General features: G+C 38.1%; 1 protein-coding gene across 1 annotated transcript; it reads right to left on the reverse strand.

Moving 5' to 3' along the window:
* Positions 1-38,981: 38,981 nt before the first annotated feature.
* HSD11B2 (hydroxysteroid 11-beta dehydrogenase 2) lies at positions 38,982-108,521 on the reverse strand. The gene is made up of 5 exons (XM_053700560.1): positions 107,802-108,521; positions 65,016-65,228; positions 61,103-61,288; positions 59,974-60,111; positions 38,982-45,614 (listed from the first exon to the last, which is right to left on the reverse strand). The coding sequence occupies exons 1-5, from the start codon at positions 108,076-108,078 to the stop codon at positions 45,262-45,264; spliced, it is 1,167 nt and encodes a 388-aa protein (XP_053556535.1). The 5' UTR covers positions 108,079-108,521; the 3' UTR covers positions 38,982-45,261.
* Between the last annotated feature and the right edge of the window lie 35,658 nt (positions 108,522-144,179).

The following is a 144,179-nucleotide window of genomic DNA, read 5'->3' on the forward strand; positions in this document are numbered from 1 at the left end:
AGGCAATGAAATTCGTCAACGTTGATTGCCCAGGAGCTGTTAATATGAGTCGGAATGGTTTTGCAGAAGAACTCCCCCTTCATCTCCAGACTCTAACTTTCATCCATGCTCTCACTGAGAGGCTGACAGGATTACTTAAAACTCCAGTCCCATTTCAAAGAGTACTACCCTCCCTAAGAGACTATCTTCTGACACTTCTCTGCCAACCTCCTGAGATGAAAGGCAAATAATGACTGGGGGATGAGGGAAGTGGGTGGGGTGTCTTTGCCTTCTCCTGGTGGCCAGGATCTGAATTCCCAAAAGTAATGAATGCAACTGTGGACTCTTCCCGTTTAAGGAGAAAATATATGTATATAAGCATATACATATATATTTATTGAGAGAATACAATCCCCATAGGACGCAATGTAAAGGCCCTTTACACACCCCACGTCCGCCAACTTTAACCCCATAAAACTTATTTGTGCAGTATTTTTAAATAAATTTAAAGATGCTACATTTTTTTATTTCATATAAATACACACTAAAACATTTATAAAATTAACCAGAGATCTGATCTCTGGTTAAGTTTTTAAATGCTAATTGCTACCGCGAGCTTGTGGTAGCAATAACCAGCCACTTGTAATGGCTAGTTATTTATCGCGTGCCCGTAAACGGGAAAATTTGCCTGTTTACGAGTGTGCAATAAATTAGCACTCCACTTGTAATCTAGCCCTAAATTTATATAAAAATTCAAGAATTACAGATGTTTAGAATAAAAAATAAAAAGCTTAGCAAAAGTAAAACAAACTCAACATATTGCAATGCATGTATGATAAGCATTATTTCCTTGATTTTGCAAAGGCCTTTGACACAGTAGACCACGACATACTACTGCACAAACTAAAAAACTCAGGTATTGGTGATCGTCCGCTAACTTGGTTTCGATCATATGTATCGGATCGATCACAGTATGTCTCCATTTCTGACAGCGACTCCCTCCCTCTCCCAGTCACGTGTGGTGTTCCCAAAGGTTCCATTCTCGGCCCCCTACTATTCACATTATTCATAAATGATCTGCCAAATGTCTGCAAATCCTCAACTGTACACATGTACGCAGACGACATGGTAATCTATGCAAACAAATCCGATCTGCCGCAGCTTGAGGCAGTGCTCCAAGACCAGTTCACAGAGGTAGAAAAGTGGATCTCAAAAAACAAACTCTTCCTAAACACTGACAAAACTGTCACAATGATCTTTGGAACGGGACCTAAATTACACAAACTACAAAATATTTTATAAATAATAAATAAATAATAATTTATTTTGAACCAGATTACAAGTGGAGCGCTATTCAGCACTTTCACTCATGCACAAACACCACCAAAAGTAAACTTTTAACGCGTGTGGGATAATGTATGTATAAAAAGTTGAAAGTAAATTGTTTGCGTATTAGTGAAACCTGATGCCCTAACTTCTTCTCCCCATAGATTTCAATGGAGAGCACAACTTAAAAAACCCCAATAAATTTACACTTATTGCCTTATAGACCTACAGTGCTAACCCAAAGTGAGTAACAAGTATTTTAAATTCCTATGCTCTTCACATAGAATAAAATGTTCTTTTTATTTATAAATATTTCTTTTTTTTAATACAATAATCCTGTTAAAAGGATCGCTGTGTTAAAACAGTATTTTGAAGCAAAAAAACTGAGAATTTGCATATCTAATTTGCATATCTTACCCAGAATTCTCTTGCGCATTGGTAACATTGTATATGAGGTATTTCTGGGAAAAAGCAAGTGGGGAATCTTGCCTAGATGTGCTAATTTCCTATGCAAATATTTACAATGATTTCATTTTGAGACATGGAGGATTTTAATTTCAGTTTTTTATCTCCCCCATAATTTTAATGAATTTTGGTTTAACCTTGAAAGTAGCTTTACCAATGCAGCAACCAGAAATCTATCTCCTACTGATGAGTTCCAAAAAGAATGAAACAGGCTGTCTAGTGAGTGATTTCTGTTTTGCTGCAATAATCCTGTTAAAAGGATTGCGGTGTTAAAACAGTATTTTGAAGCAAAAAATTGAAAATTTGCATATCTAATTTGCATATCTTACCCAGAATTCTCTTGTGCATTGGTTACATTGTATATGAGGTATTTCTGGGAAAAAGCAAGCGGGGAATCTTGCCTAGATGTGCTAATTTCCTATGCAAATATTTACATTGATTTAATTTTGAGACATGGCGGATTTTAATTTCAGTTTTTTATCTCCCCCCATAATTTTTATGAATTTTGGTTTAACCTTGAAAGTAGCTTTACCAATGCAGCAACCAGAAATATATCTCCTACTGATGAGTTCCAAAAAGAACGAAACAGGCTGTCTAGTGAGTGATTTCTGGTTTGCTGCAATAATCCTGTTAAAAGGATTGCTGTGTTAAAACAGTATTTTGAAGCAAAAAACTGAGAATTTGCATATCTAATTTGCATATCTTACCCAGAATTCTCTTGTGCATTGGTAACATTGTATATGAGGTATTTCTGGGAAAAAGCAAGCGGGGAATTTTGCCTAGATGTGCTAATTTCCTATGCAAATATTTACATTGATTTATATATATATATATATATATATATATATATATATATATATATATATATATATATATAATTCTTTTATATATATAATATAGCTAAATATCTATATAAATATATACAGGTATATATATATATATATATATATATGTATGTACTTTTAGTAACTTGAATTAATAAATGAATTGTTTTAAAAAAGACCATTGACTGCCTGTGCCTCTGGATTGACTTTTCAGCAGTGCACCATGGCATTTTTGTTATATGTGAGATTGTGCTGTCATTTTTGGGATCTGGTATATATATATATATATATATATTTACATACTGGAATGTAAAATATTTACTGTACAATTGTTTTGTTTTGTTTTCAGGTATTTGATTGGAAAGGGCCCCAAAGTATGTATATATATATATATATATATATATATATACACACAAACAATAAGGTATCAGCGCACATCCATTATCAAAAGCACAACATATTTTTTGAACTGCTGCAAAAAATTGCCTGCAAATACATCAAGAGACAACTATTCTTTTTAAATAATATTGGGAACTTAGTCACACAATATGGCCATATTTTGCTTAGCCAGTCACCACTTACAAGGTGCCCCAATTCAACTGGTCCTAACACTGCCTTTTGCCACAGAGGGCTAAATCATTCCTGCTTTTACTCTTCATAATAGAATGAGACTCCCTGGCTTATTATTCACAACTCTATTACACTATCATGAGCACACCTGAACTTGGGGGGGGGGGGTGCTTAAACCAATGGGAGATGGTCAGTCTCTCTGGTTATGTTAAATACAAATACAAAATTTGTTTTTTTTAGCACACCTTACAAAAAGTTTAAATCCACATCTGGGAGTGCTGCCAATATGACCCAGTAATTACACAAACAATAAGGTATCAGCGCACATCCATTATCAAAAGCACAACATATTTTTTGAACTGCTGCAAAAAATTGCCTGCAAATACATCAAGAGACAACTATTCTTTTTAAATAATATTGGGAACTTAGTCACACAATATGGCCATATTTTGCTTAGCAAGTCACCACTTGCAAGGTGCCCCAATTCGACTGGTCCTAACACTGCCTTTTGCCACAGAGGGCTGAATCATTCCTGCTTTTACTCTTCATAATAGAATGAGACTCCCTGGCTTTTTATTCACAACTCTATTACACTATCATGAGCACACCTGAACTTGGGTGGGGTGCTTAAACCAATGGGAGATGGTCAGTCTCCCTGGTTATGTTAAATACAAATACAAAATTTGTTTTTTTAGCACACTTTACAAAAAGTTTAAATCCACATCTGGGAGTGCTGCCAATATGACCCAATAATAGTTGTTTGTGTAATTACTGGGTCATATTGGCAGCACTCCCAGATGTGGATTTAAACTTTTTGTAAGGTGTGCTAAAAAAACAAATTTTGTATTTAACATAACCAGGGAGACTGACCATCTCCCATTGGTTTAAGCACCCCACCCAAGTTCAGGTGTGCTCATGATAGTGTAATAGAGTTGAGAATAAAAAGCCAGGGAGTCTCATTCTATTATGAAGAGTAAAAGCAGGAATGATTCAGCCCTCTGTGGCAAAAGGCAGTGTTAGGACCAGTCGAATTGGGGCACCTTGTAAGTGGTGACTGGCTAAGCAAAATATGGCCATATTGTGTGACTAAGTTCCCAATATTATTTAAAAAGAATAGTTGTCTCTTGATGTATTTGCAGGCAATTTTTTGCAGCAGTTCAAAAAATATGTTGTGCTTTTGATAATGGATGTGCGCTGATACCTTATTGTTTGTGTAATTACTGGGTCATATTGGCAGCACTCCCAGATGTGGATTTAAACTTTTTGTAAGGTGTGCTAAAAAAACAAATTTTGTATTTTTATTTAACATAACCAGGGAGACTGACCATCTCCCATTGGTTTAAGCACCCCACCCAAGTTCAAGTGTGCTCATGATAGTGTAATAGAGTTGTGAATAAAAAGCCAGGGAGTCTCATTCTATTATGAAGAGTAAAAGCAGGAATGATTCAGCCCTCTGTGGCAAAAGGCAGTGTTAGGACCAGTCGAATTGGGGCACCTTGTAAGTGGTGACTGGCTAAGCAAAATATGGCCATATTGTGTGACTAAGTTCCCAATATTATTTAAAAAGAATAGTTGTCTCTTGATGTATTTGCAGGCAAATTTTTGCAGCAGTTCAAAAAATATGTTGTGCTTTTGATAATGGATGTGCGCTGATACCTTATTGTTTGTGTAATTACTGGGTCATATTGGCAGCACTCCCAGATGTGGATTTAAACTTTTTGTAAGGTGTGCTAAAAAAACAAATTTTGTATTTGTTTATATATATATATATATAGATACATAGCTGTATGTATATACATATATACACATATAAACACATAAATACACATGTATACATATATGCATACACATATTTTGACATGTATATGTATGTATATTTACACTGTAGCCCTTTCAATTTAAACACCTTGTCATATACCATATACCTTTTAACCTTTATATTTTAATTTATAGTTCTATTGTTGTGTAAGGTGCAACTTTTTTATTTAACCCTTTATGCGAGAACTTCAGTTGCGCTAACCCGACGAGTGTAAATTTAGTTTGTGCTTTTCAACTTGTATTATGCGTGCAAGTTAACACGGGTGCAATATTGCTCCCGTATTAACAATACCACTTGTAATGGACCCATATGTATGTTATTGCTTTTATTTAACTTTAACAGTTTGTTAGATAAGAACACACGCTCATTTATCTTTATCATTTCTCTAATTGGTCATAACGCAGAGACCGGAAATATGGATTCCACTAGGCTTTTTAAGAGGTATGTTATCCCTTAAGCTACTTTTGATTTTAGACACAAATGTAGATTGTGCTAACAAAATTACATTGTTAAACGGTTTTAAAACATTTTTTTTTACAAGGCAATTGTTATTTGTTGAAATCATCTATGGGTTTAAAGGGATAGGAAACTCAAAATTAAACTTGCACAATTCAGACGAGCATTTTATTTTAAGTCGCTTTTAAATTCACTTCTATTTTCAAATGTGCTTTCTTCTTTTGGTATCCTTTGTTGAAAAATAATATGTACATATGCTACACTAATGGGAGCTAGCTGCTGATTAGTGGCTTTACACATTTCTCTCTTGCCATTGGTTCACTTGATGTGTTCAGCTAGCTCCCAGTAGATCATTGCTTCTCCTTTAGCAAAATATACCAAATGAATTAACCCTTTGAGTGCTAAGCACTTTCCTACCTGGGTGCTAAGATTTTTTAATGCTTTTTGTTTTTGAACAATTTTTTTTTAACTTTTTTTTTTTTCTCAGACCACCAAGACACTGTTGGAAAGGTTAGAGGGTCTTGGGGGTCTGTAGCTGCTTAGATGCCTGAGATACAGGCTTCTAAGCAGCATGCCCCTGCTCCTATACTTAACATTGTTAAGTATAAATAAAGTTGCACGGTGACGTCATCACGATATTGCTCGTGATGTCACCACGCAAAACGGGAAGCCTTGCCGATGCCTGTCACTCTACAGGCACGATCGCCGGGGTAGGATCGGGTGGGAGCCCCCTGATCTCCCTCAAGGTGGGAGAGTGTTAGTGACGGCTCTGAGCCGTCATTAGCACCAGAGTGGGAAACTCAAGGGGTTAAGCAAATTTTATAATAGAAGTGGTTGTTGGGTGGTTGTTTAAAATTGTATGTTTTTTCTAGCTCACAAAAGAAAAATGTGGGGTTTCATGTCCCTTTGTAATTAAATGGAACATTCAAGGATTATACTATTTTGTAGCAGTCCAGTGATACAAAATGTCTTGAAAGGTGAAATTTGAGCATCGCTGTAGCATTTTCCTCTGCATAGATAACTGCAGTATGCGCTACAGATCTTCAGTTTCTCCGGGAGTAAGGGGTCACAATGACTATCTAGAATCTTGAAATCTCAGATCATTTTCACAATACTTAATTATGATGGATGCATTCTAACCTCACTAGGAGGAAGCAAAACAAGTACAATTTTCATAAATATTTATAGCAAAAGTAGGCAAAACAATGAATGTGAGTGTAATATTTTATTTCCCTTAAGTTAATATTTTAAGTGTCACTATACTATATATTATATTAAATGTATTGGACATTACTCATTTAGGTTTATTTTTATAATTGAAATAGTTGTATTTGCTCATTGAAAGCAGTACCCATAGTGGAAATGTTCATGCCTAAGTACTGGCCTTGTGTAAAGTGAAAAAGATAATATAAAGAGGTCTGATCTGTCTGAAGACTCAGCTCATCTGAAAGGGAGAGTTCATGAGAACAATTAGTGGTAGTATCAACAGGCAAAAAGAAAATTTATGCTTATCTAATAAATGTATTTTTTTCTGGATATGGTGAGTCCACAACGTCATCAATTACTAGTAGGAATATCACTCCTGGCCAGCAGGAGGAGGCAAAGAGCACCACCACAAAGCTGTTAAGTATCACTCCCCTTCCCAAAATCCCCAGTCATTCGACTGAAGGGAAATGGAGAAAGGAATAACACAAAGGTGTAGAGGTGGCTGAGGTTTAATTAAAAACAACTGTCTTAAATTTAAGGGTGGGGTCGTGGACTCATATCTGGAAATAAATATATTTGTCAGGTATGCATACATTTTCTTTTCTTTCCTAAGATATGGTGAGTCCACAATGTCATCAATTACTAGTGGGAACCAATACCCAAGCTAGAGGACACAGATGACTAGGGAGGGAAAACAAGACAGACAGACCTAAAAAGAAGGCACCACCGTTTTAAGAACCTTTCTCCCAAAAGAAGCCTCAGCCGAGGCAAAAGTATCAAATTTGGAAAACTTTGGAAAAAGTATGCAGAGAGGACCAAGTTGCAGCCTTGCAAATCTGCTCGACAGAAGCATCATTTTTGAAAGCCCAAGAAGAAGAAACAGCCCTAGTGGAATGAGACAAAATTCTCTCAGGAGGCTACTGACCAGCAGTCTTATAAGCAAAACGAATAATACTTCTCAACTAGAGAGATAGAGAAGTAGCAGTCGCTTTCTGACCTTTACCCTTTCCGGAGAAACAAACAGACAAGGCAGAGGACTGGTGAAAATCCTTAGTCGCCTGAAGGTAAAATTTCAGAGCACACACACCGTCCAAGTTGTGCTACAAACGTTCCTTATAAGAAGAAGGATTAGGGCATAGAGAAGGGACAATAATTTTCTGATTAATATTTCTATCAGAAAATACTTTAGGAAGAAATCCCAACTTCGTACGAAGAACCGCCTTATCAGCATGCAAGATAAGATAAGGCGAATAACCCTGCAAAGCCGAGAGTTCTGAAACTCTCCGAGCAGAAGAGATAGCAAAAAGAAACAAAACCTTCAAAGATAATAATTTAATATCTATGAAATGCAAAGGCTCAAACGGAGCCTGCTGCAAAACTTTAAGAACAAGGTGAAGGCTCCAAGGAGGAGCAACAGACTTGAACAAAGGCCTGATCCTAACCAGGGCCTGACAAAAAGATTGAACATCTGGCATATCTGCCAGACGCTTATGTAACAAAATAGATGATGCAGAAATCTGACCCTTTCTTCAAACCTTTCTGAAGAAAAGACAAAATCCTAGGAATCCTGACCCTACTCCAAGAGTAGCCCTTGGATTCACACCAATAAAGGTATTTACGCCATACCCTATGGTAAATCTTTCTAATAACAAGTTTACGAGCCTGAATCATGGTCTCAATGACCGACTCACAAAATGGATGGAGGAATGGACCCTAAGTTAGAAGGTCCTTCCTCAGAGGCAACCTCCAAGGTGGAAGAGATAACATCTTCACTAGGTCTGCATACCAGATCCTGCAAGACCATGCAGGAGCTATTAAAATGACCAATGCTCTCTCCTGTTTGATACAAGCAATAACTCATTGAAGGAGCGCAGACGGAGGAAACAGGTAAGCTAGACTGAAATCCCAAGGCACCGCTAGAGCATCTATCAGGAAGGCCTGCGGATCTCTTGACCTTGAACCGTACCTTGGAAGTTTGCTGTTCTCCCGAGATGCCATCAGATCCAACTCCGGCACCCCTCATTTGAGGGTTAACCTGGAGAACACCTCTGGATGGAGAGCTCAATCCCCAGGATGAAATGTCCGTCTGCTCAGGAAGTCCGCTTCCCAGTTGACCACTCCTGGAATGTGAATGGCAGATAGACAACAATTGTGAGCTTCCACTCTTTGAACAATCCGAGCCACCTCTTCCATGGCTAAGGAACTCTGAGTTCCTCACTGGTGGTTAATGTAAGCCACTGAGGTGATATTGTCTGACTGGAATCTGATAAACCAGGCTAAGGACAACTGAGGCCAAGCCATCAGAGCATTGTAAATTGCTCTCAACTTCAAGATGTTTATGGGGAGAACAGACTCCTCCTGAGTCCATAGTCCTTTAACAAGTCCCAGACTGCTCCCCAGCACAACAAGCTGGTGTCCATGGTCACAATCACCCAGGATGGCCTCCGGAAGCATGTGCCCTGAGACAGATGCTCCTGAGAAAACCACCACGGAAGAGAGTCTCTTGTCGACTGATCTAGATCTATCCTCTGAGAGAGATCCAAATGGTCTCCGTTCCATTGACTGAGCATGCATAACTGCAGAGCTCTCAAATGGAATCGAGCAAAGGGAATGATGTCCATGGAAGCGACCATCAGACCAATTACCTCTATACATTGAGCCACTGATGGCCGAACAGTAGACTGCAGAGAGAGGCAAGAGGAAAGAATCTTTGATTTTCTGACCTCTGTCACAAAAATTTTCATAGATAGGGAATCTATTATGGTCCCTAAGAAAACCACCCTTGTAGCTGGAACAAGGGAACTCTTTTCCAGATTCACTTTCCATCCGTTGGAACGTAGAAAAGACAACAAGATCTCTGTATGAGAGTTTGCTTGTTGAAAAAATGGCGCCTGATCCAATATGTCATCCAGGTAGGGTGCCACTGCAATTCCCCGAGACCTGATCACAGCCAAGAGAGCCCCCAGAACTTTTGAGAAAATTCTGGGAGCTGTGGCAAGACCAAATGGAAGAGCCACAAACTGAAAGTGTTTGTCTAGAAAGGCAAATCTCAGGAACTTGTTATGATCCCTGTGAAACATGATGAAACGCATCTGTAAGGATTCCATTCCACTTCTTACCTCCTTCCTCCAGTCACCTGACTCTAGCTTTACCTGTATTTAAAGCATCATGTGACCACAAACAGGTGCTTGATTATTAAACTAACCTAGCTAAAGTCTGTAGCTGCTATTTGAATCACCTCTTGAAATTACCTCTGAGAAGCTTTCTAAGTTTTGCCTTTTCCGGAATTGCTGAACTCATAAGGATAATTTCTTTTCAAGCTTAAAACAAATAACGGTCATATCCGTTATTCAATTTAAACAAACCTTCCTCCTGCAGTCTTATTGTCGTGCACGCTTTAAGTGAATCTGACAACCTGCTTCAGATGCTCAGTCATTCTCTCACCGCTCACTCAGAGCTGCTTGGAATTGCTGACAGTTTGTTTCACTGCAGCGTAACCGGACTGCTTCCCCCATCCTCTCGCATACAGTGCTGAGTTCTCCTGCTCACAGTATACAGCTCCACTATCCGGAACCTCTGAAAGGTACTGTGTGCGCAACCTGTTGTATCCTGATTAAGGGGGTAAGAACATCTGATATTACAAGTAGCTGGACTGTTTGCTTTTCACATGTGTTGATAACATTTGCTTGCTTACTACGCTATACCGCTAATGCACTAAGACTTCACTCTGCCTGCATCATAATAACAATACTGGTTAATGACAATTGCTACTGTGCTTATATTTGATTTATACCTAAGAGACTGCCATTTCAGTTCATCCTATTCTTCTTGTTGTGAAGTTTAACAACATTTCTGGCTTTGTTTTCTGTTGCGTGACAAACCTTATCTCTGCAACGAATTGTTTCCTTTATAATAAATTCACTGAACGCAGCTTGGTTTATGCTACATAAATACTCCAAATGCCAAAGTGATACATCCACTTTATACAGACTCTCTGCAGTTGTGATCCTTTGCAACCTAAGCTAAATCATTACAGAATAATCAAGCCTACCTATGGATCCAGCAGAGCTCCCACAGTTCGTCTATAGTCTGTCTAAGAGAGTGGATGAACTTACTCAGGGTCTTAGAGACCTAAAGGTTGAGAATGAGACTTTAAGAAAAATAATTAAAGATACTACCTTACCTAAATCACAACCTACTTCTACTTTTGTGGAACCTCAGATAGCAGCACCTGACTTATTTAATGGTGATAGGAATGTTTATCGCCAATACAAGAATGCTTGCCTTCTCATGTTCAATTTGAAGCCATTAACCTATCCCAATGAGAAGATTAAAATACTCACTATGATTAGCTATCTAAGGGGTGAACCCCGAATTTGGGCTGACACTCTGTTTGAAACTAATGACCCCATATTATCCTCTTTAAGTTCCTTTTTGGCGGTCATGGATGAACTTTATTCTGATTCTAACCTACAACTGACGGCTGAAAGTAAGATGAGAAAACTCAGACAAGGTAACCGTCCTGTTGAAGTCTACATAACGGAATTTAAACAACATGCCATAGATTCCCAATGGAATATGATTGCTTTGAGGAATCAATTCCGCTTAGGACTCTCTGAATCAGTTAAAGACGAATTGGCACGAACCAATCTACCTGATAACCTGGACGGTCTCATGAAATTATCGATGCATATCGATAGAAGGCTTCGGGAAAGGAAGTCTGAACGCCAACCAGGTGATTCCACATACAGAAGAGCCCCACATCCTATGCCTGCTGCTCCATCTTCAAGCACTCCTGAACCTATGGATATTGGGTTTTTTCGGGGTCCTTTGAGTTCAGAAGAAAGATTCAGGAGAAAATCCAAAGGTCTTTGCATGTACTGCGGAAGTCCATCCCATTCCCTTCGTGAATGTCCCTCTCTACGTAAAAACAAGAATAGTAAGTCTTTCACTCATATGACTACTTTAATTGTTCATGATAAACCGATTCACTGTACTTTAAATCTCTCTTTACAGTGGGACCACAATCGCTTGACGAGAGAGGCCATTATTGACACCGGTGCCCAAGGGAATTATATTGACAAATCTATTGTGTTGGAAAATAAAATACCCCTTATCACTAAGTTGTGTCCTGTTTCTATTCGAGTAGTAGATGGCTCTGAAATTTCTTCTGGTCCTGTTACACAGCATACCATTCCCATACTTGTAACTACTGTAGATTCACATCAAGAATACATTTCATTCGATGTAATTACTACACCACTTTTTCCAATTGTGTTAGGTTTACATTGGCTTCGTCTACATGAACCAGTCATTAATTGGAGTTCTCTGAAATTAAGTTTTAATTCACCCTATTGCCATCAAACTTGCCTGAATCATTCCTCATTACTTCATGTGTCAGAGGATCCTCAGATACCTGTGATGTACAGGAAATTTGCAGAGGTTTTTAGTAAAAAGGAAGCAGACACTCTGCCACCCCATCGGTCGTATGACTGTCCTATCGACTTGAAACCAGGTACCACTCCTCCGTTTGGACATCTCTATCCCCTTTGCCAGCCTGAGCTCGACCACCTAAAAGTCTATCTCGATGAAAACCTAAAGAAAGGCTTCATACGCCCCTCCGTGTCTCCAGCAGCCGCTGGATTTTTCTTTGTAAGGAACAAGGATAACTCTCTCCGTCCAATTATTGATTTTAGGGAACTTAATAAAATTACAATAAAAAACAGGTATCCCCTACCACTCATCCCTGAACTTATTGAACGCCTGCAACATGCTAAAATTTTCACCAATTTAGTCCGTATCAGAGAAGGGGATGAGTGGTTAACAGCCTTCAGAACGAGATACGGCCTATTTGAATATCTGGTCATGCCGTTTGGGTTAACTAACGCTCCGGCCACGTTCCAGCGGTTTATAAATGACATTTTTCATGATCTTTTGGATATCTGTGTAGTCGTCTATCTCGACGATATCCTTTTTTACTCCAATTCAGTCGAGGACCATGTTAAACATGTTAGCTGGATTCTATCCAGACTACAAGCACATAGACTTTATGCTAAACTGGAGAAGTGTGTCTTCCACACCAACCAAATAGATTTCCTGGGTTATTCCATTGGCCCTGATGGCATTCAAATGCAGACCAATAAAGTTGAAGCTGTAAAGAACTGGCCACTTCCTAAGAACAGAAAGGAACTACAACGTTTCTTGGGGTTTAGCAACTACTATAGGAAGTTTATCAAAAATTTCTCTCATCTTGCTAAACCACTCACTAAGCTCACCAGCTCATCTACACCTTTTGTGTGGAACTATAAGGCAACTGAAGCATTTAACCTACTAAAAGAGTCTTTTTGCTCAGCTCCCATACTCCAATTCCCAGATCCTTCACTACAGTTTGTGTTGGAAGTGGATTCTTCAGACTATGCTCTCGGAGCAGTTCTTTTGCAAAGACAGAGTCTAACTCATCCCCTCCATCCCATTGCATATTATTCAAAAGTCATGTCTGCACCTGAAATGAACTATTCCATCGGTGAAAAGGAACTTCTAGCCATGAAACGTGCATTTGAACACTGGAGACATCTTTTGGAGGGCACTGTCCTACCTATTATAATATATACTGATCATCGCAATCTAGAATTTCTTCAGAGAAACAAAACACTCTCAAGCCGGCAGGTTCGTTGGAGCCTATACTTCAGTAGGTTCAACTTTCAGATAGTCTACAGGCCTGGATCTAGGAATGGAAAGGCTGATGCCCTTTCAAGAAAGGATCCGAAACCTCCAAACCTACAGACTTGTACTTCCATCATCCCTCCGGAACGATTCCTAGGATTGCTCCCCAGCTTTAAGACACAGATCCAATCAGCTCTACAAGCAGATGAACAGTTACCTAATCTCCAGCTCTCTTGCAACGATAATCTCTACTATCATGACTCTAAGTTATATGTACCTCAATCCCTCAGATCTCATTTGATCAAACAGCATCATGACCGAATTTGAGGGGGGCGGAGCCTATTCTCATTGCGGGAAGATGTGTTTTTATGAAGCTCCTGCAGTTTGATGGACTTTCTATTTGTTTTAAATTGTAAATCTACTGCAATTTGCAGATTTGTGAACGTCTTTCCAACCAGGAACAGATAGATTCCCAGTTCAGGGGATCAGACACTATCTTTGCCTATGTTCCTTGAGACAGCTATGTGATAAGTGCTTCTGCAGGCCTAGGATCCATTTTGTAATCAGCAACATCTACGCTACCTACAGATTTCAAGTGGATACTCCTGTGATAGCAGTGAAGCATAGGTCTGGGGCTGCCGCGGTCTTTGTACCCCCCCCCCCCAAACTCTGGGGTTAAGAGATCCTGTATAGGATACCAGATTGTCATTGCCACAATATTGGACTTTTGCTCTCTTACCGATTCAGATATCACCAACATGATGTGTGACGAATGTATTATTAAGGAACTAACCTATCTTCTAAAAAGATTTCAAGCATCATTTGAAAAGACACTAGAATCCGAATTTCAATTTAGCATAGCTAAATCAGCGGAACAAGATTACCAAAGTGTCCCTTATACAGAGGAGCTCCACAAGGCCTATGATATGGGGCCTGGTAGTTCCCGGCTTACCCTACATGATTCCCTATTGGAGGAAAAAAGTGACCTGAGCTGGAGACCTGCTATTGGAACCCCAGAGAGAGGAGCGGAGGACCTGGCTTCAACTAACACCTCCATTTACCTTCTGTTCTAGTGCCAGAACTGTAAGCAGACGGCCATGGGGATGGAGGAATCACTTCGACAGGGGTGTCGGGGTCCAGCATTGTACCAGCTAGTCCCCACAAAGTCTACCCCTCTCTCTACTCTCCACTCATTGCAGAGTCTACGGATTGAACTGAGCTGCAACACGTCCGGGATAGACTTACTCCGGATACGAGACCAGCTTGCACCCAAACAACAAGAGAGCATGTTCTGGATTGCACACGCTCTTTACGATGGCATTCATGCTCCCTCTCCCCCTACACAGTACTCTAGGGGGGTAAGTTATATGCAGCTTACTGCGGATGGCCCTTGGGCAGTGATGCGAGAGCTAGGGACCGGTACTCTAAAAACAGGTGTAGGTTAGTACCCACCACACCGGTCCGGTGTCAGATCAGCTCTGTCTCCCCTTTAGTCTGCCGACCTCGACTCAGTATTAAACTTTTACTGTTCAGTAACTGTTCCTGGGGTCTAGCGTACGGAACTAAAGTTGAGAATCATGCTGGGACATTATTCATAATGTTTATTATGAGGTTTTGTTTCCTTCCTCTTTTGTTTGTTTTTAGAGAGCACTGTTTGTCTGTAAGGTTGTGTGAACTGTTTGGTGGCATGTAGAGATGCGCATATGATGAGCTGAACTATAGATGGTAAACTGTATATATCGTTTTTGGATCAGATAGTTTACACTTTGAATTTCAAATAGCAACTGATTGTTCCATCTTGTGTTATAATTATAATGATAGACTACTGCATGTTTTGAAGCTGTAGTTCTGATACACTATGCTTTACTTGAAGACTTAGCCTATGCTGTTACTCAGTAGGCCATAGAGTGTCAAATATACATAAGTACCCTAAAATCATATTATTCACCACCACAAGTCACATAGCTCAACCATCCCCTCTGAAATTGCAGGCAAGAGGTCCCGCATGTGCTGTATATGTGTTCTCTTGAGTCATAAGGATATTCCCCTATATTTCAATATACACCAGTTTTGGAATGCTAAAGCCCACACAATTAGGTTGAGACTATTATCCTATTCTTCCCCCTTATAGCACAAGATTGGCATTTAGATGGTAATTTTATTTTAGACTTGCTCTGCTACCCCTAACTAATGACCATGAGTACTGCGTTGTCTTTATTTTAGTTAAGTCCTCACTAGGATCTTTAATGTCTTTGGACACACACCCTATCATATTAACTATAGCTTCTTCAATAATGTGTACCACATCAAATTATTTTAGGCAGATGGGATATTTATATCCAGCCCCATAAAACAGAAGCATAACGCTCACTATCCCCCATGTAGTGGTATCCCTGAAGTTATGTAAACTGGACGTACTAGCTGCGGCTTTAAAGTGACACTCCTTGACATCCAATCCTCAGGCACCACTTTATTTATTTATCCATGCACAAGGTGGTAACGGAAACACTAGTTAACGCTAAGCAAAGTTTATAAATCCAATTTAGTTATTGCAAATACTGCTCTTAAAGTTATATATGTACTTTGTTTTTACAGTTCATGTTTTTAAATCTACAAAATGAGGATGTTATTCGAGTCCCAAAAGTGGTCTCTTTTGTTTAGGTAAGACTTCCTATAGTTTGTTTATATTGTGATGGGGTCCAAACGTGGCCTTATGTGACAATTAGGAGGTCTAATGATCATTAGGCATTTGTTATACCCACTGTATCTGGGAATATCTCTTTTAGGAATTTTCAATGTGTAAATACACCATGTAATGTAATATCTGCCTTTACAATGTATGTATGCCTTATTTTAATCCTCAAATAAAAATATTTAAAAAAAAAAAAAAACAGCATCATGACCCACCTCTTCTAGGTCATCCTGGGATAACGAAAACCAAAGAACTTCTCAGTAGAAATTACTGGTGGCCGAATTTGGATAACACTGTTAAAGAGTACATAGAAAATTGTACCATTTGCATCACTTCCAAAAAGGAAAGAAAGAAACCCTATGGACACCTCCTCCCAATCCAAATACCCAATAGACCCTGGGCACATCTGGGCATGGATTTCATTGTTGAATTACCTGTGAGTTCTGGGTTCAACACCATTTTAGTAGTTACTGACATCTTGACTAAAATGGCCCACTTCATTCCTTTCAATAAACTACCCACCTCCAGTGAGGCAGCACAACTTTTCTTGAATTCTATTGTTCGTTTCCATGGTATCCCTTCCGTGATAACTACAGACAGGGGTACACAGTTTACGTCCAAGTTCTGGAAATGTCTCACACAACAACTACAGATTGATCATCGCTTGAGTACGGCCTTCCACCCTCAAACCAATGGCCAAACAGAGAAGCTAAATCAATGGTTAGAGCAGTATTTACGGTGTTACTGCTCCTATCATCAAACTGAATGGTCCCTATACTTGTATCTGGCAGAATTTGCCTACAACAACTCTGTTCATTCCTCAACCAAGGTCTCGCCTTTTTATGCTAACTACGCTTATCATCCCAACTTTACCTTACAAAATATGGAAATTCCAATATCTCCTTGTGTTGATGATCTACTACAAACCTTAGCCGAAAACTTTCAATTCTTGAAACGGAACATCCAACAAGCCAAGGATTCCCAGAAAAAATATTACGACCTACGTAGAGGACCTTCTCCTGCATACACCGTGGGCAGTAGAGATTGGCTCTCGACAAAGAATATCAAAATACCATTACCTAGTAAAAAATTAGCAGGCTTATACATCGGTCCTTTCACTATCACTCGGGTTGTGAACCCAAATGCAGTCACTCTGGATTTACCCAGTTCCTTACCCATACATCCAACTTTTCATGTCTCGCTTCTGAAACCAGCTTCTAATGATCCTTCACTAAAACCCATTTTACCTCCTGCACCTATACCCCTGGATTCAGATACTTGATATCCTAGATTCCAGACGTCATAATGGAACTTTGCAGTATTTGGTACGATGGAAAGGATACTCACCTGATGATGACACATGGGAACCTTACACGCATATAAATGCACCCAGACTTCTCTCACGTTTCGATCGTAGATTTCCTCTTCGGCCCAAGCATCAAGCCGAGGATCGGCTTGCTTGAGGGGGGGCATATGTAAGGATTCCATTCCACTTCTTACCTCCTTCCTCCAGTCACCTGACTCTAGCTTTACCTGTATTTAAAGCATCATGTGACCACAAACAGGTGCTTGATTATTAAACTAACCTAGCTAAAGTCTGTAGCTGCTATTTGAATCACCTCTTGAAATTACCTCTGAGAAGCTTTCTAAGTTTTGCCTTTTCCGGAATTGCTGAACTCATAAGTATAATTTCTTTTCAAGCTTAAAACAAATAACGGTCATATCCGTTATTCAATTTAAACAAACCTTCCTCCTGCAGTCTTATTGTCGTGCACGCTTTAAGTGAATCTGACAACCTGCTTCAGACGCTCAGTCACTCTCTCACCGCTCACTCAGAGCTGCTTGGAATTGCTGACAGTTTGTTTCACTGCAGCGTAACCGGACTGCTTCCCCCATCCTCTCGCATACAGTGCTGAGTTCTCCTGCTCACAGTATACAGCTCCACTATCCGGAACCTCTGAAAGGTACTGTGTGCGCAACCTGTTGTATCCTGATTAAGGGGGTAAGAACATCTGATATTAAAAGAAGCTGGACTGTTTGCTTTTCACATGTGTTGATAACATTTGCTTGCTTACTACGCTACACCGCTAATGCACTAAGACTTCACTCTGCCTGCATCATAATAACAATACTGGTTAATGACAATTGCTACTGTGCTTATATTTGATTTATACCTAAGAGACTGCCATTTCAGTTCATCCTATTCTTCTTGTTGTGAAGTTTAACAACATTTCTGACTTTGTTTTCTGTTGCGTGACAAACCTTATCTCTGCAACAAATTGTTTCCTTTATAATAAATTCACTGAACGCAGCTTGGTTTATGCTACATAAATACTCCAATTGCCAAAGTGATACATCCACTTTATACAGACTCTCTGCAGTTGTGATCCTTTGCAACCTAAGCTAAATCATTACAGCATCCTTCAGGTCTATGGTCATCATGAACTGACCCTCTTGGACTAAAGGAAGAATCGAACAAATAGTTTCCATCTTGAAGGACGGTACTCTGAGAAACTTGTTTAAACACTTTAGGTCTAGAATAGGCCGAAAAGTTCCCTCTTTCTTGGGAATCACAAAGAGATTTGAATAGAGACCTAGGCCCTGTTCCAGTATAGGAACTGGAACTATCAGTCCCAGGGAGAAAAGATCCTGAACATATTTCAAGAATGACTCTCTTTTTATCTGGTCTGCAGATAATCTTGAGAGGTGGAACCTGCCCCTGGGAGGAAATGTCTTGAATTCTATTTTGTAACCTTGAAATACTATGTCCACAGCCCAGGGATCTGGGACATCTTGTATTGAAGCTTGATAAAACTGAGAAAGTCTGCCCCCCACTTGATCTGATCCCAGATCGGGGGAAAAACCCCAAGATGATTTAGACTCAGCAGCGGGTTTCTTTGACTGTTTCCCCTTGGACTTGGACTGTTCCTGCTTGGAAGAAGAAGACTTTACTTTGAAGTTAAGAAAGGAATGAAAATTACCCTGTCTTTTAGGTCTATTCTTCTTGTCCTGTAGTAAAAAAGACCCTTTTCCACTCGTGATATCAGATATAATTCTGATTCAGAGGAAACATCAGCTGACCAAGACTTCAGCCACAAAGCACTGTGAGCTAGCACAGCGAAACCAGATATCTTAGCTCCCAATTTTATAACCTGCATGGTAGCATCAGAAATAAAGTAATTGGCTAGCTTAAGCACTTTAATCCTGTCTTGTATCACCTCCAAAGGAGTCTCTACTTGAAGAGAATCCGTCAAGGCGTCGTACCAATAGGATGCCGCACTGGTCAGCAACAGGAAACATCTTTTTAAAGATAGAAAACGGAGAAAAGGGTATCCCTGGCTTTTCCCATTCCTGTGCAATAATCTCAGTTGCATAATCTGGAACAGGGAATACATCAACGTATTTATTCAGTTTACTTGATTTCTTACGGTTGACAGCAACAGGCAGGTTGGAGTCGTACAAAATAGTCAAAACCTCCTTTTACAATACACAAAGGTGTTCAAGCTTAAATCTGAAAAATACTACTTCAGCGTCAGAAGAAGGAATTAGTCTGTCTGAATCTGAGATTTCACCCTCAGAAACTGCTGGGGAATCCTCCCCCTGAGTAGCAAAAGGCATAGCAGAAACCTTACTATCTGAATCTTTAAATGTCCTCTTGCATTTTCCCTGTAGGATAGGAAAAGCAGATAAAGCTGCAGATACCGTAGAGGATACCTGAGCCGCAAAGTCTGCAGGCAAATAAACTCCTCCAGGAGATTGAGAGGAAACGCAGGGCACTGCATGTGACGCCATAGAGGCTTGGGATGTTTGAGGAGAAAGCTGTGGCAATGCCTGAACAGCATCATCCTGAGAGACATTTGGCTCAGAAGCAAAAAGTTTATCTTTATGTTTTAAAGTCCTATCTAGACAAGAGGAGCACAATTGCATGGGTAACACAATTTGGTTCTCTAATCATAGAAGACACATGTTCAAAGGAACAGATTGCTCTTCCATAACTAGGAAAAAGATATTGTAAAAAATGGGGGGGGCGGAGCCAACAGTCGATGAGACCAGACGTGTCCCTGAACAGCTCCTGGCTCTTTGAATTAATTTTGGCAATAATTTGACTGTTATATACCTTAAACCCTGATCATAAGATCAAAGATTAAAGCAACTACGAGCCCATCGATTGAATTAGTGAGACTGTTTCAGGATTATACCATTAGACCGTCTTTCTTAGTCGCATCAAGAGAGTGGTAAACTTCCTACACAAATATGGCATCGATCATGCGAGCACTAGAATGCCTGCAGGCAAACATGGAGAAGCAATTTCGAGATGTCAGACAGGAGATGTCGCATATATTGCCTTTGGCTCCTACAGAAAACAAGCAATTCCTCATAATGGATGTACTTAGACAGGAGCAGGTCTCTCTCCAGAGAACCCCAGTCGTAGGCCTTTTGTCACGGGAAACAGCCCAGGCAACTACCCTTGAGATAGTAAGAAGTGAGGGGACATCCGAGCGCCAGATTGCACCCAGACCACAGAACGTCAGCAAAGATTGCTTAGAGACTCAATCTGCCACTGAGAAGGTCCACGTGGTCCCTGTAAAACAACTGTCGGAGTCCCAGGGAATATTGTCTGAACCACCTACCCTCGCAGCTTTGGACCACTCACTCACTACGGAACCCGGCATATCTACATCTACTGCCCAGGCAACCATTAACCTCCTACCTGATGATGTGGCAGTTATTCATGGTAGTATGGAGGATGAGGACTTTGTGGCTGACGGAGCTTTGGTTCAGCCTGATAGCGGATGGCCACAACACAGAAGCCCTAAGGCGGACCCCAGCAGCTTCAGGGAGATAACGACGAGAACAGCAAGCACTTGAGATCTACTGAGTTACTTTTATGTAACGGAGTCAGATACTTCATATTCCCCTACATAGCCCAAATTGTAAACTACCCCTGATAGATCTTTTACGAAGCCAGAGATGATCAGGGGTAGGCTAGGATAGAGAAGCACGCAAGTCTACAACTATCAGAATACATAGTTCTTTAAGACTAATGTTTTACCCATAGTTTTTATTTCTCTGTTTGCACTCTTTGTAGCTGGTTCAGTTATGATGTTCACATATCACTATGCTTGTTTCCTAAGTTGAAGTCTCAGTATATGTTTGGAAAGTAGGAGCCCTAGTCAGGGCCAGATTGACCTCTCAGATGCCTGTAGGCACAAAAACCTGAAGCCCCCCCCCCCCCCAAAAAAAAAAAAAGTGGAAAAAAATTAGGACTTTTTTTATTATTATTTAGGACAACTAAAATATGAGGGGTCAGCTTCCCTCATATTATGTATTTATGGCAGACCTTAGCTTATTCAGTGCAATTTACTCATTATCAAGTTTCACAAACCAATATAATGTTACAACAATACTTAATCATAGAGATTTTATAGACAGAAGGATATTACGCAGTATAGTTCACCCTGTTACCTAACTTTACATGCACCTAAGTTATGAGTATCACTGAGATAGTACACACAACTTCCTAGGAATAGGGCTCTAATTGCTACCTGAAAAGATAAATGGCTTGCCAATAGCCTAATATTAAACTCTGCAAAGAGCCCACTTATCTTCATATTGCTTAATATTGGCAGACCATATCTTTTTTTTAAGCCAGACTAACTCACACTATCAAGTTTCACCCTACATAATGATGCAATAATACCTGACTACAGTGGTTCTCTGATCAGATGATATTGCGTAATATATATTTGTATCTCATTCTTACTCTGTTTGCCTTTTGAGATTTAGGAGTCTTCACGGATGGAAATTTGGTTAGCCCCCACATGCACATCACTATCTTCAGGCCCCATTTACATCAGAGTTAGCCCCATATGCTTATGTATTTATCCTACTTATGTACTTTTTATAAATGGCAATAGAGCACTGTAGGTCCTGTACTCACAAGACTACCTTACCCACCTACCAGAGGTTTTCCCCTTAATATACCTACCATATAGTCTTGATAGCTGATTGCTTAGGACCGAAGCAGTTGGATAGGGATAGCTATTGTCCTCTACACAAAAGCACATAACAGAACTTCCTCTTAATGTTACGTATCTCCTTACTGTTGAGAATAGATACATAGATATGTATGAAGAATCAGAGTATCTTATTTTTCAGAGAGCTGAGCAGACTCAGCTTTAACATTCATCTCACATGCCATCTCTTAGGATGTACATATTTCCCTCGCTACTAGACGTAATATTATTTATTCCTCAAACTAATATTTACTTTACGTACTCATATTATATACTCTTCCCTGGTTCTCCTCATTACTTTACTACTGTATTATAGATGGTTACGCCCTCCCTCCCCTTTCCCCCTCCATTTCGCACGGCTCATGCCCGTTGGATTCCCTCCCCCTTCCATATATCATGTCCCAAATGCGGCCAACACAAAAACTAGCTCCCCACATCTTGATATCATTAGAATAATTTGAAGAATATCCCCCCTACTGATGTGAGTAGGGTTGCCACCTCAGCCATGTTTTCCTGGACACTTATGAGTTACACATGCTGCAGGGTGTGCAGGGAGGAACATGTATTGTGATTCTGGACAGCACTATTCATATTTCTCCCTGCACACCCTGCAGCATGTGTAACTTATAAGTGTTCTGTATTTTAAGGGACAGGTGGCAACCCTAGATGTGAGGAACATGTGCTATATAATAGAAAATGAAGTTCCAACCTATTTAGTACAAGCCCTTCACTTGCATTTCATTGGGGTATAGTGCATGATAGCAATGTGTATTCTGTCCTAATGTCATTACTGTTTTATGGACAAATTTTGTATACTATTTGTTTCTTCTCACACAAAAAAAATAAGGACAAAAAAATAAATAAAATAAATATAAAGTACTGTCCCTTTAAAAAACAGTAGAGCTCTTTCGAGAGATCTGGCTCTGGTTGGCCAATACAACAATAGCAATTTAGATTTATTGATGCACATATAATATAATTTAAAATAAAATATGTCGTCACTTCCCTCCCCATTCTTGTTACCCTCCTCCTGTCTAGATTATTTACCCTTGCCTCCTCTTGTTACTGTATTCTAAGAAAGTTTGTTAAAACGTATTAATATAAATAATTGAAGGGACATTCGCTCAGAAGGTGCACTATTTTTAGATATTACACTCAGCAAAGAATAATACGTAGAGACTAAATATCGCCAGACTTTGGAGATATCAGGACTTTGTTGCTACTCTGATAACGGTGATCTCAAATAGAAGTACATTTATAATCGGAATATGTTGGATTATTATACCTTCTTCTCAGAATCATTCATCCCATCTTTATGTATTATTGTGAACCTGTTCTCCGGAGCACCCTATTACAGAGGTCAATGGAGGGAAGGGTATTAATGTTTTTTTTGTTTCCCCTTTTTTTTCCTGACTTATTTAAAAAAATTAATAAAAATCATTTAAACATAAAAAACAGTAGAGCGGTATGTTCCTAGATTGACTAGACAGCCTGCACCCTCACTGCTTGTAGCAATATGGCCCCCACACTATACAAAGAACCTGCCAAGGATCAGAGTATTTGAAGGGAAAAAAACAGCTAAAATTTAACTGACACCTTCTAAGTACAGCCTGTACACCTCAGCTACACATTGAGGTGCCTGCCTACGCCCTCTGAGGATTACGATATCTCAGCAGCAACAAGAAAAAACTATATCTCAAGCCGGTCTCGCTCGGAATCAGCCACGGCAGCCGCTGAGAGAACACTGAAGACAGTCGGGAAGGTCACATGACCGGAACAACAGAAGCGGTGCATTTAAAAGAAAAAGCTTGCGCTACATAACCAATGTAGGCAGTTTAAATTAAAGAAGCTGTTACTGACAAACTGCAGTGAATTTAAAAGAGCCCAAATTAATGACACCATTAATATGCTTTTTAAACACAAATAGCCAATAAAGCCCAAAGTTAACCATTTGATCCAGAATTTGTTTTAACTTTGTGCTCTTGATAAAGACTTCTTTTAGCCGAAACGAGTTGAGCTGTATTCTAAATAAAACTTAAAGCTGCACCTGAAGACACCTTTGTGATGATTTTAATTAAAGGCTTATTTTAACTGCAATCTTGTGAGTATAACCAGTTTGTGTGCCTACCACATTGTCTGAAATCTGCTACACTATTGTGAGCTCTTTTATTTTGGAAGTGAAAGCAACTTAGAGGACATGGGCAGCTTGGTTCCCTGGAGGTGACACAGCGCCGCCATTTTCAACACTTTCTGTTTCTATACAGTTTGGGAGAACCGGGGCTGGCAGCGAGCACCTGAAGGGAAGTGCTAACATTGCTTCATACTTTATCCTTTCTAAAAAGCTAATAAAGTCTAGCTGATCCACCAATAGAGGGTTAAACCCCTTCCTACCATAAAAGAGGTTAACCCCTAAAGTCTCTTTGTCACATGCCAAAAAGTGCCTGCCCACTGCCAAATTCCTTCACAAAGAATCTTGGTCCCAAAGAAAGTGCAGAGAGTCCTAAACCCCCTTCAGTGCCAGTCTCCCCTCAGAAGACAAAAAGCTCTTACCTGCACATCCAGCTTTCTGGCAGGAGGATAGCTCACACAGTGTGTAAGGACGCCACTCCTTACAGAGACCTGCTACTCTGGCTTTCTGTACCATGGGCAGCAAAATAAAGTCTAGCTGAGCCACCAATAGAGGGTTAAACCCCTTCCTACCAAAAAAGAGGTTAACCCCTAAAGTCTCTTTGTCACATGCCAAAAAGTGCCTGCCCACTGCCAAATAAAAGATCCATCACAAAGAATCTTGGTCCCAAAGAAAGTGCAGAGAGTCCTAAACCCCTTCAGTGCCAGTCTCCCCTCAGAAGACAAAAAGCACTTACCTGCACATCCAGCTTTCTGGCAGGAGGACAGCTCACACAGTGTGAAAGGACGCCACTCCTTACAGAGACCTGCTACTCTGGCTTTCTGTACCATGGGCAGCAAAAAATGTTAGGAAAACACAGCATGGCCCACCTCACAAGTTCCTAACTGCTTTAATGACACCACAGCCCTCCTGAAGAGACTAACATAGAGTACAGCTAGATCCAAATATCTTGCTTGTAGCAAAAGAAATCCAATTTTCTTTAGACACAAAAAACTTAACTTCCTCCATAAACAGAGGCAAAGAGAATGACTGGGGATTGTGCGAAGGGGAGTGATACTTAACAGCTTTGCTGTGGTGCTCTTTGCCTCCTCCTGCTGGCCAGGAGTGATATTCCCACTAGTAATTGATGACGTCATGGACTCACCATATCTTAAGAAAGAAAGCAGGTTTTTCAAATACAAATACCCTGACAATGTAATTTCCATGCATTTAATACCGTGCAGCTGTTATAACAAGTCATTGGGAACACATTTAACAGTACAGTTTCTGTGAAAAAGCCCCTTTCCTAATATTGGGTCAGTGACTTAAATCTGTGTCAGGCTTTTCCTTTATATACCATTTACCTTATTTAAAGAATGATACTAACACCAGTCTTATAAAAGGATGAATTTATTAAGTTACAGATCTATACATGAGTGGTGAGAGAAGCGTCTAACATACAAGGCTTTATTCTTCTAATCTATCTACACTATAATGTGTGCATGCAAAGGAAGATGAAGTCTCTCTGTTACCTGGATGTATTTGTCCTTCCTTTTTCCTCCCTTTCAAGCTGCTTCTCAAAACATATTTATAGCCAAACAGCCACACCATGAAGACTGTCCCAGCCAATCAAATCCATTCATCTTCTGGATTATAACAATTCATCTGTTGAGTTAACTGCCTGTAGATGTCGCTGTGGTCCAAGAAACAAGTTTTTCTAATGCCACCTGACCTTTGTGACCCATCTCAGGAGTGACCTTATCTGAGTCCCTTTGAAGATTTCTGATGCCATTGTCCTGTCCTGTGTCCTTTTTGAAGCTTTATGACATTTGATTTTCTATCCTCAGGAAGGAGCGCAGGTCTCACCTGTCTTATCTACATTGGTAGCCTTTGATCCTTCTGTACAGGCCTTGGGGTCGAGTTACTTGATATTATCTCTTGGAAACTAGTTTATTCGATAGGGTTAAGCTTTCCTTACTATAGCAAAATGTGCTTTTCCAGTTATACAGTTATTACATATAATTTCCAGTTATACAGTTATTACATCCCCTCTTTGTGTCTGAATGACACACATGTATCCTTTGTGTTGCAATAGAAAAACCATTATTGATCTTTGTCCTTGTGTCCTCTTCAGATCTGTTGCTTTATCTGTGTAGTGTATGGCAATATCTGGTTATAGAGCTCAGTTGTGAGGAAAAACGTATTGACATATCTAAAGTGTATATCTAAATTATGTCTAGCCTTGGATATTAAACAATTCAGCACTCTATAGAATACAAATACAAATGATAGAAACAATATGGACCACATAGTTCACAAAAGGGGCAATGAAGGGTCTACAAAAATAGAATGGACCCTATCACACACAGTTTATTTGCAATTCATAATTTACATTAATATACCACACAATAGATTTCCATTTTGTTGTTGGGCTTATTTCTTTGTGTAATCAGTCTTAAAGGTTGACAACAAAACACAACCATGACCTCTGACTGTTTAAATGCACTGTAAAGTTGTTACACAACATACATTACCAAAATTAATTAAAATGTTGTCAGTTTAAATGTACCTGTGATTTAAACATGGAACACAATTATTTGAATTATGCTAAATTTCATTGACCATGCAAGGAGCTTATTTTTGTTACTGAACCAACATCTACTATCAATAATAAAGTGTTATTTGTTTTCTAATTGCAGTATAAAACATACTGAGTTTCATTAAATGGATGCATCACAAAATGTGCAATGCATGTCTCAATATTAACACAACATTTAAATTAAATTTATGTTGGATGGATATAGATACAAATTCAGCAGCAATATAAATCAGATCAAACCTAGAACTCCTTTTCTCATTCCTACATTACACCATTTACATAGCATAATGCTTTATTGCTACACAGGTAACCCAGTTGTCTAGCAGATATTATAAAAAAAAAATGAAACACTACTCAAATTGTTAAAAATTAGTCAGTGGGAACAGCATCATGATCTCCTTAGAACACAACACTTCCTTGAAAATCACGTATTCACATAAATTAAATGAATTCTATCACTTCATGCAGAATTTATTATCATTATTATTATTGTTATTTTTTTATTTAACTACCCTTGTATTATGTAACAGCTATCAGCCAATCACAGAATAGTATACATATACACTGTGAACATGCACATCTGCTCATGGTCCCCCAAAAAATGTGCATATAAAAAGACTATAATATCTGACAATGGAGGTAAATTGAAAAGTCTTCCAAAAATGAACTAATTTTGATTTTAGTGTCTCTTTAAATAATGTTAGCATCTCCTGACATCTGAGCAATTGCAGATTGTTGTGTTTGTTTGTATGTAACACAATATAGTTTGGAAATACAAAATAACAACCCATCACAAACTGTGTATTTTTTTCTTATTTGCAGACAGATAGATACATAATCCCTTTATTACCCATTCCCCAGTTTTGCATAATCAACACTTTTATATTAATATACTTTTTACCTCTGTAATTACCTTGTATCTAAGCATCTTCTGACAGCCCCCTGATCACATGACATTTTATTTATTTAATTATGTTAAACCAAATTAAGTACCCTCTATGACAGCATTGAATAATATGTTTTGGGATAGATGTTTAAAAATCATAATAAAACAAACAAACCATGATGAATATCAGTACCACCCAAGGACTTTTGCTCAAACTAATTTGTGCCCAAGTGAGACTTTAAACCAGCACATACACAAGATGTTTTTAACTTTGAGGAATGTAAGGGAGCATTTCGTCTTGTTTCACTGTAGTCAAACATGCTATTAGATATTTAGTTCAAAAAGATATGCTTGAGCTGTATGGAAAAGTGTCTGCAAATGGAGAGAAGTGTATCTTTCACCACAATATCTCTTAACTATGTTTCTCAATTTGTTTAAACATTCAACCTTATCATTTGTTAAATCCCTTATCCAGTGTTATAAAACTCGCTTGTGTGCACACCCTGGCTGAGAAAGGGATTGTCTGGATGATATCAAAGACAAAGTAAAGTGAAATGTGAAGATCCATCCCCCCCTTTTTATGGAGGTAAAAACATTTTACCCCCATAAAATAAAACGCTACTGATCAACTTTTAAAGACAAACAAAAATAATAATCGATCCATTATAAAATGTATTTACCCCCCTTAGTTTCCTGCTTGTAAACACATTGTATCTGAATCCTTTGTAATGTGTATTAATCTATTTGTTTGTTGTAAAACAAGTTTGCAAACTACCTAGAAAAACAAATGGTGGTCTCTCATTTAAAAACAAAATAAATAAATCTGAAACCCTACCCATGCATACATTCAATTGCATGTAGAAAAGCTAAATCTAAAAAAAAAAAAAAATGAACGTTAATTTTCTTTTTTTAAATAGTTGGAGAACAAAATAAGCAAGGGTATTAAAAATAAAGAGCACCAGTAAACAATACTAATGCTCAATGATTTGTTTTGCTCTTATCTTTATTGGACCTCTTGTCCTTACCCCTCTTTGTATAAAGAACAAACAAAACCAAAAAAAAACAAAAAACAAAATTACAAACAGATGGAGACACTGAACATCATACAAATGACACAAACATAACATAAAAATGACAAATATAACATAAATGTGCAGTTCCAATCTCTTCACCTGTGAATAAAGAAAATTATAATTAAAAGACCTAAACAAAAGAGAAAAATAAATAAAAAATAAAATAAACCTGATGCCCAATATGTCCTGCAAGAAATAAAACATGTCACACTCATGCAGAGAAAAACAAAATAAAAATAAAATATTAGATTAATCAAATTTTTCAATTGGCTGCCATACATATTTAGGCCTAAATATGAATTAAATTGATTGCAAACAATTTATTGTTAAGGTCAACATATGGCATGACTCTAACACAGATAGCATTTCTTATCTATACACAGGTAAACTTTTTTATTTATTTCAGAACTGCCTGCAATAACAGAGTTTGTTCCTTTTAATTTTTCCTGAAAAACAAAAAAAAAAAAAATAGTGTCAGGACATAGAACAAATAACAGTTACACTGATTGTGCCACCTTATTTATAATCATTATTTAATTCAAAGTGCTAAATTACTCTTAAAGGTGGTGAGAACATAGTTTTCCATGCTTGATACCTATTTGATATCTTTCTTGGATGGGAAGCGTCATATTTATTTGGAAATAATTTCTTAATACTATTGATGTAATTGATATCTGCATATTCCAGACCAGTTCTCACATAGCCCTTTTCATTAAACCAACAGTATTTCATTTTATGACCCCCCTTCCCACAAATAAAACAAACCTGGGAAGTATTTGCTCTGGGTGCATAGATATATTGCTTCTTATGAAAAGATGTCATGAGATTTTTATATTTTGATTCCTTTCTCCAATCGTCCAACATACAGAGAAACTGTTTAAAACTCCTTGCATTACCCAGTAAATGCCTATTAACAAAATCCATGCCTTCATATTTTCCTGCTAGAATTCTTAACATTCTGGGATCTCCAATCTCTAAGGCCTAGATTTGGAGTTCGGCGGTAGCCGTCAAAACCAGCGTTAGAGGCTCCTAACGCTGGTTTTGGGCGCCCGCTGGTATTTGGAGTCAGTGATTAAAGGGTCTAACGCTCACTTTTCAGCCGCGACTTTTCCATACCGCAGATCCCCCTACGCCATTTGCGTAGCCTATCTTTTCAATGGGATCTTTCTAACGCTGGTATTTAGAGTCGTTTCTGAAGTGAGCGTTAGAGCTCTAACGACAAGATTCCAGCCGCCTGAAAATAGCAGGAGTTAAGAGCTTTCTGGCTAACGCCGGTTCATAAAGCTCTTAACTACTGTACCCTAAAGTACACTAACACCCATAAACTACCTATGTACCCCTAAACCGAGCTCCCCCCACATCGCCGCCACTCGATTAAAATTTTTAACCCCTAATCTGCCGACCGCCACCTACGTTATACTTATGTACCCCTAATCTGCTGCCCCTAACCCCGCCGACCCCTGTATTACATTTATTAACCCCTAACCTGCCCCCCACAACGTCGCCGCCAGCTACTTAAAATAATTAACCCCTAATCTTCCGACCGCAAAGCGCCGCCACCTACGTTATCCCTATGTACCCCTAATCTGCTACCCCTAACACCGCCGACCCCTATATTATATTTATTAACCCCTAATCTGCCCCCCTCAACGTCGCCGACACCTGCCTACACTTATTAACCCCTAATCTGCCGAGCGGACCTGAGCGCTACTATAATAAAGTTATTAACCCCTAATCCGCATCACTAACCCTATCATAAATAGTATTAACCCCTAATCTGCCCTCCCTAACATCGCCGACAGCTACCTTCAATTATTAACCCCTAATCTGCCGAGCGGACCTCACCGCTATTCTAATAAATGTATTAACCCCTAAAGCTAAGTCTAACCCTAACACTAACACCCCCCTAAGTTAAATATAATTTACATCTAACGAAATAAATTAACTCTTATTAAATAAATTATTCCTATTTAAAGCTAAATACTTACCTGTAAAATAAATCCTAATATAGCTACAATATAAATTATAATTATATTATAGCTATTTTAGGATTAATATTTATTTTACAGGCAACTTTGTAATTATTTTAACCAGGTACAATAACTATTAAATAGTTAAGAACTATTTAATAGTTACCTAGTTAAAATAATAACAAATTTACCTGTAAAATAAATCCTAACCTAAGATATAATTAAACCTAACACTACCCTATCAATAAAATAATTAAATAAACTACCTACAATTACCTACAATTAACCTAACACTACACTATCAATAAATAAATTAAACACAATTGCTACAAATAAATACAATTAAATAAACTATCTAAAGTACAAAAAATAAAAAAGAACTAAGTTACAAAAAATAAAAAAATATTTACAAACATAAGAAAAATATTACAACAATTTTAAACTAATTACACCTACTCTAAGCCCCCTAATAAAATAACAAAGCCCCCCAAAATAAAAAATTCCCTACCCTATTCTAAATTAAAAAAGTTACAAGCTCTTTTACCTTACCAGCCCTGAACAGGGCCCTTTGCGGGGCATGCCCCAAGAATTTCAGCTCTTTTGCCTGTAAAAGAATAAATACAATACCCCCCCCCCAACATTACAACCCACCACCCACATACCCCTAATCTAACCCAAACCCCCCTTAAATAAACCTAACACTAAGCCCCTGAAGATCTTCCTACCTTGTCTTCACCATCCAGGTATCACCGATCCGTCCTGGCTCCAACATCTTCATCCAACCCAAGCGGGGGTTGGCGATCCATAATCCGGTGCTCCAAAGTCTTCCTCCTATCCGGCAAGAAGAGGACATCCGGACCGGCAAACATCTTCTCCAAGCGGCATCTTCGATCTTCTTCCATCCGGAGCGAAGCGGCAGGATCCTGAAGACCTCCAGCGCGGAACATCCATCCGGACCGACGACTGAACGACGAATGACTGTTCCTTTAATCAGCCAATCGGAATTCGAGGGACGCCATCTTGGATGACGTCCCTTAAAGGAACAGTCATTCGTCGTTCAGTCGTCGGTCCGGATGGATGTTCCGCGCTGGATGTCTTCAGGATCCTGCCGCTTCGCTCCGGATGGAAGAAGATCGAAGATGCCGCTTGGAGAAGATGTTTGCCGGTCCGGATGTCCTCTTCTTGCCGGATAGGAGGAAGACTTTGGAGCCTCTTCTGGACCGGATTATGGATCGCCAACCCCCGCTTGGGTTGGATGAAGATCTTGGAGCCAGGACGGATCGGTGATACCTGGATGGTGAAGACAAGGTAGGAAGATCTTCAGGGGCTTAGTGTTAGGTTTATTAGGTTAGGTTTAGGGGGGTATTGTATGTTTTTTTTTACAGGCAAAAGAGCTGAAATTATTGGGGCATGCCCCGCAAAGGGCCCTGTTCAGGGCTGGTAAGGTAAAAGAGCTTGTAACTTTTTTAATTTAGAATAGGGTAGGGAATTTTTTATTTTGGGGGGCTTTGTTATTTTATTAGGGGGCTTAGAGTAGGTGTAATTAGTTTAAAATTGTTGTAATATTTTTCTTATGTTTGTAAATATTTTTTTATTTTCTGTAACTTAGTTCTTTTTTATTTTTTGTACTTTAGCTAGTTTATTTAATTGTATTTATTTGTAGGAATTGTGTTTAATTAATTTATTGATAGTGTAGTGTTAGGTTAATTGTAGGTAATTGTAGGTAGTTTATTTAATTATTTTATTGATAGGGTAGTGTTAGGTTTAATTATAACTTAGGTTAGGATTTATTTTACAGGTAAATTTGTTATTATTTTAACTAGGTAACTATTAAATAGTTCTTAACTATTTAATAGCTATTGTACCTGGTTAAAATAATTACAAAGTTGCCTGTAAAATAAATATTAATCCTAAAATAGCTATAATATAATTATAATTTATATTGTAGCTATATTAGGATTTATTTTACAGGTAAGTATTTAGCTTTAAATAGGAATAAGTTATTTAATAAGAGTTAATTTATTTCGTTAGATAAATATTATATTTAACTTAGGGGGGTGTTAGTGTTAGGGTTAGACTTAGCTTTAGGGGTTAATCCATTTATTAGAATAGCGGTGAGCTCCGATCGGAAGATTAGGGGTTAATAATTGAAGTTAGGTGTCGGCGATGTTAGGGAGGGCAGATTAGGGGTTAATACTATTTATGATAGGGTTAGTGAGGCGGATTAGGGGTTAATAACTTTATTATAGTAGCGCTCAGGTCCGCTCGGCAGATTAGGGGTTAATAAGTGTAGGCAGGTGTCGGCGACGTTGTGGGGGGCAGGTTAGGGGTTAATAAATATAATATAGGGGTCGGCGGTGTTAGGGGTAGCAGATTAGGGGTACATAGGGAGAACGTAGGTTGCGGCGGTTTACGGAGCGGCAGATTAGGGGTTAAAAAAAATATGCAGGGGTCAGCGATAGCGGGGGCGGCAGATTAGGGGTTAATAAGTGTAAGGGTAGGGGTGTTTAGACTCGGGGTACATGTTAGGTGCAGACGTAGGAAGTGTTTCCCCATAGGAAACAATGGGGCTGCGTTAGGAGCTGAACGCTGCTTTTTTGCAGGTGTTAGGTTTTTTTTCAGCTCAAACAGCCCCATTGTTTTCTATGGGAGAATCGTGCACGAGCACGTTTTTGAGGCCGGCCGCGTCCGTAAGCAACTCTGGTATCGAGAGTTGCATTTGCGGTAAAAATTCTCTACGCTCCTTTTTTGGAGCCTAACGCAGCATTTGTTTGAACTCTCGATACCAGAGTTAATTTTATGGTGCGGCCAGAAAAAAGCCCGCGGAGCATTAACAGCCCTTTTACCGCCGAACTCCAAATCTAGGCCTAAGTTTGGTGTGCCTTTTAGTTTACAGTAAAATTGATGAAATTTACTACAGAAAGCAAATGGCTCTTCCATTGGGTGGGGAACTACTGTGTCTAAAAATGATGTATCTGTTAAATCCACAGCAGTTAGTTCTAACAACATGTTAGCACGTGTCTCTTTGTCAGCCTATAACCCATTCTGCTGTAAAAGCTGCAGTGCTTTACTATAGTATGCTGGCAGCCAGAACTTAAATAGATAACAAGCAGTCTGATCATCCAAGCTATACTGTGCTACATGTTGCTCAAAATTAAATATACTATGCAGGATATGCAATTGTGGGTCAAATGGTGGAATTAAATCTTTTATCTTCCTAGCATACTTTTTATATGGATTTTCTGGTGCACTAGTCAGCACAGAGGGAGTCTGTACACTCTCTTCTCCAATAGTCTGACACCCTGTTGTTTGTGGACTTTCTAATCTATCCTGGCACATGGTAGAAATAGTTTTTTTACAATTTGCATTGTCCAGCTCTATTGTAGTATTTACAGGAAACAATGGCAGTAGCTTGGATTTACCTTCTCCTAATGTATCTGTTGTTATTATAGCATTTCTTTCTTTCTGTGAATGTTCAACTACATTCTCTGTCTGGCTAGATTCACTTTTGTGACAAACACCATGCTTTTCTTCCTTAGCATAATTACTGTTTACAAATGTATCTTTTTCTGATAAAACAGGAGACAATTCTAACCTTTCCAATGCACATTTGTACTGTACAATAAGTTTAGCTAAATTACCATTATACTTTAATTTCTTATTCAACACAGACTTCTTAATTTTACAAACAGCATCCTCAAATTGTTGCAACAAATCATTAAATGATTGTAATGCATTTAAATTATCTTTACACACATATTCAATAGTACTATTATTTGCACATCTGTTAATAACTTCCTGCTCACCTGCTCACAGGACCAGTCCAGAATTCTTGTTTTGATATAGCCTTCCAGTGCGCTCACGTCTGAGTCCTGCCACAACTGTTGCTTGTACTGGGTTCCCCAATAGTTTGTCTTCTCAAAAAAAAAACTGGAACGCTAACCTGCCTGGCTTCACCAATGTGAAAAAGCCCCTTTCCTAATATTGGGTCAGTGACTTAAATCTGTGTCAGGCTTTTCCTTTATATACCATTTACCTTATTTAAAGAATGATACTAACACCAGTCTTATAAAAGGATGAATTTATTAAGTTACAGATCTATACATGAGTGGTGAGAGAAGCGTCTAACATACAAGGCTTTATTCTTCTAATCTATCTACACTATAATGTGTGCATGCAAAGGAAGATGAAGTCTCTCTGTTACCTGGATGTATTTGTCCTTCCTTTTTCCTCCCTTTCAAGCTGCTTCTCAAAACATATTTATAGCCAAACAGCCACACCATGAAGACTGTCCCAGCCAATCAAATCCATTCATCTTCTGGATTATAACAATTCATCTGTTGAGTTAACTGCCTGTAGATGTCGCTGTGGTCCAAGAAATGAGTTTTCCTAATGCCACCTGACCTTTGTGACCCATCTCAGGAGTGACCTTATCTGAGTCCCTTTGAAGATTTATGATGCCATTGTCCTGTCCTGTGTCCTTTTGAAGCTTTATGACATTTGATTTTCTATCCTCAGGAAGGAGCGCAGGTCTCACCTGTCTTATCTACATTGGTAGCCTTTGATCCTTCTGTACAGGCCTTGGGGTCGAGTTACTTGATATTATCTCTTGGAAACTAGTTTATTCAATAGGGTTAAGCTTTACTTACTATAGCAAAATGTGCTTTTCCAGTTATACAGTTATTACATATAATTTCCAGTTATACAGTTATTACATATAATTTCCAGTTATACAGTTATTACAGTGTCCATTTAAAGGGTCATGATTCAGGTAGAGCATGCAATTTTAAACAACTTTCTAATTGGCTTCTATTATCAATTTTTATTTGTTCACTTATCTTTTGTTGAAAAGCAGGAACGTATTCTTAGAAGCCTGCCCATTTCAGGATAACTATATAGCAGCCGATTTGCAAGAATGTTATCCATTTGCAAGAGCACTAGATGGCAGCACTATTTCCTGCCAAGTAGTGCTCCAGATGCCTACCTAGGTATCTTTTTAACACATAATAACATGGCAACAAAGCAAATTTGATAATAGAAGTAAATTAGAAACTTTTTTTAAATTGTGTGCTCTGTCAAAAGTTACCCAAACCGCTGCATCCAATGCGTATCGCAAACTCTCATAAACTGAGATTACACCCAAAATGATAATTTATACATTTTTAACCTTTACTCTATGCAAATATTTCTTAATACTGTGCCTATTTGGTGATGTGTTGCGCCATTATACAAAAACAGGTTTACTGCACTATAATTCCACCCTTACATCCGTCCTTGACAATCTGGCCCCTCTTACCATAGCTTGGAAATCACACACTCATCCTCAGTCCTGGCATACTCCTCTAACACAGTACCTACACAGATGTTCCTGTACTGCTGAGCGGCACTGGAGAAAATCTCGGAGTTCAAGATGAATTTGTAATGAAGAAAATCAGCTGAACTCCTACTATTCTGCCCTTAATCTCTATAAGCAACATTACTTCTCTACTCTTATCTCTAATCTTTCTTCAAACCCAAAACGTCTCTTCTCCACTTTCAATACTCTTCTCCGCCCACCCCACATCCTAATACAACTTCTCTGTCAGCTCAAGACTTTACTAGCCACTTCAATAACAAAATTGACTCCATCAGAAACTAAATCAGCTCTCAACATAATTCCATTCTCTCACCCCCTCAAACGCTTGCAACCAACCACAACCCACAGCCATAAACTTAGCACTTTCTCCCCTGTTACTGAGGAATAAGTTTCAGGACTTATACTGCGCTCTCACCTCATTACCTGTCCCCTTTACCCTATTCCCTCACAGCTACTCCCCTCCCTCTCTTCTACCCTTACACCTATACTCACACACATTTTCAACCTCTCCCTCAGCACCAGTATATTTCCCTCATCTCTGAAACATACACTGGTCACACCTATCCTCAAAAAAACATTCCTTTGATCCAACCTCCCCATCCAACTACCGCCCTATTTTCCTCCTCCCTCTTGCCTCAAAGCTTCTCGAAAAACTAGTATATGCACGCCTATCCCATTTCCTTACATTAAACTCCCTCCTTTACCCACTGCAATCTGGGTTTCATCCCCATCACTCCACAGAGATAGCAATCGTTAAGGTTACCAACGACCTACTTACAGCAAAATCAAAAGGCCACTTCTCTCTGCAACCTTTGATACTGTTGACCACCCTCTTTTGCTCCAAACCCTCCAATCCTTCGGCATCTGTGATACAGCCCTCTTGTGGTTCTCTTCCTACCTGTCAAACCATACCTTTAGTGTAGCCATCTCTGGGGCCTCTGCCCCATCACCACTTTCTGTCGGGTTACCGCAAGGCTCTGTCCTCGGTCCCTTACTCTTCTTAATCTACACGTCATCATTAGGTTCCCTAATAAAGTCCCACAATTTTCAATATCATTTGTATGCCGATGACACCCAAATCTACTTCTCTGCACCAGACCTATCTCCTTCCTTGCTAACCTGTGTCACTAACTGTCTTTCTTACATCTTTTCTTGGATGTCCTCTCACTACCTCAAGCTAAATCTCTCCAAAACTGAGCTCCTTATTTTCCCTTCTTCCAAAATCTCCACCCCCAATCTCTCTATAACTGTCGACAACTCCATTATTACCACTACCCCACATGCCCGATGTCTCTGGGTCACATTTGACTCAGATCTTTCTTTCACTCCTCACATTCAGTCCTTGGCTAAAGCCTGCCACTTCCACCTTATAAACATCTCTAAAATTAGACATTTCCTTACACAAGACACAACTAAGATTTTAATCCACTCTCTCATCCTTTCCCGCCTCGATTACTGCAACTCTGTCCTCTCTGGTCTCCCCAGCTGCCGCCTAGCTCCTTTACAATCCATAATGAATGACTCTGCCAGGCTCATGTTCCTTACACGTCGCTCTTCATCTGCTGCACCTCTCTGCCAATCCCTTCACTGGCTTCCTCTTGCCTCCAGGATTAAACACAAAATTCTCACTCTGACATACAAAGCACTCAACTGCACTGCTCCCCCCTACATCTCAGACCTTGTCTCCAGATACTCTCTCTCCCGTCCCCTTAGCTCTGCTCATGACCTCCTACTCTCTTGTTACCTCATCACACTCCAGTTTACAGGACTTCTCCAGACTGGCTCCCATCTTAAGGAACTCTCTGCCTCGCTCCACAAGACTCTACCCTAGTTTTGAAAGCTTCAAGCGCTCCCTAAAGACTTTGCTGTTCAGGGATGCATACAACCTACACTAACCTTTCTTTATACCATTTCCTCTCCTCCATTGCTATCCCCTGAACCCCCTTAGCATGTAAGCCTAAGAGCTAGCCAGCTGTTTGCAGATCACCTCAAGAGCTGACTACAACAGTGCGACTCTTGGCAGGGCCCTTTACCCGTTTGATCCCTGTAATTGTTTTGTTGTACTCAGCCTTTGTTTATAGCGCTGTGGAATCTGTTGGCGCTCTACAAATAACCAATTATAATAATTAATAATATCATAACTTATTTTTTCATTTTAATGTACAATATTTTTTTAATAAATTTTGTAATAAACAATAAGATACAAACAATGGGAACAATAGAGTCCAAATTAAACTTTCATTATTCACATAGGGCAAAGTTGCTTTGTTTTAGTTAGCCTTTGTTGAAGCATAAACCTATAACATAAACATTGCTGCAAACACAGCTGCCTGATGGCTAAACACCTGAGCTCACCTAGGATTATTCTTTAACAAAAGATACCAAGAGAACTACACATATTTGATAATAGCTGTAAGTTGTTTAAAAATTGCATACTCTATCCCTTTAACCAGTGTACAAACTAATGATTCAACAATAATCCCCAAAACCTTTAACATAAAGGGTTTCAATTCAGCCTTAGTTTTCATTGTTGTTGTAAACTGTGTTAATTGGTTGTAACATAAAACATCTCCATAGAGTGTAATGGAGATACTTGTTTTTACCACCACTTCACCACAGCAATGGAGTCTAGGGGGCCGATTTATGAAGTGTCGGGAGGACATGATCCGCTGTAGCCCGACATTGATAAATGCTGAGAGCATACGGTGTCTGCATTTATCATTACACAAGCATTTCGTGTGAAATACTTGTGCAATGCTGCCCCCTGCACATTTGCGGTCAATCGGCCGCTAGCAGGGAATGTCAACCTCAGAGGTTGCAGATGAGTTAAGGAGCAGCTGTTTCTTAACTTTTGTTTCGCATTTGCAGCATGATAATTCGGCCCCTAGGCCTTAGTGAATGATATTATAACAACAATTACGACCGCATTTCACTTTTTTATGGAAAATTGGAGAAAAAAAAATAAAACACACATTTATGCAATGAATGACAATGTTTATTTTAACAGAATATACATTTTATAATCAAAACTGCAATCATCAAGTTATTTGGGAATAGAAAAATGTCATTATTTACATATAGCCAAATAATTCACTTCATGCTTTAACAAAAATAGAAGCTGCAGTTATCACAGTATTATTTAATGCCCTGAGTCCTAAATGTATGGGCTGTTTAGCATTACCCTCCTCTTGGTTTGTTAATGGCCTAAAAGTTACAAACCCAGTGTATACAAACATGACACACAGAAACAAGAAATACACAAAATATCTTGCACATTTTCATTTTTACCACAGTTCCAGCTATGATAAACTCTAAAACAAAAAGACAGATGTAAAAGATAGAAAACTATATAAATAGGAAGAAGAAAAAAGTTGGCATTTTATAGTGCCTTTTTGTGATTTCTCTGATGTCTGAATTTTGTGCTAAAAATTGAGAAGTTTATACTGACACATTAATGAAGTAGCTGCTACTAAGTAAAAAACACATTAATAGCGCAACAATGCTATAATTGAGATCCTTGTTTGTAATACAGCTCAGTAAATATAGCCACCAACAATCTGCTGTCACAAGTATTTTTGAATGATGGCGTTATTTTAATCAAGCTTGATGTTTCACTTTACTGCAGAGCATTAAAAAGGTGTAAAATTATTCATGTTATGAAACTGAATATAACATTCATTATTCAACAAATTCATTTTAAATTTTAATGGTACACTAAAGCCAAAATTAAAATTTCATGATTCTGTTAGAGCATAACAACTTTCCAATTTACTTCTATTATCTAATTTGTTTCATATTCTTGTCATCCTTTGTTGAAAAACAAATTTAGTTAGGCTCAGGAGCAGCAAAGCACCACTGGGAGCTAGCTTCTGATTGGTGACTGGACATATATGTCTCATGTACAGCCAGCTCTCAGTAGTGCATTGCTCCTCTTTCAACAAAAGATACCAAGACAATGAAGCAGATTTGTTATAGAAGTAAATTGGAAAGCTGTTTAACATTCTATGCTCTAAATCGTGAAAGAAAATGGTTTAATTAATGTCCATTTAGTTTTAGCAGAATTTGATATCCCATGTAGTTATTGAGGGGGAAAAGCTGAAGCTGTGATTTTTGCTATTGACATTACATAATCATATGAGTCATTTGGGATTTGAAGGGGTTTCTAAACCTTCTTAGGCTATTAGTAATTCCTTCTATGTTTTCTTTCAGGGTTGCTTTCTCCCCTACTCCCAAACCCCGTTTCTTTTTGTAATAAAATGTTCCATTAGAAAACTGGCAGAATGCCCTTAGCTAGATCATGTATGGCGTATGCAGTTCTTTTTGAAATGTGAGAATGTGAATCTAAAACATTAATAGTTATAGTTAACTGGATTCTAGCCAGGAACCTATGGATATTCATACATTTGTATTGTATAGCTATTCCTGGTACCTGTGTAGACACATTTGCAGAGGTACAGAACAGCAACTTCAATTTACGGTGCATATGTGCTTTGCAAATTGGTTTAGAGGCTTTCTATCATGAACTGAGGGGCAACTGATGTCTGCTGTAAATTAAGAGATCACCATACTATGCTTGTTGATCCAGTAGTATTAAGAGATTTTCCTGTAAAAGGTAATATATAGATTTAGTTTTGATGTAATTCCACTTCCATATTTATGTAAATTATTATGGCCAATACTTTTTTTTATCAAAGATGGCTGCCCCAAATTTTGAATTTAAACACAAGTGATCATTTTTATCTAAGGAACTGACATATATACACATAGGAAATCAGTATTTGCCTGCAGTCAATAGTCACTCATGGCTCATTTTTTTCAAACATCTTTGCTATCATTAAAAAAAGGTGATCACAAGAGAGACAATGGGAAAGAGCAAATGAGGGAAATGTGCTATAGAATTGACAAATGGGTCACCATAGTACGTGGTCAAAACCTGTGGCATTAAGACAGAGTCCCACTGATCTGATTAAACTTTATCATTAATACATTTGTTTTTTCAAATCATGTATAATTTTTAATGCGGTCGTTGCTTAAGTTTAAAATGGCAAAAAAAAAAACACCAAGTATAAATACAGGACAAGAATGTATTTGCATTCAATGGAGTCACATAAGAAACACATTAAATTAGCAGTTTGTTCTGTGGGGTGATGCGTATTACTGGTGGAGTCTCTTTCATCCAATTTGCACATTTAAAGGGACATGAAACCCATATTTTTTCTTTCATGATTTAGAAAGAGCATGCGATTTTAAACAAATTTCTAATTTACTTCATTCTCTTGAAATACATTGCTGAAAAGCATATCTAGATAGGCTCAGTAGCTGTTGATTGGTTGCTGCACATAGATGCCTCGTGTGATTGGCTCACCCATATGCATTGCTATTTCTTCAACAAAGCATATCTAAAATTAGAAAATAGAAGTAAATTGTAATGCTGTTTAAAATTGTATTCTCTATCTGAATCATGAAAAAAAAATGTTGGGTTTAGTGTCCCTTTAACAGGAGAACTTTTGGTCTGGTCCCATTCAAATAGACAGTACACCCAGAAAATCCCAGGCCACTCTCTTCTGTATAAGATGTGTACAGTTAATTTCAGAAGCCTGTTTTGGCCTGTGTATATCTAAAACTATATCTAAATTTGGATGGTTATTTGCGTTAAATTGACTATTGATTGATTATATAATTTGTTAAAAAGTAACAATTTGGGTTACGGCACATTTTAGATGATTTTAATGTTAAAAAAAAAATCAAATAGAAATCTTTTCCATATACATAAATTATTTAAAAATAACACAGCAACATTAAAAACAGCTCATTATGTGAGTTTCTGGTGTTTATTGTAGGAAATTCTGTAATGTCAATAGGAAAAATAATTAGATTCAGATCTGAGTTTTTTTTTTCTTATTGTTGAAGACACACTTGGTAGTAGTTTAGTAGAGATATATGTACATCAACCAATTGCTGAAGTATTTTTGCAGGAGCATTAGAAAATTCACGTGCATAATTTATACAGTTTTGGTTACATGCAAGAAATGATCTAATAGAATATATGAATGAGAAACCTAATGTTAAATATTTAAAAATACCTGCCGCAATATACATAAGCCCGTGTTAAATGACAAAAAAAAATAATCAAAAGATAAACTATAAAAAAAAAACGATCCTGTATTTTCAACAAGACCACACTGGGTATTTTGTTTCTTTAAGTTAAAGTTTCATTTTATTCAGATTAGACAATTTGAAGTGAAGTTAACTCAAAGGTGCAAAATATATTTTAGAGCGCTCAAAAATATGCCCCATACAATTAAAACAGATTTAAAATTACAAAATATAGAACACATATCTTATCATTTTATGATTTTTTTTTTTATTACCTGAGATCATTTATTGGTTGAATGAAAAAAATATATATTTGTAGGGAAACAAGCTTGTTTAGACTTAGATTTTTTTTTTTAATTATCACACAGACAACTGATTTTTACATATTATACACTATTTTTTATAATGGATTGTAATTGTTGTTTAAGTAGTTCTGATTTTGGAATTTAAGAATATATTTTAAAATACAAATTATGTTACGTTATAGAAAAAATAAAAATGTCTATATAGGAATCACAATGCAGAGAGGCACGACACAACTTATCCAATGTTGACTTGTGAAAAATGTATATAAAAATACCAAAAACACAAATACTGACTCAATGTAGATTAGATCAGTGGGAAAGTTTTCAACTTTTTCTACAGAGTTTTCTATTAAAGGCTATAGGATTTTGCGCAGTTTAATGCGAAGAGTAAAATTTTAACAACTTGCATACAACTCGGTTTGTACATTGTTTTTTTATTATTTTACCAAAAGCACACATAGCTGCAATGTCTGTTTTGAGTTATTTCTCAGAGTGGTATAATCAGGAATGCAGTATTGATTTCCTACTTCAAAGTGGTTTATAAATATTCTATAAAATAGTAAGCAAGCAAGGTGACGATATCCTTTATAAATGTATTGCATATAATTTTCCTATTTTAAGGTCTCATGTGCCAGGTGTTTCCTGATGCATTTTCCCCCTAGAAGACACTAATCCTGTCACTTAATCTCCTGCGTCCCATTGTGCAACACCACAATCAAACATACTTTTTACAGTTATTCCACTACACAGCTTTTCCAATCAATATTTGTCCTTTTATCTATAAGTGTGTGCCAGAGAAACAAGAGAATGGCTTTAAGGGTTAAAAACATGATAAAAAGTGCACAGACTGAAGGAAAGTGAAGAAAAAAATAATATGAGAAACGTATGTCAATGGGCTGAAAAGAGAATACTGTTGATTATATACTCACTTTTAATAAGTGACCGTTTTGAATATACCTGCAATACTCCTCAGTACTAAAAAAGTGCAGACCCAGAAAATAAAAAGGTCAAACCCAAAAAGCACTGGTTTCGCCTTATGGTAGGAACATCTCACACCAACCTCTGTGTGGCAATTCTTTGGCAGCCAAGATTTAAGATAAAGAATAATCTGCTGTGCTTGAGAGAAAATAAATAAAACTATTAAGCTTTATAAAAAAAATAAAAATAAATACAGATCCCCAAAATGAATTTAAGATCTGTCTTTGGCAGCCAACAAACCGTAATGTCAGCATTAAACTTTCATGATTCAGACAGATTATGCAATTTTAAGAAACTTTACAATTCACTTATATTATCAAATTTGGTTTGTTCTCTTGGAATCTATTTTTGAAGTGTAAACTAGGTAGGCCCATAGGTTATCAGGAGTGAGCATGTGTGGAAAATTTCTTAAAATTGCATGCTCTAACATATGAAAGTATAACTTTGACGTTTCTGTCCCTTTAAGGCAAATCAAGAAATCCACCTTTAGTACACAGGTCTTCATTTTCAGAGGCACATACACACAATTATAACTTACTTAAATCTATATAAAAATTAGGTGAAGAAATTGGTAAATTTAAAATTAGAACTATTGCGTTAAAACAAAGAAAGGGGTTGACAAATTTATGTAAAACCGAGTCATCCAGAATATCATGGGACTAGTCACTTTTTTTTAAATGGGCTATGGAAAGAATTTGCATATAAATATATATGTGGTTCTCTGGATTTTTCAATCCCTGGCATAAATTATACTATAAAAATTGACTTCAAACATGGTTTTCCATTAAAGAACAGTTTTCGGTTAGAAATAAACATAAAATGTGTATTACTAATTTTTATTTAAAATAGAGTTAAAGGGACAGTAAAGTCATAATTAGACATTCATGATTTAGACAGAGCATACAATTTAAAACAACTTTACGATTTACTTCTAGTATTTAATTTGCTTCCTTCTCTTTTTATCCTTTGCTGAAAGGTTTATCTAGGAAAGCTCAGGAGCAGAAAATAACCTAGGTTCTAGCAGCTGATTTGTGGCTGCATATCTATACTGATTGTTATTGGCTTACCCATTTTTTCAGTTAGAAGAAACCAGTAGTGCATTGCTGCTCCCTCAACAAATGATACCAAGAGAATGAAGCAAATTTGATAATAGATGTAAACTGGAAAGTTGTTTAAAATTGTATGTTCTACCTAAATAATGAAATAAAATGTTTAGGTTTAAGAGTTTGTGTGGCTTACACACTATAGCAAATGCTTTCAATTCTTTAAGAGTACCCATGTTAAATGTGAAAAGGCAAAAAAAAAAAAAAAAGAGACCTCTACAAATTTCTGAAAATGTATTTGCCACAGATGTATTAGTGCCACCGTGACCAATAGCTATTCAGGTAATGTTCCAGGATTCTGATTGACATATTGAAAAGAAATGACAAATAAATATATATTTTTCCCAACTGAAAAATATGCAGTGCAAAAGATCATCAATAGTATTACTCTTATGGTATTTTATGAATTTTTCCCCATAACCACTGATGAATAAGACTTTGCATAGTCCACAAGAACCATATTTCATGTTAATGGAGCAAGCTGGTTAAACACAGTCTGCATATGTTTCAAGAAGATACAAGATAGGTATTTTTGAAGAATAGAATGTGGAAAAAAGGGAATTCATACATTTTGCTGAGCTGACATTGTTATCTTGATGCTTGTTCAAAATGTTTTATTGGAAATTTGAAACTGGATAGGCTGACAGAAGATTAAATGGCTTCCCTCTTTCTTGATCAAGACACATAGGTCAAAGAGGTATTTATTCAAAGTCACATTGATTCTTCTCCACGCCATAGTAAAAGTAATTGGGAGGATTATACGAAATGATCCTACTCCACTTTATCCTGTTTCTGAAGCGCTCTTGGCTTGATCCCATTTCTCAAGAATATGCTTTTGTAAAAGTTATCACTTATGCTCTGTGGCAAATAGTTTCCTATGAAGTACAGAAGCCATACACGCTTTCCAGCAAAATATTTCACACTTGGATTCTCTGATAGAACAGCATCTGTAATGCTGTCTATTACAGGGCTGAAGTCCGAGCAGGCTGTATCTCCATGTTTCTTGAACAGGTCTTGGGTTTCTGAGATGTATTCCTCTCCATAAGCCTGTAGAACCTCGCTGGGTAGGTTGGCCAGGAGCTTTTTGTGCTGGCTCTCCCAATGAGCCCTGTTATCATGGGCACCTAAAAGTCAGTATAAAAAGTGTTACTATGAGACCAGAACAATATTTAGGACATAAAACATAAAGTAGACTAAAAAGTATATGTAATTATTATTGTTATTTATTTTACAACTAGTAGTATACTTCAGGCAGGTGTGTGTTATCAATAAGGGTATTACAAACTCTGAAAGTCACTCAATAGTATTGACAATTAAAACAGAGCTGCAGAGAGTTGGTGGTGGGGTTAAAAAGGTGGGTGGCAAAGGCAGCACACATGAAAGTTTTTTTTCAGTTAAATTTAAATGCACCAGTTTTCATGCACATTAATTTACATAGAAACAGATTTTGATGGCAGATAAGAGCCATAGGCCCAGCAGGTCTGTCCGATATTTCCTAAAATTATAAACGTATCTTGTTCAGAGAATAGCCTTATCCCAGGCATTCTTAAAGCCCCCTGTAGTGTTTGTCATTACCACCTCTTGGGGAAGTTTATTCCATGAATCAATCACCCTTTCTGTAAAGAAGTGCTTCCTCCAATTACTCCTGAATCTACTTCTCTTCAGCTTGAGATCATAACCCCCATGTTCTTGAATTTTTATGTAAAATGCTCAGTCTCAGCTTTACTAAGCTCTATAATATACTTGAAAGTTGCTATCATATCAACTATTTCCCTTCTCTCTTCTAAGCTATACATAAGATAATTGAGCCTCTCGTAGAATGTTTTATTTTTTAACATTTTGGTAGCCCTCCTTTCCACAGATTCAAGGTTTTTTTTTTTTTAATAGCCTTCTGAAGATATGGCCTCCAGAACTGCACACAATACTCAAGATGAGGCCTAACTAATGATCAGTAAAGTGGCATAAGAAGAACCTTATTATTTCTGCTGCAAATACCTCTACCAATACATCCAAGCATTCTGCTGGCCTTACTCGCTGCAATACTACATTGTTTGCTAAATTTTAAATCATGTACTGTCTGATGCAAATGAATGATGCAATATACCATAAGTTCTCCTGATTGGAGAGATGTGATGTTTAAAAAGACTTAAAAATACATCAATCTATAAAGATACGAGTCATTTACCTAGTAGGGAAGAGGGTTATAATAAGAATGTACAAACTAATTTATTCTGCTTTCTATGTTGGCCTAGGAAAATGCTGCCTGTGTCTAGGGCAGCAATTTTTAGGGGCTAGCACATTTTAATGAGTAGTATTATGCCATGATGTCTTCCAACAACTGTTCTCCAAATTATTTATTTGAATTACAAATTAGTAATCTCAGATTGTCTAGTGGGGGGTGTATAAACTTTCCATGAATCTGTGACTTCCAGTTATGGGGAATATATTGCTGTGCATGGTCCAGGACACAGCACAAAACCTACAAACAACCCTGGCACATTACAATGTGTTTAACCCATTTGTAAGGGCTGCTGTATCCTTTACTTCAGCTGTCACAAGGGCTTCCAGGTCTGTAGGAGCGGTGAGACCAAGCTATTTCTGTATACCTCACTGTTGGCTAGTCCAGCTCTCCTATAATCCTAATATGTACTGAGTATTTCTTCCCTTCTCACCTCTTTGTAAGATTTCACATCCAGCTTACATTGATTTGCAGAAAGAATACTATGTATGCTATAGTAGAAGATTATGCATGTCTTTTTATTTATCAATGGCAAATACATGATCAAGGTGCTTAATTGTTAAATTATGCAATATCTTTGCAATTCATTTCTTTCTGCGGTGTATGTTCGTATGTTCCTATGTAAAGATACGTTATATTCTATTTTAGGGTAGATGTAGTACAGATTAGGTGTACAAAGATAGTCACTATTACATTTTCATGGTTCAGAAGGAACATTTAATTTTAAGATACTTTGATTTTTAAATGTACTTGTTCTCCTGGTATCCTTTGTTGAAAAGTATACCAAGTTAGGCTCAAAAGCAGCAGTGCATCAATGGTATCTAGCTGCTGATTGGTAGATACACATATGCCTATTCTCAGTGGCTCACTAGATGTCTTCAGCTAGGTACCAGTGTACATACATGCACAGCACATTAGAGCATTCCTTTTTCTTTCATGTAATTAGCAAGAGTCCATGAGCTAGTGACGTATGGGATATACATTCCTACCAGGAGGGGCAAAGTTTCCCAAACCTTAAAATGCCTATAAATACACCCCTCACCACACCCACAATTCAGTTTTACAAACTTTGCCTCCCATGGAGGTGGTGAAGTAAGTTTGTGCTAGATTCTACGTTGATATGCGCTTCGCACCAGGCTGAAGCCCGGTTTTCCTCTCAGAGTGCAGTGAATGTCAGAGGGATGTGAAGAGAGTATTGCCTATTTGAATACCATGGTCTTCCTCTAGGGGATCTATTTCATAGGTTCTCTGTTATCGGTCGTAGAGATTTCTTCTCCTACCTCCCTTTTCAGATCGACGATATACTCTTATATACCATTACCTCTACTGATTCTCGTTTCAGTACTGGTTTGGCTATCTACGATATGTAGATGAGTGTCCTGGGGTAAGTAAATCTCATTTCTATTTATGACACTCAAAGCTATGGTTGGGCACTTTATATGTAAAGTTCTAAATATATGTGTTTAAACTTATATTTGCCATGATTCAGGTTAATCAGTATTCCTTCTTTCAGACTGTCAGTTTCATTATTTTGGGAAATGCATATGAATTAATATTTTTTCTTACCTTCAAAAATTTTCAAATTGACTTTTTATGTTGCGGGATGTTAGGCTCGCGGGGGCAGAAAATGCTTAAATTTATTGCGTCATTATTGGCGCAAACTTTTTTGGCGCAAAATTTCGTCATTTCCGGCGCCATAGTTGAGTCATTTTTTGACGCATGTGTGTTAGACGTTTTTTTGCGCCAAAAAAATGTGGGCGTCATTTTTGGCGCAAAAAAATATGGGTGTCATACTTGGCGCCAAATAATGTGGGCGTCTTACTTGGCACCAAAAAATGTGGGCGTCATACTTGGCGCCATTTTTTTCACATTATTTCAGTCTCACTTTTTTGTTGCTTCTGGTTGCTAGAGGCTTGTTTGTTTTGCATTTTTTCCCATTCCTGAAACAAATTTGATAATTTTGCTTTATATGTTGTTTTTTTCTATTACATATTGCAAGATATTTCAAACGCTGTTCCTGTATCAGAAAATACTGAGGGATTCCTGATGACTGATATCAGTCCTACCAAAGCTAAGTTCATTTATTTTAATATTATGAATGTTTATATTTAGCTATGGTATGTAATAAGTTTTTATGATAAACTTTTACACGCAGAGTCCATTAGTATTTATGCATTATTTATTGCTATTCTTTTTACATCTTATGTACAAGATATATTTAGGAATTTATAAGAATATTCTGATTCTAGTATAAAGGCTTTGTCTGCTATCCCGCCTTCTAATAAAATTCTTAGGTCTTTTTTAAACTTCTCATTTAGTTGATGAAGTTTCAAATGACCAACAACATACTGAATTATCCTTCTCTGATGGTGTATTTTCTCATTCAGAATATTCTTCATCAGATATTGACACTAACAAATCTACTTTTTTATTTTTAAATAGAGTACATTCGTTTTTTGTTGAAAAGGTGTTGATTATTTTGGATATTGAAGTAACTAGTTCTTTTGATTAAGACTAGCTAACATTTAAATTCTGCTTATTAACCTTCTGTGGTTTCTTCAGAGGTTTTTTTCCAGTTCCTGATACTAGGGAATGGAATAGGCCGGGAATTTCTTTTATTCTTTCTTTAAGGTTTTTAATTGTATCCTTTGCCGGCAGTTAGTTTTAAGTTTTGAGGAAGATCCCCCAAGTTAATGGGACTATCTCTACTCTTGCTAACATACTACTATTCCTATAGCAGATAGTATTTATTTTTTCCTTGGGAAACTTGTATCTTATTTAAGGAAAATTATTTATTTTCAGGTACTTTTCTTAGACCTGTAATTTATTTGGCTGATGTTGCAACTGCTTCAGCTTTCTGGTTAGATACTTTAGTGCAACAAGTATCGGATTATGATTTGTTTAGCATTGTTAAGTTGATCAACATGCTAATAATTTCATTTGTGACATCATTTTTTTGATATTTTCGCAAATGAGGTTTAATCTATGTCTTTAGCTATTTTAGCTAGAAGAACTTTATGATTTCAATCTTGGAATGCTAATTTGATTTCTAAATTCCATATTTCTTTTTTTCCAAGGTAATCAATTATTTGGTTCACAATTGGATTCAATTCTTCAACTGTTACTCTGGGCTGCAAGATTGAGTTCTAAGGCTAAATATTAAGCTTTTTTTCTTACTAAGGAACGGAATTCTAAATTCTTCCCCAAGTAACATGTTTATAATTGGAAGTTTTCTTCATTAATTTTAAGCCATTTTAAAAATCAAAGTCAGCTCCCCAAATTTGCATTTAGGTGCAGTTCTTATTCCAGCTTAGCTGGTAAGGGGCAGGTTAAGACTTTCTTAATAAATTTGTTTGGTTTAATTCGGTCCAAACTTCTTAGATTTGGATACAGAATAGGATTCAGAGTAAAACCGTCTGTGAGAAGTATTTTTTTCTCTCTAACATATTCCAGCTATTCCAGTAAGGCTCACACTTTTCCTGAAGTGTGTTTCAGTCCTATATGTATTGGGTACTTGTGAAGCACGGCTGGTCACCCGTTGGGGCTCAAGGCGCTGCTCAGACCTGGAGTTTTCTGGGGTATTTATACCAGTTCCTTTTTAGGAACAGGATTTGGGGGTTTTATTCAAAACTATTCATTATTTCAAAGATAGAAAATCTTTTTGAATTGTCATATAAGTATACCATCTTTTAGAATGGAGTTTACATGGTTTATTCTGCCTTTTTGGTCAGTAATGGCATTATTTGTTCACAATAGATACAATAGATGCATATCTTAATTTTCTGTTTTCATTCAGATTTTCATTTTCTGAGATTCTCTTTTTTTGACAAGCATTACCAATTTGTTGCTTTTCCTTCTGGTCTAGTGACAGCTCTAAGAATCTTTTCAAGGTTCTCAGTGTTTCCTTATTTGGACGGTCTCATGGTACTGGCTCAGTCTTTTCGTTCTGCAGAATCTCATACGATTCAACTTTTGTTGTTTCTTCAAGACATGGTTAGAGGATCTTTTTATCAAAAGCTCTTTGATTCCTCAGACAAGGGTCACCTTTTTTAGGTTTCCAGATAGATTGTGTCAATGTCTTTGTCTCTAGCAGACAAGTGACAATTTTATTGGGTTCCGTTTGTCGGAACCTTCAGTCTCTATTATTTCCTTCAGTTGCTATATGCATGGAAGTTTTTGGTATTATGGCTGCAGCATTGGATTCGATTCCCTTTGCTCATTTTCATAAGAAACCTTTCCATTTTTTTATACTGAATTAATGGTGCAGGGATTCTAGGATATCACTTTTTAGATCTTTGAATCCCAATGTTCAACTATCTTTGATTTGGTGGTTAGATCACCATCATATAGTTCTACGGGTCTCTTCGGTTCATTCAACCTGGACCATGATCACTACAGATGCGAGTCTTTTAGGTTGGAAGGCTGTCTGGGATCTCTGTCAGCACAAGGGGTTTGGAAATCTCAGGAGGCGAGATTACCAATCGATATTTTGGAACTCCGTGCATTTTTCAGAGTTCTTCAGTTTTGGCTTCTTTTTGAAGAAAGAGACGTTTATTGTTTTTCAGACAGACAATGTCACAACTGTGGCGTATGTCAATCATCAGGGTGGGACTCAGTCCTTAGGCTGTGAAAGAAGTATCGCGGATACTTGCTTGGACTAAATCCAGCTCCTGTCTAATTTCTGCGGTCCATTTCCCAGGTATAGACAATTGGGAAACGGATTATCTCTGTCAATCAAGCTTTACATCCGGGAGAATGGTCTTTACCTAGATGTGTTTTTCAAATTGTTCAGATGTGTGGGCTTCCAGAAACAGATCTGATGGCATCTCATCTAAACAAGGAACTTCCCAGGGGCCTATTCAGGTCCGGGGATCCTCAGGCGGAAGCAGTGTATGCATTGACACTTCCTTGGAGTTATCAATCTGCCTATATTTTTTCGCCTCTGGTTCTTCTTTTTAGAGTGATTTTCAAAATCATCAGGGAGCAATCTTTTGTGTTGCTGGTGGCTCCAGCATGGCCGCACAGGTTTTGGTATATGGTTCTTGTTCGGATGTCCAGTTGCCAATCTTGGTCACTTCCATTAAGGCCAGACCTTATATCTTAACATTCATTTTTTCCATCAGGAACTCAAATTATTAATTTGATGGTATGGAGTTTTAACGCTTAGTACTTAGTATTAATCACTGAGTCAAAGAACTTCTATGACTATGTTGCAGGCTCGTAAATCTGTGTCTAGTAAGATTTATTATCAAGTTTGAAAGATTTACATCTCTTGATGCTCTTTTCATAAATTCTCTTGGCATTCTTTTAGAATTCCTAGGATTTTATAGTTTTCTTCAGGATGGTTTAGATAAGGGTTTTTGTCTGCAAGTTCCTTGCAAGGACAAATCTCTGCTTTTTCTGTGCTGTTTTCATAGAAAAATTTGCTAATCTTTCTGTTATTCATTGTTTTGTTCAGGCTTTGGTTCGTATCAAGTCAATTTCTCCTCCTTGGAGTCTTAATTTGGTTCTGAGGGCTTTACAGGCTCTTCCGTTTGAGCATATGCTTTCTTTGGACATTTAAATTACTTTCATGGAAAGTATTGTTCCTTTAGACATCTCTTCAGCTAGAACAGTTTTTGAATTATCTGCTCTTTCTTGTGAGTCTCCTTTTTCTGATTTTTCATCAGGATAAGGTGGTTTTGCTGTCTTCTTTTCAATTTTTACCTAAAGTTGTGAATTTTAACAACATTAGTAGAGGAATTATTGTCCCTTCCTTGTGTCCTAATACTAAGAATTCTTTGGAGAGATTCTTACATTCTTTGGAAGCGGTAAGAGTTTTGAAATTATGTTGAAGCTATTCAGATTTCAGAAAGACTTCTAGTCTATTTGTTATCTTTTCTGGTTTTAGGAAAGGTCAGAAGGCTTCTGCCATTTCTATGGCATCTTGGTTAAAGCTTTTTGATTCATCTTGCTTATTTGGAGTCGGGTTAATCCCCGCCTCAGAGGATTACGGCTCATTCTACTAGGTCAGTTTCTACTTCCTGGACTTTTAAGAATGAAGCTTCTGTTGATCAGATTTGCAAAGCAACGACTTGGTCTTCTTTGCATACTTTTTCTAAATTCTACCATTTTGATGTTTTCTCTTCTTCAGAAGCAGTTTTTGGTAGAATAGTACTTCAGGCAGCTGTTTCAGTTTGATTCTTCTGCTTATAACTTCAGTTTTTTTCATTATAAAAATTGAAACTTTTGATTTGGGTAGTGGATTAATTTTTCAGCGGAATTGTCTGTCTTTATTTTATCCCTCCCTCTCTAGTGACTCTTGCGTGGAAGTTCCACATCTTGGGTATCTGCTATCCCATACGTCACTAGCTCATGGACTCTTGCTAATTACATGAAAGAAAAACATAATTTATGTAAGAACTTACCTGATAAATTCATTTCTTTCATATTAGCAAGAGTCCATGAGCTAGTGACGTATGGGATATACATTCCTACCAGGAGGGGCAAAGTTTCCCAAACCTTAAAATGCCTATAAATACACCCCTCACCACACCCACAAATCAGTTTAACGAATAGCCAAGAAGTGGGGTGATAAGAAAAAGTGCGAAAGCATAAAAAAATAAGGAATTGGAATAATTGTGCTTTATACAAAAAAATCATAACCACCACAAAAAAAAGGGTGGGCCTCATGGACTCTTGCTAATATGAAAGAAATGAATCAGGTAAGTTCTTACATAAATTATGTTTTCTTTCATGTAATTAGCAAGAGTCCATGAGCTAGTGACGTATGGGATAATGACTACCCAAGATGTGGATCTTTCCACGCAAAAGTCACTAGAGAGGGAGGGATAAAATAAAGACAGCCAATTCCTGCTAAAAATAATCCACACCCAAAATAAAGTTTAAAGAAAACATAAGCAGAAGATTCAAACTGAAACCGCTGCCTGAAGTACTTTTCTACCAAAAACTGCTTCAGAAGAAGAAAACACATCAAAATGGTAGAATTTAGTAAAAGTATGCAAAGAGGACCAAGTTGCTGCTTTGCAAATCTGATCAACCGAAGCTTCATTCCTAAACGCCCAGGAAGTAGAAACTGACCTAGTAGAATGAGCTGTAATCCTTCGAGGCGGAGTTTTACCCGACTCAACATAGGCATGATGAAATAAAGATTTCAACCAAGATGCCAAAGAAATGGCAGAAGCTTTCTGGCCTTTTCTAGAACCGGAAAAGATGACAAATAGACTAGAAGTCTTTCGGAAAGACTTAGTAGCTTCAACATAATATTACAAAGCTCTAACAGCATCCAAAGAATGCAATGATTTCTCCTTAGAATTCATAGGATTAGGACATAATGAAGGAACCACAATTTCTCTACTAATGTTGTTAGAATTCACAACCTTAGATAAAAAATTCAAAAGAAGTTTGCAGCACCACCTTATCCTGATGAAAAATCAGAAAAGGAGACTCACAAGAAAGAGCAGATAATTCAGAGACTCTTCTGGCAGAAGAGATGGCCAAAAGAAACAAAACTTTCCAAGAAAGTAATTTAATGACCAAAGAATGCATGGGTTCAAAAGGAGGAGCTTGAAGAGCCCCCAGAACCAAATTCAAACTCCAAGGAGGAGAAATTGACTTAATGACAGGTTTTATACGAACCAAAGCTTGTACAAAACAATGAATATCAGGAAGATGAGCAATCTTTCTGTGAAAAAGAACAGAAAGAGCAGAGATTTGTCCTTTCAAGGAACTTGCGGACAAACCTTTATCTAAACCATCCTGAAGAAACTAAAATTCTCGGTATTCTAAAAAAATGCCAAGAAAAATGATGAAAAAAAGACACCAAGAAATATAAGTCTTCCAGACTCTATAATATATCTCTCTAGATACAGATTTACGAGCCTGTCAAATAATATTAATCACAGAGTCAGAGAAACCTCTTTGACCAAGAATCAAGCGTTCAAACTCCATACCTTAAAATTTAAGGATTTGAGATCCTGATGGAAGAAAGGACCTTGCGACAAAAGGTCTGGTCTTAATGGAAGAGTCTACAGCTGGCAAGAGGCCATCCGGACAAGATCCGCATACCAAAACCTGTGAGGCCATGCTGGAGCTACCAGCAGAACAAACGAGCATTCCTTCAGAATCTTGGAGATTACTCTTGGAAGAAGAACTAGAGGCGGAAAGATATAGGCAGGATGATACTTCCAAAGAAGTGATAATGCATCCACTGCCTCCACCTGAGGATCCCGGGATCTGGACAGGTACCTGGGAAGTTTCTTGTTTTAGATGAGAAGCCATCAGATCTATTTCTGGGAGTTCCCACATTTGAACAATCTGAAGAAATACCTCTGGGTGAAGAGACCATTCGCCCGGATGCAACGTTTGGCGACTGAGAAAATCCGCTTCCCAATTGTCTATACCTGGGATATGAACCGCAGAGATTAGACAGGAGCTGAATTCCGCCCAAACCAAAATTCGAGATACTTCTTTCATAGTCAGAGGACTGTGAGTCCCTCCTTGATGAATGATGTATGCCACAGTTGTGATATTGTCTATCTGAAAACAAATGAACAACTCTCTCTTCAGAAGAGGCCAAGACTGAAGAGCTCTGAAAATTGCACGGAGTTCCAAAATATTGATCGGTAATCTCACCTCCTGAGATTCCAAAACCCCTTGTGCCATCAGAGACCCCCACACAGCTCCCCAACCTGTAAGACTTGTATCTGTTGAGATTATAGTCCAGGTCGGAAGAACAAAGAAGCCCCCTGAACTAAACGATGGTGGTCTGTCCACCACGTCAGAGAGTGTCGTAAAATCGGTATAAAGATATTAATTGAGATATCTGCGTGTAATCCCTGCACCAATGGTTCAGCATACAGAGCTGAAGAGGTCGCATGTGAAAACGAGCAAAGGAGATCGCGTCCGATGCAGCAGTCATAAGACCTAAAATTTCCATGCATAAGGCTACCAAAGGGAATGATTGTGACTGAAGGTTTTGACAAGCTGATATCAATGTTAGACTTCTCTTGTCTGACAAAGACAGAGTCATAGATACTGAATCTATCTGGAAACCTAAAAAGGTAACCCTTGTCTGAGGAATCAATGAACTTTTTGGTAAATTGATCCTCCAACCATGATCTTGAAGAAACACCACAAGTCGATTCGTATGAGATTCTGCGAAATGTGAAGACTGAGCAAGTACCAAGATATCGTCCAAAATAAGGAAATACCAATACCCTGTTCTCTGATTACAGACAGAAGGGCACCGAGAACCTTTGAAAAAATTCTTGGAGCTGATGCTAGGCCAAACGGTAGAGCCAAAAAACTGGTAATGCTTGTCTAAAAAGAGAATCTCAGAAACTAAAAGTGATCTGAATGAATCGGAATATGCAGATATGCATCCTGTAAATCTATTGTAGACATATAATGCCCTTGCTGAACAAAGGGCAGGATAGTCCTTACAGTTACCATCTTGAATGTTGGTATCCTACATAACAATTCAATATTGATAGAACCGGAACTGGTCTGAAGGAATTGACCTTCTTTGGTACAATGAAGAGATAGAATAAAACCCCAGCCCCTGTTCCAGAATTGGAACTGGCATAAATACTCCAGCCAACTCTAGATCTGAAACACATTTCAGAAATGCTGAGCCTTTGCTGGGTTTACTGGGACACGGGAAAGAAAAAAATCTCTTTGCAGGAGGCCTAACTTGAAGCCAATTCTGTACCTTTCTGAAACAATGTTCTGAAACCAGAGATTGTGAACGGAATTGATCCAAATTTCTTGAAGAAAACGTAATCTGCCCCATACCGGCTGAGCTGGAATGAGGGCCGCACCTTCATGGGTACTTAGGAGCTGGCTTTGGATTTCTATAAGGCTTGGATATATTCCAAACTGGAAATGGTTTCCAAACTGATACCGCTCCTGAGGATGAAGGATCAGGCTTTTGTTCCTTGTTGTGAGGAAAGGAACGAAAAACGATTATTAGACCTAAATTTACCTTTAGATTTTTTATCCTTTGGTAAAAAAGTTCCCTTCCCTTCAGTAACAGTTGAGATAATAGAATCCAACTGAGAACCGAATAATTTATTACCCAGGAAAGAAAGGGAAGCAAAGTTTAACTTAGAAAACATATCAGCATTCCAAGTTTTAAGCCATAAAGCTCTTCTAGCTAAAATAGCTAGAGACATATACCTGACATCAACTCTAATGATATCAAAAGATGGTATCATAAATAAAATTATTAGCATGTTATAGAATAATAATAATGCTAAAAGAATTATGATCTGCTACTTGTTGCGCTAAAGCTTCTAACCAAAAAAGTTGAAGCTGCAGCAACATCCGCTAAATATATAGCAAGAGTAGAGACAGCCCCATTAACCTTAGGGATTTTGTCCCAAAACTCTAATCTGTCAGATGGCACAGGATATAATTGCTTAAAACGTTTTAGAAGGAGTAAATGAATTACCCAAATTATTCAATTCCCTGGAAATTACTTCAGAAATAGCATCAGGGAGAGAAAACACTTCTGGAATAACTACAGGAGATTTAAAAACCTTATTTAAACGTTTAGATTTAGTATCAAGAAGACCAGAATCCTCTATTTCTAATGCAATTAATACTTCTTTAAGTAAAGAACGAATAAATACGAAGATTTATCAACATCAACCTCTGAGACAGAAACCTCTGAACCAGAAGAACCATTATCAGTATCAGAATGATGATGTTCATTTAAAAATTCATCTGAAAAAAGAGAAGTTTTAAAAGACTTTAATGTATACTAGAAGGAGAAATAACAGACATAGCCTTCTTAATGGATTTAAAAATAAAATCTCTTATGTTATCAGGAACACTCTGAAAATTAGATGTTGACGGAACAGCAACAGGTAATGTAACAGTACTAAAGGAAATTTTATCTGCAGTAACAAGTTTGTCATGACATTCAATACAAACAACAGCTGGAGGAAAAGATACCAAAAGTTTATAGTAGATACACTTAGCTTTGGTAGCTCCAGCACCGGGCAGCGATTTTCCTGAAGTATCTTCTGACTCAGTTGCAACGTGGAACATCTTGCAATATGTAATAGAAAAAAAAAAAACAACATATAAAGCAAAATTGATCAAATTCCTTAAATGACAGTTTCAGGAATGGGAAAAAAATGCCAGAGAACAAGCTTCTAGCAACCAGAAGCAATAAATAATGAGACTTAAATAATGTGGAGACAAAAAAGACGCCCATATTTTTTAGCGCCAAATAAGACGCCCACATTATTTGGCGCCTAAATGCTTTTGGCGCCAAAAATGACGCCACATCCGGAACACCGACACTTTTGACGCAAAAAACGTCAAAAAATGACGCAACTTCCGGCGACACGTATGACGCCGGAAACAGAAAAAAAATTTTTGCGCCAAAAAAGTCCGCGCCAAGAATGACGCAATAAAATGAAGCATTTTCAGCCCCCGCGAGCCTAACAGCCCACAGGGAAAAAGTCAATTTTTTTAAGGTAAGAAAAAAATGATTGATTCAAATGCATTATCCCAAATATGAAACTGACTGTCTGAAAATAAGGAATGTTGAACATCCTGAGTCAAGGCAAATAAATGTTTGAATACATATATTTAGAACTTTATAAAAAAGTGCCTAACCATAGCTTAGAGTGTCACAGAAAATAAGCTTACTTACTTACCCCAGGACACTCATCTACATGTTGTAGAAAGCCAAACCAGTACTGAAACGAAAATCAGCAGAGGTAATGGTATATATATATATAAGAGTATATCGTCGATCTGAAAAGGGAGGTAAGAGATGAATCTCTACGACCGATAACAGAGAACCTATGAAATAGACCCCGTAGAAGGAGATCATTGCATTCAAATAGGCAATACTCTCCTCACATCCCTCTGACATTCACTGCACGCTGAGAGGAAAACCGGGCTCCAACCTGCTGCGGAGCGCATATCAACGTAGAATCTAGCACAAACTTACTTCACCACCTCCATAGGAGGCAAAGTTTGTAAAACTGATTTGTGGGTGTGGTGAGGGGTGTATTTATAGACATTTTAAGGTTTGGGAAACTTTGCCCCTCCTGGTAGGAATGTATATCCCATACGTCACTAGCTCATGGACTCTTGCTAATTACATGAAAGAAACATAATTTATGTAAGAACTTACCTGATAAATTCATTTCTTTCATATTAGCAAGAGTCCATGAGGCCCACCCTTTTTGTGGTGGTTATGATTTTTTGTATAAAGCACAATTATTCCAATTCCTTATTTTTGATGCTTTCGCTCCTTTCTTATCACCCCACTTCTTGGCTATTCGTTAAACTGATTTGTGGGTGTGGTGAGGGGTGTATTTATAGGCATTTTAAGGTTTGGGAAACTTTGCCCCTCCTGGTAGGAATGTATATCCCATACGTCACTAGCTCATGGACTCTTGCTAATTACATGAAAGAAATGAATTTATCAGGTAATTACATAAATTGTTTTTACACTTTTATGTCCTTTTAAACTTCATAGATCACACCAAATTGCTTTAACAAAAAGGTGAACTTATCTCCAAAACTTATCTCTTCCCTTTTGCAAATGCTCTGCTAGTGTTATCTTTAGCAGACAATCAACTGTTGGTTATTTGAGTTCAAATAATAAATCATTTTTGGGAATAAGATGTGTTGACTGTCATTTTATCTCCGTAATAGTTTGGGAAAAGCACAAACAGACATAAAATGTACAAGATGCATTTATTGATGGAACAAGTTTAAGCTCATGAAATTACATCTCAGACATCTGTGTATTTCTGGATGAGGAGAGTAGTTAAATAATAAATGTGCTTCTTTTTTAAGAACAAAAAAGTTTGTATGGCTTATTGGAATATTTAGACATTAAACAGATTTAATAAAGTAAAGCCAGCAAAAAGCAGCATTTCACCTTCCATTGGGGTTGCTAGAACACATTAACCTTCTCTGCCTTAACATCACAAATCAGGCTGTCTGAATGCCATATTAAATCAAGGTTACAAAAATGTGTATTCTGTCTCTGATAAATAAAGTCTGCAAACTAAACAAATATAAAAAAACAAAATGAATTATTAAAACTATTAAGTATGTCCTAATGGTAAACCTTCTCAAGTGGATGGATAGGCAAAAAAAATCCAAAAGATACATTAAATGCAATACAATTTTGACTGCCTTTTTGTAACACTTCATTTTAATTTCTTTTCTTTTTTTTTTTTTTTTAAAAAGTAGCTAATGTTATTTACCGGTTTTGTAGGATGCTGGCTGTATGATACTGACTTTAACACCCCAAGGCATGAGTTCATGACGGAATATGTCCATGACACGGCTCAGTGCCGCTTTTGAGGATCCATATGCGGCCAAGAAAGGGAAAGAGTGCTCACCTACCAAAGTAAAAAAAATATATATAGATTTAAACAAATATAATACTGAAATTTAGATGGAATATTGGTCAAACTTAAAGGGGCATAATTGAAATATGCATGAATTGAATATAAGCATTTTGCAATATATTTCTATAAATAAATATGCATCTAGCAGAATCTATTCGTATTTTAGTAGCTTACACACACATGCTGATCATGCACTGTTCAAACGAATTGCCTGCTAAGAGACCAAGAGGTGGCATGTATTATATCATCAGTGAGTTTGTGCATATGCAAGCTACCGCTGACCTTCTCACCAGGTATCACTTAATGCTGCCGTATAGTGTAAGCAAAGCATATGCTGAAAAATGCTCCTGAAATGATAACATGGTTCTAGAAACATTGCTTATATATACATACATGATATATTTTGCAAAAAATGTTTCTATTCAATATTGAAATGAACCCATACTTAGAAAAGACTTAGAAAAACAGTGATATTCCTTGTTGCAGAAGATTACTGTGTTGCTGTGAACTACATAAAGCAACAATCCTAATGGTCACCTGTTGCAACTTTTATGTGTTAATTACTTAGTAAGGCAGACACAGGAAAGCATTTTATTAACAGATCCCCTGCAAAATGTATAAATGTACAGAAGATTGTAAAAATACTCGTATCCCTAGCCTGATCACATCTCTTATTTTAAAGGGACATGTGCTGTCTGTCCTTAATTAGCCTCAAGATAGGTAAAGTAATATACAGTAAAACAAAGCAAAATGAATAGCCTTTTCTACTCCAGTAACAGGTCTAGACTGGCATCTTCAAATGAGGCAAGTGGAGAGGGAGCCTGGCCATTGGAAAATAATTGCAAGTTTGCAACAAGCGAGGTGTAAATGCATTCAGAACGTTTTCACATTTGCATGGCAAGTTAATTGATTACAAGACTAAAGAAAAGTCTAGTAGTTACTAAAGTGTTTATGCTATGATAGAGAACTGATAAGCATTTACCTGCAGGGCTGCTGACGGTCACAATTCTTCCTTTACAGCTTCGTATCAGTGGTAAGAGGGCTTTGGTAATCTCTAACGTACCAAAAAAATTGACTTCCATGCAGCCTCTGTAGGTTGACATCAGTGACAGCTCTGCATCTCCATAGTGTGCACAATAGCCAGCATTATTTATCAAAGCCCAAAGACCTTTGGATTAAAAATAATAGTTAAGTACAAATATTTTACATAGTATTAAAGGTGGCAATCAACTCGGACAGACATTACATGCTCTTCAGTGGCACACAACCGATTCTCAGGGATATCAAAGTTTAACAACCCTATAATTAATTTACTAAGTTAGATTCTATTATTGCATAGTATTAAGAGAAGCTGAACAATTTATGCAAACATTTGAGATAAAGGGACACTGAACCCAAATTTTTTCTTTCATGATTCAGATAGAGCATGGAATTTTAAGCATCTTTCTAATTTACTCCTAATATCAAATTTTCTTCATTCTCTTGGTATCTTTATTTGAAATGCAAGAATGTAAGTTTAGATGCAGGCCCATTTTTGGTGAACAACCTGGGTTGTCCTTGCTAATTGGTGGATACATTCATCCACCAATAAAAAAGTGATATCCAGAGTTCTGAACCAAAAAAAAAGCTTAGATGCCTTTTTCAAATAAAGATAGCAAGAGAACAAAGAAAAATTGAAAATAGGAGTAAATTAGAAAGTTGCTTAAAATTGCATGCTCTATCTGAATCACAAAATAAAAAATTGGGTTCAGTGTCCCTTTAAGTTAGCAATGTGTGATGAAGTCTATATTCTCTCACTAAAATATAGTTTAATTTATTAAGCTGATGATTGTGCCTGCAGCCACAAATTTAATTAGTTGAAACTTCTTCTTTTGCCCCTCCTCAACATCAGTGGTAGCAAGATTAATTTACCTAACAATCACTTGTTTGGGGTGATTGAAATTCCCTGCAAGCAATTGTGCAAGACCAGGTAGCTGCATTGCACAAGAAAGCTCAAGTTCAATGATAAATGTAGCCAAACAATGAGAACCTGTCTGCTTGCGATCATTATTATTCTTGCCATATGTATGGGGGAATGTGCGACACTTTCACTTAATACAAGTTAGCTATCACTGCCTTAGAAAAGGTTTATTCAAAAGGGACGTTACCAAATGCTAAATCACAAAAGTAATGCACCATATCTCAATTTTTTTTAAGCTCACTAGACTAAGGGTTTTGTGAGCAGTTATCATTCATGTACACTTTTTACTGTCATCTGCATGGTGTAAAAAACAGCCAAACAACATCATCAATGCTTTACTGTGATCTTGTGGGATTTCACAATAATTTTGCAAGCTTTAAGTCGCAAATTTACTTAAACTGTGGACAGGTATACAGTTAATGTACCTGCACATGCCAGATGCACACTCCTTTGCAAGTCCTGGGGCAGGCATCCTGATTGGATGTATAAAATCCCTTTACAATGGGATGAGGCTACTGATGAAAGATTGATGTAAAAATATATTTCTTTACAAAGAAACGTTCAGTGATTCAGCTTTTATAGATATGCTGCACCACTTTTAAGTAACATGTCCCTTTAACGTGGAAGATTGTTAAATGTTTTTTTTGGAAGAAAGCTAAATGAAAAATGTGTAGTTGTCATTTTGTTGTCAAAATTGTGTTTGTCATTTTGTGCTCAAAACAAGTTTGTCTCTCCTCCTTTAAGAGAATAGTAGAAACAAGTAGCTCTATTTCTAATCATTCAAAACGTGTTCAAAGATCAAAAATTACAAGAGCTCATTCTTTTTGAAAGAGTGTCTTATATAAATACTAGTTCTGGTGTCATAAATATTGTATCCCTTTAAGGCAAGAAAATGTGCAAATTATATAAGAACTTTTTTTTATACTGGCTCAGTGAAAGGAACACATAGTTTCTATGTGTGCCTGTGCTAGCACCAGTGACTAGCAGTAACAGATAAAAGAAACCAACAGTTCATTGTAAGCGGAATATTGGTAATTTATCACATATTTGCCTATAGTTGCCCAATATTGCAGTTTGCTAGCCCAGTCTGAGCTGTGGGTTTCAGCTTAAAAACAAACAATCATGTTTAGAAACCTATGCATAGAGAGAAATAAAAATGCTTAGCATGTGAAACAAAGCTAAACACATCTGTGCAGTGGATTAGTGTCTGCAGCATACAGTATATAACAATACTTGTTTATGGAATTAAAGATGTTCAACCTTTAGGTGTTTTTGTCTTGTTTGTTTTTTAATAGATAATTATAGGATTCTTGGAATTATTGATGTGACATTTTTGAAAGTGGTTATTTTCAGAAAATTAAACTGGTTATTGGTTGCAGTAGTAATTATACAACATATTCTAGTAACAGTTTCAGATAGATCCACCTATATTATACATATGGTTATGCACTTTATAAGGCTGGTTACTGCAACCCCAGGTTGGTTCTCTATTCCCATACATCAGTGTTTCCCGATTCCAATCCTGAGGGCACACTAACAGGCCAGCATTTTAGGATATTTGTACTAGAGCACATATAAAATAATCAGCTGATCAGTAACCTGAAAATCCAACCTGTTAATGTGAACTAAAGACTGAAATTACAAAGCACTTAGATATATAACCACATATCTTAATAGCCTTACAGTCCTCTCTGGCAGAAAGTGGTTAAAGCTTCCAGTGACCTTAAGGTTATACAGAAAGCACTCACAATGTTTTATTTATTATAACTAGTTGTTTTTTTTTTACTGTATGATTTGTAGTGCTTGTTTATTCTGTTGAATCTAGTTCTTCTGTGGAAAATGATGAAATCCAAAACACTTTTGACAGGAATTTAGAATGTTAGGATACAGACAGGGTACAGGCACTAATATGAGTATTCAAAAACATTTTCCATTTTCAATTTTTGGAAAAGGAAACAGGGGTAATTTTGCTTAGTTAAAACCCATGTTTTTTTTAATGATAGTAAATGTAAGTGTCTTTATTTATTTAGAAAAGGACATTAAAGTAGCTTTATAAAGTCATATAAACTTATTTTGTTAACCAGATATCTGGGGTCCTGTTTCAGCTTAAAGTCAGCATCTAATCAGATAACATGACGCTGGTTGTATATATCATCCATCTATTTAAGAATCATTAAGCATGAAAAATATGTTCTTTAGCTTCTTCTGTTATAGCAATCAGTTACAAACAACAGCACAAGAAAGTAAATCAAATATGTGGCCAAACACACAAAAAGGTTTGGCACAGGAAGTTTAAGTTTACAGGCAACAAAAGGCTAGTGGTCTTCTGAGCATACAAAAGTAGGGAATATCAATCTATAATATAATAAGCAGATAAATAGATCTAAAATTAAATATACATGTACAATATGTATAATAAAAGTGCTCAAAATAGTTTGTCTTTTAGTTACTATATATACACTTTTTGTAACTAGTACTAGTTGGAAACCCCCCATAAATATTAGAAATATGCACTTTTCGGACAAATGCACGTTTGTCATGAAAATCAAATTCTTTTTTTTAACTAACAAAATCTGAATGAATGCACCAACAGCAATAAAGAAAACCAAAAAGTACTGACAAAATTTGTCAGTATTCATTAATTTCCTTTTTTTTTTTAAAGCGGTTTTAAAACTTTTCACCTATAGCTTTTTAAGCATTTGTATTTGTTTAGTTTTAAATTAATTGAATACAGAATAGTGTTGCTACTGAATATTTGGGGATACGAATTTCCATGAATATGGGGAATGAAAATTTAATCCAAAACAATTTTCTTGGCTGCACATGTCTAGTAAATATATTGGTGGTGTAATACATTTTTTATTTATGGTAGAGAAATATAGGTAAGGAATGCACAAGGTATGTGTAAGACAACAGAAAATAAATCTCGACCTACCAGTCTGAGCAGTCTTTGATTTTGTTATCTGTTGAGCTTTTTGAATATCTTCTGGCTTTGTAAGATCCATTTGTATGATTGTTAGATTCTCTGAGCACTTCTTCTTGAGCTCCTTGGCTCCTGGACTTTCAAGATTGAGGACACTAGCAATCACCGAAAACCCTAAAGTGTCCAGCTTATGGGCAGCAACATTGCCAAATCCAGTATCACAGCCTATAAAGACAAAGTTAGTTATAGAGATGTAGAAACTCATGTACCACATGCTATATCAGAAGCAATAGTTCTTTAAGGACCATTTAGGTAAGGAAGGTAAACTGTTTGTTCAACATTTCCGCATTTAAAAGCTTTATATCTGCCCACACTATTGCGCCAATTTTTACAAGAATAGCATTTAACAAAGCCTGATCACAATTGTTTGTTTTTTGGCAGATAATTATTTTTGAATGTTTGTCAATATTGTCAGTGTGTTTTTCAAGAGATCACAATCACAAAATGCATCAGCACAGTATGGCCGTCTCCCTAAAAACTAAATAATTACTTGCCTTGTTAATCTCTTGCTATATCAATAAAAAATACACAATTAAAGACAAACAAAAAAATGGTGATACCTTGACCTCTATGTTGACCGACTACCTATTAGCATCACTACACACTATTAAAAGGAATGTGTGTGCAATAAACCTGTTGTGCATATGTAGAGATGTGCATATGTCTCTTTAAGGGGCATTGTGGGATCAGTGTGCATGTGTGTTTGTTGGTCATGATATCATTAACTTTTATTAGTGTAAAATAGGGCTGCAACTAACCATTATTTTCATAATCGATTAATAGGCTGATTTTTTTCGATTGTTTCCTATATTTTAAATAAAATCCACATACTGAGTGTTACAAATATAAACTTCAGACTAAGGGGCCCATTTATCAAGCTCCGAACGGAGCTTGTGGACCCGTGTTTCTGGCGGGTCTTCAGACTCGCCAGAAACAGCAGTTAACTCTGCTCTGAGCAGGCGGACAGGAATTGCCGGAAATCAACCCGATTGAGTACGATCAGGTTGATTGACACCTCCCTGCTAGCAGCCCATTGGCCGCGAGTCTGCAGGGGGCGGCGTTGCACCAGCAGCTCTTGTGAGCTGCTGGTGCAATGCTGAATACGGAGAGCGTATTGCTCTCCGCATTCAGCAATGTCTTGCGGACCTGATCCGCACTGTCGGATCAGGTCCGCAAGATATTTCATAAATAGGCCCTTAAAACTTTACATTAACACAACTGTTTGTCTAATTTCTAAGCAGCAGAGCACAGTTTTATAATCAAGAAAAACAAAACCACAAACTGTTTGTAACGAGGTAGAACTATGAAGGGGTAGACAATCACTGTTTATAACATTCTGTTATTCACTCTTTCAGAAACTTTGCATTGAAATGCAAAAATCTCAACATGTCCACATGTTTCTGGCTAAGGCTGGTTCTCTGTTTGCTGCTATATTTCCTGCAGCAGAGAAGAGGCACTCAGATGGTGTTGAGGTGATTGAGATGTATAAGTAGGGTTTTGCCAATTTCACCAAAGTGGGATAATTATCTCTGTTAGCTCTTCACCAATGCTAAGTGTTTTCTACCTTGGCAAGGGGCCTCAATAAAGTAACCCTTGACTTCATTCTAACATAAAAATATCTTGAATATCTATATGCAATGGCAAATAACCAGCTATATGGTTAGGGGAAATATCTAGTCCGCTCTAAAAATAACGAATACATACTTATAAAGGTTGAATCTGGTACATATCACAATTTATTAAAAATATAAAAAAACAATAAAAAACTAATCAAAGGTGCTAAAGACTGTATATCAATAACAGGACAAAGCCTTACACAGTACATATAATCAGAAATATGCTAATAATTGTGCAAACAGATAATAGTGCACATAACTATAAAACACAATACCATGTGCAGGAACTCGTAGGAGTGAAGCAGCTGGTGCTATGCACAGACCAACTAATCGATTATGAGATTCATTGACAACTATTTTCATAATCGATTATTATCGATTATGACGATTAGTTGTTGCAGCTCTAATGTAAAACAGCTTATTAATTTTTGCTTTAAATGATTGAGCAGGCAGCACTTGTATCCTATCGTTGATGTTTCTTCTTAAGATCATGAAATATTACAAAGGTAACCAGTGCGTCTTGCACAAGCACAAAAGCAGTGTGACATTCAAGCATTTGGGGTAATAATTCAAGAGGTACTGTTGGAAGTTTGTAAAGTTGTTTTAGTTGTTGAATTTGATAAGTAAAACATAGTCCTATAAATGTTAGAGAATTTGGATTGTGATCTGAACAAATAAGACTGGCACATATTAAGAGCTCCCATCTAAGTTTATATTGTATTGTGGTCATCTGACTTATTTTAGCTGTAGATGGTTGATAACAATTACATAAACATTAGATATTTTTGTGTACATGGATTTATATTAATACTTTCTATGATGGTCTTAAAGAACAGGTTTTCTTATTTCTGTAACTCATTGCCATATAGATATTGTCAATTTGATATTTCTGTGAAAGGTATTTCATATAACAAATTACAAGTTAAAATTTAAAGTTTGATTATATAAACTGGAATAATATAGACATACATCTAAATAAAATATATTCTATAACTTGTTGAGTGCTCGTGCAGTAGATATGGCTACTCAGTGTCAGATATTTTACCAGTTCAATATTTCAATTACCTGTCCAGAAAACATATGTATGTAACATCTGTAGCCTGATATGGTCATGTAGCCGTCAGGGGCTACAAGGCTATGGGTCTGTGACCTGAGGTCCAATGTGGACATACAAATGCAGACTATTGAGTATAATTAGAAGTGTGATCTGAAACCCACCTACTGATTTCCACAATCACATGCTGATTGTTCAGCATAGCAGCTCTAATTATCGGTAAGAACCATAATAAAATCTTAGGGCATATTATAGTATGGGTTTAGTAGGAAGACATTTGGGGAGTTAAAGGAGGAGAAATAATTAGTTGCCCAGGGGGCACAGAAAATCAGTTAAACATCTTTGTCTAAATGCAAAAAGATAAGGAAATTGTACACACATTATATATATATATATATATCCCCATAGACTTACTGTATACATCAGAAGATCTTGTCAGATTACTGACATGCCAAGATAGATTGATAAAAAAAGTATAATTCCAAAACATTTAAAAATGAAAATTATATTAGCTTTAACCCAGTTAAAAAAAAAAGTTTTCAGTAAGATATTTAATCTGTCTAAAATCAGGATGATAAAAAAGCACAGAAAAGCCAACAATTTAATCAGTGGTTTTAATTAGAATTCCAGGGTGCTTTGTTTCTTCTGCCAAACCTTGAAAAAAAATGGAGTTCAGTGACCACTGTAGTCTTTACTCTGGTGTCATTTATTTACTATTATGACAAGACTGTTGCTATTTTTAGAGTGTTTTTTTGGCACAGATTATATTGGTAATCAGCATTTTGTGCTCCAGTTGTAAACCTGAGGCTGCCAAAAAACTGGATGAGGAACAAAGCAGCAAACACGGAAAATGCTCTTTGCAGGAGAAGGGGAGATATATGCAGACTATAAATTAATACATATCACAGTACAATTATTAGACATATTGTATTGCTATTATGAACATTATTTCTAGAGGTCACATAATGAAGGGACAATGTATGAGATATCGTGATACTTATTTGCATTAGGATTTTAAAAACGCATAGTTTTAACTTATCTTTTAAACCTGTATGTAAGCGTGTCTTTAACAGCATATTTACATTAAAATCTATAGAACACATAATATTATTTCATGGGATAGTGATTAACACAATTCTATAGATAAAATGCCAAAAGAGCTGCTAGCCCTCTTAGCATCAAGTAGAGTTTAAAGGGTAGCAATACCCATCCACTTGTAATGGCTGGTTAATTTTTGTGTGCCCGTTTATAGCACTCCACTTGTAAACTAGCCCTAAGGCCTCTAGTTATCAAGCCGTCAACCGCAAATACGCTGGAATTCCGCAGCGTATTTGTGGCGAGGCTGATTCCCTGTAGTTATCAAGCCCTACAGCCTGGCAAAAGTAGAATATAGTGACGTAACATACGATCCGCTGGTCTCAGTCCAACACAGATCGATGGTTACGTCACTACAGATGTTCCGAACGTAAGTTCAGCACAATCTGACTACTTTTGGAAGTTATCAAAGAACTAGCAGGTACGCTCGCCACTATTCCGGGCCAGCGTACCTGGTTTTCAATCCGCCGCCCTGGAGGCGGCGGATCCCATAGGAATCAATGGGAGTCTGACAGCAGCGAGAGCTCATGTTCACTGCTGCCCGATATCCCATTGATTCCTATGGGAAGTGTCTGCACCTAACACCCTAACATGTACCCCGAGTCTAAACACCCCTAATCTGTCCCCCCTACACCGCCGCCACCTACTTTATACTTATTAACCCCTAAACCGCCGCTCCCAGACCCCGCCGCAACTCTAATAAATATATGAACCCCTAAACCGCCGCTCCTGGACCCCGCCGCAACTATAATATATGAACCCCTAAACCGCCGCTCCCGGACCGCACCGCAACTATAATAAATATATGAACCCCTAAACCGCCGCTCCCGGACCCCGCCGCAAATAAATGAATTGTTTAACCCCTAAACCACCGCACCCGGAGCCCTCCGCCACCTACATTACATTTATTAACCCCTATCCTGCCCCCCCTACACCGCCGCCACCTACATTACATTGATTAACCCCTAATCTAACCCCCTACACCGCCGCCACTATATTAAATCAATTGAACCCCTAAACCTAAGTCTAATCCTAACCCCCCCCTAACTTAAATATTATTTAAATTAATCTAAATAAATATTCCTATAATTAACTTACCTGAAACTTAAAATTTTCAACCTTGTAGCACGTGACCATATTAAACCATATGGCATTGGCTGGGTTACAGAGATAAATGCTTACAAAATTAGACATGTACATTTGTTTTCAGACAGATTATCTGAACAGTGATTTTTTTCTATTATATAAAGTTTTCATTGGCAAATGAATAACAAAAAGGCACTTTTAACTAATTGCATAATTAACAATTCAAAGAAAATTTGTTAATTAGCAGACAAAAACTGAATGAAAAAAAAAAAAGTATTATTCAGATAATTTGCTTGGAAAGAAACAAAGTACCATTCCTTGTGTGCCGTGGTTTCATACACAAACAAAACAAGGTCTGTTTTTAAATGCATATATAATTACATAAAAAGTACACACATCTAAAAAGGTATCATTAATTTGTAAGGGAGGTATTTTTCTTTACTTAGAACAAATTACACAATCAAACCCTAGGGGATAACTGCCAGTGGTACAATATTTATACTCCTGTTGGTTTATAGTTGAGTGACTGGATTTGTTAGATCACAATCCTACCAGTCTGTCCAAAGAGTCTTATTTTTAGTGCTTAAAATATGACCAGAACATTTAAAAAAAAGTCAATATAGTAAATGTCAAACAATTCATATTGTGTAAATATTTAGTATTACAGAACTAATTTGTAAAAACTCACACTGCTCCACCACGGTTGGTCTATACAGTATAAAGATTCCGTACACACTACCCTGTTTCAAGAAAAGTAAAGAAGAGGAGAAAGGAAGATGGAAGGAATAAAAGGGACACTAAACCAAACTTTTTTCAGATAAAGCTTGCAATTTTAAGCAACTTTCTAATTTACTTCTATTGTCAATTTTTTTTCATTCTCTTGCTATCTTTATTTAAAAAGCAGGAATGTAAAAGCTTAGGAGCCGGCCCATTTTTGGTTGAGAACCTGGGTTATGCTTGTTTTATTGGTTTGCTAAATGTAGCCACCAATAAGCAAGCGCTATCCAGGGTGCTGAACCTAAAATGGGCTGGCTCCTATGCTTTAAATTTCTGCTTTTTAAATAAAGATAGCAAGAGAATGAAGAAATATTGATAGTAAATTAGAAAGTTGCTTAAAATTGCATGCTCTGAATCATGAAAGAAAAATGTGGGTTTAGTATCCCTTAAATTGTTTTAATACTATTACTTGGACTTTACATCACATTTTTTCTGCTTCATTTTGTTCATCTCATATGACTGAATATGACTAGGCACTAGCGACACACTTGCAACATTATCTGATTAGTTCTACTTCCTGTCACTCACGGACACACAAAACCAATCAGATAATGCAAAAATGGCAGAGGGCAGATATACGCTCCAGAGCACTCTGTTCTGATCAGAGCCTCGGGCGCCACAGCCGCCTCTGGTAACCTAACCATGGTTCTCATCCCCCACAACGTGCTTTTACCCGCATTCTGTCCGAGAACCTGCAAAAGCACAGTAGTGGGGGATGGGACCCATGGGCCTAGATTTGGAGTTTGGCGTTAGCCGTGAAAACCAGCGTTAGAGGCTCCTAACGCTGGTTTTAGGCTACCTCCGGTATTTGGAGTCAGTCAGGAAAGGGTCTAACGCTCACTTTTCAACCGCGACTTTTCCATACCGCAGATCCCCTTACGTCAATTGCGTATCCTATCTTTTCAATGGGATCTTTCTAACTCCGGTATTTAGAGTCGTGTCTGAAGTGAGCGTTAGACATCTAACGACAAAACTCCAGCCGCAGGAAAAAAGTCAGTAGTTAAGAGCTTTCTGTGCTAACGCCGGTTTATAAAGCTCTTAACTACTGTGCTCTAAAGTACACTAACACCCATAAACTACCTATATACCCCTAAACCAAGGTCCCCCCACATCGCCGCCACTCGATTAAATTTTTTTAACCCCTAATCTGCCGACCGCCACCTACGTTATCCTTATGTACCCCTAATCTGCTGCCCCTAACACCGCCGACCCCTGTATTATATTTATTAACCCCTAACCTGCCCCCCACAACATCGCCGCCAGCTACCTACACCTATTAACCCCTAATCTGCCGACCGGACCGCGCCGCTATTATTATAAAGTTATTAACCCCTAATCCGCCTCACTAACCCTATAATAAATAGTATTAACCCCTAATCTGCCCTCCCTAACATCGCCGACACCTAACTTCAAACATTAACCCCTAATCTGCCGACTGGAGCCCACCGCTATTCTAATGAATGTATTAACCCCTAAAGCTAAGTCTAACCCTAACACTAACACCCCCCTAAGTTAAATATAATTTAAATCTAAGAAAATAAATTAACTCTTATTAAATAAATTATTCCTATTTAAAGCTAAATACTTACCTGTAAAATAAATCCTAATATAGCTACAATATAAATTATAATTATATTATAGCTATTTTAGGATTTATATTTTACAGGTAACTTTGTATTTATTTTAACCAGGTACAATAGCTATTAAATAGTTAAGAACTATTTAATAGCTAAAATAGGTTAGGATTTATTTTACAGGTAATTTTGTAATTATTTTAACTATTTTAGCTATTAAAAATAGTTCTTAACTATTTAATAGCTATTGTACCTGGTTAAAATAAATACAAAGTTACCTGTAAAATAAATATAAATCCTAAAATAGCTATAATATAATTATAATTTATATTGTAGCTATATTAGGATTTATTTTACAGGTAAGTATTTAGCTTTAAATAGGAATAATTTATTTAATAAGAGTTAATTAATTTCGTTAGATTTAAATTATATTTAATTTAGGGGGGTGATAGGGTTAGACTTAGCTTTAGGGGTTAATACATTTATTAGAATAGCGGTGAGCTCCAGTCGGCAGATTAGGGGTTAATGTTTGAAGTTAGGTGTCGGCGATGTTAGGGAGGGCAGATTAGGGGTTAATACTATTTATTATAGGGTTAGTGAGGCGGATTAGGGGTTAATAACTTTATAATAATAGCGGTGCGGTCCGGAGATTAGGGGTTAATAAGTGTAGGCAGGTGGAGGCGTCGTTGTGGGGGGCAGATTAGGGGTTAATAAATATAATATAGGGGTCGGCGATGTTAGGGCAGCAGATTAGGGGTACATAGGGATAATGTAAGTAGCGGCGGCTTACGGAGCGGCAGATTAGGGGTTAATAATAATATGCAGGGGTCAGCGATAGCGGGGGCGGCAGAATAGGGGTTAATAAGTGTAAGGTTAGGGGTGTTTAGACTCGGGGTACATGTTAGGGTGTTAGGTGCAGACGTAGGAAGTGTTTCCGCATAGCAAACAATGGGGCTGCGTTAGGAGCTGAACGCGGCTTTTTTGCAGGTGTTTTTTTTCAGCTCAAACAGCTCCATTGTTTCCTATGGGGGAATCGTGCACGAGCACGTTTTTGAGGCTGGCCGCTTGCGTAAGCAACTCTGGTATCGAGAGTTGAAGCTGCGTTAAAAATGCTCTACGCTCCTTTTTTGGAGCCTAACGCAGCCTTTATGTGGACTCTCAATACCAGAGTTATTTTTATGGTGCGGCCAGAAAAAAGCCGGCGTTAGCTACGCGGGTCCTTACCGACAAAACTCTAAATCTAGCCGATGGTTAGGTTCCCAAAGGCGGTTGTGGCGCACAAGGCTCCGATTAGAACAGAGCACTATGGAGGGTATCTGCCCTCTACCATTTTTACATTATCTGAATGGTCTGTGTGTGACAGGAAGCAGAACCAATCAGATAATGTTGCAAGTGTGTCCCTAGCACCTTCTTTCTAAAAGATGAGGTAAAAAGTAGCACAAACACAAAATGGAGGATTTAAAATCTTAAAGGGACAGGAAAACAACATTTTATTTCATATTTGGATAGAAGATACAATTTTAAACAACTTTTAAATTTTCTTCTATGATTAAATTTGCTTCATATATACCAATTGTCATTAGCTCACTAATGTGTTCAGTTAGAAACCAGTAGTGCTGCTCCTTCAAAAAATGTATGTTCTACCTAAATCATGAAAGAAAATGTTTGGGTTCCATGTCCCTTTAAGACTGGATTATTACTTATGTATTTGTATACACCCCTATGTATAGAAGAAGTTGTACAAAAGCTTCAAAACAGTTTCTCCCACATCTTTGTATTGTGCTACATAATTGCATGGATATCAAATTCTATGCCAGGATTTAATAAAGGATAAGTAGTGTCTTTGCTGCATTATGAAACCCGATCCTTAGCATAACAAATATAATTTTTCCAATATGAAAAACTACTGTTATCACTAATTAAACCAGAATTCATTTAAAATTCAGGTTAGTAGATTAAAGGGACACTGAACCCAATTTTTTTCTTTTGGGATTCAGATAGAGCATGCAATTTTAAGAAACTTTCTAATTTACTCCTATTGGCGGGGACAATTGTGGGGTGGGGGAGGGAAGAGAGCTGTTTGGGAGGGATCAGGGGGTGGGATGTGTCAGGTGGGAGGCTGATCTCTACCCTAAAGCTAAAATTAACCCTGCAAGCTCCCTACAACCTACCTAATTAACCCTTTCACTGCTGGGCATAATTTACATGTGGTGCACAGCAGCATTTAGCGGCCTTCTAATTACCAAAAAGCAATGCCAAAGCCATATAAGTCTGCTATTTCTGAACAAAGGGGATCCCAAAGAAGCTTTTACAACAATTTGTGCCATAATAGCACAAGCTGTTTGTAAATACTTTCAGTGAGAAGCCTAAAATTGTGAAAAATGAATTTTTTTTTTATAATTTTCTCGCATTTGGCGGTGAAATGGTGGCATGAAATATATCAAAATGGGCCTAGATCAATACTTGGGGTTGTCTACTACACTAAAGCTAAAATTAACGCTACAAGCTCCCTAATTAACCCCTTCACTGCTGGGCATAAAACACGTGTGGTGCACAGCGCCATTTAGCGGCCTTCTAATTACCAAAAAGCAACCACAAAGCTATATAAGTCTGCTATTTCTGAACAAAGGGGATCCCAAAGAAGCATTTACAACCATTTGTGCCTTAATTGCAGAAGCTGTTTGTAAATAATTTCAGTGGGAAACCTAAAGTTTGTGACAAAATTTGTGAAAAAGTTAACTTTTTTTTTTTAATTTGATCACATTTGGCCAGTGGCGGCTGGTGACTTTTGAAGATGGGGGAGCACTAGCCCCGCCCCTCAGATGGCCCCGCCCACTTTAGTGTGTGTGTATATATATATATATATATATATATATATATATATATATATATATATATATATATATATATATATATATATATATATATACATATATACATACATACATACATACACATACACACAGCCCCCCCAAAACACACACAGAGAGAGAAGGGACTGGAAAGCACATTGTATTTAGTATAAAGTTACTAGCAGTGTTTATATATATATATATATTATTTTTTTGCAATATGTATACATACATTATATATCTATATCTATATCTATATAATACACACACACTTTTCTACAGTTCAAGAATACTTTAAAATAAAATCAGAATATGTGCATTAAATAAAAGGGAGGAAATAATAAAACATCTTAAAACAAATGTTACCTCCAGATCATTGAGGGTCAGGCAGCTGTGCTTAGCAAGTATCTTCAGTTTGTTAGTTTTATAAAGTCGAGTTCAGTGGCTTCTCCCAGACCTAGTTGGGCTCCTCCAGCACTTGGAATATGGCAGCCCCTATGGCCAGGTAGAAGATGATGGCAGATGTGAGGAGGGGCCCCCTGTCTACCATGATAGCACTAGCAGCTGGTGAAGTTGCCCGGACAGTGGGGCGCAGAGTTGCGCACAAACTTCTCCCAGAGAGAGTAATGTAGCGCTATGCTGCGGGGAGTTCGTGTCCCAGAGCCCCGCATACAGATAGGCTGAGGTCCCTCCACTTGCTGAGCTGGGCTGCTGGTGTGTGGGGGGCGTCGGAAAAACAAATAATGAAGCTGAGCGGAGTGCTGAGCAGCAGAGCCTCGCCCTCACGTGTCCCGCACTGTCAGTAGCAACAAGCAGGGGCAGCCGCATCCGACGGTCGGATGCGGCTGCCCCTGCTTGTTGCTACTGACAGTGCGGGACACGTTAGGCTCTGCTGCTCAGCACTCCGCTCAGCTTCATTATTTGAATTTTGTAGTGAGGACTCAGCCGGGGAATACACTTTTATCTTTGTTTAATGTATAAATACCCTGGCCGAGTCTGTCACACGGCTGTACACATTGCTTAAACAAGCCATGACATTTGGTTAAAAGCTGCATAACTTGTCATGTTAATTAAATATATACTAAGGTGCTAAATCACAGACCTAAACCTGGTTACTGCACGCTGGTGAGACACGGTAACATATCTACAGTTGCACTGGGATTTAATAAAAACAGCTCTGCCATACATTACAGACCATTCCGAACAAGATGTGAAGCAAAATAGTATGACAGTTACTACATACTGGTAATGAATGGGGTTATCTCCCCAAAACAAATGGCCTATGAACCCCAATACTCTCATTTAAAAGCAGTGGACCCCCATACATTGGGGCCCCTTAGACAGCATATTAAAGCCTCCTCCCAACACTGCAAGCTGCCATTTTTATAAGTGGCCCCATCCCCCTCTCCCGACTACCTACCTGCACTGTACACACTAGGGTTGGCGGTGAAATGGTGGCATGAAATATACCAAAATGGGCCTAGATCAATACTTTGGGATGTCTTCTAAAAAAAAAAAAATATATACATGTCAAGGGATATTCAGGTATTCCTGACAGATATCAGGGTTCCAATGTAACTAGCGCTAATTTTGAAAAAAAGTGGTTTGGAAATAGCAAAATGCTGCTTGTATTTATTGTCCTATAACTTGCAAAAAAAAGCAAAGAACGTGTAAACATTGGGTATTTCTAAACTTGGGACAAAATTTAAAAACTATTTAGAATGGGTGTTTTTTGGTGATTGTAGATGTGTAACAGATTTTGGGGGTCAAAGTTAGAAAAAGTGTGTTTTTTTCCATTTTTCCCTCATTTTATAAAAAAAATTATAGGAAATTATAAGATATGATGAAAATAATGGTATCTTTATAAAGTCCATTTAATGGCGAGAAAAACGGTATATAATATGTGTGGGTACAGTAAATGAGTAAGAGGAAAATTACAGCTAAACACAAACACAGCAGAAATGTAAAAATAGCCATTGTCATTAAGGGTAAGAAAATTGAAAAATGGTCCGGTCATTAACACAAATTTCATAGAATATAAAAAAAATGCTCAGTAATAAGTCAGCTTTAGTCTTTACAGTACTATGCTATGTTGAACTTATTTAACCCCTTAATGACCGCAACACTTTTTCCATTTTATGTCCGTTTGGGACCAAGGCTATTTTTACATTTCTGCGGTGTTTGTGTTTAGCTGTAATTTTCCTCTTACTCATTTACTGTACCCACACATTATATACCGTTTTTCTCGCCATTAAATGGACTTTCTAAAGATACCATTATTTTCATCATATCTTATAATTTACTATAAAAAAATTTATAAAATATGAGGAAAAAATTGAAAAAAACACACTTTTTCTAACTTTGACCCTCAAAATCTCCTACACTTCAACAACTACCAAAAAACTCCCATGCTAAATAGTTTCTAAATTTTGTCCTGAGTTTAGAAATACTAAATGTTTACATGTTCTTTGCTTTTTTTGCAAGTTATAGGGCAATAAGTACAAGTAGCACTTTGCTATTTCCAAAATTTTTTTAAAAAAATTAGCGATAGTTACATTGGAACACTGATATCTGTCAGGAATCCCTGATTAACCCTTCACATATATATTTTTTTTAAAAGAACACAACCTAAGGTAGTAAACATGGGGTATTTTGACTCTTTCCATGCAACTATTTTACCACCAATCTATGCCAAAGTTTGAAGAAAAAAAAAAAAGTGGTGATTTTTTGACAAAATAGCAATTCAAGAATACATTTACTGAGAACGTTAAGGGTTACTGCCAAACAACACCCCAATATGTCTTCAGCAGCATCTCCTGAGTACAGTGATACCACCCATGTATAGGTCTGTTGGGTTCTCTGGGGGCTAAAAGGCCTTATTTTTAGGGGGCGCATTCCAGTTTTTTAATTTGGAATTTTCACATCTGTCGTCATGCACCCATGTCCTATTTGGGACATTTCTGAAGCCGGACAATGCAAATTACCCCCATCAAACCATATATTTTTAAAAATTAGACACCCTAGGGTATTTCAAATGCTGGTATTTTAACACTTTCCATGCACTAATTCTTTGTCAAACTATTAGGCAGTCATTTTTTGTGTGTTATTTTTCACACACATTGTACTTTAGACATGAATTCTCAGCTCCTGTTATGTGTTACTGACCACAAACACCTCAATATGTGTTCAACAACAACTTCTGAGTACAGTGATACCCCCCATGTATAGGTGTGTCGGGTTCTCTGGGGGCTAAAAGGCCTTAATTTTAGGGGGCGCATTCCAGTTTTTCAACTTGGAATTTTCACATCTGTCATCATGCACCCATGTCCTATTTGGGACATTTCTGAAGCCGGCCAATGTAAATTACCCCCATCAAACCATATATTTTTGAAAAGTAGACACCCTAGGGTATTTCAAATGCTGGTATTTTAACACTTTCCATGCACTAATTCAACCACTAGTCTTTGTCAAACTTTTAGGTAGTCATTTTGGTGTGTTATTTTTCACACGCATTGTACTTTAGGCATATATTCTCAGTCCCTGTTATGTGTTACTGCCAAAAAAAACCTCAATATGTATTCAACAACATCTCCTGAGTACAGTGATACCCCCCATGTATAGGTGTGTCGGGTTCTCTGGGGGCTAAAAGGCCTTAATTTTAGGGGGCGCATTCCAGTTTTTCAACTTGGAATTTTCACATCTGTCATCATGCACCCATGTCCTATTTGGGACATTTCTGAAGCCGGCCAATGTAAATTACCCCCATCAAACCATATATTTTTGAAAAGTAGACACCCTAGGGTATTTCAAATGCTGGTATTTTAACACTTTCCATGCACTAATTCAACCACTAGTCTTTGTCAAACTTTTAGGTAGTCATTTTTTTGCATTATTTTTCACACACATTGTACTTTAGGCATATATTCTCAGTCCCTGTTATGTGTTACTGCCAAAAAAAACCTCAATATGTATTCAACAACATCTCCTGAGTACAGTGATACCCCCCCCATGTATAGGTGTGTTGGGTTCTCTGGGGGCTAAAAGGCCTTAATTTTAGGGGGCGCATTCCAGTTTTTCAACTTGGAATTTTCACATCTGTCATCATGCACCCATGTCCTATTTGGGACATTTCTGAAGCCAGCCAATGTAAATTACCCCCATCAAACCATATATTTTTGAAAAGTAGACACCCTAGGGTATTTCAAATGCTGGTATTTTAACACTTTCCATGCACTATTTCAACCACTAGTCTTTGTCAAACTTTTGGGTAGTCTTTTTTTTGTGTTATTTTTCACACACGTTGTACTTTAGGCATATATTCTCAGTCCCTGTTATGTGTTACTGCCAAAAAAAACCTCAATATGTATTCAACAACATCTCCTGAGTACAGTGATACCACCCATGTATAGGTGTGTTGGGTTCTCTGGGGGCTAAAAGGCCTTATTTTTAGGGGGCGCATTCCAGTTTTTCAACTTGTAATTTTCACATCCCATGCACCCATGTCCTATGTAGGACATTTCTGAAGCCGGCCAATGTAATTTACCCCCATCAAACCATATATTTTTGAAAAGTAGACACCCTAGGGTATTTCAAATGCTGGTATTTTAACACTTTCCATGCACTAATTCTTTGTCAAACTATTAGGCAGTCATTTTTTGTGTGTTATTTTTCACACACATTGTACTTTAGACATGAATTCTCAGCTCCTGTTATGTGTTACTGCCAAAGAAGACCCCAATATGTGTTCACCAACATCTCCTGAGTACAGTGATACCACCTATGCATAAGTTTCTTGGCTTGTTCGGGGGGTGTAATGCCAAATGTCCAACATGCGTTTGTGATTTTTTTTTCACATTTAACATATTTTCTTTGCCTATTGTCTTTTTGGGGGTATTTTAACATACCCCAATTTATTTGTTTCCATGAATGTGCATATTTTTGAAATGTTGACACCCCAAGGTATTGTATATGGTGTGCTTTGATGCATTTGAAGTAACTGTTTTAGCTAAAAAAAAATTGGAGAAAGTGTATGGTGGCATTTTTTCAATTTTCATTTTTACACACACATTGCTTTTTGACTATGATTTAGGAGAGACTGTTGTAAGTTAGTGCAAAAAAATACTTCAGGTTGTTTTCTGCTAGGCACCCTGAGTACACCTATGCCCCCCATGCATAGGTTTGCCAGGATTTTGGGAAGGTTATGTTACAATTTTATGACTTGTGATTTTAGTTATTAAGTGAGAGTATTTCTTCTGATAGGCCTATCTTTAGTTTGGGGCCTATTGTAAACCCCACTTTTATTTATTGCCATGAATGTGCATATTTTTGAAATGTTGACACCCCAAGGTATTGTATATGGTGTGCTTTGATGCATTTGAAGTAACTGTTTTAGCTAAAAAAATTGGAGAAAGTGTATGGTGGCATTTTTTCAATTTTCATTTTTACACACACATTGCTTTTTGACTATGATTTAGGAGAGACTGTTGTAAGTTAGTGCAAAAAAAATACTACAGGTTGTTTTCTGCAAGGCACCTTGAGAACACCTATGTCCCCCATGCATAGGTTTGACAGGGGTTTTTGTAAAAAAAAAAAAAAGAACGGCCCCATTTTAGAAAAAAAAATATATTAGTGAAATGTAAAAATCTGGCACATTAAAATTTAAAAAATAACAAAAAATTTAACAGTAAACATAACAAAAAAAAATATAACAGCAAATGTATTTATTTTTTAAAAATTGACCATTGTATGGTACCGCTTGAAGCAGTCCCCAATGCAGAGTCCAGGCTGTCCAGGGCAATCAGGACAGTGACATACAGTGTCCCTTCTCTGCCCCCTCTTGGTACAGACTCTGCATTTTTTTTGTGGTCTCTGCTTTGCGGCAGTAGGGGGGGATTTTAAAAATAAAATGAGTAGCCCCAACTCTGCTCTCTCCCATCACCGCCCGGGGAGCAGGTGCATCATGGTACAAAATCCCCGAAATGATCTGGAGCTGAAATTGTAAAAAAGTCTGTTTCATTCCGGGGTTTGCTTTTTTGAACAACAAAAAATTGTAAATTGCAACCTTTTTGTACCAGGCCCTTGTCTTCCGCATAATTAGGTAGGGCTGCAGCAGCTGATCTGCCAGATCAACCCCACCCATATGTCGGTTATAAGACTTGATGCACACTGGCTTCCTTATGATCTCAGCTCTGCCACGTACAGAGACCGCCACCGTCCTCTCTGTGTGGATGGTGGTAAGAAGGTATACATCCTTCTTGTCTCTGTACTTAAGTGCCAACAGCTCCTCTTGGCGCAGAGCTGAGGTCTCCCCCCTTCGTAGCCGTGTGCGTACAAGTTGTCCTGGGAAACCTTTGCGGTTCTTTTTAATAGTACCGCAAGCTACTGTATCAAAGCAATACAGTAGCTTGAACAAAAGGACACTTGTATAATAATTGTCTAAGTACAAGTGATACCCTTTGTTCATTAGGGGTAATATCAGGTCCCAGACAATCTTGCCAGTGGTTCCCATATGTTCTGGGCAACCTGGAGGGTCAAGGTGGCTATCCTTTCCCTCATACACCCGGAAGGCCTGAGTATACCCAGTCTCGCTCTCACAGAGCTTATACACCTTTACCCCATACCTGGAGCGCTTGGAAGGAATATACTGCTTGAATCCCAGCCTTCCCTTATACTTCATCAGGGATTCATCAACGCATATATTCCTTCCAGGTGTATAAGCCTCTGCAAACCTGGCAGAAAAGTGGGTAATCAGGGGGCGGATTTTATACAGCCTGTCAAATTGGGGATGCTCCCTAGGGGGGCACAGGCTGTTGTCGCTGAAGTGCATGAAATGAAGAATCATTTCATATCTCTGCCTCGACATACTCTGGGAGAAAATGGGGGTAGAGCAGATGGGGCTACTGCTCCAGTAGGAGCGAACGGAGGGTTTCTTTATGATGCCCATCAGCATAGTCAATGCCCAGAATTTTTTAAATTCTGGCACATTGATGGGGGCCCATTGCTGCTTTGCCAAATATGTTTCAGGCTTTGCAGCACGGTACTGATGGGCATATAAATTAGTTTGGGCGACAATGTTGCCCAATACATCATCACCCAGAAACACCTCCAGAAACTTTTGGGGGCTAAAACCTGCCACATCTATATTTATGCCAGCATTTGCTGTGAAGGGTGGGATATCTGGCCTCTGGAGATGAGGCGTTACCCACTCTTCAGCGGCAATGGCAGCAACACGCCTCCTTCTAGCAGGGGGGCTGGCAGCCACAGATACATCACTATCAGTTGAGACTGCATCTAATGATTTATCTGAGCATATGGCAGGGTCAAAATTGGGGTCTGAGTCAGACATAGAGGCATCTGACTCTGACGCAAGGATGGCATACGCCTCCTCAGCACTATATCTTTTCTGTGACATTTTTGTATCTGTCACAGAAAACCAAAATTAATTAATTAACTAAATGGCCTTTGGGTTTTTTTTAAAAAAAGTACAGCTATGCTAATGCCAGTGATTTATAGCGATCACTGGCAAGCTAGGGGTTAAATACTCTTTAAATTAAATTAGCTAAATGGCTCTGAAAGGAGCCTTTGGGTTTTTAAAAAATTACAACAACAAAAATTAACCCCTAAAAAAATGCACAGACAGCAAAAAAGTACAGCTATGCTAATGCCAGTGATTTATAGCGATCACTGGCAAGCTAGGGGTTAAATACTCTTTAAATTAAATTAGCTAAATGGCTCTGAAAGGAGCCTTTGGGTTTTTAAAAAATTACAACAAAAATTAACCCCTAAAAAAATGCACAGACAGCAAAAAAGTGCAGCTATGCTAATGCCAGTGATTTATAGCGATCACTGGCAAGCTAGGGGTTAAATACTCTTTAAATTATATTAAATTAGCTAAATGGCTCTGAAAGGAGCCTTTGGGTTTTTAAAAAATTACAACAACAAAAATTAACCCCTAAAAAATGCACAGACAGCAAAAAAGTACAGCTATGCTAATGCCAGTGATTTATAGCGATCACTGGCAAGCTAGGGGTTAAATACTATTTAAATTAAATTAAATTAGCTAAATGGCTCTAAAAGGAGCGTTTAGGTTTTTAAAAAATTACAACAACAAAAATTAACCCCTAAAAAATGCACAGACAGCAAAAAAGTACAGCTATGCTAATGCCAGTGATTTATAGCGATCACTGGCAAGCTAGGGGTTAAATACTCTTTAAATTATATTAAATTAGCTAAATGGCTCTGAAAGGAGCCTTTGGGTTTTTAAAAAATTACAACAACAAAAATTAACCCCTAAAAAATGCACAGACAGCAAAAAAGTACAGCTATGCTAATGCCAGTGATTTATAGCGATCACTGGCAAGCTAGGGGTTAAATACTATTTAAATTAAATTAAATTAGCTAAATGGCTCTAAAAGGAGCGTTTAGGTTTTTAAAAAATTACAACAACAAAAATTAACCCCTAAAAAATGCACAGACAGCAAAAAAGTACAGCTATGCTAATGCCAGTGATGTATAGCGATCACTGGCAAGCTAGGGGTTAAATAGTCTTTAAATTAAATTAAATTAGCTAAATGGCTCTGAAAGGAGCCTTTGGGTTTTTTAAAAAAAATACAACAACAAAAATTAACCCCTAAAAAAATGCACAGACAGCAAAAAAAAGTGCAGCTGTGCTACTGCCAGTGATTTATAGTGATCACTGGCAAGCTAGGGGTTAATGGCTCTGAAAAGAGCCTTTGGATTTTAAATTTTTTAACAAATAAAAGAAATAAATCTCTCTCTGCTGAAATACAGGTCTCTCTCTCTCTCCAACAAAATAGCAAGTGAGGAGAGGGAGGGAGATCCACACTGATCAGAGTCAATATTTACAAATATTGACCTGATCAGACAAATGGGAGATTTTATTATTTTTTTTTTTTCTAAGAAGGCTCAGATTGGGTGACCCTAGCTTGCCCCTATGGTGAGACAAGCTAGGGACACCCCCAGAGGCCCCATGATGCACCGGGCATCGCCATTTTGGAAGCCTCATGGGGGAGGGGGGGGCTATATGTGGGGGCTTTTTATTTTATTACCGTTTTTTTTTTTTAATTAAAAATTTATTTAATTTATTTACTAACTAAGTGCCTCGACCCACCGAGGCACTTAGCACACTAGCAGAGCATCGGAAGCGTGTCCGATCGCTTCCGATGCTCTGCTGCACTGCCGGGCTCCACGTGGAGCAAAACCGGAAGTGATCACTCAAGGGGGAGTGATCGCTCCGGTCCCGGCACTCCGTAACAGCACTGCAGGGATGCCCAGACATCGAGGCATCCCTGCAGTACTGTAATAGTGCCTGGAAGCGATCTTGATCGCTTCCAGCACTCACTTTAGCCGAGGACGTGCAGGGTACGTCGTCAGGCGTTAACTGCCTTTTTTTTTCAGACGTACCCTGCACGTCCTCGGTCACTAAGGGGTTAATGTGTCTTCCCCGTGTCTTCTCTAAATATTAATTTCTGGAAATATAGTTTTCTATAAATCTCTATAAGACTTTATAGAGGGTTTGATAAATTCAAGGAGCCAGAAAACCAGGATCCCCAAGTTCTCATTTTTTTTTCTTCCTCATTTTGAATATAAAATCAATTTCCCAGCATTCTGGGTGGTTCCTACATTTCAATCAAGTTTGACAATCCCTGACCTAATCATTGTGATCTAAATATATAAATCACACAACACAGGCAGGGTTTTTCCAAAAATGATGCCATCCATATACCCATGTGTAAATGTGAATAATTTAGAACAAAAAATTGTTCAGTATTAGTCAAAAACTAAAACATCCGATTTAAATAATTTATTTAAGTTAGTTCCCTGCACACGTATTAGTTTGTTCATAATGAGGCCTTTGGTTTTATTTATTCTTTATTGTGTACCATGTCTTGAACCTTAAAGGGGCACAAAACTGGTTATGTAAGGAATATATCATGTCTAAGTATATGCACCTTTTAAATGCTGGGGGGGGGAGTTAATGCAATATTTTATAAACTCAAAGATCATTTAAACGTACTCATCCTCCAACCTTCTTTTTATGTTCCTTTAAGTAGAGACTGAGCATGCACCTTTATACAATCTTGTGTGGTGGTGAACAAGTGGGTAGGAAGGCTAGTAAGGCTTTTTTCTTCCAGGATTTAAAAAAAGGCATACATAGAAATGATCTATTGTTTTTAGGGGACATGTGTTCTCACATTAATAAAGATCAGCTACTGTGGTAAAATGCTATCTGGTAGAAAACCCTAGATATACTCTCTTTGAGAGCCTTGTGTAATGTTTATCTAAATAAAATGAAAATTAACTCTGACACTCATTATTGTGTTGAATGTTGCAGGGACAGTGACCTAAAGTCTGCTGAATGCACGCCAGCCTCTTCTAAAAGTACACTAAAAAATGGCAAAACAAAGTTAGAGATATTTGAAAAGTTTCAATTCAAATTTGAAAACCTTACAAAAACATTATGACATCTCTTCTATGAGACTGAAATAGACCCCAAGCTGCAAATAAAACTGGACTTTGTCTTCAAGATAAATCCAATGTGAAAGGTAAAGATAAAAGTAAAAAAGATACCTTAAAAAAATGTAAGGTTGCTTAGAAATGAGAAAAAAATACAAGTTCAAAATGCACAGTAGTGCTATAGAAACGGAATGTGATAAAGATCTACCCATAAATCATAAACCCACGGTGGTAAACCGATTACATGTTTTTATAATGTGTTTATGTGTTGTGATGAAAAGCAATAGCACCTCCTGACTGTCAATGAAATTCAGGTCAAATCTTCTGTGAACTTTTACTTTACACCTAAATAAAAGAAAAAAAATATGTATGTCTTAGGTAAAACTTTAATTAGCTTACAAAGTACACTTCTTTACACGCACTTGCAGAGATAGAAATAAGCATATGCCTGGCCAAAACACCTGAGACGTCTGCCAAAGTTCAATGTTCATCTCTGCTAATGGACACGATCATGACTGAGTCAGAGTATTGTCATTTTACTATACTGTAGTACAGGGCTCAACAAACCCGGACACCTTAATTATTGACAGTGTGGCCAAGAATTGTGGTCCTGGACCCTGACATAGTCTCCAACATGCTGACATACTGCTTCTAAAAATAAACTGGTGGTCTATTGGCACTATAGAGCTGGTTTTTAATGTAGGTAGAATATATCTGCAACCAGCCAGGAGTAAGATGTGTATTTTTCCTGCAGTTCCTGAACAATCTGATACAGAACAAGCCTGTGGGAGGCACCAGGCACATATTGGGCTGTCTGATGGTTCGGTTTTCCCCACGTTCCTCAGGGCTGGTTCAGCTGCACAAAAAGTGCAGCTCTCTACATTGCTCCTGGTCCAGCACTGCTTCACACATTGCTCACAGTCCAGCGCTGCTTCCTACATTGCTCAGGGTCTAATTTAGTTCACGTGGCACTAACTTTATTTCCAAAAGCGTGATGCTATGTCAGTGTGGTGAGATTACAAAAAGCACAACAGCACTTCTGTTTCAATGAGGATGCTCCTCTTTATTTCAGGGACACATTCTTTTAAAGCAGAGTATTGGGCTCCACTGAGCCCTTAATCATGCTACAGATACGATAATCACTCTTTTTAAAAAGGTACAAAAACCAATCAATTATTCTGTAAGATGAACATTGAACTGTCCATGAGTCCTATAAATCCATTTTTTAGTAGATGAAACTTGTCACTGCATGTGATAATACCTTAATTTGTTGCTCAAATGCATATTTTATCTTGGAACTAAGAGAAATCAATTTCCTTCTACTAGGTAGACAAGCCCTTCTCAGCACAGATCCAACATGGAATCCAAAAGAAGTGAGTTTCAAATTGAAGAGCAAATAAACAGGCTACTAAATTAGTGGTGGGTACATTACTTGGGCAATAAGTATGTGTACTTTTTTTAATATATCAGTGAAAAGGGTTAAATTTGTGCCCATAGTAATGCTTCCATTACAATGCTATGCCGTCCCACTGTGATGAACTCTATTTTTTTAATGACAATTCCAAAGAACATTTAATCAGTATGTGTGTCATGACACTCTTGAAGTCCAGCACTTTGAAAGCCCTTAGAAAGTCTATGTAGAAAGTAGATTGGACTGCTCTCTATGTCACAGCCCAGCCAAAAGAGGGAATGAAGATGGGCGGAAGAACAGAAGATACCAAGTATATATATATATATATATATATATATATATATATATATATATATATATATATATATATATATATATATATATATATATATATATATATATATATATATATATATATATATATATATATATATATATATGTATATGGTTTTCCTTGTACACTAATATATATTTTTCATTGCAACATTCTTAGTCTGAAAGTTACCAATCACTTTAACACTTTTCCAAGGATTTGTTACATCAGCTGCATAGTAAAAAATGTATGGGAACTTGCCTCTTGAGGTTTATATTTATATATGAAATAGCTGTGCTTGCTTGTTAAAATCACAACCCATTAAAATGGTCTGAGCAGACATCCTTATCTTAACTTGTTCTCTATACACAAAGGCACCATTATCTTATCTCTCTCTGTATACCAAAAAAACATTAGATAGAGCATTTGAAAAATTAACATTTTAGTAACTATTTCTTCCACCCCTACTGGAGATGTGATTTACTGCTTTTAGTTTACATAGCCAATACTGCAGCACTGAAATATTTAGTATAGATGGGGAAACAATCTGCAAAATTAGGTATTTCAAATAACAAAATAAGGTAAAAGAGCAGCAGGTAAAATAGATCATTGGGAACACAGTTAAGGTAAGAAAACTTTACAGTACACTATCACTTTAAAATTAAAATGTAAACAATCAAGTTTCTAGGATGGTTACGATTTAAAAGGTTCATTAAACATTAAATAAATGCTTAAAATAATGATGTACTCAAAGCAAAGATTATATGTATATTATGTTATAAATAGGTACAAAGTTTTAGCTCCTGTAAATACTTTAGTTTCTAATAGTTACTAGTAATGAGTTCCACCATGTTGAAACCTAGGTTCCCCCTCATGTAATCTCTTTTAGTGTGGGGCATTAGACACAGTTATTAAAATAGGCAATAAAGTGCTCAAACACTAAACTATTCAAACAAGGACTGTGTGGAATATGACAAAGTTTAACTAACAGTGTTCACATTTAAAGGGACATGAAACCCACAATTTTTCTTTCATGGTTTAGAAAGAGCATTCAATTGTAAACAACTTTCTAATTTACTTCTATTATCTTATTTGCTTCATTCTCTTGATATCCTTTGTTGAAAAGCATATCTAGATAGACTCAGTAACTGTTGATTGGTGGCTGCACATAGATGCCTCATGTGATTGGCTCACCCATATGCATTGTTATTTATTCAACAAAGGATATCTAAAGAATGAAGCAAAATAGATAATAGAACTAAATTGTAAAGTTGTTTAAAAAATTGTATTCTTTATCTGAATCATGAAAGAACAATTTTAGGTTTAATGTCCCTTTAACCCCTTAATGACCACAGCACTTTTTCATTTTCTGTCCGTTTGGGACCAAGGCTATTTTTACATTTTTGCAGTGTTTGTGTTTAGCTGTAATTTTCCTCTTCCTCATTTACTGTACCCACACATTATATACAGTTTTCTCGCCATTAAATGGACTTTCTAAAGATACCATTATTTTCATCATATCTTATAATTTACTATAAAAAAAAAATATAAAATATAAGGAAAAAAAAACCACACTTTTTCTAACTTTGACCCCCAAAATCTGTTACACATCTACAACCACCAAAAAACACCCATGCTAAGTAGTTTCTAAATTTTGTCCTGAGTTTAGAAATACCCAATGTTTACATGTTTTGCTTTTTTTGCAAGTTATAGGGCCATAAATACAACTAGCACTTTGCCATTTCCAAACCACTTTGTTTCAAAATTAGCGCTAGTTACATTGGAAGACTAATATCTTTCAGGAATCCCTGAATATCCATTGACATGTATATATTTTTTTTTAGAAGACATCCCAAAGTATTGATCTAGGCCCATTTTGGTATATTTCATGCCACCATTTCACCGCCAAATGCGATCAAATAAAAAAAATTGTTCACTTTCTCACAAACTTTAGGTTTCACACTGAAATTTACAAACAATTTATGCAATTATGAAATAAATGGTTGTAAATGATTCCCCTTTGTTCATAAATAGCAGACATATGGCTTTGCTTTTTGGTAATTAGAAGACTGCTAAATGCCACTGCGCACCACACGTGTATTATGCCCAGCAGTGAAGGGGTTAATTAGGGAGCTTTTAGGGTTAATTTTAGCTTTAATGTAGTGTAGTAGAGAACCCCAAGTATTGATCTAGGCCCATTTTGGTATATTTAATGGCACCATTTCACCGCCAAATGCGATAAAATTAAAAAAATTAAATTTTTTCACAATTTTAGGTTTCTCACTGAAATTATTTACAAACAGCTTGTGCAATTATGGCACAAATGGGTGTAAATGCTTCTCTGGGATCCCCTTTGTTCAGAAATAGCAGACATATATGACTTTGGCGTTGCTTTTTGGTAATTAAAAGGCCGCTAAATGCTGCTGCGCATCACACATGTATTATGGCTAGCAGTGAAGGGGTTAATTAGGTAGTTTTTAGGGAGCTTGCAGGGTTAATTTTAGCTTCTATAGGCTTCTTTCTTAGATTTAGGGCTTATTGTATGTCTGTATAATAATTTGTCTGTTGTTGTTTTTGCCCTTTTTAGTTCTCACACGTTGCCGCGGGCGATGACGTCACTCGTTAGGGGTGACGCATCGACCGCGGAGAGCGTGGCGCACTTTTCTCTGGTGGCGGTCTAACACAGCTGGGTGGTAAGTTTCGGTAACCTTGTAAGTTTGAGGACGGGCAGTTTATTGCCCGAAAACGTTCACTAATTAAAGGTGACAATATTTGAAAGACTTCTGGAGTGCTTCTTGTCTTTTGCTATAATCCGATTTTTGCTAGCACCCGAAGGCTGTTGTCTGCTTAGTATCTGGAGCTCACTTTGCTCGAATATATATCTCTATCTATCTACATACATACACACACACACACACACACACACACACCCCTACACATACATCATGTGGTACGAAGCTCATCGTACCGCAAAACGTATATATAAGTCAGAGCTGCAGGAAGCACCAGCAGTCTTGGCTGTACAGTTACAGCCGAGAGCTGGAGTACCTGAGCTCCAGACCTTTGCTTGCATATGTAACCTAAGCATGATTGAAGGAAGATGCCACATTGTTACAGACGTTGAGACTGTCTGCCAGTACCTAAGATGGTGGTGCCTACTAAAATGGGCCTAGATCAATACCTTGGGTTTTCTTTTTTAAAAAAAATAATAGTTTTGACAGGTAAAAAAACTCCACAAGGCTCTATTTCTGTTTAAATGGAGTGATTGCAAAAATGCTAAAAATTATCCAGTATTTTGGGCAAGTTCTTCTTTGAAATTCCCAGTAGCAAAGGGGTTAAAGGGACATGAAGCCCAAAAATTGTATTTTATGATGCAGACAGAGCATGTGATTGTAAACAACTTTTCAATTTACTTCTATTTTCTACTTTGCTTCATTCTATTGGTATCCTTAGTTGAAAAGAATATCTAGATCGGCTCGACTGAGAGCTAGCTACGGATTGGTGGCCACAGATAAATGCCTCTAGTCATTGGTTCACTAGATGTGTTCAGCTAGTTCCCATTGGTGCACTGCTGCTTCCTCAGTGGATAGCAAGATAATGAAGTCAATTTGATAATTTAAGTAAATTTAAAAAAAAAGTTGTTTAAAAGCACATACTCTATATGTATCACAAAAGAAAAAAAAAATTGGGTTTTATGTCCCTTTAAGTATGTTTACAAAAGAAAAAACATCCCTTTTTCCTCTTCTTGCCTAGTCTTTGTTTGTAATGCAGCAGATAAACTGTCTTGTAACAGTCTGAGGCTACACCACCCAAGCAATGAGGCGGGGAAAGTCGCAAAGGTATGAAAAATAAACAGTGTGGGAAGGTACACTGCGTTCTGATTTCTGTACTGATACTCACATGTGATTGTTATAATTGTGCTGTATAATTAGCTTTATTACAATGGTAGAGATTAGCCAGGCCCAGCACAAACACACATACAGGCAAACTAGCATAGCACTGCACATAGTCTCTTAACAGAAAAAAATAATTATATATATATATATATATATATATATATATATATATATACACATATACATATATACATACATATATACACACACGCCTATTTCTCTGATATATGCACACTGCATGACATTTTAATATACTTCAGTTTACTTCTATTATCAAATTCACTTTGTTTTCTTTTGTTGAAAAACGTACCTGGATAGGCTCATGAGCAGCAATGCACTCAGGGGCAGAATTACCATTGGAGCAGCAGGTGCAGTTGCACCAGGGGGCTCATAGCGACCAATCTATACATAGGCGTGTAACTATGTGTTTATTATATGTTTATAGATACTCACCATAATTAAACTGCACAGTATAACTCATCTGCATATTTATACAGAGCAGTGTACTCATCAGGGTATAGTGTATAGAAACTTGAACACTTGAGACGCAGCTTGGATTACCCATTAAGAAAGGTACCAGTCCAGTACCGAAACGTCTGGGGGTATTTATCATGTTTGTGATGTAAATTAAATTTAACATTCTTCTCAAGACTGGTGAGTGCACCAGTATACACACATACACACACACAAACTTAAAATTATACAGAGAAGCATGTATGTTATTACTATTGTTGATAACCGAGTTGGGGGGCCCAAAAATGTTTTGTACCAGAGCCCTCTGTCGAGTGAGTCGCAACTGAATGCACTGCTAGTTAGTGATTGGTAGCTATCCACCTATGTTTCTTGTCATTGGCTCAATAGATGCGTTCAGCTAGGTCCCAGTAGTAAATTTGCAGTTTTAGGGCTGACTTTGTTACTGTAACCATTTGCAGGGGTTAAACACAGTTGTATGTAAGCAACGGTGCCATAATAAAATGTGCTAACTCATTAGAACTGAGGATTCCATTCCCTTATTCGCTTTAGAGGGAAACCAAGTTCATACCCTTGGAAAGTTGGGGCTCCAGTCTTTAGAAAAAAAGTTCACCAGCAAAAGCTTGGGGCTACACTAGATCTCATTAAAAGGGACATGTTTTACTTTGTTCTCAAGGAATTCTTAGTTGAAAAGAATACCTAGGCAGGTAGTGTGCATGTCAGGGTGGAACTACCATTGGTGCAGTAGGTGCACCAGGGCCCCTTATATTTGTGCAGGTTGCAGGTCTATCTATCCTCAAAATCATTATACAGAGCAGCATGCATATTATTGCTCACTATTGCTTAATACTAAGTTACTTTGGGGACCCCCCAAAAAAAAAATTGCACCAGGGCCATCTGTTGAGCAGATCCCCTACTGCGCATGAGACTGGAGAACAATATTGCAGCAGTTTTGCAAAAAACATTTTGAGCACTAGATGGCAGCAAAGTTTGTACAAAGCATAACATTGTTAAAAACATTCTTGCCCCACATAGTCCTCCAGACACGTGCACACTTTTAAGCCTAGCTGTCTTAACCAAAGATACCAAAAGAATTAAATTTGATAACAGATGTGTGTTTTTTTAATTGCACAGTATCTGAATCATGGAAGATAAAATGTGGGTTTCATGTCCCTTTAAACAGTGGAGCTATACACATCTACCACGGCTGTAATGAGGATATGACCATTTAGTCCCTTACAAATGAACTATGAGGATGACTCCTACAGTGACATCTGCCAAATGTGGGAGGATGCAGTTGGCAGGACTCATTGTATGACAGGTGAGGTTAACATGGAAATACAAAGAACAGAGAGTTCTCTTGGGATAAAACTTACGAGGCAACCTCCCTATACTATAAATACACCATCTGAACTCCACCTCAAAACAATGAGCACCCAGAAAGTGTTTCATTAAATTGCAAAAGGACAATGGCAGTGATCACTGATAGAAACCACAAACGATTCATTATAGTAAATGTGTTTGCTATGATAATTAAATTGGAAAATAAATGATTATACAAAGGCAATGGAGGTGTCTAGTACAGGAGTTCTTTGCTTCTTCTCATTACCTTTGGAACAGTTGCAAAAAGGAAGTGAACACGTTTGAATGATAACATTGGATTTTAGTGAAACACGATTTTAGGGGAATGATGTGGGGAAGGGTAACTCCTCTCTGCCTCCTGTACATAGGAGAGCAATCATTTTCTGTCAAATAGTGGTCCTGTGTCCATCCCGAGGGGCAAAAACTAATTTTCAAAAATGAAAAAAGTAGTAATAATAAATGAGAGATTTGTTGTAATGTTTTGTGAAATCCTAAACAGAATGATTTTCTGTGCAAGCTTTTTTTTACTATACCTATGTGAATTGGCAGGGGGTGAGCATGCATACACCGTCTCTGAAATCAGACATTCACATGGTTTTAAAATGATTAGATAGTGACCAAAAATCTATTTTTCATTGCTAATTTTCATTTGTAAATACAGGTAGGGAATTTTAAGTTAATTCTTTGATCCATCTGAAAGAAAGTATTAGTGCTTTTTTGTTGTTGAAAACTTTACCTCTGTGTTGAATACAGCATTTCTTTTCTGTGGTAGTTGTCCCCATCAGCCAGTGAGGATAGTTGCCTAGGTATAGGTCACTTTAAATTTAACTCCTTATCACAGGGTACGTCAGCTGTTTTTAATTGAAGGGATAAAATAGCGCAGCTCTCAACCCCAGTGGTGAGACGTGCGATTGCCTGATGCCAGGAATGAGGCTTCTTGTAATAGAGCGTCTCGTCTGTCACCTCTATCGGTGAGAGCTGGGCTATTAGAGGCCAAAAACTCCTACAGGGGATACATTTGTGTCATTAAGTGGTTAAACAAATTTTACTTTAGAATATATTTAACAGTTTTGACTACTGCCCTTTCAAATGAAAGTAGAAAATTATTTATTAAAAATTTCTTTTTAACATGGAACTATAATTTATAGACACCCTTAAAGTATATATATATATATATATATATATATATATATATATATATATATATATATATATTATATATATAGTTTTGTGTGTACCTCACAGAATTCAGTAAAGAAGAGTTCAATAAATGAAAAACAATATTTTTCACAAGGGTATGACATGGCTCAGCAGTGGAAAGGTTAATTAATTACAATGTCTAGGTTGGGATCCAGAGGTCAAAAACTGCAGATTTACTGTCTATGTCAGTGATTTGCAACCTTTTTTTTTTTACATTAAAAAATCCTGCGGCACACCACCATCCCAAAATTTTACAAAATGACACATTGTAGCCTAATACAGGATATATATACAGTATATATATATATATATATATATATATATATATATATATATATATATATATATATATATATATATATATATATATACACACACACACTGTACTGTGCTGTCATGCCATGCCTCCTACAAACTATACATTACATATTGGCATTCGTTCACAACCAATCATAATGATTGTCTGTGAATGAATGTCAATGTCATGGTTGTAAATGATGCCTGATGAGCCTGTCACATACCTCCCAATATTTCAAAATTTGAAAGAGGGACACCCCCGCACTGTTGTCAGTCTGCCGCGGCACACCTGAGGATCTCTCACGGCACACTAGTGTGCCACGGCACACTGGATGAAAAACACTGGTCTATGTATCACATATTTTCACTCATCTGGCATGGTTCACTTGAATAGATTGTAATCATTTTAATTGCTACCTGCAGATATTTTTAAATGTGAGTAAATATTTCCAATTGCTTTATTCAATCGCCAGTCAATTACAGCACCCATGTGATAATGCAGCATTGTATATAACACTTTATTAATGAAGGTATTTATTTGGAAGGTTATTAGCACTGCAAGTTTAAAAAACAAACAAACACAAACAACTTTACTATACATTACTTATAGTCTGTGTCCCAGGTAGTTTAATTAAGGGGCACCCACTTTTTATTATATAAAGGGCTGAACAATAACAGGATTGTTTAGGATTAAACCAGAGTCTCCCAGTGTCTGTGTTATTGGGCAGGTCAATGATATAAGCACATTGTACTTCCCAAACAAGGGTTAATAAATGGGGCTTTGTAAAGCAACTTGCATTATGTATACCTTCCTGGGGTGACTAATCAGTTGGCACAATATGTTTGGCTAGATTACTAGTGGAGCGCTATTGCTTGCACACAAGCTATATTCTGTTTTTGCGCAAGTTAAATTCTGCTCATATTACAAGTTGAAAGTAAATGCACCACAAATCTCTCTGGTTAACAGAAAAAAAAAAGTCACAAAACACATCAAATACATTTAAAAATACAGTAACTAATAATAACACTATCTAATAAAACAATTACTTTAAAAAAGTTATGAGATATATATATATATATATATATATATATATGTGTGTGTGTATTTATTTATATGTATATATCTGTATTTATAGACATATGTACACATATAAACATAATTATACATATCTACACATATAGATATAAATATAAGTGCACTGGAGCCCTTTGCAGTCGAGTAGATGAACTTCATGAAAAATCATATTTATGAACTATTCATATTTAAAAGTGTTATTCTGTGTATTTACTGTAAATATTTCAAATGTTTTGAATATAGCAGAATCTGTTCTATGTATTTTTAAATAGATTATATATATGCAAAAATCCATCAGATATATATTTAATTATCTCTAAGAATAAATAGAACATAGTTGCAGAACACTGCATTATGACATGTGCAATATTTTCCTATGTTGTGCTTTTAAATAACCACATTCATGTTGGCATGACTTGTCAAATATTTCAGATCCATTGTAGTCTATAGAGGAATGTCTATTTGTTACTGTGACTTTGAGAATGCAAGAGCGCAAACTTTTCACTTTCAACTCGTAAATACGCGTGCGAATCTCCGAGCGCAAAAAATTACTTCTATTGGTTTTAATGATCAAATGCAAGCGCAAACTACCACTCCACTTATAATCTGCCCCTTGATAATATTAATAAATGTTGATTGAATTTTGCTGTGATTATGTGGAGGTTGAAGGCTGTGTTAACTGGGAAGGCTGGCAAATGAAGAACTCGGCGGAGAACTTTGAAGTTATATTGCCCTTAACTGTATCATATTTCCCTTGAGGAATCATAGGCTGTATATATATATATATATATATATATATATATATATATATATATATATATATATATATATATATATATATATATATATATATATATATATATATATATATATATATATATATATATATATATATATATACAGCCACCAGTCAGCATCTAGAACCTAGGTTCTTTGCTGCTCCTCAGCTTACCTAGATAAACCTTTCAGCAAAGGATAACAAAAGGAGGAAGCAAATTAAATAGAAGTAAATTGGAAAGTTGTTTAAAATCACATGCTCTTTCTGAATCATGAAATAAAAAATGTGGGTTTCATGTCCCTTTAAACACAGTGTATCCTTAGTGTTAATTTGTTATATGCTAATTAGGATCATTGAAATAAAAATTTGCATTGCAATTTGATCGCTTGGGTGAAAGATACCTGACACAAACCAGATATCTGGTAACAGCACTTAAAGGGACAGTCTAGTCCAAAAGAAAGTTTCATGATTCAAATAGGGCATGTCATTTTAAACAATTTTCCAATTTACTTTTATCACAAATTTTTCATTGTTCTCTTGGTATTCATAGTTGAAAGCTAAACCTAGGAGGTTCATATGCTAATTCTAAGCCCTTGAAGGCCGCCTCTTCTCTCAGGGCATTTTGATAGTTTTTTACCACTAGAGGGTGTTAATTCATGTGCGTCATATAGATAACACTGTGCTTACGCACATGAAGTTCCAGAGAGCCAGCACTGATTGGCTAAAATGCATGTCTGTCAAAAGAACTGAAATAAGAGGCAGTTTGCAGAGGCTTAGAAACAAGATAATCACAGAGATAAAAAGTGTATTTATATAACTGTGTTGGTTATGCAAAACTAGGGAATGGGTGATTAAGGGATTATCTATCGTTTAAAATAGGGATGCACCGATACCGATACTAGTATTGGTATCGGTGCCGATACTAAGCATTTGCACGAGTACTTGTGGAAAATGCTCCGATACCTCAACCGATACTTTTGGGCAGCATTGTGAGGTAAGGAGGTACGCGACGCAAGGGAGCTTCTGCCCTTAATGTGCCCAGAGCCGCACTAACAAAAATGTTGTGAGAGAGCGCTACAGTAGAGGGGGCGGACCCACGCTGTGAGGGAAGGAGGGACGCGACGCAAGGGAGCTTCTGCTCTTAATGTGCTCAAAGCTGCACTAACATAAATGTTTCCAGAGAACGTTACAGTAGAGGGGGCGGACCCACGCTGTGAGGGAAGGGACGCAACGCAAGGGAGCTTCTGCCCTTAATGTGCCCAGAGCCGGGCTACCATAAATGTTTCAGGAAAGCACGATACAGTGGAGGGGGCGGACCCAGTGAGATAGTGTGACCAGGCTCCCTGTAATTGCACTAACATGTCAGCGATGGTGCGTAAACGAGCTGGAACAGGTACATTTATCAGTACAGCCTTTCATGATACTTGTCTTTCTATTTTCTATTTTCCCCCTGAGGTGCAAATCAATTACAACATAATCTTAACGTGACCACTGTTTTCTTTCACCCATGGGTATGTGAAAATTGCTTAACTTCAAGTATTTTCATTCCCCTTATTGAGTTTGTAACTACTATGTACTATCTATAGATCAATGATTGATCATGAATCTTCTATTGACTAGAAATGCTATACCAGTGCCCTTTTTTCCCCCCTTTTTTTCTATTTTCCCACCTTCACTTTCTGTAATACATGCCCCTGACAGTATTCTTGTACTGACAGTATGTAACTGTGAAAGGGAAGTAGGTGCAGCTAGCAGCATTTAAATACATCACGTGATGTACCTTCTGCTCTCTCCTGTACACCGTTACCAATCATCATTCTTTATGCTCTTCAGTTACTTTCTTCTTGGATTCATTTACTGATCTACTGGTAGCCCACTCACTTTGTAATGTATAATCTGTATTGCTTTATAGCTACCTGTTACACCACAAAGCCTCCACTGATATTCTCAGATCACACATTTTTTATATTATGGAATTTAAAACCAAAGTAAATCTATCAGTTTTATTTATTAGTTGTCGTTGATATAAGTTTAGGGGATAGTAGTGTAATTCACTTGAAAACATGCACACTAAGCTAATACACAAATAAATATATCTGCAGTGACAATTTTCTTATTCCTTAGTCTTTCTGTGAAGTTTATATTAACTTAGTGAGATCACTCATGCTTCAGTGCCTATAGGATGCAGAGTGCAAATGAAAAATGCAACGTTGTTTCTCACTGGAGAGGCTACTCCACTTATTAATATTTTATTTAACATGTTCTATGAAATGAACGTGAGTATTTACAACTTCGTTACAACAAGGAAATAAAACTGGTGTTATATATTCCATAATGTCTTTTGAGTTACATTTCTTCATACTTATAGAAAAAGCTATTTTAAATCCTAAAATAGTCTGTATTGTGCTTGGGAAATTGTCACATGACAATAAAAAAAGTATCGGTAATTGGTATCGGCGAGTACTTGAAAAAAAAAAGTATCGGTACTTGTACTCGGCCTTAAAAAAATGGTATCGGTGCAACTCTAGTTTAAAACAATAAAAATGCTGGTGTAGACTGTCCCTTTAAAGGACACTGGCGTGATATCCTTTTTTATGCAGCTTTGCATGTCAATATATAAAATTGTACCAACTACCCTGTATTATACAGGCAAAATGCATTTCTTTCCTAAATGTTACCATCAATGTTTTGAAAATATATTCATATTAACAATTTAAAATCCAATATTTTCAAAGAATTACAATTATCTTAAACAAATATGCTCCATGTTGCACCCTCTGAAATAAAACTTAGATTTGAGAAATTGTAGGAAAATAGGAACAAACCCTTTCCCAACTCTAAATACTTTGGTAATACCTTGTCCTTCCTTAGGCTGAACACCTCTGGCTTGGATGTTTATGAGTCAACTGATTATGTGATGAATAGCTATTCAGTTGTAATCAAGAGGGACATTTGGCACTGGCTGGAAAGCTGATTAACAAGTGAGATGTGAATTTAGTTGCTCTGAGGAGTGCTACTTTTACACCACTTAAACTCAATGTACTCTAATACAGGACATGTATGATTTGTCACAAGTTATTTGTTTTGTTAAAACATTTTAGTGCCTGATGCCTAAACAATCCATTACTGCTAGGAAGTCCATGACGGCATAATCTAAAGGCACATTTTACATTGTTAGCTGTAAATCTCATTTAGGCCCCGATATTCAAAACCTCTCTGCTCAGGTGAGATATTCTAAAATTATCCTCCAGCACTGCGAGATCCCTAGTGAAATTTTCAAAAGGCAGATTTTACTTAACTTTTCCAAGGGGCGTTCCCTGCATTTTTGACATTGCATAAGAATTAGTGCAGCTTAGGGGGTAAGTCACGCTGCGATGGACAGCCGATTGTAAATATATATGTATATGAGCATATACATATATTTTTACTGGGAACATACAGTTCCCATAGACCACAATGTAAAGGCCAACTTTCAGCCCTCATAACTGCTTCTGGCAGTTATTTTTTTTAAAAATAAAAATGATAATTTTTAAGAAACTACACACCACTGTGTTTTCTATTAACCCCTTAACGAACAGTATGCCCTGGGCCTCCCTCTGACGCGATCTCGCTAAAAGTAGCGAGATTGCGCTATTTCTGCATGCCCCATAGACTGGCAGAGTTACAAATGCAGAAAGGGACACAAAGTGGTGCCCATCGCTGGAGGGGGGCGGGAGCAGGTGGGACCGCTAAACTCCTCTACTCCTAGAGAGGCAGGGAGAGGGAAGGAGAGGAGTCAGAGGTAGCTTCTATAGTGCAGGGGGGGGGGGGTAGGGTAATGAGGGGGGCAGCTACACTACAGAAAAGATTTTTTTTTATTTTTTATTATTAAATGAAAATGGGTAGTGGCAGACAGCTGCCAGTAATTAAGATGGCAGAAACTAGTTAGAGGTGTGAGGGTTAGATAGCTTTTTGGGAGGGATCAGGGAGGTGGGAAGGTAAGGAGTTAATCCTACACTACATATTGGAGGCAAATCATGCCTCCAATATCCCCATCCCATGACACCTCACAATTGTGCCTGGTACCAAGAACCATGATTTGCATTATTTGCTTAATGCCATACTGCAGCACTGCACTTTGCACTTCTCATGGCATGGTAGGAATTGTACTGATGAGTACAACAATATACATATGTATATGCTCACTATGGTGGTGAGATACTTTGATAAATGCATGCTAATATATACTGCTCAGACTTTATAATGATCCTAATACAAAAGACCAAATTTGGCCTCTGGTCCTTATGTTGGATAAGTGTTAACAGATGATCTGAAGAAGAGGCTCCAGATACTATGTCATCATACTGATAATGTATCAACGGCTCTGATAAAAATAGTAATTAAATCAACATTTTCAGACTGATTTCAATGTACACACACTGATCTGCTATACATGCTCAGGTCTATGATAAAAAAAAAAAAAGTTTTTTTCTGCAGAAAGCTGTTCCTAGCAGAGCTCAATTCCTAGACAGAATTCATTTTGGAAAATGTCCAGAAAATAAAAACAAACAAAACTCCTTGGGAACCAGCCAGCCAACTAAACGTATCTGACTTAATCCTTACACGTCTCAGACAGTAAAACAGCTCTGTTATATCACAGCTATTTGTGCTCCAGCTAAATCAATCTGTTGTAGTGGTATGTATGTATGTATGTATGTATGTATGTATGTATGTATGTATGTATGTATGTATGTATACCCCTACCTATCCATCCATATATAATACATAAACACATATATAGAAGTTGGAAAAAAAAGCTTATAAAGGCTTTATCTACAAAAATCCAAACAAACATAGAGGTGAAGTTAGGAGAATCATTAGATTATGTAAAATTGATTGAACAGATGCATAGGAAAACAACTATATGGAACTACCAATATTTTTATTAAATAAAGTTTTTATTTTGTATTTTTTGTTATTCGGTTATTCAGAGCCAGACAATGGTGTTTATAGATGAATGCAGAAGAATCTAAAAGTTAAATGCCATCAGCAAAAAAGTTGATAGCACAGTAGAAGCAACTAAAACAAGTAACATACTTGCCTAACAACATAGATTACTCATAACTATTACAAATGTATCATATGAATACAAAACAAAGAGGCCTGTTTTGAAGAACCTGAGATGTACAGGGGAAATCAATTAAGTCTCACCTCAAGCAATACCCATGTTCCTTGATTTTTTTTTTAAAAGAAAAACAGTGCTGAGAAGTGAAACTAATCTGATAGATGTATATTATTAAGTCAGACAAGATTTTAGTTAGAATATATGTTGGTATGCATTATTATTTCCAAGCCACAAGTCTATTCTCTGTTGCAGGTAAGGGGTAGTAGAGGAATAATGTTGGGTTATAACCAATGCTTCACTAACATTGCTTAGTAATATAAGTAGTTTGGGCTTTAGTGAGTTTGAAGCGCTACAGTTCTATAATACTATTTTTTTTACTGCCTTTTCCAACCAAAGGTTTGCATTGCATCCATGAGAGAGAAAAAATATATAAAAAATAAATAAAAATAAATTAACTGAGACAGGCCAGGAAACGTTAGTATTGACTTTCACATCACAAGACTGTTGTGTGATTTCTTATCTATCAGTGATAGTATGGGTTCAGGTAAATATTAATATTCTTGTGTTGAATCCCTTTTTTTTTTTTATCGTTGCAGCTGTAGTGTATTTTTTTTTTACATACATACCCACCACTACAGCTACATCAATAAAAAAAGAGATTCAACACAAGAATAGTAGTCACTGTTTTACATGAAAATCAATTTTGTTTGCATCCCCAAATTTCTGATGCTTAGCACATGCACAAGTAGATCCCATCTCACTAAATTATAGTTGCCCCGGCCTAAAGGGCTTTGTGTCCCTGCAGCTCTGACTGCATGAAAATACTGTTTTAAAAGTAATATAAAGTTATATACATTCTGTGCTTTGTTTCCGTTATAACTCTCATGGGCTAATACATATTTTAAAGTCAGCCCCATCATCTGAAATTGCAGAGAGTGCTCTGAAACAATAAACTGGGATTACTAAGGTACTCTGCATCCCTGGATTGTTTAACATTTCTGTGAAATGCTTGTATGCTATAATTTATAGGTTGTTATTTTATTTTTAAGAAAAGGATGACTTTGATTACATTGCATCTGTTACTTATAAAGTGTAAAGAAATACCGAACACCCAAAAAAAAAAAAAAAAAAAAAAAAAAAAAAAAAAAAAAAAAAAAAAGTGTATGAGGACATGCTGATAGCCCATTACTAAATATCTAAAACTAGTTTTTGGGGAAATTCTTAAAACAATACTGTGAGGTATTAAAATTGCTCCCCAGAAATTTTTTTTGTAAACTTAACAATAACTATATGTCTGAAAAAAAATAACAGGACCAGCACGCACTTCATAGGAATGTCCTTTTAAATCACTCTAAGGTGAATGTAGGTGCAAACCTGGAGGACCTTCCTTTCCAAAGTCCCGGTAAATGTATTGAAATAGAACACAGAGGTAGCACTCTGTGGGGCAACAGCACCTTTATTGCGCAACGTTTCGGGGCTCCTGCCCCTTTATCAAGCTCGATAAAGGGGCAGAAGACCCAAAACGTTGCTCAATAAATGTGCTGTTGCTCCACATAGAGTGCTACCTCTGTGTTCTATTTCATTACAATAACTATTTGTCTTACAGAACTAGATCTTATGGACTTTTGTAAAATGCCTAGCAAAATACAATGTTACCATGACTTTAATAAGTACTAAATGTTAGTTTCCCACAAACACTACAGTAGTTCAAAGGTCAATTTCCTCATTAACATAGAACTGTCAAATAAATACTGGAAAAAAGCCCAGACAGACAACTTACAAATACATTGAGCAGCATTTTAGGTAAAAATAAATCAGGTAAAGCCATAAGGAGAAATAGGTTCAGCACCAGAAAACAAATACTGAAAGATTACATGAGTGTATCAATTATTTCAAGGGACAATTGAACTGTAGCAGTGTGAAATATGCATTTCTTCAGGTTTCAATTTTAAATAAATACATTTTTTGCAGCATTGTCTTTTAGAAAACTTTCCAGTGTGATTGAGGCCTCTCATATAATAGCATTTTCGTTTATCCTCACCACCACCACTCAACAACATTGTCTCACCTTAAAGGAACATAAAGGAGCAAATGATAAAATGCCTTAATGTGCTTGCAGACAGCAATATGTTAAAGGTGTTGAACATGTTAAAAGGATGTTAGTCTTTTTTTATTTATGTATTAGAATGTGTTCATATAAAAGGTTTTAAATGGGTTTAAAAGCCATCCTTTGCTCTGGCCAATTAGGAACCGATAAGCAATCTGCCCATGTCAACCAATTACTGTGCATAAGTCAGTTGCACTCCACGCTCAGAGGCGAGTGGAAGACTACCAATTCCAGAGTTAAATTACTGAAAAATCAGACAAAATAATCAATGTGCATTGTATATTTTTTTATTATGCATAAGTTAACATGTTATGGTGATCGAATGTTGACTTTATGGACCTTTATAGTCAGCTCTGGATTAAGGCAATGTAATTCTCATCCTGAGCTAAATGCGTCCATTCATTGGAGACTATACACAAACGCCATCCCTGATTGGAGCTAAACACTACCACTGAGCCAAACTAGTAGTGCATTTAGGGCCAGATTTACAGCCTGAAGCACAACCCCCCCCCCCCCCAAGCACACGGCCCACCGTTCACCACTATGCCAGCAACCTTAACTAAGATGGTCATCAGCAGTGAAATAACAGCACCGCGAGTGCACACTGCCATCTTTATTAAGGCCACCACAAGCATTGCTCATGTGTGGGTGAAGCCATACATTGTACATGCATAATACTCTCGAGGACCCAAACAAATATGGCCACCGCTTATGCACAGTGCTGTTATTTCACTGCCAGCAGCCATCTTGGCTAAGGTCACTGGCTGACTCATATTTATAATATACAGAGACATGTATCTAGCTCAACTGGGAGTATTTTTGGAACAATGTATAGTTTTGCTTATTTTTTAATAAAATTGTGCTGATTTTCAGACTCCTAACCAAGCCCCAAAATATCAGGTGTAAACCCAAGTCTACAGACTCCAGCTTGATCCTGTTTGTGTAAAGGGTCTTTTCAAAAGCAGGGGAGGATCTCTGCTTTCTCAGCCCCTTTCAGTGGGTGTCCCAACCTAACCTCATCAACAGTGCTAAACTTAAAATTTTTATACTGGATTTTTATTTATAGTAGTGTCAATTGCATGCAATTATGTGAAAATTGGTGTATACTGTCCCTTTAACTATGATTAACCTACTCCCTACTTTCCCTTACCTTTAATACCTCTCTAGCTCAAAACACTGACTCACCAATGATACCTTACTCCACTGGTCTACATAGAGTCAAAATCTTTTACTCTGAAGACACTTATTTAGGGTTTCTCTTTACAAGAATAAAAAACTTTGCTTGCAGCAGCGGTGAAGATAATTTGTGGTTTAGGTGTGGTTACTTTACACATAGGGATAGTTGTAAATGAGTTTGCCCATTGCTCTAAATCAGTGATTTTTAACCTTTTTTGCCGTGGCACACTTTTTTACATAAAAAAAAATCATGTGGCACACCACCATCCCAAAATTTAAAAAAAATATCACACATTGTAGCCCAATAGTAAATATATATATATATATATATATATATATATATATATATATATATATATATATATATATATATATACACACATACACATACACATACACATACATACACACACACTGCATGCATTGTGCTGTTATGCCATGCCTCCTACAAACTACACCTGCACTGGGAGTAAAAAAACAAACAAAGTTTAAAAAAATATGTCACACTGTTGTCAGTCTGCCGAGGCACACCTGAGGATCTCTCATGGCACACTAGTGTGCCACGGCACACTGGTTGAAAATCACTGCTCTAAATAATGACTGTCTAGTTTGTTTATAAAGAATAATGAACGTGTCTTATTTTTTCCACTACACATAAACATTTTATATTACAATCTCAAACTATTTTATGGCCCTTTACAGAAAGAAGGGGGGCAAGCTGCACCCTTATCTTTCATACTACATATGTGTGAGCCACACCTGTTCATACCACAGCACAGTGGGAGCCTTGAACTTTTGATTGGTTAGCAAGTGCCCTTCTCAGGAAACAGACAAAGTAGAAAAGATATACTAAAATAAATACTATTTATTTTGTATTTGTTCCTGTACTTTTACCCTGATGGAGGTTTTATATGATGAGTGTGTTTAAGGCATTGGACTTTATGAGATATATATATAAAAAAAAATACAAAGATTAAAAAAAAAAAAAATGCTCTATCAACTGGCGTGTGCACAAGATAGTTTGTGAAACATTTGCGGGCATAATTTGTTCCTGCACCTTTAAATGGCCATCAAATTAATAGTGCTTTTCAGAAAATATTTTTTGCAATATCTACTCATATACAAAAATGCTGCAATTGTTAAACGTTTCTTGTGAAATCTTATTCTGCAAATTGAAAAAAAATAAAAATATAATTCGCTTATGGCATCTATTTTCCACTTTCTTTGTTTGAATCTATATAAATGAATTAAAACCAGAACCAAAGTACATAATAGCTATTCCAAATGCACATCTGCTCAAATTCCAAAAGAATGCTGAATTTGCACTTTTCCAAGTCACTACTATTATTTCTTACAAATTACCAGTACAGTTAGATTGCCAGCTTTATGGTTAGATATATATATATATATATATATATATCGTTCCAGAAAGAATGGTTGTAAATTGAAACCCAGTTTATAATGTAAGTCAATGGGCAGTGAGGGAGATAGGTTCCAGGCCCCTCTCAAAATTGTCATAAGTAACACCTAATACATTATTTTTAAAGCTTTGAAATGAAGACTTTAAATGCTAAACAGCATTATAAACCTACTAAAATAATCACACAACACAGAATATATAATTAAACTAAGTTAAATGAACAAAAACATTTGCTAAACAGCATTATAAACCAAATAAAATAATCACACAACAGAGACTTCACTTGAATTTTTCTGCAAACATTTCTTTCTATGCATTCCAATCTGGACTGATTTATAGACAGGAAGATCTTGTTCCTTTGAAATCTGCTCGATAGCTCAGGTCTGGTTAAAGTGATTAATTTCAGCTTGGTTTGCTGCAACACAAGTGGACAGCTCCACCTACTGGCTATTTTAATAAATGAACTGCTTCTCAATGCTTTTCAATAGCAGTCACATGACTGGAAAAAAAGTTGTTATTCTGAAACGAACCGTTCTAAAGGTTCAATTTACACCGTTTCAGAATAACAACCTATATATATATATATATATATATATTACAGTATTATAATTTCTACAATTACAGAGTAGGATCAGATCAGAATTTATATTCACTAAGTAATTTAAAGAACAATGCTGTGAAAGAGAAATCTTTGTAATTCCTGTGTTAACCTATATTGCACATTCACTAGTATGTGGACAGCTCCCTCACATTTTAGTGAATTCTCTACACAATTACAATGGATTCAGACTTTTCAGTGAATCAAAAACTGAGAGCTTTAAGTTACAAATGAGAAAATGTCTAATTATATTTTGTTATTCAATGCAGCATATTTATTGATATGTTAACAGAATTACAATAAGGCTTTTGAACAAAATCAAACAAAAACGGGAAGAAAGAAAGAGATCTGGTAGTGTACAAACACACATGCTAAAAACTAAGCGAGCCAATCAGCCAATCCCTTCTAGTAGATATATTATGAATGACTTGTCACTACAGCTAATGGACCAAAATAGGATTAGTCTCACTAACACTACTGGATAGAGAGTAAAACATAATACCCTCGGGTATCAACCTTCAGCTGATGTCGTCATTACCTGCTCACAATTTATTTATTCAAACATAGTTATTATTGAATGTTTTTAGTAACACACTGAGTGCTTCTCAATCTATCGTGCTCCTTTACTATTATATGGATCCAGCAATGTGGAAACAGCACCAGTATCTGACTTTAACCCCTAGGAATCCATATTCTGTTAAATGTGTGCAGCATATTGTTCTATGGAAGCCATTCACATATTTCCAGTCTTTACTAAATAGATTGTATAGAACAGCATAAGAATGATTGGAAGTTAGAAAGGCTGCATGGATATTGATGAAATGTCAATTATATCTCACCAACAATAGTATTACATACATATAAAGGTAGGCTGATGGTTCCATAGTAAAATGCTGGGGCCCTCTGTACTTGCATTCATACACAGTACTATGTGCAACTGCTGGGCATATTAGCTCAGAGATTCCCTGCTGATAAGTTCTCCTTAGGGTAGGTCGCTTACCTGTGATAAACACTGTCTTTCCCTTCGCCTGCAGCAGCTTCCTTGGCGTTGCCCTACCCAGCACCCACCAACAGGCAGTGCTCAAGCACAGTATCCCCAGAGACACCGGCAGGTACAGGTGGCACAGCCAGTCCAGGAGTACCAGGGGCAACACATAGAGCATCAACAAGGGGATCAAACCCATGTCAGAGCTGGAAAACCTTAAAAACAACAGGCAGGAGAACAGGAGCCACACGACTGCGTGAGCCCAGAGTGAAGGGGAGGATGCCAGCTCCATGACAGAAGTGAGAAGAAGTCAGGTAAAGGGACAAATGAAAGAAAAGTTCAAGAGTTAAAAAAAGAAGGCAAACCTGGCGGGATGTGAAGACAAATACAATATATATAAGAGGAGGCTTAGAAAAGCGTGAGAATCTGAGGAGAGGTGTTGGGTAGAGTTAGCGGAGTAGGGGTGTGAGCAGAGGGACTAGGACAACAGTGAAAAAGTGCAGTGCCAGTGAGGCTGTAAGCGTGTGCACTGCAGAGGTTAGCTTGAGTTCAGCACAGAGGGAACCTTGCAGGGGTGAAGCAGGTACAGCACGAGCACACAACTCCTGCGCAAAGTCATGCAAGGCTGTGCCAAGCCCTCACAGCCACTCCGGGCTATTTATAAAGCAGCAACCGGCAGAGGGAGGGAGTGGCCTGGGTAATCTGCTCGCCAATGACTGACTGCATGCTGTGTGCGGGTCAGCGCGGGCTCAGGCTTCCTCTTCACTTATGCCCCGAGTTCCCTAGAATGGTGAGCGGTAGAGGTTTCTATGGAGCACGTGATATAGCAATATACTGTGCTTGTAGTGTACATTCTGTGTATGTTACCGTATTGGCTGTCACTGATCTCTAATGCGTCACGCCTCTGAATTTAAAGTACAGTATTTCAAAGTACACGCTAAACTTACAGTACCACCTGATGCTCTTTTAGGCACAATACTGTAACTAACTGTACTGCAGTCATTGGGCGCTCTTCTCCCTGACTCTTCTGACTGCGACTAAATGAAATGAATCCAGGACAGAGTATGTTACTGCCCTGTGGGGAAGGGGTCATGGACCACGCCACCAGGGATGATATATTTGTATTTTATATACAAAGCTAACTGGCTTCTTTGACTCGGCTAATTGATCACGGGACCTTGTCCCTAATACCTCTATGCAATAAGCTGCTCACTGTTGGTAATGACGGATTATTAGACCCAATACAGAGTTATAAAATGATAAACCTGTTGGGATCCTACTTTAACATACCAGCGTATATACTAAAGTCCATATAGGAACTGCTAGATTTTGTTTTTTAAATCTGTGATCCTTAATTCCCTTAATCAAGGGAGACAAAGCCCCCATAATAGAATTTGAGCCCCATTTCCAGCAATGTGTGCAACTTAAAGGGACATTGTACTCAAACATTTTTATCTTGCATATGAAAAAGCAGCACATTTAAAAAAATACGTTGTTTTTTTTTTTTTTTAAAAGATTAAAGGAACATGAAACCTAACATTTTCTTTCGTTATTCAGATAGAGTATGCATTTTAAACAAATTTCCACTTTACGGCTATTATCAAAATTGCTTCGTTCTATTGGTAACCTTTGTTGAAGGAGCAGCAGTGAACTACTGTGAACTAAATGAACACTTTTTGGGGCGAACCAACAACAAGAGGCATATATGTGCAGTCAACAATCAGCAGATAGTTCCCAATAGTGCATTGCTGGTCCTCTGCCTTAAATGGTATGCTTTTCAAAAAAGTATACGAAGAGAACAAATCCAGTTAAAAATCCATGCTCTATCTGAATTATGAAAGAAAACAATTGTTTAGTTTCATGTCCTTTAAGTAAAAGCTGCTTCCATTTTAAAGCTAATATTTCTGTATTACTACTGCGCTTCCTACTAGTCTGCACTAGCTGACAAGGATACTTTCTACTACTTTACGGTTGGAGAGGGACACTTTTGTAAGTATGTCAAGAAAGCTTTGGTTTATTCAGGAAAGGAACCTACATTTTTAAATCTACTCTTTTTACGGTAAAGGGACATAAAACCCATTTTTTTCTAAACAACATTCCTATTTACTTCTGTTATCAAATGTTCTTTGTTTTTTTTGTTATCCTTTGTTGAAAAGCAGTACAGTAAGCTTATTAGTGTGCACGTGTCTGAAGCTCTATATGGCAGCAGTTTTGCAACAATGTTAACAAAGCAAATTTGATAATAGAAGTAAATTGGAAACTTTTACAAAATTGTATTCTCTATCTGAATAATACATTTTTTTGGGGGGGTTAATGTCCCTTTAAAGAAAAATGTTGACTTCAATGTCCCTTTAAGTCAAGTAAGCAAAAGTTTCACATAGCTGTGGTGGTACAAACTGAAGTAAACATGCAGCCAAAGAACCTACAATTAATCAGAAGGTTCAGATCGGATTCTAATTGTTTTTCCTTAAAGGGTTACTGGAGTGAATGTTTGATTGTTCTCAAATTGCTCATAAGAGATTCTATTAAACTGCACAGAGAGGACTTTCAGTTGATGCACAGGATTATTTGGGTTCTTTTTTTGTTGCACCAACATAAAGTTTGATACAAAAAGTTTGCAATACCCAGATTTAATATGAAACAATTATAATCAAAATGAAGAACATTAAGAAGCTTAATTGTGCTTTGATTTTGTGATTCCATAAATAACTATACATGAAACACCTTGTTTAGCTACATGCTTTTCTACTCCATGTTTTCCACTTTCCCCCTCCTTAAAGGGACATTCAAGTCAAAATTAAACCTTCATGGTTTAGATAGAGCAGCAATTTTAAACAACTTTTCAATTTACTTAAATTAACAAAATGTGCAGTCTTTTTATATTTACACTTTTTGAGTCACCAGCTCCTACTGAGCATGTGCAAGAATTCACAGAATATACGTTTATGCATTTGTGATTGGCTGATTGCTATCACATGGTACAGGAGGAGTGAAAATAGACATAACTTTGAAATTTGTTATAAAAAAATCTACTACTCATTTGAAGTTCAGACTATGTGCTATTGCATTGTCTTTTTACCATGTATTTGTTGATTATGCAAATCTACTGTATTTACTGGTCCTTTAATCCCTTAACGACTAGTGTCGTACCCTGTACGATGCTGGTCATTATGCCCTTAAGGACCAGCGACGTTCCCTGTACGTCGCTGCAGTCCTTAGCTTCTCTCAGCTGCAATCTCACTAAAAATTTCGAGATTGCGCTATTTCTGCATGCCCCACGAGTGGGGCATTGCAGAAATAGATTTGCAGAGTTACCCGATGCAGAGAGGGCCACTCTGTGGCCCTCTCTGCATCGGAAAGCGGTGGTCCGATCGTTGGTGGGTGGGAGCAATAGCAGGGAGGCAGGTGGGCGGGCCATCGCCGGTGCGTGTTACGGATCATTTCCGTAAGCGTGCACAGATGTGGGGGGTGGGGCTCAGGAGCGTGTGAACGTGCATGTGCGCGCGCACAGTGAACAAATAATGCACACTTGCACAGAACACAGCGCAGCCAAAGGAGGGAGAGGGTAAAGGGAAAACATTTTTGGAAAGGGATCCGGGAGGGGGAGGGGGGGAAGCTACACTACAGAAAATAAGGGATTTTATTTATTTTTTTACAAAAAAGGGCAAATTTATAAGCAAACCGGGTACTTTCAGACAGCTGCCAGTACCTAAGATGACGGCCAATAGGTCGAGGGGGGAGGCTTAGGGCTCGATGACTGAAAGCTCTCTGGGCTGGCGAGATTATTAATGAATGCTCGCCAGTCCTTTTATTTCCCTGGTGGAATGATCTAAAGCCATTTTTTACCCTGAAAACAGGGTGTCTCTCTAAGGGGCGTATACTGCATTTTCATATGAAATGTGCACAACATAATTCGTATTTTAAACATTATACAAAACAAATATTTGAACCATTCACACAGAAATAAGCAGGGAAAAATTGTATTGTTAAGGTGCATCAAAAATCGTAACAAAATTCTTCACAAATTTTTCAGAAAACTTTACGCCGCACCACAGATTGATGTGTTTAACAAAGAGAGGTTCTGGGAAACAATTCGGCTCCCGGTGTTGTCTGTACAAGAGGCTGAAAATCTTAATCAACCTATTACTAGCGCAGAAGTAAGTCAAGCTATTGACAAATTGAGAGTGGGCAAAGCAGCCGGCCCAGACTTACTCCCGGCTGAACTATACAAAATTCTCAGAGATGAGTTGAACATATCTTTGGTAAATATTTTTAATGATTATCTATGTAAGGGTAAAACACCATCAAAATACTTCGCAGAATCTAAAATTACTTTGATCCCAAAAAAGGGCAAAGATCCTGAGTTAGTTGACTCGTATCGATCTATTTCATTGCTAAACTCAGATTACAAGATATTTACTTCTATCTTGGCACACAGACTTAATTTAACTTTGGGACCACTGATCCATGGTGACCAGGTCGGCTTTATGACACATCGAAACGCTGCGGCTAGTATTCGCAAAATCTTTTTACTTATAGATTTTTTCCAAACAACACGTTCAGATGGACAGGTAGATCCCGCTATCCTATCTCTTGACGCCCAAAAGGCTTTTGACTCTATCACATGGGATCACTTATTCCATGTCATGAACCAATTTGGATTCAGCGGGCAGTTCTCTAACTGTATTCGGGCCTTATATGCTAACGCGTCATCTGTATTATTGGTGAATGGTTCACCATCAGATCATTTCCCTATTAGGACCGGTACCCGTCAAGGATGCCCGATTTCACCTTTGTTGTTTAACTTGGCAATCGAACCCCTTGCGGTCAGGCTAAAACATCATCTTAACGGGATTTGTTTAGGAGATAACTATTTTAAATTATTACTTTATGCTGATGACCTGCTACTCTTTCTTAATAATCCACAATCGGAGATTCCTGGAATTTTAGAGATTATTGGTAAGTTTGGGTCATTTTCGGGCTACAAAATTAACGTTTCCAAATCCGACTTGCTCTGGTTAAACCCAGTAGCTCATTTAGATTACGTACCCCCGTTTAATGTGGCAGAACAATAAATCACCTATTTAGGTATTAACATCAGTAGAAATCCAGTGGAATGGTACACCCTTAACTATACCCCTTTATTAACTAAGATAGAAGCCGACTTCAGGAAATGGGCACATATACCACTATCACTTACTGCTAAAATTAACTTGATAAAGATGACTATCCTACCAAAAGTGTTGTATATTATGCAGAATATTCCTAATATGCTATCAAATTCAGACTTGAAATTATTGGACAGTTATATTAGGACTTTCATTTGGGGTAACGGTCGGAAACGTATTTCGCTACTCAAGCTGGCTCAACTTAAACGATTCGGTGGATTAGCTCTACCAATATTTTCAATCTACAATAAAATTTGTCTGGCTAAGGTAGCCATGGATTGGCTGACCGGTGGTTCACATGTGGCATTCTTCGATCTGGAACAAAAACTAGTCCACCCCTTTTCGCTCTGTGCTTTATTACACACCCCCCGTAAAAGTATACCAAGTAAGTTCAAGAAGAAGTATACACTGATAAATGTTATCACAGCCTGGCAATTTATTCGGTCCAGTATGGACGATAACCCTCTTATTTCCGAGGCTGTTCCTATTACGAAGAACCCATGCTTTACTCCTGGTCTAAATAATAAATTGTTTAATAGATGGGCGGCACAGGGTCTATCCCATCTAACTCAGTTATGAGATCTTGAGAGTACTTCCATATTTCCTTTTTCAGTTCTTAAAAACCGTTATCAAACCAATAACGCAGACTTTTATGCATATTTACAACTCCGACACTGGTATAATGCCTCCATTCAAAACCACACTAGAGAATGGACCAATGCCGCCATCAGAATGGGTTTGTCGCTATATAAACTAGGAAAACACTCAAGTAGTTATTGGTATAGAATGGTGCTAACACCAATGGGGGAACGAAACCTTGAAGATATATGTGCTAAGTGGTCCAATGCTAATCTAGCTTTGGATAGCTTCAAGTTGAAATCAAGTATAATTGCGGCCGAACGGGCAACCCTCTCGGCGTCATGGCGGGAATCACACTTTAAAATACTGAACCGTGTATACACTCCGCCAGCAAGCCTGAATAGTTGGTTTGGCAATTTATTAAATCTATGTCCACGATGCTGCTCTGATAGGGCCGACCTGGTTCACATGTTTTGGAGCTGTCCGAAAGTTTTACAATTTTGGCGCTGTGTGCAATTCTGGCTGAATAAGATACTAAGGTCACAAATAATACTTCACTTGGAGCAAATATTTTTTTTGACTGAAGCCTCTGACCACATACAAAATGTCTCCTTTGTTAACACCGCAATTCTTGGGGCCAGATATTTAATTCTGAAAAATTGGAAGGATAAACAAGCACCCACGATTAATAACCTATCATATTTACTACACTCACAATATATCATAGAACAGATGGATAATGTGGACAATGGCCCTAATCACCAGGGAAGATTTGCTAATAAGTGGTTAGAGTTTTTTAATTGGTACAGAATTACTTCATAAACTTGCAGGAAATTTCTTCTCAATCTTTTTACTTTTTTATAATTTTTTTTTTGTTTGTCTTGTTGTATTCCCCTGGCCAGCCCCCTCTCCCACACGGACCCTCAGGGCCAGTTACACATCCCAAAACTAGTGGACATACTGGTCTAGAGTCTAGAAACTGGTTTGTTTAGATTCAGCATAGATTGTATCACTAATGCAGTACACCTTCATCCTCGTTCTTTCACTTGTAGTGATGTTGATTTTTTGTAAATCTGATTGTGACTGCCATGTTCATGAAATTCTATAGATATACTTTGATAAAATGAGGTTAATAAAGAAATGTGTAATGTAGTAGAACAGACGCTATATGTATACTGCTCCTTAGAGAAGGATTTTGTTGATATGTTATTGCTTTTGGCTTTCTGTTTTTCTGTTTTGTTATTATAACCTCAATAAAAAATATATAAAATAAAAAAAAGAAAAAAATTTGGGTTTAGTGCCCCTTTTAAGTTAAGTTATTCATTTTTTCAGATCCGTTCGTTTTTTTAGAGTCCATTCTTTATTCATATGCATTATTCTATTCTGAACTTTAGAATAGAATAATGCATATGAATAAAGAATGGATCCGAAAAAACAATTTAATTTAACATAACTAATATGCCGCCGATTGCCGAAACAAAATTATCTAAAACCGCCGCCACCCACATTGCCGACACTAAATAAAGCTATTAACCACTAAACCACCGTCCCCCCACATCGCCAACACTACCTAAACCTATTAACCCCTAAACCGCACCCCCACACATCACTGACACTAACTAAATCACTAAATAAAGCCATTTACTCCTAAACTGCCGTTCCCCCCCCCGACATCGCCGACACTAACAAAACCTATTAACCTCTAGACCGCCATCCCCCCATATCGCCAACACTACCTAAACCTATTAACCCCTAAACCGCCATTCCCCGTCATCGCCGACACTAACTAAACCTATTAACCTCTAAACAACACCCCCACATCGCCGGCACTAACTAAATCACTAAATAAAGCTATTAATCCCTAAAGCGCCGTTCCCTGACATCGCCAAAACTAAATAAGCCTATTAACCCCTAAACCACAGTTCCCAAACATCGCCAACACTAACTAAACCTATTAACCCCTAAACCGCTGCCCCCACATCGCAACAGCCTAAATTAAACTATATTAACCCCTAAACCTAACACCACCTAACATAAACATAATTAAAATAGACCTAAATTAAAGTTACAATTATTAACTAACTACCTATTTAAAAATAAATACAAACTTACCTTTGAAATAAAAATAAAACCTAAGCTTACACTAATAAAACCTAACATTACTAAAAATAAAAAAACTAACTTTACTAAAAATAAAAAAGCCTAAGATTACAAAAAATGTATAACTACAATTACAAAAAATAATAAACACTAAAATTACAAAAAATAAAAAAAACTACCATTACAAAAAATAGCAAATTAAATTATCCAAAACAATAACAATTATTCCTATTCTAATACCCCGTTTTAAAGAAGAAAAAAAACACCACAAAATAAAAAACCCCTAATCCTATAATATAAAAGGCCAAGTGTGTTTGTCCAAAGCTGTCATGCGCAGTAGAGACAGCGCGAAGACAAACACACCTGGCCTTCAACACACTGACCTGACATCTGGGCCTGGGCCGACCGTGCATGAAAAGGGGCGGGGCCGGACGTGACGCGGGCCTGATGTTGGCGGGGCTGGGTGGGGCCGGTGTAATGTGGGCGGGGCCGTTGCAGATGGGAGAGAGAAAGCTCAAAAGAGGGGGGATAGAGAGAGAGAGAGCCAAAGAGGGGGGATAGAGAGAGGGAGAGAGACAGCAAAAGTGAGGGGGGAGAGAGAGAGCAAAATAGGGGAGATAGAGAGAGCAAAAGAGAGGGAGACAGCAAAAGAGAGGGGGAGAAAGGGTAGAGAGAGAGCAAAAGAGAGGGGATAGAGAGCAAAAGAGAGGGGGGAGAGCGCAAAAGAGGGGAGAGAGAGGGGGGATAGAGAGAGAGCAAAATAGGGGGGATAGAGAGAGAGCAAAAGAGGGGGATAGAGAGAGCAAAAAACTGGGGGATAGAGAGAGCAAAAGAGGGAGAGAGACAGCAAAAGAGAGGGGGGAGGTAGAGCAAAAGAAAGGGGAGATAGAGAGAGCAAAAGAGAGAGAGAGAGACAGCAAAAGAGAGGGGGAGAAAGGGGAGAGAGAGCAAAAGAAAGGGAGGAGAGCGTAAAAGAGGGGAGGGAGCGAGAGCGCAAAAGAGTGGGGGAAAAGAGAGGAGGGGAGAGAGAGAAAGAGAGCAAAAGAGATGGGGAGAGAGAGAGCAAAAGAAAGGGGGGAGAGCACAAAAGAGAGGGGAGAGAGAGGGCAGAAGAGAGGAGGGAAAGAGAGGGGAGAGAGAGCATACAATAAGGGAGAAAGAGAGAGCAAAAGAGAGGGGAGCGAAAGAGCAAAAGAGAGGGGAGATAGACAGCAAAAGAGAGGGGAAAAAGAGAGCAAAAGAAAGGGGAGAGAGAGAGAGCAAAAGAGGGGGGATTGAGAGAGGAAAAGAGGGGGGATAGAGAGAGCAAAAGAGAGGGGGTAGAGAGAGAGCAAAAAAGTGGGAGAGAGAGAGCAAAAGAGGGGGAGAGAAAAAGCAAAAGAGGGGGAGAGAGACAACAAAAGAGAGGGGAGAAATAGAGCAAAAGAGAGGGGAGAGAGAGCAAAAGAGGGGGGCTAGAGAGAGCAAAAGAGGGGGGATAGAGAGAGCAAAAGAGGTGGGATAGAGAGCAAAAAAGAGAGGAGGCAGAGAGAGAGCAAAAGAGTGAGGGAGAGAGAGAGCGCAAAAGAGGGGGGAAAGAGAGAGAGAAAGAGGTGGGATAGAGAGACAGCAAAAGAGAGGGAGAGCGACAGCAAAAGAGAGGGGGGAGAGAGCAAAAGAAAGGGGGAAGAGAGATAGCAAAAGAGGGGGGATAAAGAGAGCAAAAGAGAGGGGGGAGAGAGCAAAAGAAAGGGGGAGAGAGATAGCAAAAGAGGGGGGATAGAGAGAGCAAAAGAGAGGGGGAGAGAGAGCAAAAGAGAGGGGGAGAGAGACTGCAAAATAGAGGGGGAGAGAGCAAAAGAAAGGAGGGGACAGATAAAAAGAGGGGGGATAAAAAGAGCAAAAGAGAGGGAGAGAGACAGCAAAAGCGAGGGGGAAAGAGAGCAAAAGAGAGGGGGAGGGAGAGAGACAGCAAAAGAGAGGGGGAGAGAGAGGGAGCAAAAGAGAGGGAGGAGAGCGCAAAAGAGAGGGAGGAAAAGAGAGGGGGGAGAGAGAGAGCAAAATAGAGAGGGGGAGAGAGAGAGCAAAAGAGAGGGAGAGAGAGCAAAAGAGATGGGAGAGAGAGCAAAAGAGATGGGAGAGAGAGCAAAAGAGAGGGGGAGAGAGAGAGCAAAAGAGAGGGGAGGAGCTCAAAAGAGAGGGCAAAAGAGAGGGGGGGAAAGAGAAGGGAGAGAGAGAGAGAGAGAGAGAGCAAAAGAGAGGTGAGAGAGAGAGAGCAAAAGAGAGGGGGAGAGAGAGAGAGCATAAGAGAGGGGGGAGAGAGAGAGCAAAAAAAGAGGGGAGAGAGACAGCAAAATAGAGGGGGAAAAGAGAGCAAAAGAAAGGGGAGAGAGAGCAAAAGAGGGGGGATAGAGAGATCAAAAGAGAGGGGGGATAGAGAGAGCAAAAGAGAGAAGGGAGAGAGAGAGCAAAAGAGATGGGGAGAGAGAGAGCATAAAAGAGGGGAGAGAGCAAAAGAGAGGGGGAGAGAAAAAGCAAAAGAGAGGGGGAGAGAGACAACAAAAGAGAAGGTAGAAATAGAGCAAACGAGAGGGGAGAAAGAGAGAGCAAAATAGGGGGGATGGAGAGAGCAAAAGAGGGGGGAGAGAGAGCAAAAGAGAGGGGGAGAGAGAGAGAATGCAAAAGAGGGGGGATAGAGAGAGCAAAAGAGAGGGGATAGAGAGACAGAAAAAGAGAGGGGGGAGAGAGATAGCAAAAATAGGGGGTATAGAGAGAGCAAAAGAGAGGGGGAGAGAGAACAAAAGAGAGGGGGAGAGAGACAGCAAAATAGAGGGGGAGAAAGCAAAAGAAAGGAGGGGAGAGATCAAAAGAGGGGGGATAAAGAGAGCAAAAGAGAGGGAGAGAGACAGCAAAAGAGAGAGGGAGAAAGACAGCAAAAGAGAGAGGGAGATAGACAGCAAAAGAGAGGGGGATAGAGAGCTAAAGAGAGGGGCAGGGAGAGAGAGAGCAAAAGAGAGGGAGGAGAGCGCAAAAGAGAGGGAGGAAAAAGAGAGGGGGAGAGAGAGCAAAATAGAGAGGTAGGAGAGAGAGAGAGGAAGAGAGAGCAAAAGAGAGGGGGGAGAGAGCAAAAGAGAGAGAGGGGGGAGAGAGAGCAGAAGAGAGGGGGGAAAGAGAGAGCAGAAGAGAGGGGGGAAGAGAGAGCAAAAGAGAGGGGGCAGAGAGAGCAAAAGAGAGGGGGATAGAGAGAGAGAGAGCAAGGGGTGGAACCGCTGTACTGCAAAAAATGGCCCATGTACACGGGCTTTAGGACTAGTCTATAATAAACTAAAAGGCCTTTTGTAGGGCATTGCCCTAAAGTTAACAGCTCTTTTGCAAAAAATAAATAGAAACAAACACCCCCTAACTTTACAAACCCCCACCCCCGAAACCCACAAAATAAAAATAAACCTAACCTACCCATTGCCCCGAAAAGGGCATTTCTATGGGCATTGCCCTTAAAAGGGCATTCAGCTCTTTTACGGCCCATTAAAAATAGAAAAATGCCTATTCTAAAAAAAAAAACCCACCCCAAAAATAAAAAAATCCCATTACAAAAAATAACAAACGAAATTATCCAAAATAATAAAAATTATTCTTATTCTAATACCCCGTTTAAAAAAAATAAAAAAATCCCACCCCAAAATAAAAAAACCTAATCTGTAATAAACTACCTATAGCCGTTAAAAGGGCCTTTTGTAGGGCATTGCCCTAAAGTTAAACAGCTCTTTTTATAAAACATTACAACAAACACCCCCTAACATTACAAACTTCCACCATCCTCCAAACCCACAAAAAACAAAAAAAAAACCTAAGTAAAAAAAATAATAATCTACCCATTGCCATGAAAAGGGCATTTGTATGGGCATTCAGCTCTTTTTCTGCCCAGCCCTAACCTAAAAAAACCCCACACCAGAACCCCCCCAAAAAAAACTAATACTAACCCCAAAATTGGTACTCACAGTTGCTGAAGTCCGGCGAAAGATCTTCATCCCAGCAGCAAAGCATATTTATCCAGGCGGCTCCATCTTCATAAATCGCAGGACCGGCATCTTCTTCATCCCTGCAGAGGTAGAGCGGTTAATGTGCGGAGGTACAGGCGGAGGTCCATCGGTCCGACGTGGAGGTCCTCTTCATGCGATCGTCCACCGCACACTGAGGATTCAATTATATTGGGGGTACCGTTGCATTCCTATTGGCTGAAAAATTTAAATCAGCTAATAGGAATTAGAGATGCTTAATTTTTTTTTTAAAATGGGATACTAGAATAGGAATAATTTTTATTATTTTGGATAATTTAGTTTGTTATTTTTGTAATAGGATTTTTTTATTTTTGGGTGTTTTTTTTTTTTAGGCATTTTTTATTTTTAATGAGCCGAAAAAGAGCTGAATGCCCTTTCAAGGGCAATGCCCATACAAATACTCTTTTCGGGGCAATGGTTAGATTAGGTTTATTTTTATTTTGTGGGTTTGGGAGGTGGGGTTTGTAATGTTAGTGGGTGTTTGTTTTTATTTTTTTGCAAAAGAGCTGTTAACTTTAGGGCAATGCCCTACAAAAGGTCCTTTTAAGGGCCCTTGGTAGTTTATTATAGATTAGTTTTTTTTCTCTTCAAAACGAGATATTAAAAAAAGGAATACTTTTAATTAGTTTGGATAATTTCGTTTGTTATTTTTTGTAATGGTAGTTTTTTTATTTTTTGTAATTTTAGTTATAATTTTTTAGTAATCTTAGGTTTTTTTATTTTTAGTAATATTAGGTTTTTAATTTTTATAATACTAGGTTTTATTAGTTTAAGCTTAGGTTTATTTTTTAATTTTAGAGGTAAGTTTGTATTTATTTTATCTAGGTAGTTAGTAAATAGTTATATTGTAGCTAGCTTAGGTTTTATTTTTATTTCACAGGTAACTTTGTATTTATTTTTAAATAGGTAGTTAGTTAATAATTGTAACTTTAAAGGACCAGTAAACACAGTAGATTTGCATAATCAACAAATACAAGATAACAAGACAATGCAAAAGCATTTACTCTGAATTTCAAATGAGTAGTAGATTTTTTTCTAAGAAATTTCAAAGTTATGTTGATAAAGGCCTAGTAAAGGCCGAAACACGCAGACCGAGTACTGGTAAGCCTGATTTTAATTACTCCCACTGTTTGAAAACTATCTGCACTATATATTTTTATTTTTATAGGAGGATATTGTTATTTGTTTTACCACCCTGTTGTAAATAATACTATCTGTGGAGTCAGCCTCTATTCACACTAGACATTTACGGATGCAGTTGGTTCATCCTGGAATTCACTACAAGCAATACATCACATATTAGGATTCCAAGTAACTATTTTTTGAAGATTTGTGCATCACGTTTGTTCACATTTTTTTCAGTAAGTTGACATTTTGCAGCAATTTTTTTCATCTAATTTTTTCCTAATTTTTTCTGTTTTATATCAAGTTTTTCAGCACTTTGCACCAATTTATTGGCCACTATTTGTATCTTTTGGATATATATATATATATTTTTTTGGACACATATCGCAACACATATTTTTTTTGGACACTAATTTTTGTTTTTGTTGCTTTGGAGATTGCCACATCACAGCTTATTGGGATGGATTAAAGCTCTATCCCACCTCATCTGATTTTTTATTCACTGCTAGATTGTGGTCTAGCACATCACGGTTATCAAGTTGCTTCTTGGTTGTCTAGCAGAGACTAATTATTTGTTGCTATCAATTGTATCTTTATCATTGCATTTTTTACCATTGTTTTTTTTTATTATCAATTCAAGGTTTAACCTGTTTAGACTTTATTATTGTGTATACCTGTATATTTTACATTGTTTTTGTATTAGTAGCATGGATCCATGACTATTGTATTAGTACCATTTTTATGAATAAATAAGTGATTTTATTTATTTATTTATCTATTTTGTTTATTCGCTGATATTTCCTTTGCCTCTGTTTGGTCAGGCGCCTGGGGTCAATATTAATTTTATATTTCCACTCCCCCTGTGCCATGTGATAGCAATCAGCCAATCACAAATGCATATATGTATAGTATAGAGCATTCTTGCACATGTTCAGTGGGAGCTGATGACTCAAAAAGTGTAACTATAAAAGACTGTGCACATTTTTTTTTAATGGAAGTAAATTAGAAAGTTGTTAAAATGACATGCTGTATCTGAATCATGAAAATTTAATTTGACCTGAGTGTCCCTTTAATTTAGGTCTATTTTAATTATGCTAAAGTTAGGCGGTGTTAGGTTTAGGGGCTAATTAAGTTTAATTTAGGTTGTTGCGATGTGGGGGGGGGGGCGGCAGTTTAGGGGTTAAAAGGTTTAGTTAGTGTTGGCTATGTTTGGGAACGGCAGTTTAGGGTTTAATAGATTTACTTAGTGTTGGCGATGTTTGGGAACGGCGGTTTAGGGGTTAATAGGTTTAGTTGGTGTTGGTGATGTTAGAGAACTGCAGTTTAGGGGTCAATAGGTTTAGTTAGTGTTGGCGAAGTTTAGGAACGGCGGTTTAGGGGTTAATAGGTTTATTTAGTTTTGGCGATGTCGGGGAACTGCAGTTTAGGGGTTAATAGGTTTAGGTAGGGTTGGCGATGTCAGGGAATGGCGGTTTAGGGGTTAATAGCTTTAGTGATTTAGTTAGTGTTGGCGATGTAGGGGGTGGGGTTTAGGGGTTAATAGGTTTAGGTAGTGTTGGCAATGTGGGGGGACGGCGGTTTAGGGATAAATAGCTTTATTTAGTGTCTGCGATGCCGGGGAACGGCGGTTTAGGGGTTAATAGCTTTATTTAGTGATTTAGTTAGTGTCGGCGATATGGGGGGTTGTGGTTTAGGGGTTAATAGGTTTAGGTAGTGTTGGCGATGTGGGAGGGCCTGTCGGCGATATGGGGGGTTGCGGTTTAGGGGTTAATAGGTTTAGGTAGTGTTGGCGATGTGGGAGGGCCACGGTTTAGTGGTTAATAGATTTAGTTTGTGTCAGCGATGTTTGGGAACGGTGGTTTAGGGGTTAATAGCTTTGTTTAGTGGTTTAGTCAGTGATGTCGGGGAACTGCGGTTTAGATTAGAACAATGGAAAATTCTGAATATGAATAATGGATCCGAAAATTCGGAAACTGATTTATTCATTTTTGAAATTTTTCATGATTTTCCGATTCCGAAATTTGGATGCATTCGAATCGGCCAAAATTTGGTTGAAAACTAAATTCTGCCGAAACAAAACACGCATGTCTAATATCTAGCTCATATACACAGATAGGCAATTTTTTATGTCATGAGGAGTATTTTGATACCAAAGATCATATATTTTGCATTATTTATGGTTCCAAGGCCTTATCACTTATAAAAGTATTTATTTGCAAGGCTGGTTGTCCTGTCAATTGCCTCAGGTTATGTGCTGACAGGTTGGGGCAATAAACTCACCCTAAACCATAAAGTTCTCTCTTTTGGATCTTACAAACTATTTATGAGGGCTCTGGTTTATCTAAGGGAAAACACACAGGAACACATTTCTTCTGAAACCCACCCAAATGCTTTTAGAACATAGGCTAAAAATAAATAACCCTTTTAACAACTAAATCATAAGGTCTTCATGATATATATAATATATTAATGCACATGTTAAGGTCATTAATTACATACTTTAGATGTAGAAAGGAACAGTTTTTACCATTATTACATCATTTCTTTTATTTTTCTCAGCTTTTCTACATGTACCTTATGACACAAACCTCTCCACTCAGACAAGATGATATAAAATGATCCTCCAGCACTGCAAGATCCCTAGTGATATTCTTAAAAGGCAGATTGTGCTATACTTCTCCAAGGGGCATTCCCTGCATTTCTGTATGTCAGTACGAGACAGGCCCAGTACAATATAGCACTGCATACAATGAGAGTTCTGCTGCATTTACTAGGAAAGGTAGGAGTCTTTTTTGGGAATTACTGAGATATGAGAGGACAGGAATTCTACAGAAAATGTATCACCATTACCAATAGCATTACATAGAGTGGTCAGATGAGGGGATACAATATTTTTAAATGATTTGTAATATTTGTTTGTGACTCTTTCCCGAAGGGAGAGCATCAATGGCAGACATAACTTCTGCAATGGTGATTGGTGCTTCAAAGTCTGCTTTATCCTCTCTACCCAGACAGGGTAGTTCTGCCTCATCTATATGGGATCTCATTTCCTAATTTGAGGTGTTATCTCTTTTAGTATCTATGTTGCAGAGGGATTTATAATATTAGTGAAATATATTGGAAAGATCTTGACTCTCAACCACTAGCTCTACTTCTGGTGTATGTAGTCTAGGTATATAATTGCTAAAAGATTTCTTTTTGTTTCAACTAGCTAACATTGTGCCTATCTTGTTTCCGCCTACAAAATATATTTTTGTAAGTACTGTACCATGCTTTTTTTTTTAAAAAAAAAACTTTTATTTTGAAGAAAGACATATCATATACGTTCAGCATTTAACAGATGGTACAGTAAGTATTAGTTAACAGTGCATTCAACAGGTAGTCCAATAGCAACAATGCTCAGGGTCTAACTAAATCCAGTCTTTGGTTTATCTAGTACACTGTGGCTACAGTTGTATATGTATGTCTTCAGTTTTCCATTTTCTTATAAAACAAAACAGAACATAACACAAATAAACACAAAAGTCTTGACCTGGAGCGAATTCCCCGCCCCAGGGTGCCAGCCTGCCGCTACTAAGTATACTTATGAAGTTGTCATCCCTTCTGCGATCCGTTTATCAGTGCTTAACTGCCACTCTCCCCTTAGTTGAGCATTCAATATGTACTCTGATGTCTCAGTTAAGATTAGGATGTATTGCTCCCACTTCTTCATAAAGTGCTTTGTTCTTCCCTGGAGATCCCCCTGTGCATCTGTCTGTTCGAATATCAACTGTTGGTGCATTTTATGTTTGATTTGTATAAGTGTTGGGGCTCTGCTACTCAGCCAATATTGCAGTATGCTATTCCTAGCTAGGAGTATTATGTTGTATATGAGTAATGAGCTTTTTGTAGGCAGATTTTGGATATCAAGGAATATTATGTCCTGAGCTGTGAAGGTTAAGTTTTTATTGATTATGGAGTTCACCCACCTCATTAGAATTCCCCAGAATCTGTATAATCTAGGGCAGGACCAGAGCATTTGTAGTAGATCAGCCGCTGGGTAGGAGCATTTTGGGCATTTCCCTTCTGAGTTTGATTCCCATGTTCTGTAGGTTTTGGGTGTTATGTATGCTGTCTCCAGTATTTTGGTGTGTGATTCTCTTATATTGGCTGAGAGGGTTGCCCTCCTTGTTTTTATTATACTTTGTTGAACCATAGTATGAGTTAAGTCCGAGTCTAAGATGCGAGACCATTTTTCTTTAATTTGCTGTAATGTGTTAGCATTATCAATTGCCACTAGCAATTTGTAGATAGGTGAAATCGATTTACTACCTTGCTCATATATGTCAATCAAATGATTAAGACTGCTATCCTTTGCTGGGAGTAGGTTAGAGTGTAGAATATCTGTTATATAGTGTTTCGCTTGTAAGTATGCAAAATGCTGATTGTGTGACAGGTTGTATTTCATTCTCAGTTGGGCAAATGTTTGTATGGTCAAGCCACTTTCATGTAATAATTTGGACAAGGTATCTATTGCTTTATCCTTCCATTCCCTAAATACCAAGGGTAGTGAAGCCCGGGATGAAATTTGGGTTGCCCTGCAATTGAAGGAGTCTAGTGACCTTGTGGCGCATTTGCAATTTATGACAGATTTTCCTCCAAGCCAGCGCTGGCTGCTGGATAAGTGGGTATTTTGAGAGATATTTGTCCGCTTTAGCAATCCTCATGTGTGATAACATTGCGAGAGACCAGGGTTCTACCGCTTGCTGCTCTAATTCTGGTATAGTGAAATGTTCCTGCCCTGTCATCCAATCCAGTGCGTACTTTGCCTGAGCAGCCCAGCTATGCATCTCAACATCAGGTACTGCCATCCCTCCCACATCTACCGAACTGATCATTTTTGAATGTTTGATTCTATGCCTTTCCCCCCCCCATATAAACGCGAAAATAAGCAAATTCCAATATTTTACATCTGTTTTACTTAACATATAGGGTACCATTTGAAGTACATACAGCAATTTAGGAAACAGTATCATCTTAACCAGACTAATTCTGCCCGTCATTGTGAGTGGGAGTTTTGTCCAATGTGTGATTAGGTCTTGAGCTTCTTTTTTAAGGGGTGAGTGGTTCGCCTCATACCATTTATTGGGGTCCACATTCAGTTTAATGCCTAGATATTTAAAGTTTCCTTGCACTATTCGAAAGTCATAGTTCAAGCTGGGTGGCTTTCCCTGTGTCTTTAGACATACTAATTCTGTTTTCTCTGTGTTCATTTTGTATCCCGATAGTTTTCCAAATTGTGTTATAATGTTCATTACTTTGTGGATATTAGAGCCCGGATTTTGTAGATATAGTATCATGTCATCAGCGAATAGTGATAAATGTAGTGTTTTTTCCCCTAGTGATAGGCCCTCCATCTCTTCCCTTATCTTGATGGCTAGGGGTTCCAGTGTGAGATCAAATAGGAGGGGTGAAAGCAGGCAACCCTGTCTTGTGCCTCTTTCGAGGGTAAAGGGTCGAGATGGATACCCATTTACTAATATTGCAGCCTGAGGGGCGGTATAGAGTGTTTGGATTGTGTTTGCAAAGTGTCCTCTGATCCCGAATCTATTGAGGGTTGTGAAAACATAATCCCACAATACCTTGTCAAAGGCTTTTTCTGCATCTACCAATAAAGCACACGCACAATGGGTGGTCTCATTCTCCCTGGTGTCTTTCTGATTCCAATAATGTGTCAGTAGATATTCTAGTGTTCTTATGTTCGTAACCGCGTTTCTATCTTTGACAAAGCCTGTCTGATCTCTGTGTATTAAATTGGGTAATACTGTTGCTAATCTAGTAGCAAACATTTTTGTGAGTAATTTCTAATCTGAATTCATGAGGGATATGGGTCTATAGGATGCAGGGTTAGTTGGGTTTCTGTCCGATTTAGGGATTAGGCTAATATTTGCTTCAGTAAATCTTTGTGACATTTTGGCCGTACCTGTCATGATTCCATGGAATAGTGTGGAGAGAGTCTCTGCTATTTCTGACTTGATTATTTTATAGAATTCACTCGGTAAGCCATCCGGACCCGGGGCTTTTTCGAGAGGCATTTCCCCTATAGTTTTAATTATCTCAGTTGCATTTATAGATGTGTTTATGGTGTTTAGTTGCTCATCTGTTAAATTAGGAAGTTCTATGCTATTCCAAAATGTATCCTTAGCCTCCCCATCCACATCTACTTTTTTATATAGCTGTGTATAATATCTTTTGAATATTGTCTGTTATGTTTTTTGTGCTTTTAGCTAGTTTAGTTATTCTTGCCAATAGGCGCCCAGTTTTGTTCCTGTGTCTGTAGAATTTTGCGTGTGTCGCTTGTAAATCCCTAGCCGCATTCTGGGATAGCATCATATCTCTTTGGGCCTTAATATCTTTATATTTTTGTTTATGTATCTCCGTCGGGTGCCTGAGATATCTGTTCCTAGCATTGAGTAGCTGTTTCGGCATTAGCTCTTCCCTGGCCTTCTTTTTTTTCCCTCCCTGCAATGACATAGGAGGTGATTACCCCTCTAATGACAGCTTTGCCCCCCTCCCAATATAATACCGGGTCTGTTGCGTGTTGTGTGTTTAGGGATTTATAAGCTAACCATTGCCCAACTAAGTGCCTTCTGAGATTGATGTCTTGATATAAATATTTGGGAAAGGACCAATGATTTGAAGATTTTTGAATCTTAACTAGCGCCAGTTTGAGAAGTATTGGTGCATGATCTGATATGGTGGGAGTGTCTATTGTGGCATCAGTAACTCTGGGGCTTAGATAGTCAGATATGAGGAAATAATCTATGCGTGACATAATGTCTTTTGCAGGGGTAACACATGTGTAGTCCCTTGCTTCAGGATTTCTGTTCCTCCAAATATCTATGAGAGAGAGGGACTTTTTGAATTTATTCAGCATTAGGGACTCCCTTTTTGTATTTGTTGACCGTGTTTGATGTGTATGTGTTGAATTGTTTTTTATTTAATCTGTCCGCTGGGGTCTGTGGTACAACGTTAAAGTCACCCCCCAATATCAGTGGAGTATCTGAAAAGTTAAGAAGTTGAGTTCCTGAATTTGCTCCAAAAGTCTTGTTTGTGTGTGTGCGGGCCATATACACCACCTAAAGTAATTAGGCTTCCTTCGACCTCTAATTGAAGTAATAAATATCTAACCTCTGTATCTGTAAGGGTTTTGAGTATTTTGTAGTCCAGATTTTTCCTGAAAAGGATGGCAAATCCTCTAGCCCTAGTGGTCTCGTATTTCGTGTATATAACCTCCCCCACCCATCCCTGTTTGAGTTTTTCGTGTTCTACTGGCCTGAGGTGTGTCTCCTGCAATATGGCTATATCATTTATTTTAGATTTTAGTTTTAGTATGATTTTCTGCTCAATAGGTGATGTAACCCCTCCCACATTCCAGGAAACAATCCTTGTTCCCATTGTATTTCAAGGATGGTGATCAGCTCGTGATTTGGTGAATTATGTTGTGTGTATGTGGGTGTGCTTTAGTTACAGGTACAGGGCTTCTCCCCAGCAACAGGAACACCAGTCAATATACTATCAATAGTTTCAACTCTAGAGTGAAAAAGGTAAATTGTTATGATTCAGTGCAATTTGGGCCCAAGTGCAACAGTATTCAGTCCTTAGTCTTTACTGTCAGCTTCCGCTCTTAATCAGATGATTGCAAGAGCTTTTCCAACCTTCAATATTCAGTTTGCTGCTTCTGCTATGCAATCTTCCTCTTCTCTCTGTTCCTCCACAAGATTCTTCTGCGCAGATATATTTGGAGCTGTTTTGCTGAGTAAAACACTTTGGGACCCTGCAGCGTCTGTAGTTTGAGACGGGCTGGATACATCAGGAATATCTTTTCTCCTTTTTCCCAGAGTTCCTTACAGTATGGTGTAAACTCCCTGCGTCTCTTTGCTACCTCCATCGAGTAATCCTGGAAGAGATGTATTCTTTTACCTTCATACGTTAGTTCAGGTGTTTGTCTGTATGCCCTCAGCACAACCATCCTGTCTTTGAAATTGAAACTTTATCATAATTTGTCTTGGTACAGAAGGCGGCTCAGATCCTGTTGCACCTGCTCTTCCTACCCTATGTGCTCTCTCTGCTATGCATGGTATGTTGTCTTGGGGTACTTTCAGCAGGTTAGGTAGTATTCTCTCTGCAAAGTCCAGCAGTGCAGGATTTGGCACTGTTTCGGGCAGACCAACCACCCTGATGTTTCTTCTGGACCTATTTTTCAGGTTGTCCATTTTTTCTTGTTAAAATTTATTTTGTCTGAAGTTGGTCAATTTTTGGCAAGAAGAGTGCCGAGAGCTGCGAGACAATAGGATGGGTGTCTTGCTGTGAGATGTCTGCGTCATCTGGCATACTGCCAGCCGTCAAGTGGATTTCCACCTGGTGTTTGTTCGTTCTGTCCTGATGCCTTTGTTTCCCAGACATTGTGTCTGTTTTTTTTGTATATGGAGTATAATATCTTTGCATACAGGGCACTTACAGGGTATTGAAGTATACGAAAACAGCTTTAGAACTGTGACTTTAAATTACACTGAGGGTTGTATTAAGACTGAGGAGATCTTTGTGGGGGTGGGGTGCATGGGGAACTTTGGTTACTCACTCATGGTGTGGCATTGTCTGTTTGGAATGAAATAAAGTGAATATGTCACCACAGTTGATACATTTGTTACATGTGCGTTTTGCTTATGTTATATCGATTTTTTAAATTGTTCAGGTATTTAAGTTATGCTCTTCTCTGTATGCCCTTTTTGCTTTAAGCTTCTTAGTCCCTCTCTTTTATTCCATAGGGTGTCTCTTATTTTAGCTGTGTGGAGTATTAGCTGGAGGATGGATTATGCCACATGCACTTCAGTTTATTGCTATGTAGGGAAAGGCAGCTCTCCCCTAGGCAATTCAGTTGGTATATAGGGAAAATTGTGGCCAATATAGAGTGATATGTTGCACTTCAGTGAATGCTAGCCTGACAAGCATTCAATTAACAGCTACTAGAGATGTGTGCTGTATGTCCCGCTATTGCCCTCTAATGTGATCCGTTTAACAGAGACCAGCTTTGTACCTTTGCTAGGGTTTGATAATGTTGAGATGTGTGTTTTCCTGCTTCTCCAAGTGCACAGAGTTTAGTTAGTACAGCTCTTTATTGGAGTGTTTATTTTCCTTGTTTCCCTTTCTTTGCTGCGTATGAGCTACTGCCAAGATGGCGTACCCTCCAGCCTACAGAGTGTATTGACCAGCTTACGCTGCAATCAGGCAACTTTCCCCAGGGCTGGTCACTCAGGCCGATGTTCCTCTCAGTGCAGTCACCCCTTTAGGATCCGGAGCAAGAGTGTTATCTCCCTATTTTAACCGCAATGGGCTGCAGCACGGTTTTCAACTAATGGCTTGCCAGTGGGGGAGCCGGTGGAAAAGGCTCCTTGCTGTGAGATGTCCGGGCAGTGTTCTTTCTCCTCCTGCCAAGGCTTGTCAGCTTTTAGGGCAAAATATGTGGCGACAGAGGCTGTATTAGGAGCTGGAGATTGGAGCTCTTCTTCCCTGCTACCGCTCACAGCGCCCGCCCACCGGAAGTCACCATGCTTTTTTATACGCACTTTTGAATAGGTGTTCTTTTAATTCTCCTGTAACTTAGTTAATGTTGTATTATTAGGGTGATGTTTGTGTTGGGCGTCTGCTTCTCTCGTCTTTGATTGAAGAGACATATTATGTCTGGTAATTACGCTTATAATGTGCCGATTGTTTAATGAACTCTCCTCTTATTACTGTTTTATGGCAATCCAAAGTCGTTTGGGCGCCCTGAAGCTCTATGGGATTCAGATGAAAGTAATCTTGAATAGCTGAGGAGATTTTTTCAATCACTTCTGGGTTATGTAGGAAGGAATCATCTAAACGTCATAGAAATGACATCAGTGGAGTACCTGGCCAGCTAATAGTTTAGTAGACCATTGCGTGGTTTGACCATGGAGTAAGAGTCAGTTCTGAGCTGAGTAGCAATGGCAAATGAGATTGGTCTATTAAAAAATAATCCAATCTAGAATAAACTCCAAGGGGATGCCAGTAAAAAGTTAAATTTCTTTGTTGAAATTGAGTAAGTCACCAGGTATCCACTAATTTCACCTCTGAAAGGGATTTACCTATCCGGGAAAGAGCCATCCTTGGGATCACACTCCTACTATTGGAACAATTTAATAGAGTTTCTAGCACTACATTAATGTCCCCTTCCACTACAATAACCCCCTTTGCTCACCACTAGTGTTTTATTCATTTGTTTAAGAAAGGGGTCCATAAACATTTAGGATGGTGACTGACTGTTCTATTGAAAAGTAGGCCCACTAAATTCAGGTAATGATCCTCAACATCCATCTCCTGTGAAAGAGTTGGAAGGGTATATTTTTATGGAACATTATTCCCACCCCATTATGTTTGGAAGGGCCTGAGCAAACAAAACCTATGGGGAAGTCTTTGGAAGTGCACCTAAGTTCAGAAGATTTAGCGGAATGGGACTCTTTAATAAAGATAATATCACGTCTATGTTTATGAAAACAAGTATGGGTCACCAAGCATTTCATAGGGGAGCTTAGACCTTTAGTATTTTGAGAAATAAGTTTAATTTTTTTGGTGTCATTTATAATATTATTGTAAGTGATTGAAGTAGTATATGAAGCTGTAAAGGGCAAAGTACATGATGTGACCTACGTAAGTGTACTTGGGGTAGGTTAGTAGGGTGGGCATACTAAGAGACACTTCTTGAAGTCAAACATCTGACCTTTTTCTCCTCATATAGAGTAGATAGAGCAGAGCAATGGACAGCAACAGGGATAATTATGGAAAAGAGATATCCTGGAAGTCTATATATAAACAAAACAAAGTTAAAAATCACAGAACAATAACATAGCAAACATTTTTGACCCATTAGTGAAACAAACCATATAATTCTTATCATAAATCTTATTTCACTGTTTAGTTTACAACAAGCTGCAGCTATGTAGTCTGAATTTCATGTAGGGGGAGTGGAGAATAATATCTTCAAATTAGGTTTTAGTGGGGAAGTTATAACATAATGTCCTGAACATAAGAACGGTGGCTGGAAACCAAACAGTGGCATACTTATAAGGACTAACCAGAGTCTGAGCTAGGAACAATGATAATAGTTCAAAACAGTAGAAAGAGTTATTAGGGGGAACTTAAACAATTTGTAAAGCATCAGCTCACTACCCTAACTAAATATCTATGCTCCTCACTGGGTTAGGACTCTGTGTAGGAGTTACTGCTCATTCAAGTGTATTTTAATAGGGTCTCACGTGAATGGACCAGCATAGTTCACTTGCCCAATAATGGGGAAAGTACCACATGTAGAGAGGTACAGGGAGTGCAGAATTATTAGGCAAATGAGTATTTTGACCACATCATCCTCTTTATGCATGTTGTCTTACTCCAAGCTGTATAGGCTCGAAAGCCTACTACCAATTAAGCATATTAGGTGATGTGCATCTCTGTAATGAGAAGGGTTGTGGTCTAATGACATCAACACCCTATATCAGGTGTGCATAATTATTAGGCAACTTCCTTTCCTTTGGCAAAATGGGTCAAAAGAAGGACTTGACAGGCTCAGAAAAGTCAAAAATAGTGAGATATCTTGCAGAGGGATGCAGCACTCTTAAAATTGCAAAGCTTCTGAAGCGTGATCATCGAACAATCAAGCGTTTCATTCAAAATAGTCAACAGGGTCGCAAGAAGCGTGTGGAAAAACCAAGGCGCAAAATAACTACCCATGAACTGAGAAAAGTCAAGCGTGCAGCTGCCAAGATGCCACTTGCCACCAGTTTGGCCATATTTCAGAGCTGCAACATCACTGGAGTGCCCAAAAGCACAAGGTGTGCAATACTCAGAGACATGGCCAAGGTAAGAAAGGCTGAAAGACGACCACCACTGAACAAGACACACAAGCTGAAACGTCAAGACTGGGCCAAGAAATATCTCAAGACTGATTTTTCTAAGGTTTTATGGACTGATGAAATGAGAGTGAGTCTTGATGGGGCCAGATGGGTGGGCCCGTGGCTGGATTGGTAAAGGGCAGAGAGCTCCAGTCCGACTCAGACGCCAGCAAGGTGGAGGTGGAGTACTGGTTTGGGCTGGTATCATCAAAGATGAGCTTGTGGGGCCTTTTCAGGTTGAGGATGGAGTCAAGCTCAACTCCCAGTCCTACTGCCAGTTTCTGGAAGACACCTTCTTCAAGCAGTGGTACAGGAAGAAGTCTGCATCCTTCAAGAAAAACATGATTTTCATGCAGGACAATGCTCCATCACACACGCCCAAATACTCCACAGCGTGGCTGGCAAGAAAGGGTATAAAAGAAGAAAATCTAATGACATGGCCTCCTTGTTCACCTGATCTGAACCCCATTGAGAACCTGTGGTCCATCATCAAATGTGAGATTTACAAGGAGGGAAAACAGTACACCTCTCTGAACAGTGTCTGGGAGGCTGTGGTTGCTGCTGCACGCAATGTTGATGGTGAACAGATCAAAACACTGACAGAATCCATGGATGGCAGGCTTTTGAGTGTCCTTGCAAAGAAAGGTGGCTATATTGGTCACTGATTTGTTTTTGTTTTGTTTTTGAATGTCAGAAATGTATATTTGTGAATGTTGAGATGTTATATTGGTTTCACTGGTAAAAATAAATAATTGAAATGGGTATATATTTGTTTTTTGTTAAGTTGCCTAATAATTATGCACAGTAATAGTCACCTGCACACACAGATATCCCCCTAAAATAGCTATAACTAAAAACAAACTAAAAACTACTTCCAAAACTATTCAGCTTTGATATTAATGAGTTTTTTGGGTTCATTGAGAACATGGTTGTTGTTCAATAATAAAATTAATCCTCAAAAATACAACTTGCCTAATAATTCTGCACTCCCTGTATAGTTACTCATCCAGTCGACTTATGGCTGAAATGGACTCTAGAAGTCATATCGGGAGATTGTAAACTGGTTGTTAGTTGGTTTGTTGCTCTATTGTTCTCTGTCTCTTTCTGGTGACTTTTGACCAAGGATGCCTCTGGGGCTTTGTACAATGTCCTGTCGCTTGTGACATTGTATCTTCCTTTTCATCCAGATGTGGAGAGATGGTGTGGAGATTCCCAAGCATGAGCTGAGGTCATCATAAATGTATGTGTGAATTATATTTAGTTACTCTTAAGCAAAATGGGAATCCCCAGCCATATGGGATTCCCAGACCTCTGAGGTGGTGTGTTAGATATCTAGCCTCTCTTCTTTGAGCAAGTGTCTTAAGACTCAGGTCAGGAAATAGTTCTATGGAAGAGCCTTCGAAGGAGAGTAGTTGCTGGGATCTTGCTGATTGTAAAAGATTGTAAAAGAGCTTTTGGAGGTATTCTTGAAGGTGGTTCTGCAATACGGTTTCAGGGACTCCCCTAATCCTATATGTTGTCCAGGTCCTCAAGTTGGTCTTCCAGCTGGGAGATTATAGAAGCTTGAGTTTTTAGTTGGCATGCGAACGAGTCATTTTCAGACATTAATGCATCTGTGTTTTTTTTACAAGTGTTCAACTCTGTCCCCCAAAGTTGTTGATATCTTTTTTAAACTCCGAAAGGCCTTCCTTAATGATTTGACCCACTTGTGAGAGGAAAATGGCAAAGTCTTCTTTTGTTGCTAGGTATCTTAAATCTGCTTTGGTAATTAGGGCATTTGCATCTTCAAGGGATGCAGAGTGAACGTCTTCTGAATCTGTGTTAATTACGGTAGGTGGGGAAACAACAGAATCAGTGATGTAGGGGTATAATTTCTTGAAAAGTGAGTTTAGTTTAGGGATGTTTGTTAGCCTTGTCACATTTACAGAGTCTCTTGTGTGCCATCTTTTTATTTATGGAAATGTGTACACAGATGAGTTTAAGATGCGGTACCAAGGGCCTCAATTAAAAATGTCACAAGCAGGACACCTCTGGACTTGGAGTGGTTGCAATAAAAAAAAAAACAATACAGTCCCAGCACACACTTTTATAGTTGTTAAAGCTTATATTTATGTCTGCAAGGATATTGAGGAGCAGACAAACTACCAGACTGGAATAAGGAGGATTAGGTTGTCTTACAACCAGCAAATACAGTCAATGCTTACAGGCAATATAGGTTAAATGCATTAAGTACAGAAGGCCTGTTTTAACTTGTCTCAGTATTCATCTGGAATTTAAGGATAGAGAAAGGTATTTAGCTTAAAGATAACCTTGTCTCTTACCACACCTCATCTGATGCCTGCTCCTATCTCTGGGGTTGGCTTGTTCTTGAGGGAGTTGAAGAAGGTCAGAGAAGATGTATGATCTTGATCTGGGCTGCATATGGAATCCAATCACAAAAGGCTCACTAGTTGGATTAAACAGACTGTCAATGCTATTTAGCAGAATACCTAGATGCAGTCCAGATCGTAATGTCATCAGTGGGCTGAGCTTGGCAGCCATTTCAAACTGGCCAGAAACACTATTCATTTTTAAATATTTGGTTTACTGTTCCTGCTGCATGATATAGAAAGGGTGCAGGAGGCTATTTGCAGCTTAATCTAAGGTAAGACTTTAAGATGACTAAGTTGTAGACTGTCCCTTTAATGTAGTGTTTCCCTCTTGAGTTAGTTTACAGCAGGTTAGGAATAAAAAAGGGTCTTATTAATTATCAGGTAACAGTTTATATATTGCATAACACTGAGTCCTGCATTTGTATGGTACATCAGAAACACTGTAATCTTAATATGTCATTATATAAAGATATATATAACTTGCATGAGTCATACGTATAATATTATATGCTTGACAGACAGTGGCGTCACTAGGGGGTTGCGGGCCGCACCTGTGTGACACCCTCCAGGGGGTGACACCAAAAAAAAAAAAAATTTTTTTTTTTTTTTAAATTTTATTGAAATTCAAAGAAATACAATGTTGAGATGCATAGATTATTTTATTAGAGGCTGGCATTTGTGAACATTAGTGGGACTGGGGAAGTTAGACACACAATTTTTTTGCCCCTTGAGCCAGTGCTGCAATTTCAACAAATAGTTTTCCTGGCTGCTTTTGCTTGTTTGTACTTTGCTCCTCCCCTGCGAAATTTCACTATGAATGTTGTGGGTGTGCCGTGGGGCTTGCAAAGTTGCGCTGCTAGCCTAAACCTGCCTGCCTATCTGTGCTCACTGCTCAGTGACATGCGGCCCAAGGCTGTGCACTGACAGACTTGGAACAGAGTCAGAGAGCAGAATTTTCATAGTTTGCGCGCCTAAACCTTTTCTTCAGTGATTTATTTTAGAGTGCTCTGTTTATCTTTCATTTGATGTTCTGCTGAGCCAGGGAGCAGCTCTAGGCATGAGCTTCATAATTAATGCAGTGCAGTTTACATATTTTGTATGTGTGTGTCTGAGTTTTTGTGTGTCTTAGTGTTTTTGTGTGTGTGTTTTTGTGTGTGTGTTTTTGTGTGCGTGTCTGAGTGTGTTTCCGAGTGTTTGTGTGTGCATCTGAGTATGTTTTTAAGTGTGTCTGAGTGTTTGTATGGGTGCTTGCCTGTGTTTTTGTGTGTGTCTGCTTTCTGGGGGGGGGGGTGACACCATGACTTACCGCACCGGGTGACACCAACCCTAGTGACGCCACTGTTGACAGAGGACTGCAGCAGCTTCAAAGGGAAACAGTCTTTCCTTGTCCTGTGTGAAAACTGTAGTAAAAACTCCTTGTAGCTGTCAGTACATAACTGCTGCTGAGACTTGTAACTGGCTCCTTGGCAATGATTTAATTAAAGGAGGATGCACTCTTGAAAAATGCAAGAGAATTTTCTTGTTTATCTTTTTCCTAAAACTATCCATCTTCAATACATCTCATACCTCATAGACTAATGTATCCAAAAAATGTACAGAAAACTAATCCCACGTTAGATTAAATGTAATGTTTCTTGTAGCATTATTCAAGTCATGGACAAATTCTAACAGGGATCCAATGTCACCCCACTATACCCCAAAAATATAATCTTTATAACTCTACCAAGTGGCGATGTATAGTTAAAAATGTTTTTTTTTTCTCCAACATTGGTGTGTCCGGTCCACGGCGTCATCCATAACTTGTGGGAATATTCTCTTCCCCAACAGGAAATGGCAAAGAGCACAGCAAAAGCTGTCCATATAGCCCCTCCCAGGCTCCGCCCCCCCAGTCATTCTCTTTGCCGCTCTGAACAAGTAGCATCTCCACGGAGATGGTGAAGAGTATGTGGTGTTTAGTTGTAGTTTTTTATTCTTCTATCAAGAGTTTGTTATTTTAAAATAGTGCTGGTATGTACTATTTACTCTGAAACAGAAAGAGATGAAGAGTTCTGTTTAAAAGAGGAGTATGATTTTAGCAGCAGTAACTAAAATCAATTGCTGTTCTCACGCAGGACTGTTGAGCTGAGAGAACTTCAGTTGCGGGGAACAGTTTGCAGACTTTTCTGCTCAAGGTATGACTAGCCATTTTTCTAACAAGACTGTGTAATGCTGGAAGGCTGTCATTTTTCCCTCATGGGGATCGGTAAGCCATTTTCTTAGACTTAGAAAGAATAAAGGGCTTATTATGGGCTATTAACTGGTGGACACTCTTAAGGGCTAAATCGATTGTTTATTTAAGTTATTTTGGAAGTAATTTTCACACTTTTATTGTTTGGGGAACGTTTTTATCGCCAGGCACTAGTTTAGACACCTTCCCAATCAGGAAGGGCCTTTCACTATAGTAGGCAGAGCCTCATTTTCGCGCCATTATTGCGCAGTTACTTTTGAGTACAGTGCATGCAGCTGCATGTGTGAGGGTCTGGTATCCACTGAAAACGTTCCTAGAAGGCTTGAATTGGTATCGTATACCCCCCTGGGATTGGTAAAGTCGCAACAAAGGCTGTGGCTGGGACTGTAGTGGGGTTAAAATTGCAAACGGCTCCGGTTTTAAGGGTTAACAGCTTGAAAATTGGGGTGCAATACTTTGAATGCATTAAGACACTGTGGTGAAAATTTGGTAAAGATTGGACAATTCCTTCATAGTTTTTCACATATTCAGTTAACATTTAAAGAGACAGTAACGGTTTTGTTTAAAAACGGTTTTTGTGCTTTTTTAACCAGTTTAAGCCTGTTTAACATGTCTGTACCTTCAGATAGATCATGTTCTGTATGTATGGAAGCCAATGTGGTTCCCCCTTCAAATATATGTGATAATTGTGCCATAGCATCCAAACATAGTAAGGACAGTACTGTCACAAATAGTAAGGTTGCCCAGGATGATTCCTCAGATGAAGGAAGTAGAGATAGTTCTACATCATCTCCTTCTGTGTCTATACCAGTTATGCCCGCGCAGGTGACCCCTAGTACTTCTAGCGCGCCAATGCTTGTTACTATGCAACAATTGACGGCAGTAATGGATAACTCCATAGCTAATATTTTATCCAAAATGCCAGCATTTCAGAGAAAGCGCGATTGCTCTGTTTTAAACACTGTAGAGCAGGAGGGCGCTGATGATAATTTTTCTGTCATACCCTCACACCAGTCTGAAGTGGCAGTGAGGGAGGGTTTGTCAGATGGAGAAATTTCTGATACAGGAAGAATTTCTCAGCAGGCAGAACCTGATGTTGTGACATTTAAATTAGAGCATCTCCGCGCATTACTTAAGGAGGTGCTATCTACTCTGGATGATTGTGACAATCTGGTCATCCCAGAAAAATTGTGCAAGATGGACAAGTTCCTAGAGGTCCCGGTGCACCCTGATGCCTTTCCGATACCTAAATGGGTGGCGGACATAGTGAATAAGGAGTGGGAGAAGCCAGGCATACCTTTTGTCCCTCCTCCTATATTTAAAAAATTGTTCCCTATGGTCGACCCCAGGAAGGACTTATGGCAAACAGTCCCTAAGGTCGAGGGGGCGGTTTCTACACTAGCCAAGCGCACGACCATTCCCATTGAGGACAATTGTGCTTTCAAAGATCCTATGGATAAAAAATTGGAGGGTTTGCTTAAAAAGATTTTTGTACAGCAAGGTTACCTCCTTCAACCTATTTCGTGCATTATTCCTGTCACTACAGCGGCGTGGTTCTGGTTCGAGGAACTGGAAAAGTCGCTCAGTAGGGAGACTCCGTATGAGGAAGTCATGGATAGAATTCATGCACTTAAGTTAGCTAATTCCATTATTTTAGACGCCGCTTTGCAGCTAGCGTGGTTAGCGTCGAAAAATTCAGGGTTTGCAATTGTGGCGCGCAGAGCGCTCTGGCTAAAGTCTTGGTCGGCGGATGTATCTTCCAAGACAAAATTGCTTAATATCCCTTTCAAAGGTAAGACCTTTTTTGGGCCAGAATTGAAAGAGATTATTTCAGACATCACTGGGGGAAAGGGCCATGCCCTCCCACAAGATAGACCTTTCAAGGCTAAGAATAAGTCCAATTTTCGTTCCTTTCGCAATTTCAGGAACGGACCGGCTTCCAACTATGCAGCCTCTAGACAAGAGGGTAACGCTTCCCAGACTAAACCAGCTTGGAAACCAATGCAAGGCTGGAACAAGGGTAAACAGGCCAAGAAGCCTGCTGATGCTACCAAGACAGTATGAAGGGGTAGCCCCCGATCCGGGACCGGATCTAGTAGGGGGCAGACTCTCTCTCTTTGCTCAGGCTTAGGCAAGAGATGTTCAGGATCCCTGGGCACTAGAAATAGTCTCTCAGGGTTATCTTCTAGAATTCAAGAAACTACCCCCAAGGGGAAGGTCCCACATGTCTCACTTATCTTCATACCAAATAAAGAGACAGGCATTCTTACATTGTGTAGAAGACCTGTTAAAGATGGGAGTGATACACCCAGTTCCAACTGTCGAACAAGGCCAGGGGTTTTACTCTAATCTGTTTGTAGTTCCCAAAAAAGAGGGAACTTTCAGACCAATTCTGGATTTAAAAATTCTAAACAAATTTCTCAGAGTTCCATCGTTCAAAATGGAAACCATTCGAACAATTTTATGTACAATCCAGGAGGGTCAATTTATGACTACCGTGGATTTAAAGGATGCGTATCTACATATTCCTATCCACAAAGATCATCATCAGTTCCTAAGGTTCGCCTTTCTGGGCAAACATTATCAGTTCGTGGCTCTCCCATTCGGGCTAGCCACTGCTCCAAGAATTTTCACAAAGGTGCTCGGGTCCCTTCTAGCGGTTCTAAGACCAAGGGGTATTTCAGTGGCACCTTATCTGGATGACATTCTAATCCAAGCGTCGTCTCTTTCCAAAGCAAAGGCTAATACAAACATAGTTCTAGCCTTTCTCAGATCTCACGGGTGGAAGGTGAACGTAGAAAAGAGTTCCCTGTCTCCGTCGACAAGAGTTCGCTTTTTGGGAACAATAATAGATTCTTTAGAAATGAAGATCTTACTGACAGAAGTCAGAAAGTCAAAGCTTCTAAACGCTTGTCAAGTTCTTCACTCTATTCCTTCCATAGCTCAGTGCATGGAAGTAGTAGGGTTGATGGTTGCAGCAATGGACATAGTTCCTTTTGCTCGAATTCATCTAAGACCATTACAACTGTGCATGCTCAAGCAGTGGAATGGGGACTGTACAGACTTGTCTCCAAAGATTCAAGTAGACCAGATGACCAGAGACTCACTCCGTTGGTGGTTGTCCCAGGAACACCTGTCTCAGGGAATGAGTTTCCGCAAACCAAAGTGGGTCATTGTGTCGACCGACGCCAGTCTATTAGGCTGGGGCGCGGTCTGGGATTCCCTGAAAGCTCAGGGTCTATGGTCTCGGGAAGAGTCTCTTCTCCCAATAAACATCCTGGAACTGAGAGCGATATTCAATGCTCTCCGGGCTTGGCCTCAACTAGCGAAGGCTGGATTCATAAGATTCCAGTCAGACAACATGACGACTGTAGCTTACATCAACCATCAGGGGGAACAAGGAGTTCCTTGGCGATGAGAGAGGTATCCAAAATCATCAAATGGGCGGAGGATCACTCCTGCCACCTATCTGCAATCCACATCCCAGGAGTAGACAACTGGGAGGCGGATTATCTGAGTCATCAGACTTTCCATCCGGGGGAGTGGGAACTCCACCCGGAGGTGTTTGCCCAGTTGACTCAATTATGGGGCATTCCAGACATGGATCTGATGGCGTCTCGTCAAAACTTCAAGGTTCCTTGCTACGGGTCCAGATCCAGGGATCCCAAGGCGACTCTAGTGGATGCATTAGTGGTGCCTTGGTCGTTCAACCTAGCTTATGCGTTTCCACCGTTCCCTCTCCTTCCCAGGCTTGTAGCCAGGATCAAACAGGAGAAGGCCTCGTGATTCTGCGCGTGGCCGCGCAGGACTTGGTATGCAGACCTGGTGAATATGTCATCGGCTCCACCATGGAAGCTATCTTTGAGACAGGATCTTCTAGTACAAGGTCCATTCGAACATCCAAATCTAGTTTCTCTGCAGCTGTCTGCTTGGAAATTGAACGTTTGATTTTATCCAAGCGTGGGTTTTCAAATTCAGTGATAGATACTCTGGTCCAAGCCAGAAAACCTGTGACTAGAAAGATTTACCATAAAATATGGAAAAGATATATCTGTTGGTGTGAATCCAAGGGATTCTCCTGGAGTAAGATTAAAATTCCTAAGATCCTCTCCTTTCTCCAAGAAGGTTTGGATAAGGGATTGTCAGCGAGTTCTCTAAAAGGACAGATTTCTGCTTTATCTGTCTTGTTACACAAACGACTGGCAGCTGTGCCAGATGTACAAGCTTTTGTACAGGCTTTGGTCAGAATCAAGCCTGTTTACAGACCCTTGACTCCTCCCTGGAGTCTAAATTTAGTTATTTCAGTTCTTCAAGGGGTTCTGTTTGAACCCTTTCATTCCATAGATATCAAGTTACTATCTTGGAAAGTTCTGTTTTTGGTTGCTATTTCTTCTGCTAGAAGAGTTTCTGAATTATCTGCTTTGCAGTGTGATCCACCCTATCTGGTGTTCCATTCAGATAAGGTTGTTTTGCGTACCAAGCCTGGTTTTCTTCCAAAAGTTGTTTCCAACAAGAATATTAACCAGGAAATAGTTGCTCCTTCTTTGTGTCTGAATCCAGTTTCAAAGAAGGAACGTTTGTTACACAATTTAGATGTAGTCCGTGCTTTAAAGTTCTATTTAGAAGCAACAAAGGATTTCAGACAAACTTCTTCTTTGTTTGTCGTTTATTCTGGTAAGAGGAGAGGACAAAAAGCTACTGCTACCTCTCTTTCTTTCTGGCTGAAAAGCATCATCCGATTGGCTTATGAGACTGCAGGACGGCAGCCTCCTGAACGAATCACAGCTCACTCTACTAGGGCTGTGGCTTCCACATGGGCCTTCAAGAACGAGGCTTCTGTTGATCAGATATGTAAGGCAGCGACTTGGTCTTCTCTGCACACTTTTGCCAAATTCTACAAATTTGATACTTATGCTTCTTCGGAGGCTATTTTTGGGAGACAGGTTTTGCAAGCCTTGGTGCCTTCTGTTTAGGTAACCTGATTTGCTCCCTCCCTTCATCCGTGTCCTAGAGCTTTGGTATTGGTTCCCACAAGTTATGGATGACGCCGTGGACCGGACACACCAATGTTGGAGAAAACAGAATTTATGCTTACCTGATAAATTACTTTCTCCAACGGTGTGTCCGGTCCATGGCCCGCCCTGGTTTTTTAATCAGGTTTGAAAAATTTCTTTCTCTATACACTACAGTCACCTCGGCACCCTATAGTTTCTCCTTTTTTTCTCCTAACCATCGGTCGAATGACTGGGGGGGGGCGGAGCCTGGGAGGGGCTATATGGACAGCTTTTGCTGTGCTCTTTGCCATTTCCTGTTGGGGAAGAGAATATTCCCACAAGTTATGGATGACGCCGTGGACCGGACACACCGTTGGAGAAAGTAATTTATCAGGTAAGCATAAATTCTGTTTTTCTGATATACAAACTGTTCTTCAAACACCATCATATATAGATCTGCATATGTTGGGGTGACATTGGACCCCATAACAAATAAATTTGTCGACAGGAAAAAGTAATTCTGGAACAAAAATAATAATAGTACAAAATAATCTCAAATAACCTCATTCTCTCTCTTTTGCTCTCTCTCTCTCCCACCTCTCTTTTGCTCTCTCTCTCCTCTCTCTCTTTTGCTATCTCTCCCTGAAGTAAGACATCTCCCACACATACAAAATTCTGTGAATACTTAATGGCTAGTAACCAACTATTAAATCTACAGTTGTGCTTCATACTGATATAGGAAATGTGTATATGTATTCCAGGCTGAAGGAAACAACAGGAGTTCTCCAAGAGGAAAACTTGACATATTACATATATATCATTTTACATAATATACACATCTATTATATATTTTGTGTATGTGTGGGAGATGTCTTACTTCAGGGTAGAGCTGTTATACAAATGGGTAACAGTTGAAGGAAGACATCTACCTTAATTTAGGTAAAACTACTTCAAGTAATCTAATGCTGAGAGGTGGCAACAGTATACAGCAGATTACCGATAGTAGTATCACCACAACAAATTACTACAACAGAGTAAGGGTAGATTGTGGAAGTAAGCTTACGTATAATGCAGGCTGTGATTACAATGCGGCAGAACAAGGCAGTGATTTATATAGCTGTCACCAACGGACACCGTCTAGATAAGTCATGAAAGACAGGGTAGTGAATCCGCTATGAATTGAGGAAGTTCGTTTTGTTACCTTATAAACAAGAGGTTATGCAGGTCCTAGACTCAGAGAACTCACCCGAGGAAGAAATGTGCAGGGATGTCGGCGTGTGACGTCACCGCAACTTGAATCGGATCCTGATGTGTGAGAGCGTCTTGCCAGAAGGTTTGCTGAAAAGGTTCCAAACAGAAATAGCTTCCTGTAAGTAGCAATGTGCCAGGCTCAGAGATCAGTACCTGTAAGAGTACAATACCAAGCTCTGAATGTAGAGAGGTTCAAGCTTATATAGCAGTAGTGGAGCTGGTAACATATCTTAAAGGCACAGTATGACACATATAATCATATGTTAAATAAAGAATGTGTAAGTAGAAATTCTAAGATATGACACCCACCTCTCTTTTGATCTCTCTCACCCCTCTCTTTTGCTCTATCTACCCCCTCTTTTGCTCTATATCTCCCCTCTTGTGCACTCTCTCATATCAGACGGCCGCTCCTGACTGGACCCACCCCACCCATCCCATAACCATCACACTGGGCCCCGCCTCATTGCACCCAGCAAGCCTCGTCCCCTTCATGGATCAGGTGCCAGGTCAGTGTCAGGGTGCCAGGAATCAGACTGAGACAAGAAGTGCAAAAATAATCACACCTTTATTAATAGCAAAAATAATAAAAAGTCCA

The sequence above is a fragment of the Bombina bombina genome, chromosome 1, assembly GCF_027579735.1.
Source record: "Bombina bombina isolate aBomBom1 chromosome 1, aBomBom1.pri, whole genome shotgun sequence".
NCBI lineage: Eukaryota > Metazoa > Chordata > Amphibia > Anura > Bombinatoridae > Bombina > Bombina bombina.

Coding starts and splice junctions, on each gene's coding strand:
- HSD11B2 (XM_053700560.1), bottom strand. CDS start 108,078: ATGGAGCTGGCATCCTCCCCTTCACTCTGGGCTCACGCAGTCGTGTGG. Junction 60,112..61,102: donor GACCGTCAGCAGCCCTGCAG/GTAAATGCTTAT, acceptor TTACTTTGGTAG/GTGAGCACTCTTTCCCTTTC. Junction 45,615..59,973: donor GCCAGCATCCTACAAAACCG/GTAAATAACATT, acceptor ACTGACTTTTAG/GTGCCCATGATAACAGGGCT.